At 39.0% G+C, this 144,179-nt stretch overlaps 2 protein-coding genes across 2 annotated transcripts in view; one reads left to right on the top strand and one right to left on the bottom strand.

Moving 5' to 3' along the window:
• Positions 1-73, top strand: part of LOC149289659 (max-binding protein MNT) — a 50,568-nt gene extending 50,495 nt beyond the window's left edge. Inside the window, exon 6 of the mRNA XM_089490341.1 lies at positions 1-73. This exon is cut by the window's left edge and continues 643 nt beyond it. Coding sequence (XP_089346467.1) covers positions 1-73 — 73 coding nt within the window.
• Positions 74-29,021: 28,948 nt separating this feature from the next.
• On the bottom strand, positions 29,022-115,657 carry LOC149289658 (small G protein signaling modulator 2-like). The gene is made up of 24 exons (XM_089490294.1): positions 115,646-115,657; positions 111,216-111,291; positions 71,359-71,521; positions 66,707-66,868; positions 62,902-62,969; positions 62,314-62,459; positions 57,572-57,706; positions 57,300-57,424; positions 54,621-54,688; positions 54,040-54,200; positions 53,353-53,485; positions 48,649-48,783; positions 43,396-43,549; positions 41,061-41,125; positions 39,684-39,829; positions 37,939-38,067; positions 37,635-37,817; positions 36,569-36,973; positions 36,007-36,131; positions 35,326-35,408; positions 32,519-32,628; positions 31,716-31,812; positions 30,818-30,985; positions 29,022-29,110 (listed from the first exon to the last, which is right to left on the bottom strand). The coding sequence occupies exons 1-24, from the start codon at positions 115,655-115,657 to the stop codon at positions 29,022-29,024; spliced, it is 3,138 nt and encodes a 1,045-aa protein (XP_089346420.1).
• Between the last annotated feature and the right edge of the window lie 28,522 nt (positions 115,658-144,179).

Below are 144,179 nucleotides of genomic sequence, written 5' to 3'. Positions count from 1 at the left end.
GCAAACTGTCCTTAACCCGGTGACTATGGTAACAATGCCGTCGTTCCCTGTCAGCACTTTGAAGCTAGCCTAAACACTCAAAGCTTAAAGTAAGAATGAGTTCAGAATACGTAAATATGTTGTATCCAACAGACAGCTTCTCCTAAAACTCCATACATTCCTACCAAGTCATGTTCCAAGGATGAGAAGAACAGACGTTCTGTAAACAGGGTTACTGCCCACAGTCAATTTGGGGAAAAAAGCTGTTTCCTAGGCCATAACTAAGGCCCAAAGTGCTGGAATTTTACCAGTCTCTGTGGCAGCCTCTCATAACGACTATTAATTTCTACTAGTAACCAATGAATACAGAATGGGACTATAAAAAAAATGTCTACTCTACTTAAACTTTATTTTATTCTATTTTATTTTCTGTTTTTGTTGCTCTTAACATTGCTTTGTAGAATACAAAATAATAATCTCTTTCTGACAAAAGGTATTGGAATGGGTAAAACATGGTGTTTGTGAATATTCTAATTAAAGTATCAGCTGCGGAAATACACAGGGGGGAAAAAAAGGATTTTCAACAGTGCCAGTTGAGTAGCTTTAACAAAATTGTATGCCTGATATGATGAAGCTGGCATCTGACCGCTTAAAGCCTTCACAGCTGCAAAGAGAAAATACACTTTGTTTTAATGGAGAGTCCAAGTTACTTTTATGGATTGGTGGACCAGTGCATGATTATTTGGGAAGGATGAATGCATTGATCCAGACCAAATGAATTCATTTTGCCTTTTGTGAACCCCAATGGCTAATTGATAGATTGTGGCCAGCTATCTGAGATCATAAGCATGATTAATTTAGGAATTAAACATTAAACGATACTTTTTCATTAAGTGTTACGATCCCAAGGGGAGTGGAAATAAGTCACATAGGAAAAAAGGGATTCGCTTGTCATCTACTCAAAGTTTTAACATGTTATCAGAGCACCCTATGCAAGTATTGTTAGAAGAAACGCTTGGCTATGTGGTTTTAGGCCAAGACTAACCAACAGGGCTCATTGTAGCATAAATTTAAACTGCAAATCCAACAGAGAATCATGTTCAAACTCCACCGCAACTGGACCCGTATTCCCTCAAATTACTGGACAAAAGTATTATGTAGGTAATTGTGACTTAATATCAATACCGTTTTAACTACAAGCACTGAAAGTTTCACTTTTGAAGTGGACGATTTAATATGGAATTTGCCATTTTTTTTCAATATAACTTTTATTTATTTATTTTTCATTGACTCGTTTAAAGTTTTTTTTTTTACATTCTAGTCTGCTGGCTTCATGCATTATATTTTAAAGCCACTTGCAAGCATATTTTAAAGACTGTATAATAATGGCATTATTGTTAAAGTATCACACTTATCAATCTCTTAACACCCCTTTCCATATTTGAAATGGAAATTTCATAAATCTGCATAAAATGCGCTCTCATTCGTGCAGCACTGAAAAAGGTTAATGAATGTAGGGAAGATTTAGCTGCTCCTAACACTGAAACTGTTTAATTTTTATTTTTTTATTTTATAACCTTGCTTTAAAGTTTAAAGCAAATATACAACCCTCCCGTCACCCAAGAACTATCATCCCAAATCTTGCATTTCGCAAAAAAATATACATTACAAATTTATTAGACTTGGCTTTCATCTGTTGGTTAGTGGAAGCAGCCTTCCTGATTTTTGGTTAGTTTACCCCATTAAGTTACTCAGCTGTGTTGGTGGAAGGTGGTTGGCTCTCTTAAAGAAATGAATGTTGCCGTTTTCAGATTAACTGCCGTATCCTTTTGTGTGCTTCTACTTCCTTCGTTATGGGGATCAGGAAGGTCCTGCTGTTCCTTTTGGGCAGAACATGGAACTGCCAGGAAACACTATAAAGCATACACTGTGTCTTCAATAAAGCATGATGCACTAGAAAGGTACATGACATAAAGGTACATGGTCTATGGTCATTTCCTTAAGGAATTAGCCCACCAAGGACAGAAGGACCTCCCATACAGAAAGTGTCATAGTATACAATGACTATTAATGTCAACAAGATACTCAAAACTTCCTGGCTCCAGCTATAGCTATTAAGATTTACCTGGTCCGTTCTGTTGCCTTCTTCTGTTTGCCAACCCCCATTTGTCCCATACCCATCCAGCCATGCCACCAGTCCTGGTCATTAATTTCCTGTTATGGTTGAAAAAGTGAACCGGTCAAAATGTATTTGCTCATTTCAAAAGAAACAATGTAGCAGGCAATGCATTATACAAATTGGCACATTTCCTTGGCAGCTGGCATTTGTGATCCTATGGATTAGGTGAATGCACCCCTTTTGCTGACCATGTGCTTGCACAGTATGGACTGCTAAATGTTACCTCTATCAATCTGCTACGCCTAATTAGCATATTGTGCCGGTCGCATTGCAGAATGTTTGATGTGTGGAAGCACATTTCTGAACGTTTACTAGACCAATCCCTACTGCTTATAGTCGGTATAAAGCTCTTCAATGGACAAACGTTCTTGTGATGTTGATGGGTTCACTTTAAGTACAGTGTGGTGCCATTCGGGGTTAAATTGCAATTGACGAAGGATCATGTGCACCTCCAGGTCCATTTATACCACTCATTGATCTATCCACGCAATTAGCATTAAATAATTACATAGATGTTTCAAAGCCACAACTAGTATGTTATTAAAACATGATATCATGGGTTAGCGTATAATTCTTGATTTTTTTTTTCCTCCATTTAAACCCCCAACTCAAAAAGCTTTTAAAAAATCCATTATTATTCCTTTACATATGTGTTTACATATGTATGTAAAACTAGGTATTTATTTATAGGTTTAAATATATTTTGGTAAACATTCCTGTTCATTATTGTTACAGCATACAATCACTGTGATTTTTTTTTTTTATATATATATATATAATGATCAAGAACAATTGCTGTTAATAAAACCTTTTTGTTTTTGGAGTAGGGGGGTGAATCACTGTTATGAATTTACAAATGCTTCATTTTCCACCATCTGTTTAAAGAGATTATTATACTTTGAAAAAAAAATGAAATAATGAACAATTTATTTATTTAACATGATTTCCATTTACGTTGACTTATTTTACCAGTCTGTGTTTGTTGCCTTTTTTTTTTTTTTTTTACATCAAAATATCCTTTTAGCAATTTAATATCTATTATCATGAAATTCCAAAAATATATTGTAGGCTGCTGTTTTTAATTTTACAAGAAGAGTTATATTATTAACCGGATGGGAAGTAAAACTATTGGTTTGAAGAGAGATTAGAAATAAAAAATTTATAAGATATATATAGCTAAACACACCCTAAATTTGGAAAAGTTCTTACATAACAAAAGCAAGCAAATTTAGTTTCATGATCCTGAAAACAGAACAACATCTTGGCTTGCTATTTATAAATGGAAAAACATATTTTAAAGTATACTATACGTTTAATTTACTTCAATCTCCTATATCATAATACATATGATATAAGAGATGTTTTAAGCAATATACCAACTATAGTTCAAACACCTGTTTTAATAAATAAAACAATTTAAACTGTGAAAGTTATAAGTCCGAATGACTTAAATATTTTGGTTCATTATACTCATCTAATCTTGATGGAGGGCGAAACTTTTTTTTTTTGTTTTTAACGAATTGGTGCAATGCTTTGTGGCAAAAAACCCAAACCACCAAACCTATTTCTTTTGTTATTCCTATTATAAATACCATTTTTTGCATGAATTTCTGTTTTGTAAATGGAAAGATTCAACCTTTCTTCTGTATTCTAAAAGTCAAAAGCTGTTGGTGCGATAATATTTCAGTGATTAGTTTGATTTTTAGTTTAAAAATGGCCCTTCCCTCCCGCAAGTAACAATTTAAGATTCTTAAATGATACGTCAATAACCTTTCTGTTCAATGCACCTAATTGTATGAGATTTAATGGGGAATCTATTTTTTTATTTTATGTCTTAAGTATGAGAATGTATTTCTATGTGTGCTAATCTATTTAGTATTTCTACTAAAACCAAGTTGAAATGTTTGAATAGTTGAATGAATGTATTCCTCTATGGTTGTGCGGCACCTCCTGTAGACTCTAGCATCAGCAGAAGGTGACTTGGAAACTGGCTCTTATCCAAGTAACGGTGATGAACGCCAAACATTGTACTGTACAGCCCTGGTAAGATAAGACGTTTACACCACGACTTTTAATGTTTCGCTTTTTTGAGGGAATTCTAGGGCGTTTGTAAGGTTAGCGGCATCTATGATATACATTTTGCCATATACATACAGTATATTTCTTTGAATGTTACAATCCCCATCACAAAAGATGATTCTAATGACCCTACGTGTGCAGGTCTGTTCACTAAAGGTTAAGTTGCTTAGACCAACATGCATGATTTGGCTTTAATGGAGTGACTTGCGTGCTCATTAAAGTCAGCTTCAGACTCGATCCTAATCTGTGTCCGGTTGCGAAGCATTGTGCCATAATTGACAGTCAAGAAGAAAAAGCAATCCAGCTCCACAAAATCAACTTAGATCACCAGGAGGATTGAGGATTCAACGCTTAAAGCTCAACAGCACAGTATTGATGATTATATATGTATAGACGTTGCTTTTCTGGTTTGTTGAGTGCTGTCATGATACTTCTGAGACTCAACACCAACTCTGACAACTTGGACTTCAGTGAGTAGACCTGTATGTAGCATTTATATATGAAACATTACATACACCCTGTGTTTCCTTTTTTGTGTGACACAGAGACCCCCTAAATCCATTTGTGTAACACATTCCTTGACTCTGTGGATCACTTATTGATTCTGGGGGGTACATTGAAGGTAAGTATGATTTAAATAGCGATGCTTAGAAATATTGGCAGGTAGTGCAAATCCTCCATAGCTAATTAAAGGTCTAGGGGTTTGCTGCTCAAATAATGAGCAAGCTGCCAGGTTTAATTGAGTTTCTATAACGAGCTTCCAAGCTATTTGGCAACTAAGAAAGGCATACAGATGTGCTTACGTGTGACATTAATTGTCTGCCGATAAGACATGTAATATATGCAATAGTGCAGTTTTCATATAAAACTGATTATTACAATTATCTTGTAATGCCTTCCAATTTATAAACACAATTAGAAATTGTGGTGCTATGACTTTATTCATCCCGGGCAGTCTTATTTGTTAGCTTTGCTGTTGGTGATAAATAGGAATGTTCTGATAAGAATTTATTCCATGAAGGTCTACTTTTGGTTTTCAAGTTAATAAAAAAAAAAGTTACTTTATGACAAATCATAATAAATATGTCATGACTTTGGGGAAATCCTAAAATTCTTGCTTTATTATGGCCCTTAAAGATCCCAATTTTTACATCCCTGTCAGCGACCAAAAAGCATGTGATGAGCTGTAACATCAAGTATCATTTGTCGTAAAGTCCCTTGCATAAATATAACCTCTCTGTTTATGGCTTCTAATTTGGGTTTTCTTAACTGATCTAGACCAAATAAAACATAAAACCAGCATGAAAAATTTATATAATTTACATTAGTTTCAAGTAACTATAAATATCAGCCCACCCTTACTCTGATATCACTACATAACAGCAGCCACCTGCATTCAGAGGTCATGTAATTATTTGGATGTAGTCCGCCTTGTGTGTAATTAAAAGTGTAAAATGTACGTGATCTCAGATTAACTGTTTCTGTAAATCCTAGAGGTTGTTAGGGAGTATAAACAGCATTATGAAGACCAAGAGACTAATAATTCCAGGCTTAGGTTCTGGAGAAGCATCAAAGCATGAACATACTCCAGAAAAAATACCTTGAAATTCATTACTGAAAATAAAATGGAAAGTCTATGGTATAACAATGACTGAATTCAGACATCATAGGGCAAGAAGGCCAACGGTAACACCTGAGTTAGTGGAGAGAGCCATAGATGAGAAACAATCAGACCACTATGATCTGGAGACCTTATGAAGCTCATTCTTAAGGAAAGACTATCAAGAAGAAAGACTATTGTCTCAGTACACTCATTTTGCCTCATCTAGGCATACACTATATTGATAACAAATAATAATTCGTCAATTGTAATCTACAAAATCTGATGACAAAAAGTTCAAAGCTATGTATATCCCCGATTTACAACATCATTTCATTTTGGTGCCTTTGGTAAAGTGTAAGATCACAACGTTGGTACAAAGATCATACCGCTTGATTCAGACTTCCAGCTTTATGTAAGCATACAGCGGTATATATGGCACCTTAGAGGTTGCAGGGACCTGTGTTGCATCCTTACCCCTTTAATAAATCCAATTAAACAAAGAAACTCAAAACATTAGGCAATCAACAAGTAAAAAGTTTAAAGTGTATTTTAACCGACAAAATGTTGCTTTATTTTCAATATGATTTCGGAGTAGCTCTTTCAGTAATCATAATTAGCTTTCATTTCATGAAAGGATGGGACCGCTACTCTAGCTTATTTATTGGGCCAACATAGAAAAACATGTAAAGTTACAGGAGCTTTTGGGACGTCAGAGATCTCTTTGAAGATGGAGAAGGAAGAACTCTGTTTGCGTTTGGATGTTAAGATAGTTGAATGACTATTTGAATGTTTGAGTGACAGGAGTAAAGTGAAGGTTGCAGTGTATAATAATAATGGTGTATATTTAGAAGAAGGACTTGTTTCTAGTGCGGTACCTCAGGGATCACTATTGGGACCTGTACTTTTTACTATTTTTTTTTTTTTTGATACAAAAAGTCTCCAACATGGTAGACAATCCTAGTGGAACAAGCCCAAATGGCAAATAATTTAAGTAACTTAGAAAAATGGTCGAGAGTGTGGCAGCTGCGTGTTAATGTTGATAAATGTACAATAATGCATTTGGGATGTAGAAATCCCATGGCAGTATATAGCATTGAGAGCACTGTTCTGTCCGTGACAACAGAAGGGAGAGACTTAGGAGTAATTATTCCTGAGGACTTAAAAATAAGCAGACAATGCAATAAAACGTCGGAAAAGGCGAGCAGGGTGCTGGGTTGTATAGCGAGAGGCATTATTAGCAGAAGGAAGGAGGTGATTCTGCCACTTTACAGATCTCTGGTCAGGCTTCAACTATAATAGCATATACAGTTCTGGAGAGCGTGTCTCCAAAAGGATATTGACATAATGGAGGGGTACAAAAATGGTTTGCAGAACTCAATATCTATAGCTTGGAGGAAAGAAGAGACCGGGGTGATGTGATATAACAATTTCAATATTTAAAGGGATTTAACAAAGTTTTTCAGAGGAAAAATGTTAAAACAAGAGGCCATAATCTAAAACTAGAGGGTGAGTAGTTTAGATGTAATTTAAGGAAGTTTTACTTTAGTAGATAAATGGAACAGCCTGTTATCAGAAGTTGTAGAGGCTAAAACAGCAAGGCAATCCAAACATGTATGGGATGGGGATAAAGCTATCCTGAATCTAACAGAAGACCAAGCACTGATTAAGGTCTGGGCCTTTACATCAGGAAAAAATGGCAGACTGGATGGGCTGAATGGTTCTTATCTGTTGTCAGATACTATGTTTCCATGTTATATGGTTCAGCTGCATTTGCATTGGGCTTTAATCCATCATTTCTTGAAACTACAAACTACTGTTAACCAGTTTGTCAACCCTACCAACCTATGTATCGGGGGGGGGGGGTCATAAAAGTTGTGGTACAGAAGCTTTGTATTCAGCAAAGTCATTGTGGTGTAGTCTACTTCTTATGTAGCAAGGACATTCTCTGCAAGTTGCATTGGGTATTATTCCAGCCAAGCCAATCTGCCATACTAAGCAGGATAACTCCATCATAGTGCCATAGAAATCCATGCCAAGAAAGGTACCTTTATTAACTGCAATAACACACACAGAATCTGAATCTTAGTAAATTTGCCAGATCTCATGCACAGGACTGGCATCCTTCTGTGTTTATTTTGGAGAAATGTTAAAAAGACGCTATGGACCCGCTGCTAGCTACAATGCTCCATAGTGTTTCAGCAATCTGTGAATTTGATTGATTAGGGAACTAGCGGTCGACTGCTTTTTGTAAGTCTGTTAACTCAGAACAAGAACCATACTGTTCTTGAATTTCAGCTTCAGATCTTGGTAGCCTTTTTTAAGGTAGCCATCTAGATCTGTCATGTAGAAATATAACCGTTACGCGTATTTGGGTTTTTATTTTCAATACTTTGTAATGTAAGCTCGGCTTTTTGTGTGTCTAGCAATCCTATTGCAGGAAATGACTTGTTTTCTAGACCTGCAGATCAGTACTGTATACAAACATGGGCACTTTACATTGAAAGGTCTCTCCTCTTATAAACCCAAGTGATTTTCCCTATGGTGAAAAGAAAAAACGAGCTTCCACTAATAACATTGCTTAACCCCTTTGCATAGGTGGTCCTACCATATACTGTTAACTAGCTTAAGTGGCTACCTAGGGCAGGCATCCATTTGGCTCTCTACCGATAGATTTTGGGTATCAACCTATCGTGATGACCATTTTTCTACGTCTCTACATGGAGAGATTATTTATTTTTAGCACTTGTTTTAAAGATGGCATAAAAATAATTTTGCTTGGGTTCCCCCCGCACCTCTTTGGGAAGACAGGCCTGGACTGGCCATCGGGCAAACCTGGCGAATCTCTGACCCTTTGCTGCTGCATGTGCGGCAGATCTGGTGCTGTAATGTGTAGCCGCAGGCTGGACGCGCGAGTCCTACGCTGCACCAATGGAAGAGCACAGCGGGTATCCAAAAAAAATAAAGAAAAGCATATATGAAACAGCATTTGTAACATCTACACTTTAATTCCCCAAGATGCCCTAAAATATCTCAAAATACATGTTCTTTTTAGGAATTATCAGAAGATGTAAATTTTTCCCCAATTTTATATTTTGCCGATCAGCACAGAGCAACCAAATGAACGTCCTGGTTGCTTTTATTTTATCTCCCTGTTAAGTTATTCCTCCTTTTTGGGAAGGAATACAAAGTACAAGATAGAAGTATACGTCAAAGGAGGAAAATGTTAAGGCACAATGTCTAAAACTAGATGGTTAGAGGCTGACTAAGTAGTAGGTAAGTGGAACAGTGTCTCAGAAGTGGTAGAGGCTAATACTGTGAGGGACAGAGCAAGATTTATGGTTTTTCCTGCATAATTAGATGGCCTGAATGGATCTTAACTGCATTATCTGTGTTTTTATGATGGCACCGGGTTCTGGGGGAGGAAAAAAATTATTTTAGAATCATACACAATGGCAATTAATATTGAAAAATACAAACAAATATTATTTGCTGAAAGAAAGCACAAGCTGTAGGTAGCTTGAATAAACACATTTAGTCATGGATGGTAAAAGCTGTGACGATGACTGCTCCTCTTGAAGTTGTTTCTCCAGCTTGCCAAAATATTGAGTGCAATTTAACGTATCTTGCACCGACGCAGGATATTAGTTCCATCATTTTACAAGGTAAACTGCAGGCTTTCATATAAATGCCCTTAGTGTTTGATAATATCCCTCTTTAAGAAAACTATCCTTGTATAAAGGCGTTAATATGTGGTTAGCAGATCGCAATGTAGGGTGACCACATCAGCCATTTCCAGAATGTAAAGTGGGGTCTATAGCAGTAATTGTCACCATTCACGTCATGGAGGGCAGCATTTTACATGTTCTGGTGAGTAACGTAAAATTAGCGTGTCCTGAAAAAAATAGAGTGGCAAGAAAAATACTTTTGAAGAAAACTGGATGTTTTTGCTATTTCACTATTTAGTGCTTTGGCAAATATATGTAAACCAGGGCTGTACTGGGGATGACTATGTAGCCTGGCACTTTAGGGCCGTAGCTTAAGGGCTATGCATATGATACTGCATATGCTTGCCTGCTCCCCACTGGCCCGTTGTACCAAATGGCTAGTCCGGGTCTGATGTAAATATGATATGGGCAACGTGGCTGTTCTGCTTTAAATCAATGATAATTATTATAAAATTACCCACTTTTTGTTTGTTAAGCAAAGCAGCTGACCTCTCATATGCTACAGATTTCCTAGGTGCCCAATAACCTATAGATACTACCCAGACAAGCCATTAATTGCCCTCTCTATCATGTTCAGATCCTGCCTTGCCGTCGGGCTTTAGTCGATGAGTTTCTACGGCAAAAACCTACGAATCCCTGTTTTGTAATAGATCATAAATTATTTCTGATGGTTTTGGGCATTCATTAAGACTATGATTGTCGATTCTAATTCATGAGAGTAGGTGGCATGGCACCATTAACTGTATCGTTACTGGTGGGAAGCAAATGCTTCTATTAACGGCCATGATATTGGGGTTAAAACACTTGCCAGGTATGGTAGTTGTTCTGAAACCACTTTCCGACAGCCCAAGACTTTCAAATAGGCCGAGGAGGACATTTTAAGAGTTTGTATGTGTAAAAGAGTGGATATGGTGGGGCCTTGTCCAAACTCAATATTTTATCACCTACTGATGGCTATTAATGTATTTGAAAGAGAAAAAAAGATGCATTTACACAATTAATTTATAAACATTTGCTGCAGTTTCTTTACACATTACTGCGACTTTTACACTCATACCCAACAAACATTCCCAGCTTCTAGGAAACCGGGACGATGGAATCCGGGAGGAAAGAGAGAGACTTTCCTTTCTAAAGATGGGCATACAGTATGTTATACGGTATACCTCCTAATCATCCCAATTCATAGGAAACAGTCCCGATTTTTGGGAACTGGCCCACTGAGCTACCCCACCATGCCCACCCCACTCTAGCCTTGCCCTCATGTATTCGTATGTTAACGATTTCATGTAAAACGTTTTTAAATACATATTTCTGTTTAAACAAGGAGAGCCCCTACTTTTGCCACCACTTAAAAGCCTCCTCACAAAATGTATATGGATTTATCAAGGTGGGAGGCTAGTTGTTTTACCAACATATTTGTAGCAAAAGGAATAGCTTATCAGAGATGCAAATGACTCCATCATTTTTATTATACACAGAAATGACTAAATTGGGTGACCACACGTATATTTCAATATATTCCTGTCGAAAGTGGCCTTACGTAAACCATTCACAAAAACAGCCTGGACCACTGGCTGCAAAGGGGTTAATAAGCTCTGATGATACTGGGATAGGTAGACTCTGGTTCCCCAGCCGCTGTGTACTACAATTCCCATCATGCTAAGCTAGTAAAAGGACTGATGGGGAATTGCGGGCGTTCCAGACACTGCCTGATTCTAACCTTGTGCTAACTCTTTAGAGGTTGAGACCATTGCTGCTTCTTGTGCTTATGGTGCAATTGTCTATATGCACGCGTGTGTTTTTTGTATGTAATATATGTCTCTTTGGACTAAGTTTGTATGCGTTCAAAGCATGAATATTGTTTGACGTTTGTTGGGATGGTTTTTTTGGGGGGGGCTGTGGATGTTGTTTGGATGGGAGTGTGGGGGGGGATTTGTTTGGGCTAGTGCTGTAATACATTGGCACCTTCTCTGTGGGTAGTCTCAGCCTTGTACTGATACACACAATACATTGCAGTCTCCCACAGCTGCGAAGAGTTTAATGTTAGACATGCTTTGTCTGTTCAGAAAAGTTGACCTGGTTTTCTTATAATTTCTGTATCATGACTAAAATACATTAAAGATGACTTCTCTATAGATAACATCCATTTGTTTTGTTTACACAAAAGGCACAGAGCCAGGAAACTAGAGCAGACCGTTCGGAATATCAAACATTGCATGAGCCCTTCACGTTGGGATTAAACATTGAGAATACTCCCATGAGTATTGAGTCCCCCCCATGTCATTAGTAGGGCCGGTTTTACATGGCGGCTTTTAAGGAAAAGGCTTTATGGGCGGGACTAAGCAGAGACCCTCACCTTTGTCTGTAGGCACACATCTGCCAACAGTCCTGATTTTTCTTGTTTACTAACCTATGGTATAGCTCTCAAACCTGCTGTATGTGAGGGAACAGAAACCAAAGTGAAATATATTTGTCAATATGAGCCCATCTAAAAGCCCGTCTTGAGTTTACAAAAGTCCAAGGTTTCCAAAGCATTCTGGCAGATAAATGGTAAATCGGACACCCAAAGATGGTCAGGCTTCTCCATCTGCATATGCCTGCGATTTAAAACCTAGCTTTAGAGCTTAACTGTGACACTCGCATACAGCTGTGTAGATCTAATTCTGTTTTGAGTACGTGGACAAACCTCCCGCACATAAAGATGTTGGCTCACATCAATAAGTGCCTAGACTAGCCACTCAGACACAGGGCAATGGCCCTGAGACTCTTCAAATATTAACAGCTTAATGGCCCATCAGTAGCGACTCATAAAATGCATTAGCCAAATTACACTACTACTGGTCCTTATGGAAACCTTGACTTGGCATTATTTAAATAAATTTCATGTTCAAACAGGGATATGACATACTGATGTCAACAGCACTAATTATGATTCTTAGATATCATTAGATAAATGTTAAGTATGAATGAGTCAGCTTCCGACTGTGTGACCCTAAGATTTTGCCCCTTCACCCTGAGATTAGAGCAAAGATCCAAGATCTCCTAGAGGTAAGAATAGACTTGATATTGAACACTAAGTTAGCAGCATTGCTATAAGGGTTGTAATGACATCGACATGTGACAGAACCCAAAGGGTGTCCTGTTTTCCCAGGTACCTGCCCCACTGTCCTGCTTTTGTGGTCGGTGGGGAGCATGAGCCAGTTGACTAGCCCAGTGAGGTTGCTATACAGATCTCCTTTCCAGGTACCACACAGCCCCTTTGCGATGCTAGTGTTGCTAGGTGGCCAAGCTGGTTAGGCGATGGGGTGCCAATGCCTCCTACCCTGCCCATTTTCAAGCAGCCCTGCCCATTTCCCTCACTGGCTCCTCCCCTCCAAGGCTCTTTTCACCCATGTCCCGATTTGGACACCTGAAATGTTGATGGGTATTGGTTAGATATAGTTAGATAATTACCTAAAGGCCTGTGTTTGTGTAATTATATTCACTTACCTTGGTTGGCTAGGAATATAATGTGCAAGCTACTTAATATGTTGATAACTGTATGGTTTAGGTGAATAGGGCATGTACCATTATGTCTTTGTGTGGGAATGGACTGAAACACCTCTTAGTACTGTATATTGTTTACAATGAACGATGTTTGTATAATAAACTTACCCGGGAAATACCAACGGTAGGCTACCTGGAGCTCTCCCACTTCCAGGGAGTGCAATCACAAAGAGGTGAGGGTAGCCATATGTGGGGTGTGTCAGCCGTGCATAGGGGTGGGGCTATCCCCAGTCCGGGGTCTATAAGGTAAGTGGGCGTGGTCAAATGCCACTCCCCAGCACAGAGAAAGAAGAAAGTGACCCAGAGACCTGAGTTTCCACTGGACGCTTCTCTGGAACGAAGTTCATAATATTTTGTTGCTGCTAACAGAACCTTATCCACTGTGAGGATACTTTTTGTTTCCTGATCATCCTTCAACATACCGATTTTGAGATAAAGCCCTTCAGTAACTATGTACCAGCACTTTAGTTCATAGATATTAAATATATTTTCAATTCATGTTTTGATTATATGGGCATTTAAACGACCACCTCAAATGATGACCTGGTCATGTGAACACAAATAGGACTTTTCACAAAATAGTAATGATTCCATAAAAGTTTTTGTAAGTTCTTTGTGTTGGATTTTGGGGCTGCTTATTGATCACAAGTTGGAGCCGTTTATAGCTGTTCCTTCTGTTATCACGTTGACCTCCCTGAATGTCAGAGGTCATCTCTGTTATTAGTAGACTATGGCGTATCGTGGGCAAATTATACAAGAAGAAATAATGTACTACAAAAATGCTCATCTGAGCCTCTCGACCACTGGGCTACTTCTGGACCAGAGAATATCACAATGTAAAAACTTGAAAGGAAAACAGAATAGGCCCAAAATGGCCAATCTTTGCCCTAATATCCCAAATCCAACAATGCTAAGGTTTATATGTCTAAAAATGGATTGTCATCTGGTATTTTTGTTGTTGTACTTATTGTATCCTTGCTGTCCTGCTGTACAATTCTGGCTCTACATGTTGAGAACTTGGCACTCAAACCATGTAATGAACAATTTGCCTGGAAGAAGATATCAAAAGTAAATAAACATGAACTGAACTGAATGATTGTATCATGTTTTTATTTTGCTGTTGTACGGTGCGGTGGGGCACAGCTGGCCTGAGCTAACTAACTTACTGTCCATGATGAGGTCTCAATCTAGACCGTTACATTCACCAGTTAACACATTTTTGAGGCAAAAATGTAGTTCTACTTAAGCATTCAGCAGCAGTGTTTCCCGAATGTTGTTTCTGCCTTTGAAATCTGTTGAAAAAAAAGTTTAAAAGGGCTTAATTGAAATTTACTCAGGAGCAGTGTTTGTTGCCATTGACAACGGTCATTTCAGGTAATGCTACAGCGGGACTCAGGCGCACTCTGTAGTCTGCCAGTTAAATAATTCCAGTTTGTGACTGTTCCAAGCAGCTGGCAGGGTCAGAAGCTCTCCGAGGTTTTTTTATTATTATTAAAGGAATTGGATCTTTTGGGAAACCCTTTGAGGGCTTTATTAAAAGGTGAGAAGAGGGAAGGGGATTGCGTATGAGTTTACTTGCTAGAGAGGCAACTCCATAATAAGATGAGACCGCCTTTCCGCAAATCATATAAACTCATAATTAGATTCTATCACAGTGCCAGGGCCATCGAACTTGTTTGCTATAACGGGAACTAACAACAAAGTATTCTGGTGAGAACTTTGTCGTATTGTAAATTCTAATGAACCAAAAACTTGGCTTAGAAGTGTCTGATTTGTATTCAGTGCTTGTTCCGTGTCACATAGTCATTGGCATTCAGCGTATGAGAAGGATTGTCAAGTTAAAAAACATGGAGTGATCTGCCACCAAACCCCATCCCCATGCTTTTCAATGGCACTTTCTAGAACACCAAATAGCTGACTACAGACCCCATGGACATATCTATCATTTACACATGGAGGTTTTAGGGCTGTTTGCATAATTGGGTCCTGGACATCCCTCCCCTTGTGACCCCCAGCCCAGACTTGCCTCCTACTGCAAAAAAGTAAGGTTCACAAAGCCCAGGCTAACCTTAAGGTATATGGCAGTTGTCCCTTGGACCAACTCAACACCTGCCAGATCTGTGCAGCCACCAACACATACCTCTCCACTAGCAGGTCTTGGACCCCAGCATTTGGGGGTGCACAGACTGCACAGGAGGTAACCATAGTGTGGACGTCTGTGTCTGAGACCTCCAACTCTATCACACAATTGGGCTTCAACGCTCCTAGGAGAGGCTTGGACCCTACTATATAGGCAGACTAGGCAACTGCCAAGGACACAACGTTGGCAGGAGCCAGGAGGTCCCACCATCAGGTTCTCTCCAACTCTTAGAAAGCAAGTGTATGTGGGATGGGGGTGCTAGAAATCCTAGGGCTGGCCCTGGTTACCTAAAAAAAAACCACATGTGGCCTGACTGTTCAAAACAAATCAAAACACCCACAAATAAACTTATATTGATGGAATATGTAGCCCAACAGGTAATGGAGGGTTAATATATCAAAGAAGAATATGTTATATCTATAATTTTAATATGAGAGTAGAAACAATAGTATCATTTTCCTGATTCACCCCTTGCCCTGTTAGTCTTAATAATGTCTTTTTTTAGTAATGTTCCTTTGTACCATGATGAAGTAGCTGTTCACATTCTCGCACGGCTGATGACTCCCTCTAGTGTTCATATGTATTATAGTCCATTATCTCTATCATTCTGCAATCCATTCATGGTCAGGGAGGTCAGGACTGTGCTAATGGGGAAAGGTAACACTCCAGTCAGAGAAAGCAAGACAGACTTGAAACAAAATAGGAGGGTTCTATTGCTGAGGTCATTTATTGCAGAATATGCCAACCAACGATGACTAGAGATTTGCTTTAAATAAACATTATTAATAAAACCCATCCGTAACCATATAATACGCTGATATTCATGTGCATCTAATGCTTTTTTTATTGACAAAAATCAACCATGTTTTATTCTTATTTTACATTTAATGGTAAATATATTTGCTGGGTACACTCTAAGAGAAATGAAATACTTACACTTTACTGATTAGGGCATTTCTGCAGTGGCCGGTGTGAATGTCAGAAACACAGCCAACGGGCAGCCCCCGGCCAGCATTTTAAAATAAAAGAAATGTACTTATAGCTGGTTGAGCATCATGGGAGCTGGAGCTCTGAACCTAAAGTCAAACTCCCTGTTAGCTTCTACTGAATAATCTTCATTAGTGAATCTTCCATTATAAAACATAACGCTTGTCAGGGGTAGGCCGCCTTGGGCTGCGAAATAATTCCATCTTTCATTATCCTCTGGTGCTTACAGCTAGAGGATCATGTGAATGTCAGCTCATTCATGCCTAGATAACCTCTGCTAACACGTTATTCTTCCTGCTCATGTATGTATGGCTCAATACCAAACATCATATCACAAATCAGAAACCTGGCAGCAGTTTGGAGGCATGGATCATCACGTTTTTAGAGTCATATTGGGAAATCTAAGAAGGTGCATACAATCTGTTTTAGACTGTCGGCTCTCATATTTTTCTTGTTAGCGTGACTACAGCAGCCATTACATAGTACATTTTCATGTTAAATGCTGCTGACCACCACAGGTACAGTTCTCTCCTGCTGTATGTGTGCTGAAGTTAAAGGGGCTGGTGTTCACGCACCGCACCCCCCAATGGTCGTGCCTCAGCTCTTCGTCCCACCGGGAAATTTCCCGGTATCCCGGTGGGCCAGTCCGGCCCTGACAATAGCTGTGTAGCTCCTTTACATTTTTGTGTGCAAGTGCATGGGGCGATTCTACCTCTTCACCCATCCCCCATCTTTATGCCCCGCAGGAGTTACGTTCGACCAAAAACATCTCCACACACAAGATGAACTCACCTCCAGCAATGGCTTGGTGAACGCTGTGTATGGGGGGGTCTGTTCAAACCCCAGTGTGCATGAATGAAAGTCCTCCCGTTAATTTGAATTGAAGTACAGCTCCAAGCAACCAATCAGTGGCAAGAAATATAAGATCGTGCATGAAGACAACAGCTTTAACAGCTTTATTTTACCTTTTCTTTTGGTGCTCACAGAGGGTTTGGGTTACTCTATATACCCCCTTTACATAAAGCAGGATTACCTAGTAATGTACATGAAATATCCTTCTGTCCCCCTTTCTTCACCTGATGCCCTTCTTTTTCTAGGAGACCAATGTTTGCTGAGTATGAGGGTATCGCAGGGTTCTACAGCCCTAAAAGCCCAAATAATGTGTATAGCAGAAAAAATGTGAAAATAAAATATATTCTTCTTCTAGATGCCTTTCTTGGTTATATCAAAAGCTATCAAAATGTTATGGAAATCCAGAACACAAGCTATTTCTTCACTTAGCGTAGTTTGGTGATTTATTGTCCCTCTGTCGGCACGGTAAGTTGGGTAATGGATCGCCAAAACAGGAACAAACTCTCCTTACAGAAACCGTAGTCAGAGCAGTCTAGAATGTGGGAAGACCACTTAAGGAGCAGCAGCATCACGGACCCTAAACGCAGCACAGAGGGGAAAGCCTGAAGAATGGTCAGACGGTCCAGAGATTGAGGGCAGGCGGCAACAATCCCGTAAACGTTCAGACAGGCACAGGTCAGGGTAGCTGGCCAGGCTCAAAAACCGTAGGTAGCCAGTAACAAACCCGAACAGTATAAGGATACGGGTAAAGGGGAACAGAGGAAGGGAATGTGCAAGCACCGGGGAGCTGGTATAACCAAGCAATGATGAATTTGCTTGGTGCACTTTTATAGGGTCAAACATGATGTTTGTGCATTCTTGCTCTTTCTTTCCTATTCCCTGTATGGGGAAGTGGCGTACACGCTCTGTTCTGTGCGCACATGCGCGCCATGCTGCAGAGTCACAAAGGGATTACAGAGGCGGTGGTCGCGTTACTTCCCCCAAGGAAGCCACAAACACCGAAATGGATGGACAGTCCAAACTACTCAGTAATGCACCATTTTTAAAGGCAGCGTAAGCGTACGGTAAATGGCTTAAATGGTTAATTGTCTTATGCTCTACAGAGTCCCAAATATCTTTAACTTATTTTGCCCATGTTTAAGCGCACGTGGGTGTAGGGAGGGAAAGTGCAGGATTTTGGAGCCATAGCTGGTCATTAGGGGTTGGACTCTGTAGGCTAATGCCAGTCTCTACCCCGGGAACAAAAGCCCCCCAAAGACAATTAACCTCATGCCCTGCTTATACCCTGCCTTATGAAAGAGGAACCAGGAGTGATGGAAATATAAACAAGGCCTGGCCGACGCATTTTACACAATGCATTTCTGCATTTATTTAGCATTGACAGTAATGTCTTACACTTTTTTATACATGCGTAGGTCAAGCAGATGCAATTATCACTTGCTAGAAAGTTAACCTTTATGGGCTCCTTCTTTGTGTTTTTTAATGATCCCTTTACATAGGTGTGCCTATTACCTTAATGGAAGGGGGGGTTATTCACTTACGGGATGGTGTTTCTTTTGTATAAATTGGCATTTGTGTTCACATTTTTTTCTATGGTATGCCCATGTAGGAGACCCAAAAATCAATATGACCTAAATTAATAAACATTTTTGTACTTTAATATGAAGTCCTGCAAGCGCTCCTAAAGTGTATTTATAAAAATAACTACATATATATATATATATATATATATATATATATATATATATATATATAAATATGTTTTTAAATGGTTTCAATGGTGTTGCTGAAATCCCTCGATAACAAAGCATTCGGTGGCTACGAACACCCACCCCAGGACACGTGTGACCAGCAAAATGTAAAAAAAAAAGTAAAAAAATAATAAAATTAAAAATAACGTTTATTATTATGAGCAAGTGCTAAAATTAGTGCTGTATATTTCCAAAAATCCTGACACAGAAAGAGTTAAAATACTAGCATTTAAAATACCCAAGGGGTGTCAATGGTTTTGACAGCTTCAAAGATACCCGAAATAGCACATAGGGGCAGAATTACTAGATTTGGAAAAACTCTACTTGTACTTATTGCCCCATAACATGCAGAAAAAAGCAAAAAAAAAAACATAAAAACATTGGGTTTTTCTAAACTCCAGACAAATAGTAGAATTTATTCAGCAGGGGTTTTTTTAATTAGCTTTTCCATTATTTATCTCTTTCTTTTTTATAGGGAATTAGATGATATGATTAACCCCTTGACTGCTAACGACCGCATGGTGCCGTCGCTAGCAGTTCCAGTCAGGTGCTAACGACGGCACATGCTAGCACTACCCTACCTTGATGGGGGTCTGTGGACCTCCCTCACCACCTACCCCGGCGATCTGCCCCTCATATTGAAGGGCATCACCGGAACCACCCGATGCGGCTGGTGACGTCACGTGTAATGACACGATGACATCACCGCGCAACTTTATTGAAAACTGAGGTATGGGGGCATGCTGCTTAGATGCCTGTATCGCCTCATCTTTCCAACGGTATAAGGCTTATAAAAGAAAGAATAAAAAATATTAAGTAAAAAAATAAAAATGTAAAAAAAAGTTAAAAAAATTATTTAATTAAATTACCTAAACATAAACTAGTTTAACTTTAAAAAAGTTTAAGTATTCTAGCTAAATGATCACTGTGGTAGCCAATGTTACCATGGTGATCATATAGCTATGAAAAGTCACATTCCCTTTTTAAAAATGGCTGATACTAAATTTTAACCCCATGATCCCTTTGGAAGAGGGAGGCAACTTTTGAAATCTTGATGAACTGTAAATTATTAAAATCAGCCATTTAGCCTGTGTGGTACGTGAGTAACCATCTCATCCCTGGAGCTCCTTGCATTTTTACAGTAAAACTTATTTTTGCTGTAAAAGTGATTTCTTTTCTCCCTTTACCATAATTTCTTTGGGATTGTAAGGGGAAAGAATGGTGTGTTCTTCTGTGAGTGAATGTATGGAAAGTATGGTGTGTGCTTCTGCGAGTGAATAGAGATATGATAGGCGTGTGAATGGTCAATAATTAGGGTTGAAGCCTTGACGTGGCATTACTGCTCACGTAGGAAGTTAAATTATAGCACAAAAAGTACACATTTGCAAAAACGACACCCCTTGGCGCATCAAATGAGGGGCTGCATGTGTTTCTAGTAACAACCTGGAGTGCGCAAGACACAAATGAACATGTCGCTATGGTTAGAAAAAACATATTTTGTAGCCGAAGCGACATATTCCATCATTATTTGTGCACTCAACTTTTGTCTTAGAAATACATGTAGCCCCTCATTTGAAGCGCCAAGGGGTGTAGTTTCTTGAAATGTGTACTCTATGTACCCTAATTTAACTTCCCAGATGTCTAGACCACTTTAACTTCAGATATGGCAGATTTGAAAATCTTGTTAAAAGATTGTCTTGCAATTAGACAGCTCTAGACAGCTAGGAAGTTAAATTATGGTATATAAAGTATACATTTTCAGAAACTACACCCCTTGGCGCATCAAATGAGGGGCTGCATGTATTAGCAGCACAAGACTGGAGTGCGCAAGACATAAATGAACTTGTCGCTTTTAATTAAAAAAAAATTTTATTTTTATAAGTGTGAAATTCACTTATTTGTTGTGCACGTCAGATTTGGGATACAAATACAAATAAGACCTCATTTGCTGCAGCTGGGGGTGTAGTTTCTAAAAATATATAGTTTTGTTGGCATATTTTAACATCCCAGGCAGCTAGAGCTGTTTAATTGACGGCAGCCATGCATTAATGTAAAGATGTATTTTGTGATAGTCTAATAATTTTAACTTTTAGCAATAAAATATTAGAAAAACACAGTCTACTGTTTCAATAGTCTGTTTATTTTAGGCCGGTTACCTACTACAAATATTTAGCAAAACAGCTTTTGATATTAGAGTTTAGAAAAATAAAATTACAATTTTTATTGAGTCGGAAGTGAAAAATTACACTTTTTCCCATTTTTGGCTATATTTTGCAAACCTAATGAGACATACACATATAAAAATGGTATATTTGGAATCTGCTTTGTGTGCTGAAAAAAACAATATATGGTTTGTATAGTTTATTCCCAAGAAATGTACTTCTAAACGCGTTTAAACGTGAGATGCACCAAAATGCCGAAAACCAGCTTAGCACCAGGGTGGGAAATGGCTTAGCAGCCAAGGCAAAAAAATAAAATATATTATTTGTGTGGGTACACTAAATGGGGGGGATTACAGCTAAACACGAAAGGGTACAAAAAAACAGCCTGGTCCTTAAGGGGTTACATTGAGCGCCTGTCACTCATCCCCCCTCACCTCACAAAAACCCCAATGCCTCTACGGGACCTCCAATCCGTCCCCCCCAAAAAAATCTTTTTTTTTCCAAGCAACAGGAGGGGACGTTCTGCTGCAGGGATGGCAAATAGGGATCTCTAAACATGCAGCCCGTTGTACAGCGCTGTGGAACACGATGGTGCTATATACAACAATAAATAATAATAATTAAACTCCCCTGATGCTCCATAATCCATATTATGGCTGAGCGTTATGGGAGCTGCTCGCGCTACAGATTCACCTGCGGCGTTGGATCAGGTGGCCAGTATAAAATGACAGCTAGGAAGCTTCTTGTCGGAAGATTCTTCTAGAGCAGCAGCGATGGGGGGATTCCAGGAGACGTGGACCTCTCTGCAACGAGACGGCCTTGCAATGATTTTCCTCATCGACTAAATGGCACCAATCGGTTGCTCAGACGATTATTCCAGCTTCACGGAATGGGTTTGGCTGCGCGGGGTCCCCAAAAACGGGATATAACCCCCTGCCACGTCTCTCAAACAGCTAGAGAGGCACTTGTTAAGGAGCGCGTGGCTAGAGGCGGCATCCATCAAAAACGCTATCAGATGGTTTTGAGTCCGAAAGAGGGACTGTCCCTCCTAAAAAGGGAGACTCGGGAGCCATGTCCTCACTCACACACTGATTGGTTGATAATTAATAATAACTGTGAAATAAACATATTTTTTACCACTTACCCCCCCCCCTCAGCCACTGGGGGTATCCAGGCTTTACTGTGGAGAGTGGAGACCGAGCTTGTCCGCAAAGCTTACACTCTAAGTGATAATAAGAGGCCCCTGGAGGGGTAGTATGATTACTGGAGGTTAGGTGCGGAGTGGGAACGGGTTAATTGCAGCTTTTACCTTTTCTTTTCTCCCTCCTGATCTCTCTATCCTCCTCCTCTTCCTCCTCTTCTTCTTCGTCGTCTTCTACTGCCCAGGAGAAAACCGATAACACCTCCCCGAAAAACGTGGCCATCGCAGCCAGGAGATCCCTGAGCGGCCGGTAGCTTCCTGGTCTCTCCGGGGAAAGTGCTGTGTATTGTGATGAATAAGCTAGCGTTATAGAATCCGTTACATACGCTCCACATACTGCTGGGTATCTTTACATGTGCTGGCCAACCAAAAGTTTAAATTGTTGTATATACTTCTCCTCTCTCAAACCAATACCACCAATTGATATGCGTGCAGAATAATCCGCTCTGCGTTGTGTATTAATGATAAATGTAATACCCTTGTTACCTCCTCCAAGAACTAACATATAACCGTATCCCCTTTTCCAAATAATATATATGTCTAGTTCTACTAAGGTTTTCTACCTGATATTACAATAAAACAGCCAACCCAAGATTCTTACCAGCGAGAGAGCTTTAATTAGAATCTGCCCAGATTGATGTTACAGCAAAACCAGAGTTACAGTGATATACAGATGACAATCATTTATACCACTCACAAACATCCCATCTATCTAATATCTGCTGCTAAGTGTGTATGCTGTGTGGGTGATGTGCCAAAGGTGAGACTCACCAATCCAGTCTCTTTCTAGGTGTTTCTACAATGTCTTTTTAAGGGATTTCTCTATTGATGTGTAAATGAGGTCCCTGTCCTGTGTTCCCAAGACCCCACCGTGTGATGTTATTGACTTGCTATGTTTCCCATGCCTATCTCCAGGTGATGCATTTCCTTCCTTCTCTACATAGTATGTAGGTGTGATATCTTCTTACAGCTGTCTTTCCTGTTTCTTCCCCCCTAAGTGGCTTGCAGCTATCATACATACATATATACACACATAAACTTAATCAAGCACATATTAATTACAACTTTGTATTTACCCCAACATAAATGTGTCCTAAAAATGACCAGGGGGTCACCCTATTATTATGACCTACTTTTTTTTTTAATTAAAACTTGATTCCGTTCTTTCCCTGAATTATTGAGAGGTAGCATTTCAAATATTTTTATAAAATGACAATGTAAACTTAAAATGCCACCAAATCCCAGGCAGGCTTCGAGGCTAAAATACGGATTATGCTAAAACTGGAGAAGATTATGGCGTATCTGCACGATACTTCCCGTCTATTCCTCGCCACTTGGGGCCCTTGGCTGGAGAAGTTTGCGTCGTCACGTGCAACTATCTCGTGGATTTGAGAGAGCTGGCCATGGGTGGTTCTGCTTTGTTCTGTCGGCCGTGGCCGTGCGGCATTGCTACTCCTTATCCCTTTTTTTCTCTCTCTTGCTTGTTCCTCCCCCACCTCCCTCCCATATTTTTTTTCGGAGATGTTTTCCATTGTCTGTGTCAGGTTTTGTCCCGGGCCTCATCAGATTTTGCGTGTATGTATATCTTAAACCCATTGTGATACGCTTGTCTCTTATGCCTCTTTGGAAATCATCTTCTGTGCCAATAAAATACTTCTTAAAAAAAAAAAATCCCAGGCAGGCTACCAAATTGCGATGCCACCCCTACTTGCCCTGTATTTTTATGATTGTATAGGGTTTAAGAAGAGAAGTTTGGAGAACATACTACTAGAGATAACATTATCCTCCAACTTCTAAAAGAGGCTAAGGTAGAATAGATTCATTCATTTACCTTAACAAATAGGATATTATTTAGAAAGAGATTTACAGTGAAACATTTAACCAATTAATCACTCATTTCAATTTATTTCCAGTTTAAAAAAATTATTATTTTTTAATAAATATATGTGAACAAAACAATGAATGCTACATAGAACAATATAACAAATACAGCTCAAAATCATACAATTTAAAGCAGCATGTTAGATTAAAATAAGAAAACGTCACAGAGCGGTACATGCAATTGAAGGTCGCCAAAAGTTATTCGGGGGTAAATAATGTATTTTTAAAATTAAAAAACAATGTTATTAATATTGTTTTCTTTCAATGGGAGCGCTTTCCCGTCAATAATTGGCTACAGGAGAGACTTATCTGACCATGGAGAATATTATTTATTATATTATATGGATCATCATCTGCCATAAACAACTTGCAAGTTTCAGAATGCACTGCTTAAAACTGCAGTTCCACTTGCTCAACTTAACACTTTTGCAACTAAATCTACTTTCAGAAACCCCATTCCTAGTGCTGCTGAATGCCCAAACTCTTTTTAGATATAATTCTTTAATCAAGTAAAAATGTACCTAATTTTTCATTATTACTGGTGACACAAAAGCAGACACATTGTTGCCATAGAAACTGAAAAAGCTACTATGCTGTGTTTTTGAGTTGTTTTTACATAACTTAACAGAGGAAAGACTAAAATAACAGATCCGCTAAGATTTAGGTGCTTTGCATACTACAGAGCGAAAGTAATGTTTTTTCATAGTGGAACGTCTTTAAAATTATAACATAAAGATCAAAGGCTATTGACGTAAGTGTTGGAAATAGATGGACAAGAAATGTTCTTTGAATCGCTCTCAGCCAGTGAATGCCAATGAAGGCTGTGCTTAGATTTTAGAATGAATGATAACTTGTGGAAGCACTGTGGTCACAAGAAGGGCTATGACTTCTGCTACTGTGCTGCAATATCATCTGATATTAATGGATAAAATGAGCAAGTACCTCAGAGGGAGAAGATCAATGGCTTAGCTCCCATTCGTAACACTTGACTAAGCCATGTATCACAATAATACTCGGGAAGCCAGGGGAAGGGAGCCTTCTGCCCAGAAGAAAGTATTACCTAAATTAATTTAGCAATACTCAACGGTTTTATTAAAACGGCAAAACTATGTTAAGAAAAGAGTATATACTTCCCATACCGGTTTTCAGGCTGCCCCTGTAGATACCCTACTCGGTGGTATATCTTGGCTTAGGCCAACTAGGCCCAAGCCTAGGGCTGCAATCCCCTTGCTGCAAATCCAGCCTCGCTACTCAATGGGTCGGTTACGGTTGAGCTCTCCGTAGCCTGCATTAGAGGACTTTGTGCATTTATGACATGGAGCACGGGATATGGCTTTATATCTCGGTTCTGCATGTCTTAAAGGCACGGCACGCCTTTTAATCCAGGGAAGACGCTGACTGCGGAGTACAAAAAATGCAGATGTTGGGGATACGGAATAGATGTGGGTGAGTGGCATTCAAACTGGCACTTGTACATAGATCTGTTTGTGAAGATTATAATGCTTTTTTGAAGGCCAGCTTTACGATTTAAAATGACAAAATCAAGATGTTGCCGATTTAACACCGGTTATGTGGGATCATATGTTATTTCTGCTTTTATAAAGCCAGCGAATGTGTGACATTTAAATAGAAGCAGCGGAGCTTGATTTTTACAAGAAATGCCTTTTAAAACAGAAAAGGGTACTGGGCCTTTTCCTTGAAAAGCTAAATGTATAATCAACAAAACCATTTAATACATAAGCGGATAGGAAACTATGACAAACATCTTATATCATAAACTGGTGCAATGAAAATGTTTTTGCCATAGTTGGGTGAGTTGTCATGGCACGTGTCTGGCTTGTCAAGAGAGAAATATTGGCCAGGTCAAATATCTTCCTTTTTTTTTAGTATTTAGTCAGTGAGGACTTTTCTTAGGAGGTAAGCTGAGCCCTGGAACTGTGCATGCCACACAACAGACCGTCTTATCCCGCCCTAGTTTTCACTGACACACATACTCATTCAACCTTCGGTACACCACTTGTGCATTAGGATTTATAAGAGTTTTAATTTTTGTCAATTTTGTTAATTCAAAATGTCCAAAAATAGGGTCCCCAATGAAACGAAACTGAGTCTGGAAGCTCCAAAATCTGTTTTGTTTCCTGCACACACTGTCACTTTCCTTCACACTCGCTCTCATTTCTCAATGTCTCAGTCATGTAAGCCTCTGTGATCCGGGGCTTCTGGATTGGCCTTGGGGGCCAGCCTCCTCTGTAAAGACTATTGGCCACGGCATTGGAAGGGGTTGTGTTTTTGGGGAGGTGGGTACAAGGAGTCCATTGGGAGTACCTCTTCCCCTGGTATAGAGTGCCACATTTCCCCAATAACTAGAGACTCTAAAGACTATGGAGCTCAGATACAAAGTTGGGGTTTATTCAGACTATTTGCACCTGCTTACATTTTTTAGGGAATTTTGTTATATTGTATTTACTATCATTAGGTTGCTGAGATAATCTCTCCCTGGTGTGAGACAATCAACTGTTAGGGGTCAGGAAGGAATCCATTCTACTAATGTTCTCCTGGAGTGTGAAAACCTTGTTTATCTGTTGAAGTTGTTTTCTCCAGGGACTTGTTCTGTTGTGCTCTATTTGTCTGGTGGAAGGTTTGGTATAAATATTTGTGGATGTCTCCTAATAAGTGCGAGTAGTTCCTGGTTGACCATCAAGCATTCAGTCTTTGTTGGTTTTTGTTCTCAGTTTCTTCTCCTTTCTCCCTCAGGGCTGAGCCTCGTTGCGCACCACTGGAAAACCTCATCCCAGATTTGAGGAATGGGGAGAAGTTGTCCCCGTCATACTGAAGTGCTCTAGGAGGCCAGAATAATGCAGACGGATCCACGGAGAAAGAGAAGTTTAGAATTGCTTCTCTTTCTCCACATATCCATTTTCATTATTATGCCCTTCTAGAGACGAAGCCTTGCCGAGTGCCACACGAATAACCTCCAAAAAATACATTTGCTGCTGCTGACGACCCGTTCAGGATGACTGTCATAATAATCCAGCAAGCCAGAACACCCTAAGCAGAATTTTAGAAGGTTGTTGCATTAATTTCAGCCAACAAAATGATATTACCTGCCCTACAGGGAGTGTAGCAACAATTAAGCAAATCTTGAGATGTGATTAATTACCTGTTTTGCAGTCTCCATAAACCTGTCACTTGATAAATGAATTTAAATTGAGGTGAGTAAGTCAGGAAAATCAAGTGAAGAACTGAGCTGGAGCAGAACTAAAGCTCAGAACAACCCCTGAACATGGAAGAGTTAAGTCTCTCTCTGTACACAGAAGTAGCTGCCCCTGGGCCTGCCCGCATCATTGTAAATGAGGCTAAGCTAGAAACGCATTATATCTATTACTGTAAATGTCTTACACGCCAGTGGGAACATCCTAGAGTCACTGGCCTGATTGTTGGGCTGCCAAGGAGGGTCTGACTCTCTAAATGACAAGATCTGCACGAAGCCATCCAATCCCCCAACACGTATGGTAGCCAATGTAGCGCACAAATCCCCACAGTTCCTTGTGGAATTCAATAATATTCATGAAGGAGAGGTGTGGTAGATTCATTGGCCACTAATCAATTAATACCAATAAACTGGACTTATAGAAGCATATGAAAGCAAAGCAGCTGACATAAGGGATCTGATAGCCGCATTTAAATTAATCAGAAAACCTAAGATCCATGATGAAACAAACACAATAATTAGAATTCTTTACAGTAATAACACTTAAGAAACATACATGCAGCCACATCTGTTATGGTTTGATTTTGGCATCATGTTAACATGGTAGTATCTGCAAACAGAAGCAAAAATACTGCAGTCTTACAGTATAATAACTGAGATAGTAGATAGGGGTGATGAATGCTACTGGTCCTCGATTTATCAGAGTGAAATAAACTTAAAGTATTAAGTTGCACCAGCCATCCTGCATTCTCCTAAATTGTGTTTTAACATACAATATTAAATAAAAACTAGAGTTGCGCACTTAAGTCCATTTTGCTTCTTGAAGCTCAGTTTTGGGCTATACCTTCCATCAAGAAAATAGATGACATATTCGACAGCAAATCTTTAGAAAATAGGTTATTTTACCTTACCGTTAATATCTCCCTTCAGAATGAATGATCACAATTGCAAAATGGCTGCATTTTAAATATATATATATATGTGTATTTCAACTGACAGTGGCAGCTGAGCATGAGGCTCTTCAGACTGAACACTTGGAGCCACTTGTTTCTACTTTGACCTGATACTGAGAAACACTTGGCTGAGTTTAGAGATCTTGACCATGCTTTTTGAGCAAATACTTTAGTAGGTGTACCAAGGGGACCAAAACTCCATTTGCATCTGGACACTGGGCCTTTATGACTTCACAGCCCTTCATTTGTCATCACAGTGGTATTTTACAAAGACACAACTGCATGCGTTAGAAAAATAACAAAACATACTGATTTTGACAATGGCATGTAACCTCCGAGGAATTCTGTAGTTTGGAGGACATGTTGTAAATTCCTTGGCCAACAAAGAAGAGGGTTTCACATCCTGGGGGACATCCCCATTACACGGCGTCATAGGCCACTGTAGCAGCAAAAAGGTCTAAGGTGCACACGTATTAGCACACATTGAGGCAAATCCCTCTTGTTACATGGACACCAGGATCTGATATGATAAAGATACTTTTTTTTTTAATGAAACAGAATTACTGGTTTATCAAACACCGGAACGTTTTGCAGCCTTGAGGAATTCTTTTTATGTTACAAATGTAAAAGATTCAGTACATCAAGTGAAAAATATCCTGATCATGTCCTTTATAGATTTACAGTGCAAGTTGAGATGCTGCTAGACACAGTTGAAGGCCTTTTCAGCACCTCTGTATGATGATCCTGCTTTCAACTTGAGCGACGGGGATCTTCATTTATTTTCTATAAGAGTTTGGACCTTGTGCACCAGCTCCCGTGCTATCCTCAGAATTAATTGTGCGTCATGGTGTTCAGCCATTTCTAAGAGTAGCGCAGAAATTGAAAAATATAATAATAATATATTATATATATAATAGAGAAGTGCTATGCATTACAAAATACATGACAACATAGATCTCTACAGGCGGTTATATTATTTTTAATGTGCAATTTTTAGAAAGCAACTTGTGTTTCTTAAGATGTAAGTTGTTTTCTATCAGCTACCCACTTTGTGTACTTTATTTAAAAGGGCAATTATGATTATTTGGCCCAGGGACAAGTTATGTAAATTACTGTTTAGGTTTCCATAAAATCCAAGCAGTATTAGGCTAGGTTTCCACTTGGGTTTTTGTCCTGCGTTATTTTCTTGATTTTTTCTGGAGTTTTTTCTGGTGTTTTAGCCTTTCTGTGGAAATTGCTTTTTTGACCTTAGGCAGTTTTTCCAGCCTTTACACGTTGGAATTTTCACCCAGCTAAAAGGGATTAGGATAAATGGCAAGTATCTGCCCCCTCCTGATGTCATTTCCTTGGTAGAGTTCTACTTACACACGCCCCGGCGGACCCTTTTGTCTCTTTTCTGTGGTTTGTAAGGCATGCTTTATTCCGAATGTCTGCTCCTCTAGGAAGATTGGCCCCAAATGATGGTGCAAATTGTTTGCTGTTGCTTTTGGCACGCAGGGTCCAGTTGGGTATGTTTGTTTGTAATGGCATGTTTGTTCCAAATGGTGTAAAATTCAAGATGAACTTTGTTTTGTGTGAAACTGTTTGTTTCCAGCCTATTTCCAGCCTATTTCTCGTAGGACACACAGATACTGGGTCCATCCTCTGCATTGTAACCGTGGAAAAAACGCCATAAAAACCGCCAAGGCAAAACCCACATGGCTTTTTCATGGCGTTTTTTCTCTCCCATAGAATTGGAGAAAAACGCCAAGATTTCCTTGCAAAAAACACCAGAGTGTCAACATGCTGCGATTTTGAAAAACCGCCTCAGAGACCAAAAAAGCAGAAAAACGCCAAAGAGGACTGAAAAAACGCCAAACAGAAAAACACCAAGTGGATATGGCATTGTGCGATTTCCTATTGAAGAACAGCTAACATCTGGCCGCGGCGTTTTTTCACAAAAAAAAACGCCGTGTGGCTGAATTGGCGTTTTTATGGGCGTTTTTAGCAAAAAAAAACAAGTGGAAACCTAGCCTTACCCAAGCACAGCTTTAATGTGCTTGGGTTGTGAACCCATTTAGGTCAGTGTGTTGTTTATCTGCATATGTACCTATTTGCACAGGCACTAGGTTGATGCATAAATTCACACGGCTTGTCTTCTTGTAGCTTGGATCATAAGCATGTTTTTTAAACTTTTAAACAGAAAGGCACCTTTTACGTACCACATTCTAGACATAACTTTCTGAGCACACTTACTGTGTGTTTTAAAGGTGAAAGGAGTCAGAGTAATGGGTTTTTCTAGGGCTGAATTAATAGCAGAGTACATGGACCAATTGCTCCAGGGTCACCACTTTACCTATTTGCCCCACAGACCGGCAATTTGGTCGAGTCCCATGCCATGATCTTGGACACATCACTCTTTACTCTTCCTCACTAATATTGCATGCTTTGGAATACAACATACTTAAATTACCGGTTTCCTAAATATTGTTCTTAATATACACGCATATTAGAAAAAGTAGACCAATCAAGAGGGATTGTCGCTGGGGTGTGAAGAAACTTGTTAAGGGTGTTCAAAAGAAATCATACCATTAAAAAACTTGATGATATCGGTGAAATCCATGTTATTGTCTCGTACAATCTCCCGATAAACCTCTACCAGAGCAAGGGCGATAAAAAGCACAAAATGCTCCGAGGATATGTGTTTAGCTGCCCAGATAACCTCCCATACAGCAAATACATCTTCATACAGCAACTCTGGAAAAAATAGAAGACATTCAGTAAAGAGGACTGCTATAATTACATGATACACATCAACATGCGGCGAATGTTTTTGGACTATATGCCCTGATCCTTAGTTTGCTCCTTGTCATAAGGTCATGAGATAAAGGACCTATAATGTTTCAGACTACTAAAACAGTTTAATTGATTCTTTAAAAGGTCACTTGTGTCCTTTTTCAAGCAGCATTGGCCACTGATGTTATTCCTTAGTGAAATCTGTTATTTTACGTAGAAATGCCACTTGTTTATTTTCCTGGCATATGTTGTGTTGCAGATATCACCAGTGCATATGCTGGTGGCAGGGTCAGTTCCATCTGTGCCAATGGACGCTCATCTGCTAGACAGAGTAATGTGCCGTAGGGTCAGAAGGTGCAGGACCAAGTGGCTCTGCGGAGTGTGGCTCAGTCAGAAAACTGTGTAGCGCATGGAGATATTGTGTAAGAGTTCAGCATTAAGTACAGAGTACCAAACATGTAAAAATAACAATTCAATTATTGCCTAGGGCAGCTGAAAGTAGATAGAGGGAGTAGATCTGGGTATAACTGCCCCTTCCCATTTCCACGTAGACTTTGCTTATGTTCTCTTATGCAACCCTTTCTTTATAGAGTGTTGCACTTGTCTCATTCATTTTGTGACTGAGTCACTCATGTACTCCTTATGCCTACAAAGTGTCCAACAGACTCCAGATATAGAGCGCTTTAAGTACCTCTTTTAAAATCCAGCAGGAACCAGCGGTAACAGAAGTAAAAATGGGTGTAGTCTCCATTCTGGTGCATGAGTTCAAATAGTTCAGAATCCAATATCTCAAAAAAGAAACAGAATATTAAAAGTTCATAGAAAACAACTGAACAAAGGTACTTATTGCTAGGAAAAGTTAGTCAAAGACACTCATGATTTTCTTTAAAATAGGTGTTCATTTTATATATGAACAATTTATTGAAAGGTTAAAATACTAAAAAATAAAATAAAAATAGAAACAGACTGCATCTTTAGAATGGTCCCTAAAGAGACAGCCGGAATTGTCTAAATCATTGGAATTGGCGGATTACAATTTGAGATTGGACCATCTAACCTAGGATAATAGCTTGTTTGTTTAGGAGTAATTTCAAGTTACACAATGACATCATTACCTAGGTACCCATATTAATAGATAAAGAAATAGTGTACACCACAAAGTCTTTTTTTCTTTTAGAGTGGCTTCAATTAACTTGGCATCACAGGAATCAATGTAATAGCTTGTTTGTTAGCATTTACCCAATGACATGTGATTAGCTATGCTCTAGACCCATGTTATTTGTTTTTTAGACACTGGAATCATCCTACAGTAGGTATTTACACCGTGTAACTCTAAAGTGTGGCACTGACCTAAACATAATCTTTTTTCAAACATTTGGACCATTGTGATGCTAATAATGACCCAGAGTATTTCGTAACACATGAAGTAGAAGAAAGTTCAAGGCTGTCCATAAATTCTGTGTAACATTATTTTAGTATTCAGTCTTCACGTACCTGGATCAAAGATCGCATGTTTGCGAAATGCGTGTCCATTGCTCCTCCATTTGGAAAATTCTGACTCATTCTTCTCATAAGCTGAGTGAAGCAGCTGTATGCCATCAAATCTATGAGTGAAATACAACATATTATGGATATTATGTAACATCTGGTGCGTTCACAAATATGTCGAGCTGGTGACTAAAGGAACATACACGTTCCTCCTCCCTCCAAATCACAAGTCTATGTGTCACAGAAAGTATGGCGCTGCTAAGCTGGATGGTCCAGTACCAATGGGACCTCCTATTCCTATTGCATATAATGATAAAAAGGAAGGAGGAATTTAGTGCAGCTTCCCAAAATGATCTAATTCCACAATGATTTACGAAGAATAAGGGCTGGTTTGCAGCTCCCCCTTGAAGTGTAGAAAAGATAATTCACAATGTACATTGAGAAAGCAGGGGCTGATAACAAATATATTGCATTGTTTAACCCCTTCGTGACAAAGGCTGATTTTACTTTTTGTACCCTTCGTGACAATGGCCGTTTTAACATTTCTGCGCTGCTCGTGTTTAGCTGTAATTTTCTTCTTTCCCGTTTACTGAACCCACACACATTATATATTGTTTTTTTTCAGGACAAGAAGGGCTTTCTTTAGATGACATTGTTTTGATTGTATCATATTATTTACTATTAAAAAAAGTATAAAATATGGTGAAAAATTTAGAAAAAAATGACTGTTTCTAACTTTTAGTTGAAAAATCTTTTACTCATCTATAAAAGGTAATGAAAAAACCTGCTAAATAGATTCTACTATTTGTCCTGAGTTTAGAAATACCCAATGTTTTTATGTTTTTTTGCTTTTTTCTACACATTATGGGGCAAAAAGTACAGGTAGCGTTTTGCTATTTCAAAGCCATTTTTTCCAAATCTGGTAATTCTTCCCCTCATGTGCCATTTCGGGTATCTTTGAAGCCGGCCAATGCAATTTACCCCATCAAGTCATATATTTTTGAAAACTAGACAGCCCAGGGTATTCCAAATGCTAGTATTTTAACAATTTTCAAGCACTAATTCTACCATCAGCCTTTGTCAATCTTTATGGTAATAATTTTTTTTGCATTTGTTTTTTCACACACATTTTACTTTAGGTATGAATTAAAAGGTTCTGGTATTTGTCACTATCACAAAACACCCCAATATGTGTTCAGCAACATCTCCTGAGTACAGCGATGCCTCACATGAATGATTTTGCCTGGCTGTTTGGGGGCAAAAGGGCCACATTTGGGACATGGGCATTTTTCAATGTTGAACTTTGGCATTTGGGGATCCACTGCCCATGCCCTATTTGGTACATCTTTGAGCCGGGCCATTTCAGTGTGGCCAATAAAGCCATATATTTTTGAAAACTAGAAACCCCAGGGTATTTTAAATGCTGGTATTTTAACTCTTTGCATTCACACATTTTACCACCAGAATTTTTTCAAAGTTTGCAGTAGTATTTTTTTGTGTGTATTTTTCCCCCACACACCTACTTTATGTATGAATTTACAGCTCCTGGTTTATGCCGCTGTCACATGACACCCAATGTGTGTTCAGCAACATTTCCTGAGCGCAGTGATACCCCACATGCATGGGTTTGTCATTTTTTTAAGGGGACTAAAAGGCCACATTTGGTACGTGTGCATTTTTCTAATTGGAAATTAGATGTGTGGCCATCCTTCCCCCCCTGTTATTTGGGACATTGTTGAACCCGGCCAATTCAATTTACCCCATCAAATCATACATTTTTTTAAAGTAGACACCCCATGGGCATTTAATATGCCAGTATTTTAACTCTTTCCATGCGAGAATTGTTTTAAGCTAATGTACTAATTTTAAGACTTGCTCACAAAAATATATTTTTTATATATATTTTTTTTTTTTTTGCCTTTTTTAAAAAAAAATGTAAATTTTTTTTTCAACTTGAAGGTTCCCTTGATAGTGACATCAGTGGGAAATTATTTTTACATTTTACTGTTTTTTTTACTATTTTTTTCTAATTATTATTAATTTTATTTTATTTTTTAATTTATTTTTACTAATCACACTGTGATTAGAAAGCTGGGCTCCATTGACTTGCATGGTTGAATGCAGTACCTGTATTCAACCTGCAAGTGGAGCCAGAGTTCTCTAGAGGGTCTGGAGACCGTCTAGCGAACTTTTTCACCTTTATTGTTTTTTTTCCCGGGCCGCCATCTTGCAGATGGCGAAGATCGCCGGCAGCTGCGGCTGTGACCGCTCTCCGGAGCGGTCACAGTCCATCCAAAGGTAAGTGTTTGGTGTCGCTGGATGCCTCCTGATCGAGGCATTCCAGCGACACCATTTACGTTTAGGAGGTGATCGTTGATCGCCTCCTAAACGCTTTTAAAACGGGCGTCCGCCGCCATACAATGTATGGCGGTTGTTGACGCCCCGGGGAGGGGCCAGACATGGCCCCTGGTGCCGATCGTGGCGTTGCTGAATGCCTCGAGGTCGAGGCATTACAGCAACGCCGTTTGGGTGCAGAAAGCGAACGTAGATCGCTTTCTGCACCCGTTTAAAGGCGTGCCGGTTCTGGCACGTCATTTCTCATAATCGACTTGTTTTTCCGTGCCGTGCCAGAACCGGCAATTGTCATTAGAGGGGTTAATGGTAGAGTGTGTACTAATGCAATAATTGTTCTTGATAATGGTAATATCATATTTTATTATAAGGGGCATGTTTTTACTTCCACTTTTTCCTTGTCTGTTAATGAGTTTTTTAGACTATAAAACTGCTCCACTATTCATTAGAGTAACTCTTACCATTATCCAACACGACCATCAATGGAGCCAAGAGGTCACACATTCCCTGGACATATCCAACATCCAGATGCTCCCACACATAGCTTTAAAACAAAAAGAAATCGAGAGGAAATACTTGCAGGGTTATGAACAAAGCACTAAATCTGAAGCCATTAACAGAAACATGTCATTGGTTTCTATAGTATTGTGCCACATTTAGTACATGACCATGAGCTGCTCCGAGTATTCATTGTCAATTGTGGAATTGCAGTTTCCTCTGATTTGCTGGTTAGAAGTATCCTGGAACTATGTCTGGTTTACAGACAAATAACGCTAAAATTGCACAACTAGTCAACATGGTTAGCATAGTAACATAAATTAAGATTTAATATATTTGAAACATTTTTGAAATTTGGTACCTCCTATTTCTGTGTATTAATCCTAAAAATATATATTCTGATGGCAGAGAAGAATTAATATTATGAATGTTTGGAGTCATTCACTTATTTGGAAAATGCAAACTCTCAAGTCCTTAGAAGCCCATGGTTCTTTTAGTGGGGCAACATATTCACAGGATAAAGTGTAGGAGTCACATCAGCTTTCCAGACTATCCAGTTAATTACAATTAAAATTGCAAAGACACAATTTTTTTAGTATCCATTTGTCTCATTATTCTAAACTTTAAGAGACCACATGACCCACCTGCACATGATGTTCCGCAGCTTTTCTAAATTGTCAGCTGTGAAATACCAGTAATTACGATCACACCGCTGTACATCTTTATCAATCCGATGCAAATTTAAGGCAACTGTATCCAGTAATTCTATCTAATGAAGGAAATATAACACTTTAACATTAGATTGAATGAAGTGCTGCTAAAGTGGTGTTAATAGCCGAGTAGCTCTCATTAAGCTGTGAGGTTACCTAAAAGGTAACAGCTCCACAATAAACTTCAAACAGATGCAAGCGCTCGACTGAGTCTCCTGCCAGCCTGTGCAATTCTGAGTGGTGGGCAACCTCCTCTGCTCTGTCCCTCCTCTCTGAGACTGATGTAAATGACATGTGTTGCATGACCAAGTTGACATTGCTACATTGAGGCCATGATAGAACAAGTGAGTCCCCAATGTAGACAAGGACATAGGTAGAGGATCTACTGCTCCCAATATTTTAAGTAATTCAGGCTGAGGATGGCCTATGGTCAGGGGTGTCCCAATATTGGTACACTATATTATGTCATAAAGTATTTACTTTACATTTACTTTACCGTATAAGACGTGGGGCACAAGGAAGAGATATCCTCTGAAGTCCTTAAATATTCTAGCTGAGAACAGAGCTGCTCTTCACATATAGAGTCCTGCATTTTGAGGATTCCCTTGGTTTTTCGTGCATGAGGCACACTCATTTCTGTCCTATCAGACTCTGTACTTGACTCTTCCTCTTCAAAGCATATGCTCTGTCCGTCATCAATGCTGGAAAGAATGCCGGAGGTCACTGAGTAATTTCGAGAAGAGGGAAGACCAGAATCTGGAGAGTCGAATTCCACCGACTGCTGAGGTTCTGCTGCTGCTATGACCACGGTAGTACCTTGACCAGCATTAGCCGGATTGGATGATTTATCGTTCCGTCCTTTCAAATCTGATATATCTAATTCTTCTGTTGACATGAAAACCTGAAAGACAAAGAAAAGGTTTGGCTATAAGTTTATGATGTCACAAACTATGAAGTGAACAACCTGCATTAAGGGAGATCTGTGACTTTTCCCAAATACTACATTTTACAATTTTATACACAAGATAATGGTATGTGATGGGTTTACATATTAACGTAAGAAGCATTTATTAACCCCTGCCTGACCACAGGTACTTTAAAAGGACCATTTTTCACACTCTTGATCACATGTTTGTTTAAACCATACTTTCTCTTCTTAATGGTTGGTGTACCCACATGCATCAAATACTCAAATACAAATAATATATAGGGTTGTGTGTGAAAACTTGTTCTTCCACTATAAAAAATACTTACAGGCTATTCAGTATGTAAGTGTGCAAGGCTAAGCATGGTGTAAATGCTATAAAATTAGACACAGGCTACACTGGCATTAACAGGTATTTTGAGCAAAAGCATATTCGTAAAAGTATTTTTGTAAATAAAAATAGTAATACTTTTGGGGACTGCACTGAGATTCATTGGGTGTTCTTTTACCTCCAAAAGCATAACTTTTTACAACGCTGAAGTAAAAGAATAATACTAAATGCGTGTGCTCACATTACATTGTTTAATTGTGATGGACAAATATGTATCAGTGTCACAGTTTGAGGGAAAACTCTTACATCATTACTAATTGTAGAGTCCCTATGTATCAAACGCTGCACGTGGCTGTCAATGCTGCTCCCGGAGGAGAGCGTGGCATATATGGCGGAGTGAGACTCCTTCTCTCTCTGTTTCACTATGATCTCACAGGCTTTCCATTCTGCCATGACTTTCTGGTACTTGGAAGCAATTGCTTCATCAACCTGAGAAGAAGAACATAAAACGTTTTCCAAGTTATTAAAAAAAAACACAAAACAGCAGATGACTACTAAAAAAATCAAAAAAGTTTTTCTACTAATCTAAGAGAGAGGGAATTTTACTTACCCGATCCATTTCTTTTTTACTCATCCCAAATTTGTAATGGCCAAGAAGGAATGGCCAAACTTCTTTTCGGATTTCATGTTCCACCCCTCCGTAATATACCAACCTCAACAACTCAAGCTCCTTGTAATTCTGCACACAATGAACAAAGAAACCGCTTTCAGAATATTACAATGAAACATCTCTTTATGTTTATCCAAATTATGTCCAGTAGAAAACGCGGCTGGACGTCACTCAGATTCTCGCCCATTTCTTTAAGTGGTCAATGTTCATGGTATTAGTACCGACCCCATTCTACATATTAAGTCTCATGTCCAGGTAACTATTTCCACACCAACCTGCTAAGGCAAAGGAATACTACATGATAGTAATGGGAGGAATTTCTATGATAAGCTTAAAAAACTTCATTAATCATCATCAAAATGCCAGTGTGTTGCATGGATATTATTAACATATTATATGGAGGGAATTTTAAAAATCATGTCTCTTCTGTTGTATCCAGGTGTATATATTAAAATTTTGCACATGGACCAAAAAGGATTCAAAGATTTTTTTGTTTTTGGTCCATTTGTTTTGGGACAACAAATTTTGCTTCCTGCCCTTTCAGTTTGGACAAAATTTTGAGGGGTTTTTCCATTCGGAAATTAAATTCATGGTCACTCACCTTCACTCTCTCATAATCTCTCACTCTCTCAATCAGTGTCTCTTACTGTCTCGCGCGCGCTCCCACAATGTCTCCCAACATACTACTCCAGCCGATTCCATATTCCTGTTTCATATTTTCCGCATCTCTGCTTCCTGTCTTGTCTCTCCTTGTTCTTCGCTACTTCTGTCTTCTTTTTTTGGTCTGCTTCTTAATGCTATCCGCTCCATTAAACTGATCTCCCGGAGTGCTTCCATAACAGGGCGGAGCCTCTGTGCACACTCTCTCCCCTGATTGGAGGAATGAGGGGAGGTGGTCCACGTGGTCTGTGCTGTGACTCTGCACTTTTACGGATGTACTCCAAAAGGCCAGAATAATACAGACAAATCCGTGGTGAAAGTGAATCATTGCCCCGTGGTTTGCCCCAAGGATCTGCCCCATTGCGGAAGTGCTAGAGAAGTTTAGGTTAATGCAGCTAGGAGAAGCGGACCAAGAAAGAAAACAGAAGAAAGAATCCAGAAGAACAAGATGAGGCAAGACAATAGTGCAGAAAAGGAGACAAGGACATGAAATGGTTGTGCAGAGCATAGGAAGACATTGAGAGAGAGTGTTAGAGAGAATGTGATAGAGCGTTAGAGTCAGTGTGAGAGAATGTGTGAGAGAGAATTAGCAAATTTCTACAAATCTTTTCCCTTTTGTTTTTTTTTTTACTGTAATCTACTCTCTCTGCGACTACTATGTATCCTTTCATAATTAAATGAACTTCGGTTGCAAGTCTAGACACTTATAATGGTAATGTTGGTAATGCTACTCTGAATGCAACATGTTTTGATATCATCATAAATCCAGGATTTACTGTTTTAAGAGATATCAAGGCATATTAATGTATTTTAATGAGATTTTTTGACTAGAAATTTAGCTCCCCGTAAAATTCAAAAGAGAAGATTACAAAAGAATTTAATGAATATAATAACAGAAGAGTTATAGTTGAATCGTGATTCACAAACTGCTGATGCAGTTTCCATGTAACTAGGAGAACAGCGATAATTTCCAGGATATCACATACTTGTCATTCTCTTTGAATATATAACACGTTTACCCTTACCTTCATATCTTTTTGATATTTGCTCCACACTTCTTTGGTTAAGCCTCCAGATGCATCTGCTGGTTTATCCGGGGGAATAATTGAATGATGAACAAGGGCAGAGAGATGTGTCCGGACAGTGGACAAGTGACGGCAATAGGCAAGCCCTGTTATTAGAAAGAAAGCATTGAAAAATGTAATTTATTTTTTGGTTATTGCCACGTAGGTCAGATGCTTGCTGGCATTTATAGATTGGAAGTATGAAGTATTATTCTATGAAGTCTAGTTTACATGCTTTGAGGTTGGTTACATAATTTTGTGTAGAGTCTATATGAAAAACAGGACCCGGCGAGGGATCTCTTAATATCTAGATTAATACCTGTAGGTCAGTGGTTTTAACCCCAGTTTGTATGCCAATAGCCCAGAAGTTAGGGGTTATTCCTACAGGGATATCTATAAAACATGGAGAAAGCTGGCTCTAAATCAGCTGTGTTTTTGTTTTGCACTTCATGCACTTGAAGTTTTAAGAGAAATCATGTACCACCCCAATTGTCCCTTTAAATTTAATATGATAAAAGTTGACAACTTTAATAACCTTCAGAAGAACAGCTGCGTTATGAACTGATACTGGACAGCTGGCATACCTGTTTGTTGGGCAGAATAAACTCTGGCTTATCATACCTTAGTATATCCTCCAATATCCCCCCTCTGCTTGTATATCTTCATGCTATTTATTTTCTAGTATTCTAGAAAAACTATCTGTAGGGCTGTGGGATTTCATATTTTATGTTTAATAAAAAAAACATTTAAAAACGGACATGGTTGTTCATTTAACCATTATTTACTGTCACTTTTTGCGCCCTGGCTACTGCCCCGTTCCCCCATACATAAAACCACAAACACACCCGCTTCTTCCAGTAAGTGTGGGTTAATTGCCAGGAAGGAGATACTTGAACTTTTATCTAAATATTTTTGTAACATCTGGGATACCATGTTGGGAAATGACACTCAGTACACATGTTGTCACATGTATGCAAGTGCCCCAGGGGCTGTATTGTTGTGAGATGTGTGAGCAAGTAGCCTACTTGGTATCCAAGTCATTGGATCTAAGAGCGCAATTGGCATCACTGAGGGACTTTGACTATATGGAGAGGAGCCTAGAGCAGGCACTAGCTTGGGTCAGTGCTTGTGAGGGTAGAGATGGGAAAGAGGTGCACATCTCTACCCTTAATGAATATCATGTTACTTTTCAAGTTGTACCTTGTGAGTGCTTGGAGACTTTAATCAAGTCAGTCAGTAGAGTTAACCCAATAACTCGACTCATAATTCGATTTAGTGAATGATAACATAATGAGAAGTAAAGTCTACATATGTGGACCGTGACATATATTTACTTACATCCATAGAAGGCTCTGGAGACAATCTGTCTTTTCATGTTTTCACACAGCAGTTTGAGTGGTGTCCTGCATAAATGTAAAAATCAGACGTACAGATAAATTTCACCCATTGGCGATATGTATTCATTAGGTATACGTAAATTCAGTAGCGTACCTAAAGGGGAATGAGGGGGGCGGTATGCTAGGGGTGCCACTCATCAGGGGGGTGCGGGTGGCCCGATGGCCGCCTAACGCGAGCCCGCAGCAGTAAGCACAGCAGACCCGAGTTAGGCGGGTGTCGGGACGCATAGACATCAGCACGGTTGGCCCCCGGACCAGGGAAATCGGCCAGCGAGGTAAGGGGGTGCGGGAGAGTGAATGGGTGAATGTATGTTAGTGCGTGAATGAAGTTACTAAGTTAGTAGTAAGTGTTTAGGGGCAGAAATGGCACCGGTAGGCTGATTGGGGGGCAGAGGTGGCACAGGCAGGCTGATTAGGGGGTGCAGAAGTGGCACAGGCAGGCTTATTTGGGAGGCAGAGGTGACACATGCAAGCTGCTAAAGGGGCAGGGTTGGCACAGGCAGGCTGTTTCAGGGGCAGAGTTCGCACAGGCAGGCAGTTTTAGTGGCAGAGGTGGCACAAGCAGGCTGTTTCAGGGGCAGCGGTGGCACAGACAGGCTGTTTTAGAGGCAGATGCCTACCAGGTCAATGTCTGGCTTAGTGTATAATAATAGGGGTTATTCTGCACTGCCGTCAATGTCTGGCTCAGTGTATAGTGATGGGAGTTATGCTGTACCACTCAGCTGAGACCACTCTCACTTAAGTGACCAACAATGTATATACTGCTAAATCCGAGGGTCACCACTCTACGCTAATCCTTCTGGACATTTCACAGCAGTTCCCGTACCAGTGATGTGAAATATGATGGTGCTATATGAGCCAAAAAAATAAGTAGTAGTAAATTCCTGAGGGATCAAGGTTTATAATTTTGAAATGCATTGGGGTTGAGTGTCTTTCTTCTACAAATCATCCTGAAGGTGACAGGTGCCACAAAAGGATGCAGCATTTGTGGCCATGGAACACAAGCTATTTTCCCTGTAGTGCCATACTAGTATCCCTGTGCTACTCGGAGCTTTAGTTATGTTATTAAATATTTTGTGGTTTCACTGTACCAAATGTTATTATAACCCTTTAGAATAAGATTCTACTATGAGGTTTATATTTGTTTGACTGAACATATTCTTCTGTTCTTCTGAGTGTATTTATATATCTTGTTTGTATTGAGTTGGATGTGCTGTGCTATATAGTAGGAATATTTAAACAACTGGCAGACTGTTTAAAGCTCCTTTTTCTGTATGAAAATAATTAATAATTAATGTTAGATAACACCTGCTATACCTTTTTGCTCCCAACTGTGTGACATAATTTTGCCTTAGAGAGATACCTATAAATCTATAGATTGTAAGAGTGAGGTTTATGTAGGCTTTTACTATGAGCGCCATACCACCTGCTATCTGGGTGGATGTAAATGAGCTGCATATTACTGCTTCACGGTTAATACACTATTTTTTGGTTCATATGACAAGGTGAATAAATTCTATAAGGAATATTGTGTTAGAGACAAAATAGTGCATATGACCGATTCATACTAACATCTTACTGTGTGACTGATGGTCTTCATTTACTTCGAGATAAGAATGTGGAGCCTAACTACTGAGATGGTTGATGGTGAGCCATTAAAAAAAAACTAACATTCCCTGCTTAAAGGTACCCAATGCCGTTTTTGGCATGCTAATACACACGTTCTATAGTTGATGGCAATATATCTTAATAAGCCAACATGGAAAAAGTCGCATGAAGTCCCTTGATCAGAAGGAGTGACAGACCAGGTCACAGGGAGTCTTAAATACTGGAATTATAAGGAAAATTTTAGCCGAAGATGATAGCTTTTATTAGACCACATAGAAAATGTGGAGATTCACATAAACCCTATCTTTTTTGGACCAATACCTCTATAACCATTTTTTAATTCATTCATACGCATAAAGGTTGCTCTCAAATCTTAAAGTTGAGCTCCCTACTAATTTCTGTTGGTGCTCAGCTCATGGTAATGTCACAGAAGTCATCCCTTCTTCTTTGGTAGGGTTTCTGAACTTCATACACCCTTGAGTCACACGTAGCTGTGTAGTTATTAAGTTAAATTTACTTTGATTACAAGATTTTACATATCAGAATGTTTGGTGTGGTTTCATGCAATTCCATAATTTTAAGTGTGTAATGCACATACTTTGGAGACAGGTTTTGTTCAACCTGTCTGTGTCACAAACCAGAGAAAAAATATTACTATGCACACTCACCTGTCATGGACACAACTGCAGCAGGTGGAAATATCATACGGAGAACTGCCGGTTGAGCAGGAGACACAGGAAGAGCCCTGACTGCAGAACTCGTTGAGCTGCCAGGGTAAAAGATTAGCACCGAAACCTTGCATCTCTATCACATCGTTGGAGTCTGAAGAGACATATCAATCAATCACCGGGTGCCTAGGGCTCTGAGACCTTTATAGTACTGTATCTGTCATCTATTATTTTTGCATTTCCTTTATGTCTGTTCAATAAGTAAAACTCATAAATCTCCTCCATTCTCCAAAAAACGTAGACGGCTCATTCTCTATGACATCACCTCAAAATATAAATCAATTCTCTAATTTCGAAAAGGTCCACGCATTGTTAGGTAGGAATCACTCCTCAGACTTACGTAATGAATACGTTTCGAAATACCCCAAATGAATTGATATGTGTGTATACAAATGAACCATGACTGTTGTTGTAACTTAGTATTTACTCAAGGAAAAAAATGCAAAATATGACAGTTCCCAGTGATTCCTTAGAGAGGAGGAAGAAAGATATACAGACTTCTAAAAAACATTTGTCAAACTTAAAATGTTGAGCAATTGTTTTTTTTGTTTTTTTTTAAATAACATTTCCCTTAATACGTTAATTTACTTATCAACTAGCCTCCCCATATTAATACATTTTCTCTAAAGTTTTACCTATCTACAGTTAAACAAAAAGATTTACTAAATTAGATCATACCGTCTCTCCACTGAGCATGACTTAATGTTCTTAAAAAACCCTCTATGCATTTTTTTTTTTTGCTCTTCAATTATAAAATAAATTATTCTTTGGCCAATGTCCGTAATATGTCCATAGTATGTTTATGTAAATTAAAAGGATGGGGCAGGAAGAATAACTCCTAGGAGAGTCTGATAAGGTTGACTATATCATCACTGAATAATATTCATAAAGTGATCTGCTTTAGCCAATTTTATTATTTGAAAATTACAGAAACAGTACAATATATTTATCAAAAGTAATACGGTACATTTTAATTATTTTGGCATGAAATAACCTCCCAATTTATGTAGGGAGGATGTATATACAAAAAAACAATATATATATAGTATAATGTTATAGGGTAAATCCCTGATGTGGCAGTAAAAATAAAATTTCCCATATTTAAAAAAGAATGTTACGTTTCTTGCCCAGATTACATAATGAACAAAAAGAGTAGAAAGCAGATTTTTATTGTAGTTCGGCCTTTCAGCTCTCCCATGACATGAATTAAGTATTTAAACAAATGAAATGTATGTCAGAAAAATGCCAAGCCTCTTCAGAACAGCGGAAGGGAGTTAAAGCTCACAATTCTGTATAAATTGGGCCTTCCAGCTCTGTAGGGATAACACATCTTTCTGGCAACAAGATCCCACACCAAGGAAAAGGATTAAAAAAAAAAGAAATAAAAAAGTATAATCCAGCATACGTGCATGAGAAACATGACGAAGAACAAAGGGAATAAGGGGTCTTATTTGATTCATGCACTTCAAAGCAAGTACGAGATGCAATGAGAAAAGTATACTTGGTACAAAGGAAACAATAATGGAAGGTAAAAGAAACTACCCCTTCCTCTTATAACCCATAGTGATATAAACAAAGAAATTTGGTACTAAAATATTTGTTTCATGTCTTTACACTCCATGACTTGCCCACTGTGAGACTCAGGCTATTGTTGGACTACAACTTAAAATACTTTCAACTAGCTTTACTCCAGAGCCAAGGAATAGCCAGGCTTATAGCCAAACAATACCTAAAGGCTGGCGTGGCTGGTTTGGTTAGCCGGAGTGCATATGCAAAGCTCTGATCAATAAACTCTATGGAGAAATAACCATGTTCTGTTACCTTTTGGTTGCAGATGTCAGAAGGGAAGGGGGGGTTAAGTAATGCACGCAAAAATAACAGCGAAATAAAAACATGCTAAAAAAAAAAAAGGAAAATTAAACAATAATGCAAGGAAAGCTGAATATTAATGAAAAAATGCTTTTCACCTTAATTCTTCAGGGAGGGAGCTGGATGGCCAAAATTTTATTGCTGCATATACATCATTTAATATGTGTCAAAAACAAGGAAATGTTCCCACCACATGCTTAAAATCTTTGGACTTGCTTATTGTTTTAAATATTTTCATGGGCCCAGGAAATAAAATAAAAAAGAAACGACATGGAAAAAAAATAAAAAATTATGAACAAAATTTACAAAATGGAAATCAGAACCCCACAGAACCTAAGGATCCAGATGAAAGGTGCCGGAGTCGTTGAAGAATTATAAGTGAACAGCATCCTCATTATTTTGTTCCATTCATCATTTGTTTGGATAGCTGCAAGATTGGCCACATGCAAAGGTCGAGCATGTTGCAAACAACAGCAGACAAGGGCAAGCAATCCCTGCAGACAACAGTGATGTCATTATCGGGAGGCAGGGCACTCTGTATGAATTCCAAATACTGACATTTTCATAATTTTAGGGAAAGAATTTAAAAAAAAATTATGCCAGATGCCGGTTTTTATTCACAGTAGAAGCAGTGCTTCATATTTGACAGGCAAATATACAATAATATAGTTTCATTCATAATAAATAAGGTGTAGCTTTAATATATACGCATATGATGGTTTAGTCTGCTTGCTGAATACTTACACAACTTAAAACCAATGCTTAATAAAACCATATTACCAATTCTTCAGTTATTTTACACATTTGTTTTACTGTAAAATCCTCAAAGTCCCTTTTAAATTAAAAATATCTATTTTTTTTTATTACAAAGCTGATCTCATATACTAATTAGATCTGCATTTGTTTAATTGTTATACCAGTAAATTGAATGCATCTCTACTATATTTTCCAGTTTGTTTTATTACGGTCTCACTAATAAAAAATGAAAAAAATATTTACGGATAAAAATACAAAATGTTTTGTGGTTTGATTTGTTTAACATCATTTTGGTTCTAAATATCAATAAACAGTTTGAGTAGAGAAATAGGTAATAAAAGAGTAATTCGGATTCAAAGTGCAAATGGAGAAATTTTTTGGATAGTTGCTATGACGACTGCTTCCTTCATATTTTGTTTGTCAGGTTTGTATAGCGTTTAATGCCCCCTGGATGCAGTATTGCATCAGTCTTTTAACTTTTGGTATATGGTGAATGCCCTGTTGCCTTGTCTAAAAATCAGCTATTTATTCTTGTTTTGGATGAAATTGTGCTGGGGATTAGTCGTCTCTCATTACTACTGTTGTCTATGGCGATGTAGAGATGCAATTCTTGAAGGGACAAGATACCTACGTGAAATGAGTGTATAACTGGAAAATGGAATATGTCAGGTGGACATTCCCAGTCCACCATAGGAAGAACGCCTTGAAATCAGAAATAACAAAAAACTGGAATGGCAACCATATGTTTTGACAAATGAAAAACTAAAAAGAAAGAGTGTATTTACCAGTGTAAACCTATTTTGGCAGATAGTCAAAATATTTATCTTGCCCTTTATTAAAGTGTATTTGGTTAAGAATATATTTAAATCTTGGTGGCAATTAGTACTGTATCAGACCCCAAACTTGGAACAATCTCCAAAGGAATGTTCCTGCTAATTGTTCTTTATGATTTTTATTTTATTTGTCTCCACATATAAATATGGTCTTAAAGGTTTGCCCTTAAGGGACACTCCATTCATCATATGTACTTTAATGCCTATGATAGCTTGGTGTTCCGTTTAAAGGAATGGGTTTTTTCCTTGCAAATGCTTACAGGGATTCATCATAACCCCCCCAATGCATGTGCTCCATTTCGTGATCCATCTCAGATCCTTGGCTTGCAGGACTTGTCTTTGGCCAAACACATCTCCTGCTTGCCAATGTACACACTCATGATAGTGATACAGGATACTCCAGCACTGGCTCGCACAAGAGTTTCTTTAGGGTCTAACAAATCATTGATTTCAATAGTACTTTCATGCCAGGGTTTGGCTGCTTCAAGCAACTAAACAGTGGGGAAAACACTGGAGGGTACTGTGTGCTATTTATTATTTAGGCTTTTATTATTTTTCTCCTGTAGAAGTATAGAACGTGTATTAAAGTATCTGTGAAGTATATAATTGCATATACTTTCTTCATTGGTGAGGTTTCACGGGACATTAAACTGCACCTTTAAGATTTGTATTTTAATATACATTTTTTATAATGTTTCAAATAATATAATAACTTAAACCTGATTTATATGCAAGCAATGTTAGGAAGTGGCAGGCTACATTTGGCTTATTTTGTAATTATTTTCATGATCTGCAATTTACATGTTTTTCTAATTTCAAAGTTTTACCCTATAAAAGTAACATTTTTTTCCAAGCCCCATCGCTGACCATCTAAGAAAGGGCTTGTGTTTCCAGAAAGAATGCCACTGCCATATAAGGGTAGCTAATGCAGTAGGAAATGATTTATACTAAAGGGACACTAAAAAAGTAACTAATGTATTTATTAACCAAACAATATAAATAATAGCAAGCAAGGTGCCAATAGTGACTGAAAGCTTACCATACTAATGTGCTTGTGTATTAAAATGAAAATAAAAAGGACCCACTAGATTAATTCAACAAAACATAAACTATATAAAAATATATAAATATAGGCTATAAATTGTAATGATTTTTTTCTGGTCCAGTGCAAATGACAAATTATAACTAGCAACCCATGAATTCTACTATGTGTTATGTATTTTAAAAGGGCCAACCCCAGGGAGCTTCTCCTATCGTAGGGGCTGTTGGCCCTATATAATGCATATACATACATGAGAACTCTCCAGGTTTTGCCTGGAAACTCTGGGTGAAGCATACATGGACTGTACTACAGTAACTTTAGTAGCTTGTCTTACTAATACTCCATTTGAGTATGATCCTAGTAGATTATGTACCATTGGTAATAATTCTACCAACAAAGATTCCAGAATTCGAGGATTGGTAAGGCCCTGACGTAGCAGAAGATTTTATGTTAAAAAAGAATATTTATGAGGCCTCATTTACTAAAAAAACAAAAAAACATTTTATCACTTTTGAACTCCTATTTCTCAGCAGTGCAGAACAAACCAACAAATGCACAATCAAGTAATTTGATCTCAGGTTTGCCCAAAATTTCCCCCAATAATGCCACCACGATTGCTTTGTGATCTGTTGAACGGGCATTATGCCTCTTCACAGCAAGACGCAGGGTTTAAGAGGGAAGTCGGATAAAAACCTTTCATTGTATTAGGAGCTGTGAGGTTCCGAGAAGAGATCATGGATAACATGGCGTGAAGCCTATCTTCTTCTTCCTCATCATCATCAACAGAGACGGAACGACTGGCAGCTAAGTGGTGGTAGTTAATAGTGACTGCTTAAAGGAAATAGCGGTGGGGGGAGGTGCAACAAAAAAAGAAAACAAAAAAATAAGAACTTTAAGGCACATCCAATCATTAGAATCCATTTACATCAAAATTCAATCTTCACCCCAAGCTATTTTTTCAATTTCCAGTAATTTTTTACTTAAATGGAGTTCATTTTTCCAGCGCATTACTGGCAGGTCACCATTTATTTGAAAGAGTGTCTTGCTGTTGAAATTAGAATTGATAAAATATAAATAATTATTATATAGAATTAATATAAAATAAATTAATACCAACTGGTATTTGGTCATGGTTGTGGTTTTATGGGAAGGCACTGATAAATCCTTGTTTGAACATGTAAGTATGCATATATGCATGCATGTTGTATATGAACTAAAATGGCCAGGCCACTGATTTTGCTGTATTTAAACAAGGATGTCTTTCAATGTCAGGTTCTATGGATAAAAACTATAATTCCGGCTTGGTGTAGTCGATCATAATGCAGTAAAAGAAAGCCTTGCTCTATTTACTTTTCACTGACATTCCAAATCTGCATAGAAATACTAGGGCACTGTGGGAGTTAATATTTCTATAAGTTATTAGAAAGACCAATTCCGATTTACAATCTATAAGAGCACACCATAATCTATAAGAGCTTAGGGTGAAGATGTTTAAAAAGATGCCAATGCAAAATGTTAACAAAACCATATTGCTTAGTATAAGACATAACAAAACCAAAGCAGAATAAATGTTTGTGAAAGCTGTAAATCCTCAGTTTTCACAATTATGCACCAAACTTTAACACTTTAAAATATTGGTATAAATAGACACCTAACAATTGTTAAATTGGTCACCCATGTGAGAAATGTATGGCAGTGCAGCCCTGCTCAAGGCACCTTTGCCTCCCAGGCGTCTCCCAGGATCACTAGCACCATCACACATCATTAACTTTAATACCGTTGGCAGGGAATATGCAGTGATAGGCAGGGCATAGATAAAGGTCTGGAGTCTGCTTATTACTTTTCTATACATTCCATATAAATCAAAAGGGGCAAACTGCAAGCTCATTGGTTACTGAATACTGTCTCTGTACAATCACTTTATCCCCCAAGGTCTACTCTAAAGAACTTAAGACACGTTATGTATATTGACTTAAGACATTATATTTAGCAAAGGTCAGAACATCATTGGAAATTAAGACAACCATGATGTGAGCCTGCTCTCCAGAGACCTGTTTATTAGCAGGATTGTACAACGAACATAAGGTCATCAGTTGAGACCTGAGATTTCAACTATAGCAGTGGAAAGGGATCTTTACAGTAGGAACAACCAAGTTGCTGAATTTACTAGCTACAGATGTCGTGCTACTCAATCAACAACAGGCATAGATGAATGTTTGAACTTGATGGACTTGAGGATGGAACTTGTGGTCACATGACTGAAGAGCCTCAGATACCTAACCCTGTTGTAGTACCCAATTTAATGTTCAAGGAAAAAAGTGAAACCGGCTTCTTCACATTTGTTTTTAAATCTCAACAATATGATCAGGATATTCTACTGATGGGCTCTTGACTGAAGCATGGCCTAGGTGGACAGCATCTACCCTTATCATCCGATTGGGGGAGAGGTTGTGTGCGGAGGCTCCACCTGTTGGCGTAAGGACTCCAGGAGGCCTGGATAACGCAGAGGACAGTGGGAAGAAGTGGACCAAAAAAGTTGAAAGAATACAAAAGAAGTGAAGAACAAGAAGATGCAAGACAAAAAGCAGAGACATGGAAAAGGAGACAGGACACGGAGGCGGTTAGCAGAGAAGATTCTGAGAGAGTGTGAGAGATTATGAGAGACAGTGTGAGACAGAGTGAATAAGAGTGTGAGAGTGAATGAGGGTGAGTAAGAACAAATTTAATTTCCAAGTTGATAAAGCCCTTTGAATTTTGTCTGAAGGGTAGTAAATGAAATTCGGTGTGAGAAAATGAATGGACCAAAAACTAAACGAAAAATGTGATGTTCATTTGTACAATTTATATATATACATATACAGAGAGAGAGAGCGAGAGAGGGAGTAGTCACTGATCATGTCATTATTTATCTTAGTCTCTGTATATCTTAAAAGACTAGATTCAGGATACACTCGCCAGTGATACTAGATTACAGGTTAATGTATAAAATGTATAGTGACACTGACCGTGAGGGTAATCAGTGGATATTAATTCACCTACATTTCTTTGCAGCAGAAAAGCCCACCTACATTGCATGTAATGTTTTCAAGGCAGTAGTAGCAGCCATTTGGATGTGTTCTCGCGCTGTTATCTTAGCCTTACCTACTCAACGCCCTGACTCCTTATAATACTGTCTGTGGTAAATCACACGTGACATTGACTAATTAATGTCTATAGAGAAACATACTATATTAGAATTGCCATAAAGAATCAGTTCAGTGTGGTGTTTGAGCAGGGAGGTGACCCAAAATATTACATGACTGACAACAATGGCAGCCTCCAGGTCTGCAGATAAAGGAAGTCTATTGAAACAGAATAAGGTAAAAAAACAGCATTTTGACAATGCTAACCAAAATTACTGTATACAGCACTAGGTTTTACGGTCTGAGAGAAAAATATATTATATTCCACGGGACTTGCCCTTGAAGACGTAAGAGGCTGCTATTTTATGGTTTCATAGTAAAGTAACTATAGTTAATCCAGCACATTTTCGTCCTAATGGTATTCATCAAGACCTCTTGAAAAAAAATCTAAATAACATCTAAAAACAAAGTATAATGTTCATGTTTCAGCTCAACAGTTACCTTCTACTTGTGGAATGTCTCTGGCCTATGAGGAAATGACTGAAATCAACATAATTAAACATATCTTTAAATATGTGACATTATCTAAGAAATAGATCAATATTATAAAGCATTGATAAAAAAAAATCTAATCAAAAGTCACCTCATCTAATTATTATCAATTCACCAATTAAAAGTAACTGGCTCAATAACAAAAAAATATATAAATGTTTGGAACATTTCAGATGATAAGCAGCTATAAAATGTAAACAAAATGATTTTTGTATAATTAAAATTGAATACAAAAAGCAAACAAAATCACCACAGAATTAATTAAATGCCTCACAATTATATAATCATGAAATGCTATACTCAGAGGGAGCCCAAAAACACTTAAAATAAAACCTGCTGTGTTGTTTAGACTGGTAATTATATCGAGATGCTGCAAATCATTGTATTACTGTATAATAAAGCATTTCTTGAAACCAGGTGTAAAGCGGTCTCTAACAACAGACTGTTACTTAACTGTGTAAATGAAGAGGACAGATAACTGTCCACAGGACGGCAGAATACAATAGTGGGGGAACTGGTTGCGGGTTCCAGAGTATATCTGTTCCTCTAATAATCCAGTCATTTCCCTTCCTCCAACTACCTTTTACCTCTCTAATGTTGCCTTGCTTCACTTTCTTTTTTGGCCTTCGCTCTAAATCTCATCCATCTGAATATTGTTTAATTCTCTCTACCTATTTTCCACTCCCTGGGTGACCATTCCCTACCGGTGTGGTTTTCAGGTTATTTGTTTATTTTATTTACCTATTGGTCATTTCCAAGTGCCCTTATCCTTTTCCTCTTCTCTTTCCTCTTGTTCCTTTCAGTTATAACCACCTCTGTTTGTGTTCTATGTCTCAGAACCTTTGGTGACATCACTGCCTTTCCTTATATAAAATAAACTGCTAACTACGAGATATTGCATCCAGAGCACAGATGCGGATGCTAGGGATGCAAAGACAATATTTGTTTTCAACAGAAATGTATCTATACATTTGCTTAACAATTATATGTGTTGTGCTTTACACGCCAAGCATTGTATAAGTGTGGGATTTCATTTAGGTTGGGTTGATTGTCCTATTTACAATTACAGTTTACAGTTTTTACAGTTCCGAGGCATGTAAGAATCTAGAAAAGCACTAATTTAATTTAATCCTGTTTTTCAGTGTCATAAAATGTGATAATTTGATCTTTACATTGTACCATGGCCCAATTACTCTGCATAAGATACCTAACAAAATTATCAGATGGAATTAAGCCAGTTGAAAGGCTTCTGAGTGTGCTATATATTGTCTGAATGCCAATAACTCTGTTAAAAATGTTGGCATGCTAACTGCAGAATTTCTTCCTGGTGTACAGAATAAAATAAAAATCTCCAATTGACCACTTGATACAAGATCCGAGAACTCTCTGTTTTTTCCACTGAAGCCTCCACGTGTGTTAAGTGATATCTGGAATCGGGTGATGGTGCTACGTTCCTTCCAACTTAGTCCCTGCTATGTTCTTGCCAATGCAAGACCCAACCTGACCCCACTGAAGATGGAAGAGAGATTACAAGGGGAGGTATGACCAGGAAAAACATCCTAATTTCCCAAGTATATCCATCACTAGTCATGTAAAAACCAGATCACTGACAAAGTTAAAATAATACAGTTATTTTTCTCCAAGTGTTTTTGTGCCTATAGAATAATGATATGGTTAGCATACATTACATTAATATTGTGACAATATTAAGAGGCTATCTTACGGTTATCATGCCTGTGTCCTGCATAGATGATCCTGAAGACATAGTCTGTGTATATCTCTTCCACAATGTTCTCATCCATATCAACCGATTTGTTAGAACTGTGTCTTTTTCTCAGTTTTGGGAATACTTTCCCCTAAAACAAAAAGTTATTTTTAGAGAAATCATGTAACCAATTTGAGGAATGTGGGGTTACTCTGAAAACGACGAATTTGCTACAAAAAAGGCACCCATGGGCTGTACAAAGCCTTGTAGTAAAGGAATGAAAAATGGAAAATGAAGACATTTACCCAAATAGTAGAACTTAAGTTTAACTTTAGGTGTAAAAGAACATGAGTGTTATAGCCTTAATTCTTCATTCACCATGGATGCAATCAATAGAAACCAGATCACTTTATATACTTTGGGATCTAACCAACTGGAATAACCAAAACGCTTAATTTTATCTACTTTTGAAAGCAACATAACATTTAAAGGAATATATGGCCTTGTAACCTTTCATTTATACGAATGAAGAACATTCCTTGACGGTGGACTCGTGAAACAAAAACACAATTTCATCGAATTTATAGATAATGCTTCAAGTTTCCTTTTGTATAAACGGGACAAATAACTGCTTTATCACGTGACTATGGTATTTCTGAATACACAAGGTATTTTTAGCAAGCATATTTTGTTCCTAAAACATACCTTTCCACGTTGGGACCACAACGGAGGCTCTAACTGTCCTCTTGGTAAAAGTCCATTTTCCAGACAAGATAGAAAGGCAAGAAGATGACCTCCTGGGGGAAAGTGGAGCGGAGGTCTCTGAATGCCATCCTGACTCACCAAGACAAGGACTCCTTTACTTTCTGCTGCACGGAGAACAAACAAAAAAAGAACTAGGTAGAAAATCCACAGGTTACAAAGAAATTAAATACAGGGAAATGTGAGGGCATAAGAGAGATAAGTAAAAAATGTAAGCAAAAGAACATGTGTACATAGTGTATAGATGTGTGTGTATTGGTACAAATAATAAAACCACTGATATGTATACCCACGTACACCAAACACTTTATAAACCGAATGTGTGCAGAATTCAAGTGAAGATTATTCATGTACAGTTATGTTAGCCCTGTCCTTCATGTTCTGAGTTTAATTTCATTAATAAAAGTCAGACTGTACAAAGATTAGCCTCTCATGTACTGGAACATTCATCCCCGTGGTATTTAATGTGTGAAGATAAACCGCATAATGAGGTTGCTTTACTTCATATACTCTGTAATACTCACGCTGCTGATGACAATGGATGCAGACGATCTGACTTATGGGTACGATCAATGCGTAATCCCAGAACACACTAGAGAAATGGAAAAAGATTACTCTGAGTGTGATTATTTACCACGCACATCAACAAAACAAAGTGAAGGACGGTTTTTATTGTGTATCGGAGATCTCATTGCACACAGACCAACGAGTCCATGTGTCATCTAATAAGGTCCATGATCTCCAGTCACTATTTTAATAACTTGTTATTAGGAAACATACATATGTAATTATATATCTCATGGAAAAAGTTAGGGCTTGTAAACAATGATAAAATACATAAAGTAATGTATATTTTACAATACACAATTTTCTATCCAACCTAATTCACAGTAGTAATTTATATGATGCGATCTTATGCTTAATTTATTTTAATTAAGGGCTCGACAAATCCCAGGCGCCAGGTCGCCATGGCGACAGAGAATTTTGTCCTAGCGCCTAGGTGTTTGTCAGCCTGTTACATTCACAAAAAATTGCCCCTGCACAGCTACTCCGAGCCCGCCCCCGAGCCTGAGATCACTCCCACGGAGTGATTCTGTAGGCTGAAAAGCGGTTGCAGGAAAACCAGCAATTGTGCTTTACGCTGCCGCAGGCGATCGCGGCATTTCCCTTAAAAAATTACTGCACTTTTTCTGAAGTAATACTGCACATTTACTGCAGTTTTACTGCATTTGTACTTCACTGTACTGCAGTTTTACTGCACTTTTTTTTTTATATTGCAAACCTACAGTTGTACTTCAATGTACTGCAGCTTTATTGCATTTGTACTTCCGTACAAAAATACCGTATTGGCTCGGATATAGGCCGCCCCCGTATATAGGCCGCACCCTAAAAGTTTGGTGCTTTTTTAAAGAAAATATGCTGCCACTGTCCTCCTCTGCCCACCCCCCCGATTTACCGGAGCAGACTCGCGGGTGTCTTGTGTGGCCAGCGGGGGACATCTACGCAATACGCGTATACAACTTCCGGTGCCGGCACTCAGCGGATGTGCTGGCACCGGAAGTTGTATACGCGTATTGCGTAGATGTCCCCCGCCGGCCCCGCAAGACACTCGGGAGTCTGCTCCGGTAAGTCAGGGGGGGGCAGAGGTAAAACGCATCATGCGGACGGTCCGCACGATGCGCTCAGACAACCTCCCATGCCGCACGGGGGGGTGCCGGCATGGGAGGTTGTCTGAGCGCATTTTTTTAGCTGGCGCCTAGATTCACAACAAATTTGTCAAGCCCTGTTTTAATTCATGAAAAAAGGTATACATGCACAATTATACAGATTATTTTTATAAAATTATCCCCAAGGTTGTAAAAAATTATAATTAAGGAGTAAGTAAGGCATGCATCCATTATAGGATGTTACATATGTCACCTGCCTGGGTCCTGGAATTGGTTTAGCTTTGTAAACTGTATTCAAAGTATAAAAAAAGCCAACACAATTTTAGTGGAGCAGCAGTATAAAGAAGCCTCACATAGGTTTTTAACACATGTGAGGTCTTGTCTTCAGACTTTAGATCTTACTGTACAAACGGTGGCTTGTTAAAAGCTACCACAAACTTCTTGGGACTGCCTTCTCCGGGACCCACACAAAATAAAACACTAAAACATTAAAATAATAAAAAAGATAATGAAAGTTTAGGTTTCTAGGTTTCAACAGAACTATATATCATATAAGCTGCTTAGAACCTCCACTGGATCCATTGGGTCCCACCTGGAGATGGGGAGAACAAAACAAAATTGAACAAATGTATTTAGTTTCTTTGTTTGCATATATAAACTAATTGGTTTCTGTTAGACAGAGAATCCATGAGGTTTGGGTACTTAGGGTCTCTAAAAATCTAGAACTATCCTTGAAGTCAGACAGTATCTTTACTAAAAGGAAGAAAATAGGTATTAATTGAGTAGGGGAAATAATAATTCTATTCATACGATAATGGCTAATATTCATGCTCAGAAAGATGCCAGTATATTGTTTGCTCTTAGAAGAATGTTGGTGGCCATCCAATATACAACTGGTCCTTGTTCAATGCTTTTAATCCTTTGTATACCCACATGGTGCCTCCAACTGCATTAATGACTAAAATTAAAAGTTCGTGGTGCCAGTTATGTTTCTATATTGTCAAGTACTTCATCTGAAGGTAAGAATTAATTTCCATACAAATTGGAAGAAAGGTAAGAAATGAATTTAATAGATTGTATTATGTCTTGTGAAATACTGAAAAGAGCACTTAGGGTAATCACCAGCAACTAAGTTACAGATAATGGGGTTTCTTTGTTTCAGGTCTCAGACAAATACTAATGATTATTAAATAAAGTGCTCTCCAAAAAAAACTGTAGTGATGCTTTATATTAATTATAATCAAGCATCACTTGATCTCTGATCCCACATAGATGGCATGCTGTCTCTAAAAATGTTGCCCTATGATAGTGCCCTTCTGGTATTAGGTAATAATCAGTTATGACAGGATGATATATAGGTAAAGAACATATTAACCAAAAAGGTTGAGAAACCTATATTCTAGCTGACAATACATTTGCAGAACATAGCATAGCACCAAAGGAGCGCAAAACTTCACTGCAAATCAAGTGTCGCAACAACTCCAGAACCACTTGCTGCCTAGAACTATATTAATAGTCCAAAATTGGGATTCCCACCTCTTCTCCAGCTCATTGTCTCCTAGAGTTCCATTTAACAACTGATTTGGTGTCCACTTTAATGTCAGGTTCTCACCACTCTGGTGCAAGGAGAGATACCCAGGGATTGCTTCCATATCTTCTTTCTAGAGGAAAGACAATAACACAATCAATCAATAAATAAATATGGTTATTTACATGTTTAATTTTTTGCTGCCAGACTTCCCAAAATCAAGTAATCTGACCCATATTCGCTGACTATGGATAAAACCCTTAAGTGACGGGAAACTTACTGGCTGCACCAGAACATTGTTTTTCCCATATAGAAGATGCACTCTGGAGTTTTGATGAAGCGACTCCACGTATTCTCTAGCTGATGCTGCAAATTTATCCTCAGACATGCTGCCACTGGAATGACGCTTTTTGATCTGAAAAAAACATTTCAAATCTTGTAAGTGTTAAGTGTACTCTGTTCAATTTACTAAAATGGCCAGTTCTGGAAAGCTTCACTTCCCCAGTGGTAAGCAGCAGAACGGCTACATTTCAGTAAATGACTCATTAAACCTATGATTTCCAGCAGAGGGGCACCCTGCATGGACACGTCACCTATGCCTGAACTTCTTTTATTCTATGGCCACAAAACAGTTAGATAGAACACACTCTTTGGCTGAAAAACTACTTATCTGATGGATGGATGGATGGATGGATGAACGATCGTTACATATATCCCAATATTTGAAGTGACCCTTCATGTCTGGTAAGGAGCATGCCAATAGGATAGGGCTTACTGAGATTTTTGTATGTGGCATACCATGATCTAGTGATAGCTATTTATGTGAGTAAGGTCTTTAAAAGAAGAAAAATACTATTTATTTACATAAATAAATGTAGAATACAGGCACATCAGGGAAGGAAAGAGGGACAGAAGTATTTGTGTTCCAAAGAAGGGCACATGGAAAATATGACGGACAGAGGCAAACATGACATGCACACTGCATTGTGCACAACTCCAATTTTAAGAATGACAATTTCAAATGTTGGCGTTCTGAATTTGTTTGCCTTTGGAACCTCTCTATGCCAGCACAAGATGGAAAGGCAATGCACCTTGCTAGCTCACAGGGTACCATCCACAGAACTATACAAACATAGAAGCATGGAGCTTAACGGCAGATAAGAACCATTCGGCGCATCTAGTCAGCCCATTTTGAGTCTTTTAAGACTCAGAATTTAATCAGTTCTTTTGTCTTGTCTTAGACTGATGATAGATTTATGCCTATCAAATATATATTTAAACTCCCTTAAATTAGTCTTTACCACTTCTGATGGCCGTTCCATTTCTCTACCACCATCTCTAGGTAAAGTAAAACCTCCTTATATTACATATAAACCTCTGACCCTCTAGTTTTACATTATGATCTCTTATTCTAACATTTCTCCTCCTTGGAAATAATCTTCCTTTCTGTCCTTTGTTAAATTCCTTTAACAAGTATCTAAGTATTCTCTCACATCTCTCGTGTGTCTTCTTTCCGACAGACTATAGGTATTGAGTTTCCTTAGTCTTTCCTGATCATTTTTACCCTACAAGCCAGTCAACATTTTGGTAGCCTTCCTTCGAACTCTGTCAAAAAAATGTCAATATCCTTCTGTAAGCAGCTTTGTGTTGAGATTCATGATCTAATACCTGCTTTCTGCTGTTGGCTTGCCTATTCTCCCTAATTCTTCTTAGATTCCCTCTAAGGTGAGAAATCAGACACGAAAATCGTGAAAATATATATTAAAATGAATTACACAGCTTTGCACATAATGTGTTATGCAAACCCGTAAGATGCTGTGTTGCGAAGTACTTTTCTAACAGTTATAGCTGGACTTTTCGCCTTAGATGGAACACTAGTCAGAAAATGTAACAGGTAAGAGATGTAAGTGAGAATAAACAAGACTAGGGATTAGAACGTGGTTGTAATGGGAAAGCAAGACATGGTTATCATGAGTCCATTTATCTAAATATGGTCCTGGTATTTTATTTCTTTTTGCATTATAAACATAGCATTTTGATTTCTACGTATCCGAAACATCTCTAGTAGTTAGGTAAGTAATCTAAACAATGCTGTCATAATTGAATTGATAACTTCTCAAGCATGGAAGCTATGTTTCTGTACTACATATAATTAATGTTTTATGCTCTAAATTTTTTTTTGATCCCAGATAAATAACCATTTGTGAGTCACACTGGCCTCTTACTTCATTCACATCAAATTAATTCAAATGGTATTTGCTTTTCCAAAGCAAAGGCAAATTTCAGCAAAGGTCAGAAAATACTGCAGGTGATCAACGTATCCGTATTCCCCTGTCTGTGTTGAAACTGGATTTTACTGATATTTCTTTACATTTACAATATCTTTCTACGGAAACATCCAATTACATGAAGGCAATCATAATCACTCAGGCTATACTTGTGGCATTTGGTAAAGATGGATTTGTAAGTAAGCGTTTAGTCATCACTAAGAGCAGGAGTGCAGCTTATTATTATTATCTTTTATAATACAATATAATATAATATATATATATTCAAGGGGTCTGACAAGACGAGAATTGGCAAACTAAGACAAACCGATACATTAGGTTGAGAGAGCCCTGCTCGCAAGCTTACAATCTTGAGGGGTTACAAGCTTACATTATAATGCAAAGCCGTTGATAGTAAGCGAGCACTAGGCTCAGAAGAATTAGTCTAATTAATCAACGTTCTAAGATGCAACAGAATTAAATATCCCACTGTCTAATCTATGATATTATAGGATAATAAATTACTTAGAGGATATATGTTCATTTAAAGAAGTGATTTATCATCATATTTACGATCCCAGATAAATAGTCTATATATTATACTCTCACTTTAGACATCCAAAGACAAGACTAATGCAGGTACCAAGTCTTCTGAAGGCTACTTAAAAGTCCACCCATAACTGGGGTGTTCTAAGTTGCAGGTAAGTTTATTCACTATTACCATAGTCTTTGTGTAAATATGACACTGAGTTTAGTATCCCTGGAATAATATGTTATTTTATGACTATATACTATTTATTTTACCATCTTCTGCCATCCTTCCATCAGGAGGTTATGGGCAAAGTCATATCGGGATGTTTAAAGCCTCATTAGGTGCAGTCTGACACATCACAGCAGCTGCTAGAAGCTGCTATCTTGATTTTTTTAACAGAGGGAAATGGAAACCGAACACAATGAGCTCTCACGGCGATAAGTAGAGATGCAGAATGCCTAGATAGCTCCTCAAGGTGAGACAAACTAAATGTGTGAGGCAGATGAGCTGAGTAATCAGTGAGTTTATCCCACATAATGCACAATTACATTAGAAAAATGGAGGGTTCAATCCCACCACAACTAGCTGTTTAGTGAATGGACATAGCTGATGAAGAATAAGAAGTGCATGTGAGTTGGCAGAATTATGGGTCTGGTGCTGCGTATTCACTATTGTCAACTTGCATTTATATGACTTAACACTTGAAACAAGCCAGCAGCTTGCAGATCCACGAAACCCACTAGTTGCAAGTTTCCTCTTGATTCAGGGGGGCGCAGGGTGACACATGAACCCCCTCCCCACCAAAAAACAGAAAATGAAATTAATTATATATTGTATGACTTTAGTTTTATGGTTGTTTAGTACAGGCGTTGGGTTCTTTCTCCTTATTTTCCATAATATTGGAACACAAATCATGGCTTGGACCTATCGATCCTGAAGATGATTACTGGAGAGGGAATGTGCTGAACTCTTCTGTTTGATAAAAGTTACTTATGTTCAGATCAATAAGAGGTACACAGATTCATTATTTACTACACATCTGCATGTGTCACAATTCTGTAACTCACAATATAAAGGGATAGCAAAATGTATGGCTCTGTGCATTAGTGTAGTAAGGTTTTCCTGGAAAAAGTAATCAATGTGAGGATAAAGACAATAACAAGCCGGCTTCCAGGCATTGAATTGATGAATTGCTCACTGAACAGATAAACCAATTAATTACCTATCCTAAGAGAAAACTATACGCAATCTTTCAGCAAGGTATAGAACGAATCAAAATAAATGTCCTAATTTGGCATTGCATAGAGCACATTAAAACAAATACCCTATTAAAACACTGCTATAACCACTAGTTCTTACTAAAGCTGATCTCTCACATGAAACCCTAAAGGACAGATACAGGACTGTATTAACTTAATTGAATGCATCATGTTATAGTGTGACATACGCAAATATCCTAGCTATGTTATTATTGTAGGTAAGAGGTCATAAACCTAACAGCAATCTAGAGTTATTTTTTACAAGATGTATATTTAGCGGCACAATGTAATTAAAAAAAATCTGCTAAATCCACGCATTTCACAGAAACAACACAGCATACAATGCTATCCTTCAGCACCACAGACGGCTCCGATGCACAGAATTAGAACATCAGGGATTCGGGATCAATAGAGCAGATCACATCGTTACCTGCTTCCTCCCTCAAACAAAAACCTGGGGTCGGAAAGACTAGACGTGCCTAAATGTCTGGGTATAAGATTGATATTTTTTTTATTTTACCTACAAGTAAGTCCAGACCAACTGATTAAACATCTTGAATACATACTTGTAGGATCCTCGTTTCTTTTTTTTGTATTTTACAAGATTTTAGGGAAAAAAACATTTCACATAATAATTGGAATGCAGAAAAAAATGCTTAACATACAGAGTTTTCATGTTTCTTCTTCAGTCAATGAATGTGACAGAGCTGCATGGTTGGTAAGATTTTACAACATTTAGGAAATGATATTAGAGTTGAAGAAGCAAAATAATATTTTCAACTTGAATTTCAATCCTGAATACTTAAAATGTGCAAATGATCTTGGATCAATGTGCCTTAAACCCATCAAAGTGTTAAACAAGTGACAGGGGGATCTGTTACATCAATAAATCCTGTATTGTAAGTAGGAAAGAGATCTCTGTTTTGGATTTATAATCTGCACAGCATATGACCAGGTTACCTACACCTAGTGCTGGACGCTTGCATGGGGAGTCTTGCCGGCTATGAGTTCCATGGATTCTGTGCCTCTGAACCAGTTCATCCGCAGAGGGATCAGTCCAGTAGTGATCAGCTGTTTTTAGCTTTGTGTATTCCAAAGCACATGGCCCTACTGCAAAGAAAAGACGGGTTCAGTTAAAAAAAATTATATAAAAACGTATTAAGTACTAATTGCTACCAATTGAATGGATGGATACCGGGATGGATATTGGACACAGGCTTCTGTTACCCAATGTAAATACCACTTTAATAAAAACCGAGCCCAAGTTAAACAGAACATTTCTGGGATGTGATTTTTTTTCTTGACTCTCCCTGGCAAAAGTGACATATCTGATACATTTAACCCTTAATTTAACCATAAAATGAATGGTTTGTACAAATGCCCAAATATTATACTGATAACAAATATTTGCAAACAAATTGAAAAAACAAAAACTGTCTGCGCTTCTCACCCTAATAAAGTTGGCAACAAATATATAAACAATATACAAACAAATATATAAACCCGCCACGTCAAGGCTCACTATACAAAATATCCCACACAATGTCCTTACCCAGAAGAGAAGCCAGAATAGGACCACAAACTGCATCCGACATCAATGATTCCTTCTCATAATATTTGCTGTGAAGAAAAGAGAACAAAAGTATATATCTTTGGGGGTCATAGTGTATATTAGAACTTAATTTTTAAGCAGCAGTTGAGGAGGGAGTTGTTTTAAAGGAGCTGGTAAAGGAAATTCTTACTAGTGCTTTTATATAATTTACACTTAATGTTTAATAACGAGTTTAATTTTGAGGGAATATTGCACACTCAGTTGACAGTAATACACTGACTTTGGAAAATGCCATTTGTGATTTGAATATAAACTTTTACCCCCAGTGGAAATAGGAAATTATGTTAAAAATATAAATAGGGCAAGGATCCTGGTCTGTGTCAGAGCTACTGGCCCATCTCGCTCCTCAATGCCGACTTAAAGCTTTTTGCTAAAATGTTGGCGTTACGTTTGGCCCGTTTCCTCCCAATGCTGATCCACCCCGACCAAGCAGGTTTTATCCCTCGGCGTGAGACAACACGATCAGACTTCTTTCCATAATCCAAAAGGCGCGGGTGGAGGCGCGGCAAATTTTATTCTTATCAACCGACGCGGAGAAAGCCTTTGATAGGGTGGACTGGGTATTCTTGGAGGCTACCCTGGAACATCTGGGTCTGGGTCCCTCTATGTTGGCCTGGATTGGGGCCCTCTATTCCTCACCAACTGCTCGCATTCGGATTAACAGGGCTCTTTCACCCCCCATAGAGATAAAGAACAGAACTAGGCAGGGGTGCCCTCTGTCCCCAATACTGCGCTGTCTCTGGAGCCTTTTCTGCAGGAAGGTGGTAGACATCATAAGGTAGCGGCATACGCAGACGACCTACTGTTTATTGTTGACCGCCCCGGTGTTACGCTCCCGAATATTCTTGAGGCATTTCGTCTCTACGGCGAGCTATCTAACCTTAAAATAAACTACTCGAAATCCGAAATTTTAAATATCACCCTGCCCCCTCGGTTGGCGACCTCGCTCTTACCTAGCTTCCCCTTCAAGTGGTGCCCAGAGAAGCTAAAGTATTTGGGGATCTGGCTGACCGCCGACCCCGCACGTCTTTACCATGTCAATTTTACGCCATTGCGCTCCGTCCTGTCCGGGGACCTGCGGCGGTGGACGCCGCTGTACCTATCCTGGATGGGCCGGGTGAATGTCATCAAGATGAACCTTTTGCCTCGGGTGCTGTATCTGTTCCAAACGCTGCCGATTCGGGTTCCGCGGGAGTTTTTCCAGGTTCTTCGGTCCCTGGTGTCTAGGTTTGTCTGGGGCAATAAGAGCCCTCGGCAGCGGTTCTCCCAACTCACGAGACCCAAGGCTGCGGGCGGTCTCGCCTTGCCTGATTTCCATGGGTACTACCGTGCTGCCCACTTACTTCGCATATTGGAGTGGCATGCCCAGGGTCCCCTCACTAAGCCGTGGGTCGACCTAGAGCTCGGTGAGTTGCGGGACTGTGTGTACCATGCCTTGTGGGGCCCGAGTGGCAGCCACGGCGGTATTTCGCACCCTTTCATTCTGGCGACTCTGGCGGTTTGGAGGGAGGTGGGTCAACGTGCCCGTCTCTCTACCGCTCCGTCCCCCTTGCTACCCCTTAGGGGGAACCCGGACTTTGCGCCGGGGCGTGGGGAGGGTCGACTGGACTTCCTTGGGGTTCCTGCCCCTGTCCGGGCTCAGGCGCTCCTGGGAGCGGGCGGGCTGCTGCCCTTGGGTTCGTTGATACCGGGACGCGATCCTACGTGGTTGGAGCGCTTCACATAGTTCCAAATTAGGCACTACCTTTCTACCTTACCACGTGGGGACCATCTTCACCGGCCCTTCACGCCGGAGAGGGCCATCTCCCTACTCTACTACTTACTCTTGACAGCGACTTACACGATGCGACCGCCCTTCTGCGCGACCTGGGAGGCCACCTGTGACACTCGACTCTCTGACAAGGACTGGGACAAGATATTCGTTTTCACCCACAAGAGCTCTAGAGCGATTAAGACACAGGACACTAACTATAAACTGTTGAGGAACTGGTATAGGACGCCGCAGAGGCTCCATAGAATGTTCCCGGGTACCTCTGATAGGTGTTGGAGGTGCGGTGGGGACGTGGGCACGATGTTGCACATATGGTGGTCATGTCCCTTGTTACAACCCTACTGGAAGGAGATCCACCGGGTGATCTCGGACTCCCCCCCCCCCCCTTTCCAGCCGCTGCCCATGCTCCTGCACCACACTTCCCACTCGATCTCCCATTACAAACGGTCGGTGGTCCGACATCTCCTTGACGCTGCTAAAAGCCTTATACCCCTACATTGGAAACAACTTCGACCTCCCTCTCACCGGGACCGGGTGGCAAGGGTGGAGGAAATCAGGAGGGTTGAGGATCTCTCCGCCTCGACTCTGAAACTTAGGGAGGCCTATACGGCCACATGGTTCTACTGGTTGTCCTCAGTTGTTGGGCACGATGTGTAGTTGCCCTGTTTTGCCCTGTATTGCCTGGTTGCTCGACCGACCGATGCTCTTACCTGCTCTGTTGACGGGTCCGTCGCGGCCTGCCCGATCTTCTCGATCTGTGTACGCCATTTTTGACGTTGGTTTTTTGTAACGCTAATTGCTACCTCATGTTGGCCGACCTCTGTACCTGGATTCGTGATCTTGCATACCATTGCCTCATGCCGGGGATACCTGGTTCCCCCACATTCCTACCCTCCCTCTTTTTCCTTTCTGTATCCCTGCCCCCCTCCCTACTGTATGTTTGGAAAATTGAATAAAAATTGATTTAAAAAAAATAAAATATATAAATAGCGTTAGATGGAAACAATTCTTCACCTGTTCACACTTACATATAGTTAAATATATTTGATATTTAAAAGTACTATATATATTATACCACTTGGGCATAGTATATAGATCACGTATAATTAAGACATACACAATTACATTTAGGGGCTGGTTGAAATTGGCTTGCAACTTGCACCTTTTATTTTGTATGTTTTGTGGTCAACTTGGGAGTCAAGGAGCTCCAATGGAGCAGCCAAACTGCCCTAGAACAAAGAGCTAAGAATCTGATAGCAGACAAGAACCATTCAGCCCATCTAGTCTGCCCACTTTTCAGCTGTAAAGACTAAAACCAAGATAGCCATATGCTTTTCCAAGGCATGTCTTATTTCTCTTACTGTATTAGCCTTTATCGCCTCTGCTGGGAGGATGTTCCAATTATCTACTCTATGTTGAGCACCAGACCAGATTTGGTAGTCAATTTAAAACCCCTCAAATTGTGAGGCGTATTGTAATTCCAATAAAGTAAAGTCTTAGGAGTGACTAGTTACCAACAACTACCATCCCGTTGTATAACCAAAAAATGGTCAGGAATGCCCAACTCCCAAAACTAAACCTAGTACCCCATTGTGTTCACTAAACTGTACATAGATATAGGCATTGAGGGAGGTCTTGAAATATCCTCTTATGGCAATTTGATTCAACTCTAGTGCAACTCAAGAGGTATGGTCCAACACTTGGCTAGCGGAGACTTTGAGCTGATGTCTCCAGTTGCAGATACACTGTATTGAGTTTTCCTTCTTCTGAAACTTGAGGAACAACTTGGATTTTAATGTATTATCCCCTGATCCTCACACACAGACGCTGCCACTGCTACACTTGCTTCGTCTGCAGAGATGCTTGATAATACGATTACATATTAATTTATATACTGCCATTGAATTGCACAGCGCTTTACAATAAGTTAACAATTATAAAACATTTCATATGTATTACCGTTTTATTGCTTACCTGCAGTTATCCACGATGTATTGCACAATTTTATCCAGTACTTTTTCTATCAGGGCGGTACGCACCCAAATATGTTTAAGGGCTTGTGGGGTAAGTGTGACAGTCCTTCCTGTCGTTGAGCCCTGTCTTTTTAAGGACTCTTGACCACCAGAGGGGTTCTTCCTAGAAAAACACAAAATGGACAGAATACAGATTGGTGCAACGTTCGACTTCCCAGCTTATAGCCCAGGGATAAGGACAATAGCTTTACCCCCATAATTCAGCCTATGTGGCTGGATAAACGGCAGAGGTATGATATGACATCCACTCATTAAGGTCACCTGCCAGCGTATATGTGATGAAAGAACAAAGGGGATAGCAAAAGGGGATTGGTTAAAAAGGGACTAAATCACTTTTTTTTACATTTAGAAAGAGGTTCGAGTGTGTAGAGGTACATGCTCATTCTTGGGGTTTATGACATCATCACATCATGATGTTATGCTATGACCATGGTGAAAAACAAAATCATTTTTGGAATTAAGAAAAAAAAATCAAGTTCTGTAGATCTGTACCAGGATTTTCTGTAGAAATTAATTAATTAGACATACTTGTCACCGGATGAAATAAGGGAGGAATTTCATTACAATTTTCCTAATGCAGAAATATGTTAGCATATTATAATTCACAACGTAAGCTTTATTATGTAGATCTTTATTGTACAGTTGCACAATGTTGTGTTATTAAAATAAGATAATTTGCTTTGAATGCTATCCGCTTGTTTTTATTCTTTTCCATTTAGCATCTGTTTTCATCTGTGGGGCAAATTTGCAAATCTATAATAACCTGGAATGACTGGACATTTCTGGGAGACAATCAGGATCAGCACAAAATAAATGTATCTGGTTTACCAGATTGTGCATGAATTAGTTAAACATTCAGTACTGAACAGTTATGAGCACTGTCCTTCCAAACACTCATGTTTGTCTGTCACTATAAAAATACAAATTAGCCAGGAATGTCCTTCCTAGCTGGCGGCAAGCTATCCTCCAAATATTACCCTATCATATCAACATAAGTAGCACGCTTAATGCAATCTGGAGTAAAAAAATTTCCAGTGCAAAAGTGGTCAGCACTCAATTTTGCATCTTAAAACTTCTTCTATCCCTTACAAAAAATTATTGCAGTTTTTCTGAAGTAATACTGCAGATTTTTGGACATGAAAAAACTGCAATACTGCACTTTTACTGCAGTATAACTGCACATTTACTGCAGTTTTACTTCACTGTACTGCAGTATTACTGCACTTTTTTTTTTATATTGCAAACCTACAGTTGTACTTCAATATACTGCAGCTTTATTGCATTTGTACTTCCGTACAAAAATAACTGCAGTACAGTGAAGTACAAATGCAGTACAACTGCAGTAAATGTGCAGTAATACTGCACTAAAAGTCCAGTATTGCAGTTTTCTCATGTCCAAAAAACTGCAGTAATTTTTTCATAAGGGATATGACCCCCCCCCCAGTTTTTAATGAGCTTTTTAGCGCACTTTATCATCCTTGTCTTTCCTTCTATCCAATGTGCTTTTAACTTCCCAATTAAATTCATTTACCCCAAGAACATCCTGACAGTCCTTTGGGTAGATATTATTAAAGACTTTCCTAACACATTATTCAGGGCTTTGCTAACTTTTAAATAAAAAAATTAAGATCAAATAGATCTTAATGAGTACTCTTGCGGTTCCTATAATTCATCCACGGCATTCAACTATGTATAAAGGATTTTATATAAATAGCTTAATATCCATGTTTTTGCTTAAAGGCTCACATCTAGTAGACAATCTGGATTTCTTAAAAAAGATAAATTAAAATGGATCACAACTCACTAGAGGTCGAGTTTAATCACCAATTTAATCATCAAACTGACAAGAATAATATAAATGGTGTAAAAAATAACGTTTAACTATTCCAAAAAATATTTATTGTACGGTCCTAAAGGAAGAAGCTTTGTAGCCTTGTAATAAGTTACGGAACACAAATGATGGATGGTACCAAAACATCTATAAAACTGAAAAGTACAAAATAATTGTAAACAAATAAGGACACCCCCCTAAAACAACTTTTAGGACCATAGTTAGTTAAGTGCATTTCTAATACCAGTTGCGTTTTATATTCAGGTATGGTCCATCTATGGTTTTCTTATTCACCAAACAGGTAGAACTTGTTGGTGGAAACTTGGTGTTCTCTTGTATAAAGTACAGAAGACTGTAGGCTCACAAGAACAGCACCCTATTTTTCTTCTGTACCAGTATCCTGCCTTAATGTGTGTCAATCTTATTGCCAAATTGTTTATTGCCTATCTTAATGTTATTGTTAATATCAACTGTACTCCTATTGCAAAAATGCTACAGAACTTGCTGCAGCTCTGTAAATAACTTGGCTATAACTAAGAATATATGAGAATATAATGGACTTCGTACTATGGAATGTCAGATGTAGAGGTACAGGGTATGCAAGTGTACGTGTATAGATATATATATATAAAATTGTTTATGTTGCATTTCTATTGCATGTGTATGTTGAGCAATCGCTGTTTCTTTTGTTCTATGCTTTGGTCATGTTACTATAGTTAACGTGAATAGCATTATGTACTAAAGTCAAAATGCATGTTTTTTACCTAATAGAAACAGTAATTCTGCAATATGTGATACACTGGCCCACAGTAATATGATCAGGTGTATCTGTGAAGCAGCATAATCAGCTAGACGTAGGGGGTCAGAAAGGTTGGAATCCGGTAATTACACTTATGTAATACATAATACACTATTTTAGAAACTAATGGACTATTTAAGAAATGTTATCATTTTAAATAGTCTTTCTGCCCTTTTTCAGATGACGGTTCTTTTTTAATTTCACCAAAATATTATAAATCATTTTTTTAATAAATCTTAGTTTGGCACCCTTCAATTCTTTCAAAATGTATTTCAAAATGATTTCCAGTTATCTTTAAATTCTGGTTCCATAAAGATACATTGCTTTTCTAAATTAACAACTCTTGATATAAAATGAGTATAAACAGCCCACCGGATGCAAACTGTACCCCACAAGTGTCTTATCTCTACGGAGATAGAGGTTGCCATTAATATCAGTTGTCTATAATAGTAACTAACAAGAACTGCTGAAAGGTAAATTAGAAGGAATCTCAAATAAAAATGTATTTTTTCACCTGGTTGTTAGAATATTTCACTCAACACCAATAAAATGAGCCACATAAAAAAACTAAGTATTTTGCTTAAGAAAAGAGCCAATTTAATCACTTTGTTTTTCCAGTGAATAATTAAAATGATCTGTCTTTCGGTGTACAGCTTTTATTATCACTTGTACACTGACAGATTGAAAAATAGTTACGGGTGAACTTCTCACACTTGTTTTCCGGTTGATCTATCAAAAAGTCTTGTTTCATAAACAATCTGGAAAACCAGGGCAGACAGTACACACAAGACAAAGGGGAAAAAAAACTAAAATATGTCTGCTACAGATTTAAATTGGGAGGCAGATGAAGCCATAAATATGTTACCAGATACAAAATGATGGATATTTCTGATTTAACTGTATAATTGCCAGGAGGACTGCATGCTATGATGCATTTAGCTGTGTGAGTGCACTGCATGCCAATATTAGTTTAACTGTAAAAATGCCAGAATTACTGAATAAAATAATTAACGTATAGACTGCCAGAAGGATTGCTTATTGTTTTTTTCTACTAAGCCTGTGAGTGACTGCGACATTGAACTGTAGAAGAGCCATAAGCACTATAAGTTATAAGCACTATAACTATAAGTTCAACCTGAATTCATTAACTTTTCCATAGACTTAAAGTCATTATGGTAATGATTAAACTTTACCTTATAAGAAAGATCACACTTCCAGTAGTTTAACTACATATGGATATATTATAGGGCTTGGATATGCTGTCTAACCTGGAGCGCTTCTCTTCCTAGATCCTATGGGTCCTGGGAGGAGGCAGGGATATACATGCCTGTTATATAGCACTATGAAGATGGAAGGTGGAAATGGACAGAACCAGGCAAGGAATCGGCTTGTCATACATTAGTCCCCCTCCCCTGGACAATACAGTCCTGTCTTGCGGGCCTTCACAGGTACAAAGACTTCTTTAAAATGCCCTTCGGTGAATAAAAGGGTGGGGAGAAACCTTTACATACATGCCATATTTCAGGGATCATATTTAACACAGAGCAAAAGGGGACAGGCTTACTGTTGGCACAGACATCTCCATTAATGGTTCATTGTGGTCCGTCATATCCCAGTGGTCTGCCCCAGCAGGGGGGATGCAATCTGTGAAGGAGAAATCTCTGCCATTGGCAGATGAAACCTCTGCTGCATACTCAGGTATGATTGTGCAGGGGGGTCATGGGGCAGAAGCTTGCCTCGTATAGCGATGGTCCTAGATATCTTAGTTCATCTCACTGTAGTATTTTATGCAAAATTAGTTTGTATTAGTAAGCATTAATGAGCTGTTAGCAATGAAGAGGTGCTGTTCAAGATATCCAATGTACTTACCAAGCATAGTTGGTTAGTTCACCAGAGATGAATCTGAGTTATTTATTCTACCACCATAAAAGCCCCTAAGTGTCAGCAGCTGTGCCAGACTCACCTCCCGTCCACCTGCTGCTGCAGGTCCTGAACTTTCTTGCATATATCTGCAGCTGTTGTGCAAGTCTTGGCGACCTTCATGAACAATGCAGCAACTTTATCACTACGCAGGAAGCCGGCCGCCCTCCGCTTCAAGAGATGCAACAGGCATGCCTCCACCACTCCTAAAGAGAAACACATGACCAAAAGCAAACATGGTGTTATCAACTTAAATATATTTGGACCAATAGGCCGAAAGGTGAGAGCATGGAAAAAAAAACGAACAGCACCAATATTTTCAGGGAACGTTGGCCTATTAAAAGTGGCAAATAATTTGTTACACTGTAATTGTTTTTCGCAATAACATTTGTGGGTATCTACAGCCCCCTTAAGGATGAGGAAATATATTTTTCATTAACGTATATCATCATAACAAACAAAAAAAACAGGAAAACTTGTTTATTTATGCATAATTATACATAATTTGTATTGGAAATGGCTCCCTCATACATTCTAGAGTGTAAAGATTATCGTTTCTAAAGTCCCCTAAAAACCTAGCTATTCACATAAAACTGACCAATAGAATACATGGGTAAATGTACATAATCAGGCCCGTTCTGGCCATCTGGTAAACTGGACAAATGCCCAGTGGGCTGGTGGTGACAACAATTATCTTTACTGCTGCTCCCCGGCCATGGAAATAGGCTGCCTTTTCTTATATAGTTTAGTTGAAGGCATACATAGAAATATGCAAATGTAATTATCATTTTTGTTTGTGAGGATTATTTTAGCCAACAAATGAGTAAATGAAACTGATTTTTCTATTAGGCAACAACTCATTTTCAATAGACAGGTAGAAATGAAGCCTAAATTATCTATATTATCAAGATAATCTCAATTGCAGCGGCAGGTATTACACAAAGATGAGAATTTAACCAGTCAAAGGACGACAGATGAAACATGACTGCAGACACCTTAGGAGCTAAAGTTACAAAAAAGAATAACTAGCGGCAGAGATAAAAATAATTCACCTAGACACATGATGTAGCACAAATTTATGATGTGTGAATCATATAAACCTTTCTGGTCTCCAACCCCCTAGAAAAGCAATTAGATTACTTAATTCCTAGAATATTGTTACAATGGCGGATAGGACTTGGTTAGTAAGCGGCATATAGTATTTGAGAATAATATGTCTGTTGCCTTATTTGACCACAGAATATTATGATCAGAAGAAGCAGCATAGAAGATGTGCTTTGGTACCATTCACCTACGTTATTTGTACTATGTCTTACTATTCTTAAATCAGTCAGTTGTGTGCATTGCTCAGCAGATTTCAGAGATCCTGTCATTGTATTTCATGTTCTGGCACGAGAATCTTATCTATTTATTTGTCTGTATTGATTGCAATTACTTTGAGTTAGATTTAATACTCAACATAGTCTTGATTGCATTAATATTTCAACATTGGTCATAAAATACATTTTTACTGTTGTAAGACAGATATAAAAGAGCTATGCACGCATCATAAGCTGCTACAGCAACTTAATAAATGACAGAGGGACATGCAATTCATTGCAGTACATTATGTTTTATACACTCATACCACGGGGATTTTACATCTTAGAGTCTTAGGGTGAAAGATACATTTCTATGTTCACACAAACATAAAACTTCTTATTGTTCTTTTTTTCCCCACTGGTCACAGGTTAAATATCGGCTTGAATATAACAGACAATTCATAATTTGGATTTTGTCAGATTTATGCTATGACTGCTTTACTGAAATCCACATTTGGAAGTGGAAACTTTCTGAGACAGACATATCACACCGCAGCAACGCTACACACCTTACCTAGAGGAAGGGTTGTGCACCCAACAGCTCCGGTCCCTGCATACGTGCATGCGTATGCCCTGTGCACACCTCTTACCTGACCATTTCACCTAGCTTTGGTGATTAAGGCGTTCCCTAAATAAAGTGACCTGCCCTCTCCTCTCTGCTCGGTTGTAGAGTTGCCTTGCTCCATAGTGTGTGTTTTGCTCTGTCTGACCTTCCGGACTTTGACTTTTGCTGGACCTACCATATGTGAACCTTACTGCCAGCCCTGACCTTTGCCAGATTGGCTATGAATTTAGACCCCCCCCTTGATACTACGCACCTAGGAATCCTTGCCTTTTGGACTACTCCACCAAGTAATGTTGGTATGTTGAAATGTTGAGATTGAAATTCTGGTTACAGCCTTTTTATTAGTGTCAATAAATTCACTGAGAAGAGGTTTGGAAGGTAATTACCTTCAACATAAAGAAACTTGTATTCAAATTAAGTACATATCTTTAATTCAGAATTACCTCCTGATAAAGATGAGTAATGAATATCATTAGAACCATTTTTTATTCAAAGCACAGCTCATTTAAAAAGTACCTTTAAAATGTTAGGATGTCTTTACACAAGAAATCACACAGAAGCAATTGCATTTTCTATGGGTCTACATTACTGTTAAATTGAATTATTTGAAGGAATTGACTGAATCTGCCAAAAAACGTAGTGTGACAGTGGACTCCACATCTCTATTGTCATATGGAAAGCTGAGGTTGAGGTAAGGGGATGAATGATGGAACGAGGGAGAGGGTAAGGGAGCGAATATGCATGTATGACTGTATGTATGTTAGAGTGAGAGTGTATAAGTTTTTGTGTGTGAGCATGTATGTATGTGTAAATATGTGAGCATGGATGTGTATGTGTGTGTGAGCATTGTTTGTTTAAGTTTGTCTGAGCATGGATGTGTATGTACATTTGTGTGAGTAAGCATGGATGTGTAAGTAAGTGTATGTAAACATGGATGTGTATGTAACTTTGTGTGAACATACATGTTTGTGTGTGAGCATGGATGTGTATGTGTAAGTGGTGTGTGAGCATGGATGTGTATCTGTGTGTGAGCATGGCTTTGTATGTGTGTGTGAGCACAAATGTGAATCTGTAAGTGTGTGTGAGTATAAATATGTATGGGTAAATATGTCAGCATGGATATGTATGTATAAGGAAAAACAAATGTTATTATAACCCAGCTGATATGCCAAACCTTTCCTACCTAAGGGGGCGTTTCGAGGTCTAGGCACCTATCCAGACCCACTGTGCGTTTCGTACATGTTCTACACATATTCAGTCCCACTGGGTGCTTTGTGCGAGTTTTCCATCTATTCAGATCCACTGGGAGTTTCGCACATGTTTTACCCCTACCACAAATAACAACTTACTACTGTATCTCACTTAATATATTATATATATATATTTCAATCCTCTGTTTCTGTGCACTTACAATACAAGCAATGCACAAATTGTATGATAAACTCATTATTTGCTGTTGTGATTATTTATTCATTTTAATTGTTAGCTTAGACACAGCAGTGATCTGTAAATAAAAGCCCTCAAGTTACCCTTTACTCCATTGTTTTGATATTGACTGGGACATTATTATTATCTTTTATTTATATAGCGCTTAATACAATATATATATTCAAGGGGTATGACAAGACGAGAATTGACAGACTAAGACAGACCGATACATTAGGTGGAGAGAGCCCTGCTCACAAGCTTACAATCTTGAGGGAATGGGGTGACAAACATAAGGCACAGAGAAAGGGTGAGAAGTAGTGTGGTGGTTGTATCAATGACAAGGAAGCTCATGAACACCACTGATTTCTAAGCTGAAGAAGCCTTAAACTGGCATTATCAGATCACAGTTAATAAAGATGTCTTCCAAGAGAGACCTATTAATCATTTTAAAACTAGTCACTCCGACTGGTGCGCTGTATCCACAAAGCTGATCGGTTGTCGGTACCTAGAGATCAATGCAAACTGATGACTGTCTCAGCTGTCAAGATACAAATAACACAAGTTAATTATATACTGTATGTCATTTGGTTTAAGGTATGGCCTATAGCTCCATATGTGGCAATGGCAGCTTCGAAAAAGCAATCCTGTGCCGTTTTAAACATGTCACATTATCACCAAAACTACATATTGTGTACTATAATGGGGCGGAAAACCATAGAGATATTTCTATTAAAATAATGGAAAATTGATCAATTCTTGTAAACATTTTTTTCATAAATATTCTTGGCGTTCATTTACAAGGATATAAGATCTGCGTTGGTTCATGGATTCTCTCAAAGTCCAGCTAGGCAATAGTTGGCTAAGTCAGAGGTCCTCTACAAATGGAGTCACAGGGGTATCTACAGTACAAACCCCTCTCATAGCTCACTTTATCTTTCCAGATTATGCAGAATATCAGGATATGATGTCATATCCCATTGTCTCCTGTCAAGCCTCACACAAAAGTTTGGGGTGTTGACAAGGGATGATTTGTTAAAAAGAGGGAACCATTTACTGCTTTCCTGTCTAGGGGACGACGGAGTCTCAATCTTGCTTTGGCTCAATGCCTGGGAAAGGATCTTTATTACAGGAAGACTTTTGCCTACATAGACTGTCAGTAAATCCATTATCTAATGAAGTAAGCAAGTCATTAAATTATGAACAGAAATCATATTAACACCATGTGATCCTAGATAAATGTAAGCAATTACACCGAATGCATAACAGTAAGGATATAGTGTACAAGAAAGATTAAAACTGTAGAAGTAGATGTAACCTTTGAACTCCCACAAATAAACTGATAAAAGAAAAGGAGGAAATGTATTGAAAGCGTCCACAACGCTATGAGCGTAGGAGGTGCTGATGGGAATTACCCAATTAACCCGGAATTTTTTCATACTACAATTACAGGATGGAATGATTCGCATTTCAAGTTCCACATGTGCCTATTATGGCATTAGGAACCAAGAGTAAAATAACAGCACCGCCAAGGCATTTAAATCAAGCAGAGCTATAGTTATAGAGCCATAATCACAGCTGTGAGCTGATTTAAATGTTCCGCTGTTCCTGAGAGAACATCCTTGGAGTATTTATGTGGCCTTACTGATTACGAGAATATGAAATGCAATAATTAGCAGAGCACAGTCATGAGGAGATTCAATTATGGAATATTACACTGGGACCATAGCTCTAAGTTATTTGTGACATATTCTCTTCCATTCTGTGACACGCAAATTACTTCGACTAAATCAACTCTTACATTTCAAATGCACACGTCAACAAAGTACGTGCTGCAACTAAAATTTAAGTATGGTATTTAGTCTTGAGGCAGATTTCTTTCTAGCTTTTCGGGTTAGAAAAATGTTCAAAATGCAACCAATACATTGTGTCTTTTGGCATAGTGATTTTTAGTAGTGCTTCATTTTAAATGAAGAACGAAAAAATGTTAGCTTGACTATAATAAAAAATAAAACGTTTCTTTGTTCTTGTTTAGAATCTTATTCATGCCAATAAAACCAAGCAATGCTGTTCTAGGTCTAATCAACAGTATCTCTCTAGAGGTACATTAACTCATATTTATAAAGAACAATTACATGTCAAACAAATTAAATGAGGAACAATCACTATAGCAACTACCGAACAGAGAGAAGAGAGCAAATATGGGTCACATGATTATTTACAAGGCAAGCAGAAAAGGGCACTGTGACATAATAAAACAAAATGTAATTATTTGCAACAGTAAATGACTCTACTTGGTATTTCTTCTTTGCCCAGGTGAATACGGGAGAAGTGTGTATTGGTTTAGAGCAGGCATGTCCAAACTGTTTTCGAAGAGTGCCCGATTTGATGAAGTGAACATGTGAGAGGGCCGACCATTTTGCCTGACATTCTTTGAACCATTAAAATTAAATGCAAATTAACTATTTTATGCAAAGTTTATTGAAAACGGCATACTTTTCATTTTGTGACTTGGATGACAAATCTAAACAGGTGTTAAATCACTCTGCCTTTAATATCAAAAAACCAGGAAGCTGAAATATCGTAAACGTAAGGGGTGAGACGGAGATCTGGACTGCAGCACATAGACTAGGTCATCAGATAATGGAATTATAGCACAGTCACGGACAGTCAGGGGTTAATGAAGGGCAGGGCCGGCCCAAGGCAAAATGCCGCCTGGGGCGAATTTTAAAATGCCGCCCCCCCTTATCTAGCCTTCTTCTCCCTCCGTCCCTGCCGCCCCCCCCTTATCTACCCTTCCTCTCCCTCTGCCCCCCCCCCCCTTGTACTTACCTTTCAGCAGTCCTGCGGCGAGTCTCCCTGTTCAGTCTCGGTGCCGGCTTGTAATGCTGAGCGGCGGAAATCTTCCGGCACTCAGCATTACAAGCCGGCACCGAGACCGAACAGGAAGACTCGCCGCAGAGGAGAGAGAGAGGGGCGCTGAGCGGGTACTGACAGCTTGGTAAGCGAAAACCACTCGGCGCCCCTTTCTCTCTTTCGCTTAAAAAAAAAAAAATTAAAAAAAAAGGGCTTGGGGCGGCAAAGGGCTTGGGGCGGCAAAGGGCCGCCTGGAGCGGTTGCCCCACTCGGCTCCATTGTCGGGCCGGCCCTGATGAAGGGTATGACAGCTTGCTACCACAGATTCCTATATGCTCCCTTGTCTGCTTTATACGAGTATCCTGAGTGCACAGCGCTGTCTGCCTGTCAGTGTGTTGTCTGTGCAGTTACTGCTCCTTGTCAAGGTGTTTGGTAGGCAGAACCAATACAATAAATGTTGTTCATTAAAGTTTGTATGTGAGTTGGCAAACTAGCCACTTAGCTGGCAACCTCTAACAACTTTAGGAAAATAAGTTGATTTTGTGAAAAACTATACATGTACTTTGAACTAAATGAGCTTTTGGCTGTAAAGAAAGAATAATGGATTAGCCCACATAGTTCTATGCACTTAGAATATTAATATTAAAACTTTTCTCTTTGTATATTATTTTTTAAACTGAACATGCTATTTCATTTGATAGGACATTTTTTAATCTAAATTCCTACAGAGAGATGTCTGAGAAATGAAATCATAAGGGCCACATAAATCATTAAATGAATGTATATTTCCCCTGCAGGCTGCACTCCCAGTTAGTATAAGTGTAGGTATGGAGGCTTAATGCTCAGTAAAGAAATAGTATGCCAAGGACTAATTTTGAGGGTTGTTACTTCTTTAATGAAACACTCCAGTCTCCCAAGCAGCCTTGCCAATGAAGAATGCATATTAAGCTACTGTGTAACTACTTTAACATGCATCCTTCAACCTGTAATAAAATTAACTCACCAACCATTAGGAGAAGCTGCAGCTCCAGAGGTGCAGCACAATGCCCCCTCTATGGTCCTGTTTTCACACCACTGATTGGCTGCTTGAAGAGTGCGCAGGGTGTAATGTCTTCTTAAACCCTTGCTGAGCCAGTGTAGGTGCTGACTGGCGTTGAGTATTTCACTTGGTTGAAAGCAACTGGAGATGTGGTCAGGGGAACACATCTCTTGCAAGCCAGATAGGAAGTGGGGGAAGGTTCAAAGTCATAAGGAAAGAATCTATAAGGCTTTAGTAACAGAGACCACAAAAAATGTGAAGGGACCACTCAGAGATCCCATGCATACGATGGCTAGAATGCCCCTTTAAACAGAACAAATGATTGATCAGTTTCCTGCAAAGTAATTCCAGCAGAAGTGCTAGCAGGCACGGACTGTCCATCTGGCAAACTGGGCAGTGCCAGATGGCACAGGTTTCTCACCTGCTCATGAGACAGATCTGGAATTTTAATGTGGGCTGTATGCTGGATACAACCCACCTCCCATAACAGCGAGATCGCTGCAATCAAATTTTATTTTCTTCAAAACATTTTTTACAGTGGTATAAAAAAGTAATGCAGAGAGATTTAGTCTGCTAGTCTGTCGGGCTTCTGTGCCAAAGATAAATTACACAAGTTATGAATTCACTGCCTTTATGCAGTCTCACAAGAACAAGGGATCTGCCTTTAGTTCTGTCTGCACTGGAGCGAGACAGATTAGTGGATACATGTTTAAGAATTTTTCCTTGAACAGGAGTTATTTCAACAAAATCAAGACTCTTCATTGCCATAACGGGATAATCTGGCTTGCTTTTATAAGCAGAACAAATAGGACAAGGCTGCTCTAAACAGACCTAGTTTTCCCAGTAAAATACACATAGGCAAGATATTTTACAAACCGACAATTAGCAATGACAGCCAACATATATCTCTAAGCGGTTACAAGATTTATTTTTATTTTACAAAAGTGTTACAAGGCTTAAATTCCCAAAACATTAAAGAAAGTATCTCAAGGAATGGCATAGCAGATTGAACCTTAATTATTCATAAGAGTTGCAGAAAAACATGATGATTTATTTTCATTCGAAAGGCCTTTCCAAATTACCAACATTCACATGTCTCATTTAGACATCCTTCTGACAGCTTAAACGATGATTACATATTGTGTAATATCAGATCTGGTTCGTGGGTGGCTTGTGTGCAGATAAGAGAGATTGCTGCAAGGTTACTTACAGTCTGTTCTGCAAGGACACCTGTGACCTGTTAAACGAGAACACATTGTCCATACAGTCGAGTTCTCCATAAACCATAGAACACGCACACATTCCACCATGAATCAGGCACTTGTAAGGTACATGGAGGATAAAAAGAAGCAACTGTACACTTAAACAGGCAGTATAGTTCCATAACAATTAATCGGATTCTGAAGAAATAGGCCAACATTTGTCTGTGACTAAGCTCATCTCTATTATGAAACCTGGAAAAAAAGCATAAGCCAAAAAACAGAACATAAAAAGAAAAGATATTTTAGGTGTCCCTATGGACAAAACTTGTTAGGATTAGCTACATCCAGTGGTGTGAAATATAACTAGAGGATAATGCCACACAGATTTTCCAATTTTTTCCCATTTTTTAAGTATACGCCAGAAAAAGTTTAATTATTTGTACTAAGAAATATTGCCCTCACACACTATGTATCTTCTGCAAACTTGCCCAGTATTGGATCGTCATAACCTATTGTCAGGGCCGTCATAAGGAGTTCCAGGACAAGCTCAACCCACCATGCCCACCTTCCTAAAGTTTAGTTAGAGGAATGCCTGTTGCTTGCGCCATGATATAAAATCATAGGGCAAGGCAGCAACATATTTTGGCCTAGGCCGACCTCTTGGCCACCTGGTGTGCCATTGTTAAATGGACCAGTTACAACCAGCCCATCTACACCTTGAAGGCTGTGACAGCTCAGCTCAACCCCTACACTGTTTTAAAAGGCACTTTTATTACATCATATCATAGCGTTCAGCAGCAAGGATGGCGGCCTGGGGGTGTTGCTCTGGGTCAGCCCAAAGTAATTCACTGGGCAGAAGTTTGTGCAGAGGTTGGTCCATTGCTAGCCTGCCTGGGCCAGTTCATTTACAGATTTACAAACCCGTACAAATTCCAGAAACTGTACAGGTCTCCTTACAAATAATGGATGTCCTCTCAGTCCCCAGAAATGTGCAGCTGACTAGCAACAGTGAGTGGCTGATATTTCTCAAAGTGTGCATTAAAATGCTTGATTTGTTGGCTGTTTAATTACTATAACATAACTAAGATTAACTGGGCTAAATCCTCCAGAGTCAATTGATTAGTAAGCATTGCAAATAATCTTGTTGGATTTTGCTACATGTAGCAGCAATTAATTTCAATATATTTTGAAATGTTGACAATAAAAAGACGTTTACAGATTGGAAAAGAACAAGGTAACAACCTTCATCAATTAATGTTTTGGATATTCGCATCTTCACCTTCATTACAGTGTCAACATATCTGCTGTGTATGGAATAATAATAATACTAATAATACTACTAATAATAATAATTTCCAATAAGGTGTGAAAAATTTGCGACATTAAAAAAATCCAAAAAAGACAGCAGCACCAATGTGCCAAGTAATGCCCTACAGATATTAAAATAGTCAAGTGGAATATGACAAAATGTAATACCGACTTTACTTGTTCTTACGCTCCAGTTCGTAAAGGATTTTTGCCCTTCCATTGGGAGCTTAGCAAAGCAAGCCTACCCAACTTTCTATAAAATACTGCTACAAATATTTTAACGGTTATGTCTGGTGCCATGAAAGTATTCTATAATGTAAACTGTAAAGGAGTATACCATGCCAGCATGAAGGGGGATGATCATACCTGGAAACTCTCTGGGTTTGACCAGGAGTCTCTCGGTGAAGCCTTGTTTTCCCAGGTCTCTAGGTCAGTTTCTTTGTTCTCCAGGCAGGGAAGTTATGCGTGGCCAAGCCCACTCCTAACCTATTAACAGCTAGCATCTTGGGAAGTTCCCAGGTATGTGCATGCTTTAATGTTAGAAGACGGAGAAGACTAAGTTGTAATGTAGGAAAATTCTTACACTAAGGTAGCTTGGGATGTGCATAAAATAATTCTAAGGAGCTAAAAAATAAAATATGATTAAAAAAGTGCTGCCATTGCGATATATGTCTTCTTCTAGTTATTTGTTTTCTACTTAATATAATTATTGTGTTTACGACGCACAATTGCATTAAAGGATTCAATATTTTTAAAAGGTAGCTGTTTATGCTCTCTGTGATTCTGTTGACAGACCCCTTTTATCTCCACAATAACAGATGTTTGAAAATGGGCCCTTACTACGCACATTTTCACCCCATTGTATATTAATCGGAGTTACAATATTATATTTTACATTTACTTAAGCGCTAAAAAGAATACATGACTATTGTAAAACGGGTCAGTTTACTTAAAAGGGATGGCACCATTTTATCATAGCTTTCCAAAGACGTTTAAATCTGTACAGAATTCTCAAATGCATTCCCATGGCGATAGATGTGCAATATGTGTCTGACACAAACCTTCTGTAATAGAATTCCAAATTCTGTAATTTTCCGTGGAAATGCCACATCATGAGAGTCATGTAGGAGCAAATATATACCCTCATTTCCTTCTATATAAAACAGTTTGGCCTGGATCTGTGTAGAATAGAGCTTTTACCATAACTACATTTCTTTATTAAAACTATCTATACTGTAGCTGATTTAATTACCCCCTGCCCCACTGTTCAATTATATCCCTACCCCTTGGTAGGCCCTGGGGACCAACTTGCATTTTTAACTCACAGAAACTTGCAAGTTATTGAGTTTGCAGTTGCTTTTGTTTTTCATCTCGCATACACTCGACACTCCTGTATATGCAAGTTGACAGGTATTGTTTGTGAGTATAAATGTGAGTTGGCTTTTGTGGATTTGCAAGTTGGAGTTTTGTCCAACTTGTGTGAGTTTGCTGCTGCCAACTCACATTTTTTTGCCAACTCTTGGTGAACAGACTATATGTGTAAAACGTTGGACCTGGGAGAAAAGACACATCGACTTATTTCGACATTATTCACCGTGGTGTCTTCAGGAGTAAGGGTGCTTGACTTCAACATAATTGCGTTAATAGTACAAAGACAACATTTTTTAACGGCTGTTTCTTAATCAAATAACCCAGAGAGCTTCACCGATTATCTATTTACCAGGTATATTAATAATGTTACAGAAACAAAAAATGCTAAACAAATGACCGGTACTTAAGTATGGTTGTGTCTTATCTATATTTCTTTATTTCTATCTATCTATCTCCATCCATCTATCCATATACCAGGACTTAACACACCCCGGGTAGAAGGTTGCCATGGTGACTTGGATTTGCTTCTTGATGCCTAGGGTTTCACCTGTAAGGCATATTGTATAGAGCCAGTTTTTCTTTTTATGTATGTCTGGGGTTTAAGAGTAAGAGGGGATGCTCCCAGGTCCAGAAAGACATAATTTGATCGGTGTGTGTGTGTGGGCGTGTGTGTGTGTGGGGGGTGCAATTATAGTGCAGCAGTAGAAGTAACATGATCATGTAATCTTCCTGCATAAAAAATAAGCTTTTCTTTCTGAATACTTGGCTAATGAAATTTGAGAAACTTTTCTCAATAATACATAGGTTTTTTTATTTACTGTCTCATATTATATGGTTGTGGCTGCAAGTTGGTTTTTAATACAGTAAGAGAATGTAAACATTAATGGCATAGGCATAAAGCTATGCTAAATCTAAGACAGGACTAAGAACCGATTTAGTTCTGTCGTCAAATTTTGTTTCTATGATGCTAGCCGTCATTTGCACTAGTAAATAACATAAATTAAAAAAAAATATATATATATATACATATATATTTTTTTCCGTTTGAGGATCTCACCTCCCAAGCTAAGAGATGGCAGTCTCTCCCTGCAAATCAGCAATGGCTGGATCTTACTGCGCAGAAATAGTGTATATACAACACAGACAGCAGATTGCAACACACATAGGGAGAATGGTTCCATACTAAGAATTATGTTCCGAAACAAGCAGAATTCAATATTTCCTCTCCTATTTTACTAAGATTTCACAGCTGCATGGACAGAGGGACTTTGCAACATATCATAGAAATATGTATTTAAGTGTGTTACTATATAAAAAGGCCATATTCCCATCTAAAGAAGTCATTAAACTAAAAAAAAAAAACCCTCCGCAGCTAGTGCTGTGGAAGGAACAATATAAAGTTATTTCACTGGAAGCCATTTGGTGCAGCTTAACAGGAGCACAGAATCTAGCTTGTAATGGATATAAGGGCTGGAGAGAGCATGAGGTACTGCGGGTTGAAACACACTAAGAAAGCAATAATATGTGTTTTATCACAAAATAATGTGAGGTAATTGAACATAAGCATGATGAACAGAACCAATGTTAAAGAACCCCAATCTCAAAATAAGAGTTTATTTTTTTATAATGTCATTTAAAAAAATATGTTTTCCTTACACTTGGTCAGACCACAATATTTTGATGTTCCAGCTAAAAGATGAGGTCCCTCGAAAATCTACTTGGAGGTTAAGAGGCAGTCTGCTATATAATAAAGACAATATTGAATTTCTGGAACGGATGACGGTCTGCTTCTTCCGAGAGAACATGATAAAATTAAAATTAAGATTTTACTGTAGGGGGGAACAGGACTGGTAAGTTGCTCACTAATAAATAAAAAATACAGAAAGCAACTAATCGTACTGTAAAATGAGTGGACGGAAATAAATGCTACACGACCCCTAAAGAAATTGGTAAACAATTGAACGATTTTTATAAACAACTATATAGTTTACAAGTAACGGAATCGGATGAAAAGATAAAACATTACTTAGCTAAAACAAACTTACCTCAAATCTCTCAAGATCAAAAAGATGTTTTAAGTTCCCCAATCAAAGGTGGACAGAGCAATTACAACTTTGGTTAAATATAAAACTCCTGGTCCTGACAGATTCAATAATTTACTTTTTAAGACTTTTAAGAACCAAATAAGTAGCCATTTAGCAATAACTTTTAATGCCGCGGTTAGGATGTTCTGCCCATACTCAAACAAGGAAAGGACCCCCAGAATGTTACCAGCTATCGACCGATATCTTTTATAAACGTTGATGTCAAACTCTTCTCCTCAGTTCTGGCAGAGCGATTAAAGAAAATTGTGGATTCAATTACAGACGGCGACCAGATGGTTTTGTTCCTGCCACAGCTTGATGAGAATGGTTGACATCCTCATGCAGCAGAAAATAAGGGGACCACATTGCTGACAATGTCTGTCGAAGCCGAGAGGGCTTTTGACAGAGTCCATTGGAGGTTCTTGGAATATACTTTGTCAGCATTCGGCTACCAGGGATGGATGTTGGATGCCATTTTGTCTCTATATAAGAACCCCCCAGGTCGGACTGGTTCAGATTAGGTAATGGCACCCGTCAGGTGTGCCCCCTCTCACTACTCCTTTATATTCTATCTATAGAACCGCTCACCATTAACATCAGGAACAACTTGAAGATATCTGGTTTCCGTACTAGACGTAGAGAGTTAAAAATCAATCTATACGAAGAAGACATAGTAATTACAGTCTGAGATCCTAGATCTTCATTTGGACCTCTAATGGGGGAGTTCAATGCATATAGTTTAATATCAAACTATAAAATGAATATCTCCAAAACCGTACTAATGGGAACTAATTTAGATATGGACACCAAAAATTAAGGATACTGTCGCAAGACTTTTGAATGAATCGAAGGGCTTTCTGGAGTTAAGTTAAATAGGACACCAGAGGTGGCATTGCTACATTTGGACTGGCTTAAGGAAGGTGGAATCTTGTCTAATCACTCATTGTTTTGTGGTACTTAAAACCGTAATAGCTCGCAACTGGAAAAAATTAGCCACCCTGCCCTAGGAGCAGGTTAAGAATCAGATCCTTCTACAAATCAGAATGGAGAGAGATTTCAGTTGGTCCTTCCTCAATTCCCCAAAACTATTTAGTATATGGGACCAGTGGGCTAAAAAAGCAGATCAATATTGCCAACTGGGCCAAAGTCTATGTATTCAAGAATACCAATGGTATTGTGACCACTGTGGCCAGCTATGTTGTTGCAATTCACTCTTGGGCCTACCGAGAACTCACTGCTTCTATTAACCCACCCCACAGTCATCAAGGGAAAGTCAAAGCTGTGATGTACTTGCATTTCGCATCCCCTCCGCAGTTGGCATCTCCACTGCCTTAAAAGGCATGCAATGCGTTTAACCCCTTAACGACAATTGCCGGTCCTGGCACGACACGGAAAAGCATGTGCTTTACGACAATTGACGTGCCAGGACCGGCACGTCTTTAAACGGGTGCAGAAAGCGATCTGTTTTCGCTTTCTGCACCCAAAAAACGTTGCTGAATGCCTCGACCTCGAGGCATTCAGCAACGCCGCGATCGGAACGAAGGGGCCATCTCTGGCCCCTCGACGGGGCGTCAACATCCGCCATACTTTGTATGGCGGCGGACGCCCGTTTTAAAAGCGTTTAGAAGGCGATCGACTGCACATTTACTGCAGTTTTACTGCATTTGTACTTCACATTGAAGTACAACTGTAGGTTTGCAATATAAAAAAAAAGTGCAGTAAATGTGCAGTAAAACTGCAGTACAGTGAAGTACAAATGCAGTAAACCTGCAGTAAATGTGCAGTAATACTGCAGTAAAAGTGCAGTATTGCAGTTTTTTCATGTCCAAAAAACTGCAGTATTACTTCAGAATTTTTTCGTAAGGGCATATCCATATGGTTTTGCAATATAAATATTGTCTCCGATATCTGTTGTTCTGGAGATAAAAGCGTCTCAAGAGAAGCATAAACAAAGCAACATAAGCTTCAATAATGCACCTATTATACATATTGAAATCCATTATAAAGTAGTAAGGAAGTAAACTTTGTAAAAACAAACAGAAATTCAGAAAAAAATGCAATACTGCACTTTTACTGCAGTATTACTGCATTTGTACTTCACTGTACTGCAGTTTTACTGCACATTTACTGCACTTTTTTTTTTATATTGCAAACCTACAGTTGTACTTCAATGTACTGCAGCTTTATTGCATTTGTACTTCCGTACAAAAATAACTGCAGTACAACTGCAGTACAGTGAAGTACAAATGCAGTAAACCTGCAGTAAATGTGCAGTATTGCAGTTTTCTCATGTCCAAAAAACTGCAGTATTACTTCAGAAAAACTGCAGTAATTTTTCGTAAGGGTGTTATTTCATTTTACATTTCTTCTTTTAGTTTAGTGATTCAAATTTTGAGTTTTAGTAGCTATGTAATATTTTGACTGGCAAACAACCAAAACCAGTGAAACCTTTTAGGGGTGAGAGAGACAATTTTAGGTTTCAGCCTAATTTCTTTTAAGACATTATACAAATATGGCAATTTGTTAGACTTCTTTTCAGGATATATAATGTTCCATTGACTGTGGTTAAAACAAAACCCTCAACATTTCAGGTGCCCTGATTTGGGGGCCAAGAGGTGCAGAATGGTGTAGACAGTGCCAGGAAAGAACAGGTCTTGAGATGTGGCCACTTATCCACCTTAGTGGAAGAGCCACCTTGTGTAGCCACAAGGCGTCAAGAGAAGGCCACATGGACACTGCAATGTTGATCTGGGCTGTGACAGCCAACAACATATTCTAGACTGAGCTCACTAAGGCTAGGGTGGTAGGTCAAGGAGGATGGCAGTTCTCCTGATGTAAATGCTAGGGGAAGATCTCCCTCTGTCGAATATGGCAGAATACAAGTGCTGGGAGGTATGATTTAAGGGCGGTATGGTTTAAATACTTTTACTTGACTCATAAGGACTAAAAAGACCTGTTAAGGTCACTGGGTTTTTTTTTTTGTGAAAGAGGTAGATAAATCCATCTACTTTCGCAGAGACACACCAACAAACCCAGGATGGTGAAGATCAGTTTTGATGCTTTCTGTTTAGTCCAAAAATTCTAACTCTTTAAACATGAATTATTTTTATTTTCAGTGAAAGGTGCTGGTGAGACCATTCCTAATTATTCAACTCTAAGAAATTAATTCCTTATGAATGATCTATAAATCTGTATAAATGTAATTAAAAGTATATACCATGCCCAGTGTATAAATCACATATTTGTGATAAAATCCACTTAAATGGATATGACTGTTATAGTTTTTAAAGGAAAAGTATAATTTTAATCTTATTTAAATCTAGTATGAGTTACAATAGTAGCAATTTATGGAACAAGATAGATGTGAAAGTAGAGAATATCATAGAATTAGTTCCAAGTGGATTTTGATTTGATTGGGTTTTCATTAAAGTGCCCAACTAATAATGACAGGTAAAAAAATTAAATACTCTAATATGCATTACTTCTCTGCAAAAACTTCAATCAATCCAATGCACTTGCTGCATTAAAATGCATATGACTGCTGGAGTATACATTTAATATACATACCTCTGTAATATGCTGCTTACAGATCTGTATATATATATAGACACTTACAATGACTATTAGCCTTTAGACAAGGTTTGAGAGACCCCTGCTATTATTCTGCTAAAAAGACTCAAAAAACAGTCTTCCTTACGTCTTCGATGAAAAATGCATTTCACAGATCACAGACACGCTTGTAACTCTGGCAACTAATTCTCATTAATGAAACAACAAAGAAAGAAGGAAGATTTTGAGATGACAGGAAAGAACCAGTTCTAGTTATAACTTGTCTCTACTGGGACTCTTATATAAAATGAATTACTCTGAGGAACATTTTTGAGACATCTATGGACGGCCCTTAAACACTTCTTGACTATCTTGCCTCACCAGACAGCTGGAATTTGCATTCCCTGTCTTACTAAAGGAAATATAGTGCTTTATGTTCTCTAAGATTCTTCATTTCAGTCAAACAGCCCAGGCTTATACACAAAGACCACGGAACAATTGTTCTGCCTTTTTATTCATTGTACAGAATGAGTATAGAATACTCAAATCAGATCTACTTTATCTGGTGTGAGCCGACAGCAAATAAGAGATGTATTATTTTCCGAGAGGTTATAGAGTTTTATCCTATGTGAACTATGTGAACTTGCCAAGGCAATGTTTGACGGGTATTTCTGGTAGGTCATGAGGCTTAGGGTAGCTGTCAATGTTTTTCCTTCTAATGGTTGCTGGTGAGTATGCAGCAAGAGCCCAAATCTGACATCAAGGTAGAACAAAGCTTTGTTTAGATTGACTGGTAGAGAAACATCTTCAGAATTTGGAACTATGAGGTTGATTTGAGTCTTAGAGTGAGATTCTCCAGTTTCAAAATAAAGATGGCGAGTATGGATTTTTGTTGTCCTACACTTTACTTGAGCCTACAAATGGGTACTTTTCTGTTTGCATAGAACAGTTGAAATTCCTGCTTGAATACAGAATACTCAGGTAAATATATCCTTACATTTACGTTCTATTAGTTGAAAACACCCTAGTTGCCCTGTTACTTGACCTGCCCCTGTTCCCCAATAACTATACTTGCAAATTTCTAGAGTGGGAATGTTTGTGGCGATATGTATGTGTTTTTGCACCTCCATACCTAGTCTGTTTGGCCAAGTTCATTCCCAGCCTAAAATACACCACCAATTGGTATTTCATGCTCAGATATAATGGACTAACCTTGAGTTCGAGACTTGAAGATTGTTAGTTTTGGCTCACTATATACCAACAGAACATCAAACCTGATTTGCTAACCTACACTTGTTTTCTACTTTGACAGATTACATCTGCAGTCACACAGTGGCTGAAAGAGCAAAACCCCCATTAATATTCAACAGACAAAGGGAACCTTTTGTACTGAGTTCTAATCTCCTACATGACAAATGTGAAAGTGAAAGATTCTTATGACAAATAATAGTACAAGAATTACATATTTAAAGGTTTGCAAATTTGTGATACCATATACTGTATTTTATATGCAAGTCTACTTATGACACGTTGTAAAGCCGAAAGCTCATAACAAGGATTATCTTGCTTAACTGTGCATTTCAAATACATAATCTCTGAGAATCCTTATTGTGTAATAAAGCTTTGAAGATAAAAAACCATCTACCAGCTGATTAATGAAGACTAATGTGCCACTTTTAATATTGCGTAATATTTTGCCAGCATCATTACCAATTGTACACATTTTTTTAAAGAAGTTCTAATTTTTTGCCTCCTGACTTAATGCATTACTGCTTCAGGTTTTAAATCAATATCATTCTCCCAGGATACAAATACATGTACAGTCTTGGTTGTCAAATGAGCCCCTAAAAATCAAGTCCCACACCTAACGCACACAAGGATTTTCCCTTACACAAGATAATAAGAGCCACTTGCATATAAATATACGATTATATACTTTACCTTATATTACCAGTTTGTTCTGTAAATTCCATACATTGTTTGCACACGTCAGAAATGCTTCTTGCCCCAATCCATATAGTATAAATGATGGTCTGTGAGGGTACTGGAGAAGACAGCTCCCAACAGGAGAGGCATCTTTATATCAAACCCAGTGTAATGCTGTCAGGACTTAACTGTCTAAATTGGGTACTCACATTTTGATATCCCAACTAGACACAATGAATGGAATGCCATCAAATATATAGGCATACCATGGAACTCGTGGGCTACCTTTGCGGGACGCGGCCAGTACTTCTCACTGACCTCGGTGGATGGTCCTGCCAATGTCAGTGAGCAGTCCCCTGAAGTCAGTGGGCAGTCTCGCTGACATCGCAGGAAACTCCCCTATTTAAAGGGGGAAAAGGCAGGGAGTGGGGCGTGTCAAGACCCCGCTCCCGAGACCCGGAGAGTTCCCAGGTATGTATATAAGCTACAAACTGGTGCTCGTAGCAATTAGTAAAATGTTTCAACACTTACACTTTGGTCTTAGACTGGTATAAGGCTTAACAAGCATTATTTTAAACAAATATCAGGATATTGATAAAAAAAATGTAAAAAAATGCGCCAAATTAATCTTTCAAATCCATTTTACCTAATGGCGTAATTTTTCTTTTTTGTTGACTAGGCTAATACATAATTCATGTTTACATATCTGTGATCTACTATATCATTACACATCATGCATGCTATAGTAGTTATTAAGAATATTTATGATACCCGGAAGCCAAATTTACTCCAAGAATGCTGATATAAATAAATACTTTAAGCTGCATTTGTATACTAAGCTCTGCTCTGTGGTTACTACCAGTGCCAAGAATATAAAATAGTTATCAATCAATGCATGTAAATCAGTTGTACCCTTGTGTGAATAAGTATAGCTTTCCTCGATTTGTAATGCTTCTTAGAAGAGGTGTTTATTGGATATTGATTAACCTCTAATTAATTTTTATGCTGTAGTTTTTGCACTATAGGCGTTAAAGCTTGAAACACCTGCTCCTGCCGGCCCCTGAACATGCCAGCCTAGGCCAGGGCCTAGTTGCCTTTGGCCGTGATATGTCACTGAGCTCTGCTACTATACATGCAGTCAAATCTACTTTGAGTGCTCAAGGGTATGGAAGGGTGTGTGGAGAAATGTGTATCATCTGGAGCTGAATAAGTGAGGGAAAACAGCAGACTACAGAATTGCAACAATAATAATAATGATAAAAATGGCGTGTCTCTGCTTTCCACATGCTTGCAGAAACAGCCTATCCATCTCCCTTGTTGCTGTCCAAAGTTTCAGGAAGAGTTATGAGTGTAATTTACCAACTGCGAGTAGCTATGTCTGCACAGTCCACCTCCCTAAAACCCATCTGGGAATTCCATCAATGTCTACAAGCCAAACACACTAATTAAGGACACTAAGAGTGAGCCAATATTATTGCATTTGTTTCTTCACTTCCCTTAAGTGCAGCTGCCATCTCTACCAATATAGTTTGTAGCGAAAATTACAGATCTCAAAGGAACGACTCACAACTGTGGACTGATGAACTAAGCTTTACATACTTTGATTACCCAACAAGGATCACAAAAGTGCAATTGACGTTTACAAGAGCGTTAAAATAGATAAGGAACAGCTGTAATAAATGATAAATATTAATATATCTCCTAGCGTTTTACAGTAACAGTCCAGTGTCTAAAATAGTATTTTTTTCCAATTTTTAAATTGGAATTCACTTTTTAGTATGTAAAGTTCTCGTACATGCTCAGTAACACTCCTGCTTAATTTTTTGGCTAGCAAAAATAGTAATTTTACTTACCGTAAATTCTCTTTTCCTTAGTGTAGTGTCAGTACCACGGGGTGTCGCTCTTCCTGGGACAAGGACCTAGAACCGAAGAGGTTAAGATACCTCCTAACCCCTCCTACTCCTCCCTATAAGAGCCCCGGCAACCCTCATACCTCCAGAAAGTACCAAGAAACACAAGATAGCTTGCAAAAAAAATAATTTTAATACAAAAATGCACAGGGAGGGATATATGTACTGACACTACACTAAGGAAAAGAGAATTTACGGTAAGTAAAATTACTATTTTTCCCGTCGTGTAGTGTCAGTACCACAGGGATATAGCAAGATGACCCCTCCTGGGTGGGGAAAAAACAGTCACGAGGTAACTGCCTGAAGCACCTTACGCCCGAAGTCAGCATCAGAGGAGGAGAAGATGTCTAGCCGGTAATGCTTGATAAACGTGTGAAAGGAAGACCAAGTAGCTGCTTTGCATATTTCTTCTGGAGATGCCGAAGACCTTTCAGCCCAGGATGTAGCCATAGCTCTGGTGGAGTGAGCAGTAATGCGGGATGAAAGAACCTGACCACAGAGAGTAGGTTAAGCGAATAGTGTCGGAAAGCCATCGAGATATCGTGTGCTTGGAGGCCGCATTGCCTGTGGATCTACCAAAATAATTAACAAACAATTGATCCATGGAGCGGAAAAAGGCAGTGCGGTCTATATAAATTCGTAGAGCTCTGTGGACGTCTAAAGTGTGCCAGAGTGATTCTTCCGGAGTTGAAGGAGACGGGAAGAAAGAGGGCAAAATTGATGGCTGATTGACATTAGCTTCAGAGATAACCTTGGGCAAAAAAGAAGGTTTAACATACAGGACGACTTTATCTTGGTGGAAAATAGTAAATTCTGGAGCCGCGGAAAGAGCTTGAAGTTCACTGACCCTCCTTGCTGAGGTAATGGCCACCAAAAAAGCCGTCTTGAGGGATAAAAATTTTAGAGATACCTCTTCCAAAGGTTCGAATGGTTCAGAGCAGAGTGCTTGGAGGACCAATGACAAATCCCAGGAGGGAAAATGCGAACGTCTGGGAGGCCGTTGAATGATGGCAGCCTTAAAAAAAAACGCCTGACGAGAACTTGAGACGCCAACTCCGACAGGAGAAAATGACTCAGGGCTGAAACCTGTCCCTTAAGCGTCGAGACTGTGAGACCCGCTGAAAAACCTTCCTGCAAAAAAAACCAGAACAGAACTTGTGGGGGGAGAAGAGAAATCCAAACCTTTGGAGACACCAGTGGAGAAATTTATTCCAGACTCGAAGATAAATAGTGGACGTAGATCTTCGTACTGAACCCAAGAGGATTTCTGACATAGAATTGGAAATGCCTCTGCTCTGGAGGATCATCCTTGCAGCAGCCAGGCCGTCAATCTGAACTGCAGAAGAACATCCTTGGACAGGTTCTTGTTTTCCAGAAGATGGGAGGAAACTGGCAGCTCCCATACTGAAATCGCCATACTGAGCAGCTCCGAAAACCAACTTCGATTCGGCCAATAAGGGAGAATAGCTAAAACCCTGGCTCTGTCTACCCGAATCTTTAGGAGGATCCGAGGAATCATGGCTACTGGAGGAAACACATAAGCCATCTTGAAAGACCAAACCACTGACATTCCGTCTAGCAGGGGGGGGATTGTCCTGCCTGTAAAGGGAGGCGAAAACTGGCAATTTCCTGTTTTGTCTGGTCGCCATAAGGTCTATATCTGGTAGGCCGAATCTTTGAACTAGGAGAGAAAAAATGCTCTTGTCCAGGGACCAGTTTGCTTGGGAGCAACGAGATCTGCTGAGATCGTCTGCCAGACAGTTGTCTACTCCTTTGATATGTGTCGCTGCTAAATCCTCCAGGTTTTTTGGGCCCAGCGCATGAGATGGTCTGAAAGGTCCTGTAGCCTTGGAATCCGGGTGCCACCCTGTCTGTTTATATATGAGACTGTGGTGGCATTGTCGGACTGGATTCTCACGGCTTTCCCCCGTAATCTTGGACCGAAGGTCTTGAGTGCCAGGAACACAGCTTTCAGTTCCCGAACGTTTGATGATTGGGCTTGATCGATTAAGGACCAGCTGCCCTGACTGCAGAGGTCGAGTAGATGAGCTCCCCAGCCTACCTTGGAGGCATCCGTGGTGAGGGTGACCCAATGACGTGGTAGAAAAGATCGCCCTTGGGTGAGGCGCTCCTTCGCTTTCCACCAATTCAGCCGGAGTAAAACCTCCCTGGATACCGTGAAGGTAACATCTAGATCCTCCGGTCTCCTGGACCACTGTTGTAGGATGTCCCATTGCAGGGGTCTCAACTGCGCTTTGGACCAGCTTACTGCCGGAATACACGCTGTAAGACTGCCCAGGATACTCATAGCCAACCTGAAGGAAAGGGTTGGATTTTGTTGCAGAAAGGAAACCTGATTCTTTATCTTCTTGATCTTGGAGCGCGGGAGATAAAGTCTCGAAGAGACGGAATCCACTATGAGCCCCAGAAACTGGATCTTCGTAGTTGGAATCAGGTTGGACTTTTTGTAATTTATGATCCAGCCGTGTTCCCCCAAGCATCGGGTCGTAAAGCTGAGATGTGCCCGGAGCTCCTGAGAAGAACTTGCTTTTAGCAGCCAATCGTCTAGATAAGGGACGACTGTGATCCCCTCTTTCCGTAAAGCCGCTGCAATAGGAATTAAAAGCTTTGTGAAGATCCGAGGAGCTGACGACAGGCCAAAAGGGAGAGCAGTAAACTGGAAATGACGAACTCTTGTCCCGACTCTTATGGCAAACCTGAGATATTTCCTGGAGGCTATGGCGATAGGCACATGGAGATAGGCATCTTTTAGGTCTAACGTAACCATAAGGTCCCCTTGTCTCAACAGGCGGGTAACCGTGAGAATGGATTCCATTCTGAAGTGACGGTAAGGAATATACGCATTGACTTTCTTTAAATCCAGAATTGGACGGAAGGACCCATCCGGCTTTGAGACCAGGAAAAGACGGGAATAAACTCCCTGAAACTCCTGATACTTTGGAACAGGCTCTATGACACCCTTTTTTAGAAGGGTAAGGCTTTCGGTAAACAGTGCCGAGTTCTTCACCTGAGAGGGGTAAAACGAAATCAGGAACAGAGGACGAGGAAAACTGGAAAACTTTATCCTGTACCCGTCCGCAGTGATCCTGAGGACCCAGGAATTGTTTGTGGTTTGCCTCCATTTTGGTAGGAACCATTGAAGACGACCTCCAACACCGTCAGAACTTCCTACCCTCTGGTTTCTTAGGGTGTTCCTGAAACTTTCTCTCGTGTTGTTTACGAAAGGCTTGAGTCTTGAAAACTGGTTGAAAAGGCCTGGAAGGTCTATACTGGTATCGCTTGTTCCATCTGCTTTTCCTATCCTGAGGAAGTGCCTTTTTAGTATCAGACATGTGTCTGATCAGTTCCTCCAAGGAAGAACCGAATAGCTTGGTTCTTTCAAAGGGCAGATCGCATAGAGTAGATTTGGAGGCAGTATCTGCTGCCCAGGAACGTAGCCATAATGCCCTTCTGGCAACGGAAGACAAACCCATGTTACGGGCTGAAAGCTTAAGGCCCTCTTCTGCAGCTTCCAGCAGGAAGCTATTAGCCAGTGTCAGGTTTTTAAATAGTTTAGACAAACCTTCATCCATAGATTCTGAAAGACTGCCCTCTAAGGACTGCAACCAGACACCCTGCGCTTTAGCCACAGATGCGCTAGACAACGCCACTTTACACTGGAATCCAGATGATTGGTAAATCCGTCTGCAAGACGTTTCTGCCCTCTTATCCATAGGATCCTTAAGACCAGCCACTTCACTAATGGGAATGGTCGTACGTTTGGAAAGCTGGGCTATCTGGACGTCTACTTTAGGGATATCTTCCCATTTTTCATCGCCCTGAAGGTAAAAAAACTGCTTAGAGTGCTTTGATATAAAGGCTCTTTTGCCTGGATTATTCCACTCTCTATACATGAGATTCTGCATGTGAGATAACATGGGCAACCCTTTGGGGTGCGCTGACAGGTCTGAATCCTGAAAAAGCCGTGAGACTTCCTTAACAAATTTACGCAGCTCCTGTGGAGGAAAATTGGTCTCATCCTCTGACTCCCCACTAGATGAAGCTGAATAGGATGAACTAGAAACCTCCCCAGAGGATAAATCAGAATGAGGGGATGATACCCTCTTACGTTTGTGGGATTTAACGTCTAAACGGCTCCGTAACGTCCGCCAATGCGGACGTTACTCCTCGCTCTGCTCACCACCCGGGGAGCAATCGGAGGGAACCCCCGGACACAACCCGTGTGCCCCACCAACGAGAAAGAAAACAAGGTCCGTCCCTGACAAGGGACAAGGAAAAAACTGGAGGTATGAGGGTATGAGGGATCTTAACCTCTTCGGTTCTAGGTCCTTGTCCCAGGAAGAGCGACACCCCGTGGTACTGACACTACACGACGGGAAAATATTAGCGTTGGATACCCATTAGTGTTGGATAATCGTCTCCCATTGATTAGAATGGGAGTTTTTACTGAGCATGTGCGAGAGGAGTTAAAGAGAAAGAAGGTACATTTTCTGACTCCAATAACTAAGAAACGTATGCACAATGTGCTGCAGTACAGACAAAGTGGACTAGAATATGCATTTTACATAAAAAGTGGGCTAGGGTGCTCCTTAAAGGAAATAAACCTAAGCATGTTTATTTTTTTATTCTTCTCTCTCTGGATGATTAATCACATAAAACACAGAAACATTTAAATGTATTTTTAATTTTAAGTTTTAATGACAGTAACAAATCAGCTCCTCCTTTTGTGCCACCTAACAATTACAAGGAACACTCCAGCCATCATATGCACTTCAATGCATTTAATAGATGAATGGTCCCTTTAAATTTCCATGTGATCCCTTTGTAAATACATGTAAATAAAAAAAGATAAAATCTTGTTTTAGAATTGTTATTGTTACAATTATACTAGGTATAATATTTATAATCAGTAATAAACTAACTTAGGTGATAAGCATTAAAACATACAATTCTGTACAAAGAGAAGGAAAGGTGGATATGCCACTAGAAACCATCAATGTTTTCTGATAGAATAACACATTATAGTAATGGAGAAGACAATTATTCTAAAACTGATTAATGGCTTGGAAGAAAAAAATAAGCACAGACATAATTTGAACAAAGTAATCCTTTCAAGTTCCGCAATTATGAATATTGCTATTTCTGGGAAACTAATTGTAGGTTCTTCAACAATTTACTGCACGGCAGAATATTATTACTAGTCATAACAGTGATCTTTTGACTAGATGCCACTGCGCTGGTGTTTATTTAGGGGAGAAACAACAACAACAACAACAACAATAGGTCACCTAAAAACTGGGGTCTGTTTACTCACTAAGCTAATATGATGATACAAGTAAGTTGCTATCAATCCTGGTGTTCTCTAAAGTTAATGTAGATCATTTTACAAGACTTAATATTTAAACTGTGCAGCATCCCTGTGCTGTTCAAGGGGAAGGTAGAACACATAAATATGTGAATATATTCCCTAATATGAAGAGCAAATGTATTGAGTGACACAAAAACCCATAAGAAACCAGGAATAGCCCACATGTGAAAGAACGCGAAAAACCGCCCCAGATATTAAACATATTTTATATCTTATATTTACATATATGCTATTTAGCATCTCAGTGTAGCATCTGCTGTTAAAACCAGTGGCTTTAAACCCTATAGTGATGACATGATACAAAAATGCTGCTGATCTTAACTTCAGTGACAGCGGCCGCTTTAAAACATTCTAGCAGTACAAAAACAAAAAATCTTTAGGCAGCATGGAGCAGGCATCAATAGTGAAAAAATGTGCCTGCATCTTCCCAGCTAGTCATATCAGCTGATTGATGGGCAGAAAAAAAAATGTCTGATCCCTGCTATCAAGCACTAAGCCACTACCAACTGTCAAACACTCTCCCACCTTTATAAACAACAAAATATTATTATTAATAATACTAATACAAGCCATATACTTGGGCAATAAAGTGTTGTTGGACCACAATTTTCATTAATCACTTAGAAGTTACGAGTTCCCTATCAGAAAAACTAACCCACACTAGAGCTCTGTATTCACCAAGCCTGAGTTATAGCTACCAACTCAATGTAAAATATTAGATATAATATACCACTATGTGAAATATAAGAGCTTTATTTAGAACTATAGGTATACTTAATAGGAAAACGGATGTAGCAGTACAGGTCCAAGAGAAGATAGAGTCCTTAGCCCAGGGGCGTAACTAGACGCCTCAGGGCCCGGGTGCGAGAATCTGTTAAGGGCCAGCCCACCCCCTCCAAAATTTTTTACCCAACAATTTTTTTTCAACAAATTCAACAAATTCAATTTACATATTGAATCATATCTGTAAAAAAAATCAAAGAAAAAGGGGCGCATGTACAAAGGGCATAATCCAGGGGTGTCCAAGTTTTTTCTGCAGTGGGCCACTTCATCAGAATTGTATACGTGCGCGGGCCGCACTCATTTTTCACTGTGACAAAAAATATGGCCTTTAATAAAATATGCAGATTAAAATAAAGTAAAATGACACAAAACCTTTACTCTTCCTCTCACTGATTTCTGGGCCTTGAAAGTTTTGCGACTACAAATTCAGGATTCCCTAGATTCATTCTAGGGATGAACTAAAATGAAAATTCTGGACCAAAACATTCAGGGTTCACTTAGCCAAAACCGAAAATGACCCCCACCTTTAAAAATAATAATAAAAACTCACATGTTTAATAAAAGTAGGTAACACACAATTGGACAAAATTAGCAATATGACTTGGCATGATAGGAGTGTGATTGCTAACAGCAATCACACTCCTATCATACCCAGGCAACCAGTAAATGCTGGTACCTAGGCATGATGGGACTGTGCTCGCTGTGATTGCTGTTAGCAATCACACTCCTATCATGCCAAGTCAGCCAGTACATGCTGGTACAGGGTGGCTGTAAGTGATGTGCAGACCCCATACTGCTGGCAGCATCACTACACAAGGGGGGCAGCTAGCTAGGTTTCAGCATGTACTGGCTGACTTGGCATGATAGGAGTGTGATTGCTAACAGTAGTCACAGTCCCATCATGCCTAGGTTCCAGCACTTACACATCCATCCAGTAAATGCTGGAACCTAGGCATGATGGGACTGTGATTGCTGTTAGCAATCACACTCCTATCATGCCAAGTCAGCCAGTGCATGCTGATACAGGGTGGCTGTTAGTGCAGACCCCATACTGCTGGCAGCATCACTACACAAGGGGGGCAGCTGGCCAGGTTTCAGCATGTACTGGCTGACTTGGTATGATAGGAGTGTGATTGCTAACAGCAATCACAGTCCCATCATGCCTAGGTTCCAGCACTTACACATCCATGCTATCACACACACACACACTCATTTATTCATATAATCATTCATTCACAGATTCATTCCCTCAATCACACACACTCATTCAAACACCCTCCCCACCCCCTTACCTGCACTGCAGCTCCTCGATGCCGCTCACAGACTTCAGCAGGGGGCGCGGCCTCCCTCTGCCTTCTCTGCTAAAGCAGAGGAAGTAGGATGTCACGTGAACTCCGCTTCCTCTGTGCAGTCCAGAAGACCCTCCCACAAGTAAGTAGCAGGGCTTGAGGTGCGGCTCGCGTAAGATCGGTTGCCCTGGCTGCCGATCTTACGCGGGCCGCACCTCGAGGTCTCACGGGCCGCATGTTGGACGCCCCTGCCTTATTTAAAAAAAAAAAAAAAAAAAAAAAAAAAAAAGGAAAAAAGATTTCGGGCGGCCCCTTGGCTTGGGCCCCCCTGCCGCCGGGGCCCGGTCGCAGTCGCGACCCCGGTAGTTCCGCCACTGCCTTAGTCGAAGAAGATATATTGTATTAGGCCAACAAGGAACAAAATGTGGAATCACATAAGCACTTGCGACCTCAGAGGTCTCTTCCTTTGAAGGCTGCCTAACGATGTAAGTGCAGTAGACAGCTGGACACGACAGACCACATTATGTTTTTATTATTTTTTTAAATGTTATTTAAATTACAGATAGAAAACATTACAAACAATGATATTACAGAAATACATTACATACAAAAAAAATATGTTTTTATGCTCATGTAGTGTGTATCTGGGCAATCTAAGTATAGGGTGCTGTCAGCCAGTGGCTGCATTTTGTATGTATAACATGGACCAATGTATACATAATCAAGGAACAGAGTATTATATCTGCAATTTTACAGTAGATTGCTTGTTAAATCTATTGAGTTATATCAGGGCTCTGCCACATTATGACAAGCAGACTCCCTGCTTAGTAAAGAAACATATCAGGATATTACATGTTCTTTTATACAACTATATATTAAAGCCAAATTGGTCTCAGGGGCCTAAAATGGAACAAAATGACCAATCGATGCTGTCTTTTTTTAGGGAAGCAAAATCAAGATTTATCAAGCAAATTCAAATGTGCATAACTGAATTTCTACATTAATCATTCATAGGGAAAAAGCTAGTGGAGACAAGTGGTAATTTAATATTTGCTTTAAAATCTCATGCTCTCCACTGGCAATTTCAACTCACTTAAAGAATTAGACATGCCGTAAAGTATTACCCCTAGAGGGCAGTTGATATGAGCATTAGTGGATAATTTATGAAGCAAATTGATAACTCTCTCTCCTCTCCATGAAACACTAAGGGAGTTATATACTGAGCTCAGTCGGTGAAGAAACCACCAAACAGAAATTAGTATCGTACTTTATGTCATTTGTCTTAGTATCATACAAAGCACTATGCATGTATAAAAATTGTTTCTTTTTCTTTTTTTTTATATAAAATATGCATGTGTTTTTACATAAAGACTATGGTTCTAATAAACCCATTATAAATAACTAAATATCACTTTGTGGCAGTTATATAAGCCATATAACATTAAATATAACATTAGTATCAGACAGTTAAGTCAGGAGCAAAATTATTCAAGGCTGAGAGAAAGGAATCATATGCAGAGCGTCATGGGAAATGTACTCCGGCTGCGATCCCAGAACCAGCCCTCTATATACTACTATTTTGTAAGAGTTTCTGCAGTGTATATTCAGTATGTACGTGCGTGCAATTCAAATTCAGTTGCAATTTACTATAGTCCAATGTCCAGATCTTATCTAAATCCAAGATCACCACAGACAAACTAAATCTAACCTAAATCTAAATGCAGCATTGTGATATCACACCTGGATGACATCACTTGGATATTATGTTTTAACACTGTAGTATTGAATATTGGTATTAATCACAGTCTGGTCATAAGCTTTTCATAGGTAGCTAAAATGTAAAAGTTATAGTATAGTATTGGTGTCGCAAAAATGTACACTGATAAAGTAGCTTATTAAAGTGTTTTAGAGTTTTTAACATGTTTAGGGATTTCTTGACTTTGAGTGACATGATAGAGCCTTTCGGCTCCCTGGAGCCCCATAGCCTTAGCATATCGTTCTGCTTTCATGCCTTGTTGAAGACTACATCCATGCAGGATCTTGTATATCTCCTGTGTATCTGTGACATGTAATCAAACTACAATTAGAAAGCACTTTTTCCTTGGTCTAAAGAAAACTCCTATTTTTATATTGGACACATTTTGAAAAGTTTTTCTGCCAGTTTTACTAAGAGGTGTATTTTTTCCAAAAAAATAGCTTTTTTTTTAGAATTACTTCTCATAAGTTGATAAGCATTAAACAAGCTAACATTTTACCTTTAGGCACCAATCAGTGCACAGAGGAGACAGGTGAATATAGCTGCTTGCGACCATAGCAACTGAGTCTTAGGGAGAAAAATACGTCACACATTGTGAGATTATCTGGTGTCCTCAACACCACCAAATAAAAAAAAAAATGTTAAAAAAAGACTACAGTTTAATAAAGTTTTTTCTTTAACAAAATACCAAAAAAAACCCCAGAAAAGTATGACGTTTTGTGGACTGCAATTCCCCTGTGTCTTTATCTTATCATCTACACTGTCTTTGTGTGCGATCTACATCTATGTAGATCTACATGTACATGATATATTTACTAAGGGGGATTTTTAGAAAATAATGTACTTTTCACTGCTACCTATAGCAAATCTATGAAAATTGGCCCAGCCTCCCAAAAGAGGAAAAATGTGCCCCGATCCCTAGCGCACAAAGGGTTAAATATATTAAATATATAGTCCAGTAACACTTAGCACACAGTCCCAGAAGTCCTCAGTGCATAACAGCAATACATCGCTTTAAGTGTTATACCGCTGTGATGTACTGCACTTTTTTTTTATACATTACACTTTTTATAACTCTTCTGGTGGGGCTACTTCAGTAGGGTCATAAACACAGCACAGTACCTGTCTGAAGGGCTATTTAGGTGCCTTCTCTTCCTTACCTTTGTTCACAGTTTGCATTAGTTGCTTTGTTATATGTCGCAGGAATACAATTATAGGTTGTAAGGTTATGTCTCGGTTTGGGAGAAATGATATCATGCACCTAAATTCAGATTTGTTAGAGTGTGTTTGCACATTACTCTAGTGGTTTCCTCTAATGGGTTCTTTTGCTAATTGGTCTCAACAATTTGATTTCTTTCTTCATAAATGCTCAATATATACACACACACACACACACACACACACACTATATTTCCAAAATAAGGCTTACACCTTTGGAGCAGCAAAACCCATTTGATGACGGGTTGATTAAAAACAGCAAATCAGCAAAAGATAAATACATTATAACAAAAAATATAAAACCAGGAATTATCAGAGCATGGAGAACGAAAGAAATCTGTCTATCTAGTTCTTTATAACAATAACACCTAGTCGACAGGCTAATATTTGAGTTTTACAGACCAGATGAAGAATGGAGGTAACATATAAACAAAATAAACAATTCAGCACAGGCTCCAGGCAGAGGAGGTAATTAAATCCGAAATCACATTATATTATGAGCCCTGGATCAGGAGTTCAGCCTTAATGACAAAGATCTAACACACAGTACAACAAATCCTTTAATTAATAACATGGCATTATTAGGGTATGAAGATTAAGTTAACCAGCTTGTTTAACCTTTTGGTGCACTCACCCCTATAGTAACCCACAAGAATATTCAGTTTAGCTCAGTTTTTCCAATTTACGTCAATTAAAAAAATGATTTTGTCCAGTTATAAATGTGTTGAATGTTCTCATAATAATTTTAATACTAATGCACCAGAATTCGTGGACAGCTCATGCTTGATTAACTAATATATTCACACTTTTTAAGAACCATGGCAGTAATTTACCATTGCAAACTGAGTCAATTTGTGTCAGCTTTTGGTTTGCGTCAACATTTTCAAATCAATTTAGAAGACTATGCTAATTCATGAATAATTAAATAATCCAAATAGAAGATACCTTTCAATGGAATTAGCTCCTGTCACTAGTGAAAGCAAGACGTCTACCCCTTCATGAAGTAGAAGCAAATAAAACACATCGACCATAAAAAAAAAATCCATTGTATCCACTTTTCATTAAAACAATTTTCAGTTTTTACTTTAGTGACAAGAAGAAGATGCAAACATATGTAAGGTTAACTATTTTATCATGTCTTTACTGCACAAAACGGTTAAACTCATCTGGATATTTGAGGTACAATTGAAATGTCAAATATATAAGAAAAATGCTGAAAAACTAAAGATAAATCTATTTTTGTCTCTAAAAATAGTGAAAATGTAATTATAGCAACTTATGAGTGTACTTTGTCAGCTCACCTGGCTACCATACTTTTAACAAAGACATACTTGGCTTAGTAGCTGAACTCAATGAAAACTCAAGTCAAGTCCAAGAGGAAAGCAAATTCAAATAAAGATGCATACCAAGAACTAGAAGTCATGATTTAGTACCACCCATTATACAGTCAATGTTTGTCTATGGAGATGACTGCCTATGTGCTTGATTTTATACTCCTGTTCACAATGGGTTTGTCTGAAACAACTCAACTCAATACTGCCAAATGCCAAATGGGGCTGCCAAATGCTGATGCATGTAGTACATAAAAATCACCTGTCCTCTTTACCATCGCTCACGATGGGGCTTCATGAAAAGGGTTTCCCTCGTCTAGCAGTTCTACAAAAGCCGAAGATCACTATGCGTAATGTCAAGCCTCGGCTGGAGTAGCGTAAACACATGCTAATCAGTTGAGCATGGTTGGTATTCCTCTAGGAACAAGTCAGCAAAGAAGTCCATGTCTGGACTCACCTTAACAGTTGGGATGGACCCCAATCGCTGAGATCACTGAAGGGTAGAAGTTTTGAGAACAACTCAACCGAGCGCATGCCAGAATATAAGAATCAATTACATCAGCCTTACATGTTGCAAATGGCATAACTGAAACAGCAAGTAACTAATACAGCTTTATCCTTAAAGACTTTCTTATTTTTTTTATACAGGCTCCGATTGCTTGAAAAAGTAATGGTGTTTTATTTACTAACAGGGCTCAAAATTATCCTCCATGTTATCCAGAAAGCATCATGCGTAACCCTCAGAACCCCGCTGGTTTCTCAATATTATGGAGGACTGCCATGACTAAGAGCGCAGGCTGCAGCTGAGAACGTGTACACAAACAGACAAAACAAGCAGGAGGCTCAGACATGCCACCGGGCTTTTTTTAATCAACACAGCTGAGAAGACAGATTTTGATCTTTTAAACCTGTAGGCATATCTCATTCTTCTTTTCTACAATATAATTAGCATAATATATTCTCGACAATGGCTTGTCGTTCCTAATACCAAAACTGCACAGCTATCTTCACCATCAGGAAGCATAAATCCTTTTTTTCACAGCAACTGGTGGTCAGAGGAAATTGCATGACCTCTGAAACTGAGATCCAGTTCCGTCTTGAACTTGCAATATGTATATGGAAGTACTTTCTGCCATGTACGTGAGGACACAGAAGAGGACGAACAGGAGAAATGTACTGATACTACTTATAATTTGTGCTTTATGTTAGCTTATCAGCACAAATGTTTTGAGAATATTTAATTTCATCATGGAAGTTGAGATCAGTGGCAGCCTGGGGCAGGACCAGCTTTATCTAATCAATTTCCTCTCTTAAGGTTCTCTTCCTTTTCTTCACCCCGCCATTATAAAGGCTGCTTGAAGAAATCAACAACAGGGCAGAAAAAAACTTTAATGGAGAGAAATAATCATGAGAACAGGAAGCTATGATGCATGCTCCAAATGTATTCATATAAGGTGGATTTTTAATACTCTATACTGCTGTTTATACTCTATATGTTTGTAGAAATATATAGGTAGAACTAGCACAAGACTACGTATAATATTATACGATCGCATATTTCACAACTCTTATCTCGCCAATACTCCTCAGAACAAAGCGATCTATTAATTTTGTCCTTGGAAAAGAGTAACTATTAAATTTAGATCTATTCTAGGACTGTCTTCTTTTGTAGTGTTCTCCAGCTGCAAAGGTTCTAGACCAACATGCCTATGGAGTATTTAAATAATTTTCTCTTTACGTGTCTTATCCAGTGCAATATGGTTTCTGTACCTCTAGATATCACTAGAAAAAAAGTAGAAAGTATTTTCTACACACCACAGTCTTCTTAATGAAGCTGATTATTATTCATACACACAACATATTAGAAATGCTGCCAATCCATTATACAATAATTAATTTACCACAATAGTAAACTACTTCACCTGCTTTATTTATTTCCAAGAATTCAATATTACAAATAAACAAATAGCAAAGCAGAGGATCTTCACTGAGTGCACTATATTAAAGATGAATAAAATGTATAATACATTTTCAGTAAATACTGCAAAACAAAGCAAATCTACAAAACCGATGTCAGGGATTCTTGGGATAAATATAAAGGAAACACCAGAGCATTTAAGGGCCTGGAAGGTAATTACCGTGTAATGCAAACGGCAGCTCAAATACAATCTAGGTAATGATTACAGAGAAAGCAAACAACTTGCTATTCACCATCATTAAAATGTTTTAAACATTTTTGAAAATAAAGAAACAATACCTTATTTTTTTATTTCTGTATCTACTAGGTGATTATAACAAACAGGGTTGATTAATACTTTATTACTTAAAACGCATTATTGATCTTTAGGAGTAAAGAACTGCGCTTAGGTGATCTTTTCCCTTTAAAGTAAGATTCAGCCAGTTACCATAGCTTCATAGCCTTGTTTACACTGCAGATTCAAGCCATTGATATAACAGGCCACTTAACACAAAAGCAGTTTCAGGGGCAACAAGCAAAATAGACAGGTATATAATCTACAACACCCCCGGCATTTAATTTAACTCTATGATTGCTGTGTGTGCAGAAGATTTTTTTCCCTGTGGGAGGCTCGGACAATTTTCATACGGTAGTTTTGCCATAGGAAAATAGACGTTTATCCAAATAAATTTAGTATGTCTATGTTTTTATTATTTAACTTTTTTATATCAAGGGTTGGAAAGGAACAGGTTATGTCACAGCAACTAGTTCCTGAACAAGGAATCATGCTAGCCAGCTGATTTCATACTAGATTGCCATGGTACAAGCGGCCATATTAAGCTGCCTGCTCCATGAACTAATTTCTGCCTAAAGGCAGTGATCTGATATTACTTTTCCTTTTTTTTCTTATTTGCGTTACTTGTTCTATGACTGCAGCTTTGTTTTTTCTGCAGGGCAAGTTATTGCATTTTATGGGAAACTCAAGGCTTTGGTCTTTAACTAAACTTTTGTATGTACAGTTAACCATATAGCACTTCCGCTGGAAGGGAGAAAGATGGCTGCAGCTCAGCTCCAGCTGTTGTGGCTGGTAACGAAAGGTCTAAAGGTCACATCATACTTTGAAGCATAACTAAATTAGTTTCTTTAAACTTCCTCTAGTTTATGATTTTTGTTTTTTCGGTGAGTAAAACTGCTTTGCTGACGATTTGGTTTAAGAATAACAGTTTAGTTTGTATAAAGAATGAAGCCATCCAAATTCCATCACAGATAACAAAGTTTACAGTACAGTACTATAATAAATATTTTTTTGAACCTTGTTGAACAATCTGATTATATATTTATATAGCACCATCATATTCCGTAGCACTGTACAGTGCTTTATGCCTGTCCCACACATGTTTAAAATCCTTTACTGGATTAACCTCTACTACATCTGCTGCAAGGGTTTTTAATTTATCTATCACCCTCTCAGTAAAGTAAAACTTCCTTATGTTACATCTAAGCCTATGACCCAAAGGCTAAACCCAATCATCCTAAAAAGTCGTCAGAAACAATTTAGCTTGTTGTGGCTTACTGTGTTTTTGATATGGATAATACCCTATAGTTTTACCATTACCAAGATGATTTTTATATCACCATTCAGATGTTTAAATGAGATAAGAAATAGGCACTACATTGGCGATCATCTTAAACTGTACTATATCAGTTGACAGAGTAAGGTCTTTTACTGGTAAAATGTCAGACTCATAAAAATGTTTCCAATTTTAGTCTGTTAGCCTTTTTTATTCACGTACAAAGTGCCATTTCGTGCTCATAGTATGCTGATTAGACCTTGTTCTCAACACTAAGATGCAGGTACACTGTGTACTCTGCTGCTAAAAGCAATGCTTTAGTCACGTTAATGAGGAAAGAAAAAAAAGAGATTAACAAGCGGAAGAGATCAAAGGGAAAAAAAATCTATGTATGCATGGAGTCCATTCCCGTCACTCTGACTCAGGAATCCTGTTCACCCTGCGACCTTGCTTTATAATAGCGAAGACTCCTGAAAATAGCATAGAAATCACTCCTGTGTTCTCTGACGCAAAGCAAACCAACCCAAATATTATGACTTTATTCCTTTAACGCCAAAGGGAAAAGAGGCATATTAGTCTTCAAGTAGACTGTATTACTTATTATTTGAAAATGTCAAGATACTCCCCTTAGCAACAAATAATGTAGACAAAGTACAATGCCCTCCACAAATATTGGCACAATTGGTAAACATGAGCAAAGAAGGCTCTGAAAAAATGTCCTTTATTTAACCCTTTGATCTTTTCTTCAAATAATACACAAAACTACTCTCATGGATATTAAACACTTGAAAACACAACACAGGTTTGTAAAAAAAAAAAAAAAAAAGTTAAATATATATGTGTCACAATTATTGGCACCCCTAAGAATTCATATGAGAAGAATATAGTATAAGTATATTCCCAGTGATATTTTACATTTTTAGTACACCTGGGTGACTAGGAACAGGAAATTGTTTAACCATGACTTCCTGTTTCACAGCGGTATAAATATTAGGTAACAAATCCCCTTAATCAATCATCACAATGGGTAATACCAAGGAAAATAACTGATGTGCAGCAAAAGGTTGTTGAACTTCACAAAATAGGAAGTGGCTATGAGGAAATAGCAAAAGCATTGAAGATGCCCATTTCCACCGTCAGGGCAATAATTAGAAAGTTACAGTCAACTGAAAATGTTATGAATCAACCTGGAAGAGGACATGAGTCTATATTGTCTCAACACACTATGAAGAAGATGGTTCGAGTGCCAAGAAATCTCAGAGAATCACAGCTGGAGAACTGCAGAAGTTAATTGTGTCTTGATGTCAGAAAGTCTCCAAAACTACAATCCGACCTCACCTACATCACAAGTTGTTTGGTTTCAAGAAAAAAGCCTCTCAAAAAACAAACTCAACTGTCTTCAGTTTGCCAGACACTACTGGGACTTGAGATGGGATTGGGTTCTATGGTCAGATGAAACCAAAATAGAGGTTTTTGGCAATAAACACCAGACGTGGGTTTAACACACACAGAGTGTGATCACTTTGTGATAGTTCTGTGGAATTTAATAGTAAAATCAGGCACTATACACAAAATATGACACTTAGCCTGATCCCCTTATTGTCTGTTCATTTTGATCTTCTCTTGCGGAGCATAAACCACTTAAAAAAAGTAACTAATTTGTATCAATAAACTAGGATATTATGAAAACTGACATGCATATTTTTTTCCACAGAAGTCAGTGCTATAAATATGTCATCTTTAGAAGTTAAGGGAGAAACCTCAACAATGTTCTCATGTACTTTTATATAGTTTATGGGAAATCAGATGAGCGTTAGTTGTGGTAACATAAGCTTAATCTTCTATAGTACGCTGTATTTAGATTGTAAGCTCACAGGGAGGACCATCTCCCTAATGTATCAGTCTGTCTGTTCTAGTTTCTCAGTGTAAATTGTTGGTATTATGTAAATAAAAGGTTATAATAATAACAATTTAGAACAAGGCATGCAAAGCACAAAGGATACATCTGCAAAGGATGATGTACACTGAGCTTTTTCATTATACCATGTAGGAGTTTTCAGCAAAAAATTTGACATTTTCAGCACCATGGAAAGCTACCCAAAGTATTCCAGCCAAAACCCACCCTCGTTTGAAGTGCTTTCCAACCATCCTAAAAAAATATATTAATACAATCAAAAAGTAAAGAAAGTGCTTATAACGTAAGCACCATAGTGGCTTACAAAATTGTATTTGTACAGAAGGTGGTATAGAAGATACTTTATTAAAATCATATTTTTTATTCGTCCAAACTGGTATTTTTTTCTGTTAGAAGTATGCAATGTTATATTGTATCTATATACAACATGTATACTATGTACTGCACAGTAAGGCTAGGCTAACAATGACACCCTAAGACTGAAGATGAGGAGGGCCCTACTCCTGACAGTTTACAATCTAAAAGCAAATGTAAACAATGGGTAATATGGCAAATTAAGTTAGTGGCAATGCTTTTTGACATGGATGTGAAAAGTAGAGGGCCAGAAATAGAGAGATGCTAGACATGCATAATTTACACTTTACCAGCTGTTAAAGGGCAATTGCGTAAAGTGGTAGTCTGCCCTATGCCTCCTAGGGGGAGAAGCCACATTGGCAAACATGACCAGCCATTTATGAACAATTTTGGACTGGCCCGGAGCAGCTTGTCCCTGTGTGCTAATGTGGGATCCCCTGATAAATGTCACCCAAGGCGGATCACCGCCCTCCCCCGCCAACGTAGCAGGGTCATGTAACGTAAGGTCCTGGCTCACAGCCAGAAGCAAAGATGTGCTTGAGGTAGCAGGGTGAATGAGTGGATGAGGGAGAGGGAAAGGGAGGGAGTATGCATGTATGACTATATGTACGTTAGGGTGTATAAGTGTTTGTATGTGAGAATGTATGTATATGTATGTATAAGTGTGTGAGCATGATTGGCACTGTTAAGCTGCACTGTTTAGCAGAGACAAGCCGACGGGGACAAAGATGGTACAGGGAAGCGGTTTAAGGAAACTGTTTGGAGACAAGGATGACAGAGCCCTGTTTGGGCATAAAGATGGCACTGTTAAGTTGTTTGGGCACAAATAGGGCACTGTTAAGCTCTTTTGGGACAGATATGGCACTGTTTTGGGACAGATATGGTTTTGCTAAGCTGATTGGGGACAAATATGTCAGAGACAAGCTGTTTGGGCACAAAGATGCCACTATTAAGATTTCTGAGCACAAACATGGCATTGTTAAGCTGTTTTGGGACAAAGATGCCAGGGACAAGCTATTTGGGCATAACGATTACACTGTTAAACTTTCTAGGGCAAAGATGATAAAAAGGTTTTGTTGAGAAAACAGGAGAAAAGTATAGTTAAAATGATACCATTTATTGGCTAACTAAAGATATCAGAGACAAGCTGATTGGGCACAACAATGGCACTGTTAAGTTATTTGGGCACAAAGGTGTCACTGTTAAGCTGTATGGGGACAAAGATGGCACTGTTAGGCTGTAAGGGGACAAAGATGGCACTGTTAAATAGTTTGAGCACAAAGAAGAGGTGGAACTCAAAGAGGAGAAGGTGGAGATCAGGGAGCTTGTGAGTTTAGTCGGGCCTAGAGCAGCACAAAATCTAAATACACCACTGTAAAAGGTTGTTGATTATTTAGCTAGGCACTAAAACTAGCATGTGGTAGGTCACCAGGGATAACATTATTTGTTTAAACAAATTCTGGGTTCTTAATCCCTGACTAACCCCAACCATTTTCCTAACTTTGTAGCTGTACATCAATATACATAGGGGTAAGATAGACACATGTAAGTGATAAACACATCTTCTTACTTTGCCTTAATGGCAAACCCTGGACATTAAGAGGGTCACTTGACAAAGTAGTGTTTTCATTCAATCAGACATTCCTGGGATTACTGACAAAGGTGGTCGAACCTGGTTGAAATTGTGCTGCATCCTTCCATCATGTCATGATTACTAAAACTACTATTCAAGTCTACTTACCACACAGAGCAATTATGTGGCTACTATCTTCATGTACAAACTTCCTTGTAACAGCTTCTTCCATAATCTGCTTCACCTACAAAAAATAGGAAATATAAGTTAAATGTTATCACTAAGAATCATGTATTTACAATATTAGCTTAATAATATATAACCAGAGGGCATCAGAACACATAAATGCATCTACAAAAAAAGATATGAAAACTACTACTCGGACGTTAGTCAACATGGAGGAAAAACATTTTTATGTCTTTTGAGGAATTCTAAATATTCAGAGATCACACTTTGTTCTTGAATTCATAAAAGTAATGCTGGATTTCATAAAAGTACGAGGAGGTAAATGCTCTTAGAACTGAGCAGAGACAATTGAATAAAATGAACATTTGTTTGTAATGTAGATACAGTGAGCCTGTAATTGTTAACTTGAAGATGACCAGCGTCCACCAAGAGTCTACAGAAAATCATTTGTAGAACATATTCCTACTGCCCTTAAACAGAAGATTGATCTCCTAATCTAAGTCTCATTTGACAGCCATGTAGCCACACTCATTAACCAATTACGTATCCAGGCAACCAAAGAATTAACCAATTTACAAAACGACACTGTTAATAAGAAAAAGAAAAGCCTCTACTTAGGAGCACAATTGGACAAGGTTCCGAAGACCTCCTCTGTTGCTATTAATAGGCAATTAAAGGAATCTAAAATAGATGTGAGTGTCTTCTAATAAATAAATCTTTTCAATTATCTCATTCATCTCCTATAAATCTATCTAATCTTATCTAAGTATAAAATCAAAACATAAGTAAAGGCTCTACACCATCTAATATATTTAAAAATGGATGTGGATTGGGGAACATAAAAAATACATTCTTTTTGTTGCTAAAGTTTGATCGCTTGCGATCTATACAGCTTATCACACATTGAAAAGCTACATTATTATTATTATTATTATATCTTTTATTTCTATAGCGGCAACATAATATACAGCACTTCTTACAATACAAACATTCAATTAGCATGTCAAAACTAGGATTGACAGATTAAGACAAACCAATAAATAATTATGGCCCTGCTTGCAAGCATACAATCTAGAGGATGACAAACAAAAATGGTTTAACAGCTTGTAAAAGACATCAGTAATTGTTTTTTTAGCCTTCAACAAAATGTTTTGGAAGATGCTATATATTAGCACCCTAAACGACTGCCTACTAAAGTTGCTCTAATTTAGCCCACAAAATAGCACACAGAGAAACAGTTGATAACTGCAGATCCGCAGACAATGAGAAATTTTAATTGTTCATGATGAGATCTGGCAGCACATGGTATGCCACATTTGTCACATTCAATGTGAATAGGCAGGGGACCAGGATTTACCGGTATTATGCGGATTTGTATAATATTGACTACATAGGGCTATGATTTGGACTTCTAATATTAAAAAACAGTGCTTACTTTGAATGCAGGGACATATCGTCACCACACTAACATACCCAGACACACACACAGTCACCACGCTAACATACCCAGACACACACAGTCACCAAGCTAACATATCCAGACACACACATGCAAATGCAAATTGCTGACCCTGTAAAAGTGGAACCTGTGTGCCATGGACCCACCATGTAAGGGCCAGCTCTGTCTGAAAGGTAAATTTTTACTCTTTTTGCCACCGATTTCCGGTTTCCCCTCTGGCACCAAATCAAAGAAAAAAGCAACTGAGCAGATATGATTAAGCCAATATGGGCGAAACGCGTAAGATGCTGAATCTTTGTCCTGTTCTTATGGATGTGTGAAGACCAATAAAGTTTTGTGCTTTTAATGGACGTACTGGCGTTATGTTACTAGTGTGATTTTCCCCATGTTTTTATAGACTGCATCCCTTGTTAAAGGCTTTGTTCCTTCTCATGTTTAAGTGTTCCTAAGCATGTATCTCTCTGGTAAATGTTGATGTCGCTGTATGGTGCCACTGTGAGAGGTTGTGCTAGTGATCCTGAAGCAAAAAGAAAGACTGGGGAAACATCTGCCTTGATCTCTCTGGTCTTTCATGTATATGTAGGTATTCTAGGCTGACATTTCTGGCACTTACATGCTGTTATTGTTAGCATGCTGCTATGTGCCTCGGCCAAGAAGTTGTCAAGACCCAGATTCTCATCCCTTGCCCAACATTCTTACCAGCTTTGCAACCTGAATTTGCACCCTTACGAGAACTGTCATGTTTAGGTTGTTTACAAACAACAACTCTGATAATTCTCTGTCAGCAATGATAGATTAAACTTTAATAGACAGAGATACTCAGGCTGCTCCCCTCTGCTCCGTCACTTGCTTGCCTTGTATTCAAAGTTTTGTGCCAGATGACACACTTACTGTTCCAGGTGACACAAATTCAAGATAAATAACCAAAAACTACTTGCATTCTTTAAGTAATTTTAAAATAAAAAAAAAACATTATGGAGTGCTGGAGTGTTCCTTCTAGCTACTTGCACATGCAAGCAGTGGCAGTATCACAGCGGGCAACTTGACCCTGCCAAATTCCCGACTTCAAGTCAGACAGGTCTTTAAAGCCCAACTTACCCCACAGGCCAGCCCGCCTCTGAATTTACAAATGTAAAGGAGGACTTCTTTTTAAAGTAAGGAAGGTTTCTCCAAACTGGTGCAAAGAAATATACAGATCTAGTAGGCCACACAAAATTCCCAAACGGGCACGTTGCCAAGGTGGCATCCTATCACAGTACCATTGAGGACTTCAGCTTTTCAGTATGACCCATTCTTCTACCAATGTTTACCCATGCTTGATTTTCTACACCTGCTAGCAATGAGTGTGGCTGAAACACCTCTCAATAATCTGTCCACATACTTTTGGTCATATAGTGAATATTTACCACGGTCTTAAATTTACACAAACCTTCTATAAGGTGTTACCCATAGAAAAGTTACATACACCTTGTACACTGAATCATACAAATGATTTAGAAAAATGGGCTCATATTATGTTATATGTCAAATTGTACTACTAATTTTCCTATTGTTTCTTTTCAGCCCATTGCTGTCACGTTCTGCCCAGGCTGCGGAGCTGCATATCTGTCTTGCTTCAGTTTCCCTGTTTTGCTTCGATCCATTCCTGGATTTCCTTTTGCTCTGTTCTGATCTTCCATTCCTTGCTTCTGCTTCAGCTCTTTGCTTCAGCTCTGTTTCCTTTATAAGGTGTTCCCCCACCCGTGTGTTCTGTTTGTCTCAGTCTGCAGTCTAAGGTATGTCTCAGTGCTATGTGTTTTGATTACATGTTTGGTTTGTTTCGTACCACTGTCAGCAGGGATTAGCGTTAGAACCCACCGTCATTGGAGTACTTTGGCGTAGTGGTGGGCTAAGCATACTATGGGCCATATGATGTGACGGAATCTCCAATTGTTATCATATAGTTCTAGGCTAGTTCCTGTATTCATGTTTGTTTGTCTCTTATGTACCTTTGCCCTTCTTCCTTGTATCATCTGAGGATTCTTGTTCCTCTCTCCTCTCCCTTTGTCCTAGTCAATATGGCCTATCCTTGCTTAAAGGAGAAGCGTCCGAGGATTCCGGCTCCTCACTCCTTCCCCTGTGTTCCTTGCCTTGTTCCCTGTCCTTTGTTGTGCCCTGTAACATGTATGTCTTGTCTGGTTATGTTTCGTGCCTGGTCTCCCTCTCCCTTGCTTGTTATGTTTCTGCTATACCCTTTGCTTAGCTTCCATACTCCCAGCCTGCAGCATCCTGCACGTGATTCTAGTGATCTGCTTCATGCCTGCTCCAGGGTGCCTGCAGGATATCACTTCGTTTCATTCTGGACTTCATCTGCTGCTATATCAGGGTGCTGATGCTGGTGTTTGGCTGCACAACCCTAGGTGCTCAACACCTGGGTGAGTGTGGTCGCCCTGCAACCAGGCCCTGTCTAACTCCACTACTGCACTGTGACTCCTGCACACAATCTTTGGGTGCGCTGGGTCCTTTCAGTCATCTGTTTGGACCCAGTCCGTGACAATTGCCCTTGCAAGTTTTGAAAAGTAAACAAACACATCAGGGCTATAAAAACCCATTTACTGTAACAATCGTATCAGAAATTGTACAATTTCAATTAAACTAAATTGACAATAGGAATACGTGCACCATGTGTAAGAACATACAGTTACTAATATTTACAGTTAAGTCATACATTTAGAACAAACAATTTAGATATCACAATAAATATGACTCAAATTCAACTGTTATTACTTAAGCACTATAATGATATAAATCTTGGTGACCCCTCTCCCAGATTTGGATGGTGAGTGACAATGCTTGTGCCTTAAGTACTCATCTGATAAATATCATAATATCCATATACGTGTGTGTCTGTTCTGTGGCACACCACCATCTGAAGAAGAGACATCTGAGGTCTCGAAAACCTATGTGAGTCTACATCTTTTTCCATGTTAGTCCAATAAAAGATATCACTCCATTCTTCGTTTAATAACCCATTTTGGGGAAACAATATATATATATATTATATCAGCCATGTGAACAAATAGAAGTATCAAAACATCACCAAGTACGTTACTTACATGTAAAAAACATTGCAGTCCTTTGGTCTTCAAAAAGATAATTTTACGCGGTATAATACATACTCCTTTTTTCAATCATTGGTATATTCAAAGAAACTCTCCTACAAAGAAAAACCATGTTCATCCACTACAAAGCCTTTCCTTTTATTTTTCTGACATTACTCGTGAGCACCAACTCTTTTCAATGTACAATCTTCAAGGCAATGCGTGAGAGTTTTACATATATCTATATCTATCTATATGTATGTATGTAACTGCGGGGACTAGCTCATAACACAAATAATAAAATGTAGCCTTCTATTCAGTAGGTGCTGAAAAAAATCACCTAATCTGTTGTTTATTGTCTTTGAGGGCTATTCACATAGCGTGGGTTCTATATAGTGATATAAGAACAATGGAGAAAAAATACGAAAAATATCTTTGTAAGGAACAGAACGGAGATTTTCATCTATCTATCTATCTATTATTATTAATAAAAAAAACAGTGCTCACAGCTAAATGTCTAGAAGAGAAAGGGCACACCAAGAAAGAAAGAAGCAAATGTAATGTTACATAACTGGTTACCAATTATTTGGTACATTGAATACATTTCTGATGTGCCCTCTCAATTCTAAATATGTCGCAGTAGTAACACTTTTTAATTTGCCCATCAGTTTACTTTTTGGAATAAAAATCACCCTTTTAACAAGTCTTAATCAATATTGAGTCAAAACAGAAAACATCCCAAGTCACTCGTTAGCCATAGTATATGGGTCTAGGAAAACAAACTGATCAGGTTAAGGCTGCAGCACTGTCAAGTGCTGTTATTTAGGAGAGGGAATGAGATAAATGATATATTTAAAATAAGGGACTAACACAAGAACACGGAAAAGAAAACAAAAAAAAATGTCCAGTAACACTGAACTAGTATTACATTAAGAAAAAGTTATATAAATGTTTGGTAATGCAACGGGAATCCTGTTGCATTAGCTGGTGGTGTTTCTAAATGTTAAGAAGCCCATGCAGCTAGCAGGTTTATTGAAAGGTGTTCTTCAAAGCGAGAAGAGAAAATATAGTTCAGTTCAGACCTTGCAGCCTTATCAATTAATTTATTACAAATGAAAATGTAATCGATGAACAGAGATCACTGCATAAGTAATTTTTATGCGTAAGAACTTTCCACATTTGACCTGGAATCTTCGAGTAAAGTGCTACTTTCCTGGGTGTCTGAGTAATTTTAAATTTTACTCTCTCTCTCTCTCTCTGGGCAGGGAGCAAGTGGTTGTCCATGCCCAGTTTCATCTACTCCCTTCCCACATAAGACTGAATATGTGGCTAGCCCTGCCTCCAAGTACAGCTAGTCCCATCCCGCACAAAGCCACTCTGCCAAAAGAGGGCAGCTTTGGTAGCCTTCCATATGAGGGTTCCTGGGCATCGTCATTTTGGTTTTATACACAGAGCAGTGGCACTAAGACTGATGTACAATTAGTCCCAAACATGGTCTTCCGGATCCTTCAAGTGGAAGAGATATACTACATATCTTTAAAACATATGAAACGTGACATATAGATAGTGGGGGTACATCAAAGAACATTTCCTTAACTATAATTTTGGTATCTGTATACAATTAAAGCATTTTACATTTTTCAGATTGCAAACTGTGTAAACTAGGGAACAGGTCCACGGTGTCCAGTGTCTTTTGAAAGTAATCTACAAACACAAGACATTAGAGCACTTATTACAGAACCGTATTAGATGTCTAGAATCAGCAGGCAGGTCTTCAGAGGAAATTAAGCTAGCCTTCAGCGTAATGGACAATGACTCATCTCTCTACCAATGAGATTTAAATCTCAGCCTTGCTCATAATATTATGTCAAGATGATGCCACATCATATTTAAAAACCTTCTAATTACACTGACCTTCTTCAACTCAGGGTAATAGCTTTAGCACATTGTAAACCCTTCCCCCCACCCCAGCCAAGACTGGTATGTAACAGGCAATAAATAAACTGGTTAAAGTTGGAAATTCAATGAATGGAGGGATGAGACGTAGTCTACACCCCAGAGCACATCTGACTCACAGTATACACAGAATCACTGAACATTCACAAATGCTTAAAACAAGTACCCTCCCCCCTGTTTGTATTACACAGCCAAGTGTTCTCACTACTGACCTCTTATATGGTGGATTAAGTGCATATGGACCCTAATGTGGCACCCTATTTCCGACTGTCACAGATGAAAAGTCTACTAGAGATTTAGTATAAGTTGCCTGTCAGGCCCCATTCAGGCTGCAGAGCTGCTTCTTTCTAGTTCACTACAGTTCCCCTGTCTCACTACAGTTCCCCCTTTGCTGTAATCCATTCTTGGATTTCCTTATGCTCTGTCCTGTACTTCTGATTCTTTGATTCCAGTTCGGCTCTTATCTTCAGCTCTGTTTCATTTATAAGGTGTGCTCCACCCATTTGTTATGCTTGTCTCAGTCTGCAGTGTAAAGATATGTCCTTCTTGTGTTTAGAGTCAATGTTTAGTTTCAGTTTATTAATAATTCGGCAGGCAGGTTTAGTGCTAGGGCCCACCATACATTGGAGTACTTTGGCATAGTGGTGGGCTAAGCATCCTATGGCCATAAGATGTAACTGAATCTCCAATTGTTATCATATAGTCCTGGGCTAATCCTGTATTTCCGTGTGTCAGTCTTTTATGTACCTTTGCCCTCTTTTCCCTGAATCATCTGAGGCTCTTGGTTCCTCTCTCTTCTCCCCATGTCTCAGTATATGATATCCTATCCTTGCTTAAAGGAGAAGCGTCTGAGGATCTCGGCTCCTCACTCCATCCTATGTTCCTTGCCTTGTTCCCTGTCCTTTGTTGTGTTCTGTACCGTGTATATCTTGTCTGGCTATGTTTCTTGCTCGGTCTCCCTGTTCCTTGTTCTGTCCCCCTTGCTTGCTATGTTTCTGCTGTTACTCTGCTTAGCTTCCCTATTCCCAGCCTGCAGCATCCTGCTCATTTCTCTGTTGTACCATGTCTCATGTCTGCTGCAGGGTGCCTGCAGGATATCATTCTGGACAACATCTGCTGCTATGTTAGGGCCCTGGTATATGGCTGCACAACCCTAGGTGCTGCACGCACAGGGGAGTGTGGTTACCTTGCACCAGGCCTTGTCCGACTCCGCTACTGCGCAATAACTCCTGAAGACCATTTTTGGGTGTTCTGGGTCATTACAGTCGTCTGTATGGACCCTGTTCGTAACACTGCCACAGCGATCCTGAACAATAGGTTCACAGCTAATGTAAACTTGACTTCTTTAAGTACCGTATTGGCTCGTATATAGGCCGCACCCGCATATAGGCCGCACCCTAAAAGTTAGGTGCTTTTTTAATGAAAAAGGTTTCTGCCCCCCCGAGATATACTGCCACTCTGTCCCGAAGATGTACCCCCCCCCCCCCCCCGAGATATGCTGCCACTCTGTCCCCAAGATGTCCCCCCCCCCACACCAGACTTACCGGTGCAGACTCCACGGGGTCTTGCGGGGCCGGCGGGGGACATCTACACATAACACTTCAACTTCCGGTGCCGGCACTTCCGCCGTGGGAAGTACCGGCAAGCAAGATTGTTCACGCAGACTTCACCGGCAGCGGCGATGCGAGCAGAAACAACCTCAGCTGCCGGCACGTCTGCTCGATGTGCTTTAACAATCTCCCTTGCCGGGACTCCCCCCGTGGGAATTCCCAGCAAGGGAGATTGTTAAAGCACATCGAGCAGACGTGCCGGCAACGGAGGTCGTTCACGCTCATCGCCGCTGCCGGTGTACGTCTGCGCGATGCGCTTGGACAATCTCCCGTGCCGGCACTCCCCCCGTGGGAAGTGCTGGCAGGGGAGGCTGTCTGAGCAGATCCGAGGTGTCACGGTCAGGACTACTTGCCAAGCCGTGACTGTGTGGAGGGCGTGGGCATGAAGGGGTTAATAGCACCAGGCCTCTGGATTTACTAACCTGACCCCTTAAGGCATAAGCTACACCAAATTAACCCCCAAATCCTGCCTGTATCCCCCCAGGTAGTCTGCCACCACTCACGATTTTGATACCGGATTCGTAAGAAATCCGAATTAGAACCTTTATCTCAGATATATATATATATATATATATATATATATATCAACCCACCCCGGGCAACCAACATATATATCCCATAGAACTTAACAATATGGTAACGTGTTTTCCTCTCTTAAGGTTTGTGGATATTAATACTAGAGCCCAAAGACAGACTTGGATTTTGAAGATTTTAATAACAAAAAGACAAAGATTACACAGTGCCAGAATTACAAAAACAAGACATACAAAATAAAAGTAAAACAGCAAACAGTTATTAAAAACAATGGGACTTAAACACAGGACCCTCACTAATCATGACACACGGGACTACATGTCCCGGGCGTCGGGCGCTAGACCCTGAATATAGGCCGCACCCCCACTTTAAAGACTTAAAGTGGGGGGGAAAAGTGTGGCCTATATTCGAGCCAATACGGTATATCTTCTTTAATCAAGAACATGATCAATCAGTATGCTCTACTCTAACTTTGCACACATCCCTTGAAACAATCCGCTAATTACATCTTTCTTTACAAAGATGGACCCCGGCTGTCTTCCACAGGGAAATATATTATTAGCCTAAGGTAATAGAGGACAGCAAATGTACAATGGGTTTCATCAAGTTGCAATACTTAGTGTTACACAGGGAACCCATATAATACAGGTAACTGATTTCAATTATTCAGACTGCCTGATTATACTGAGAGGGTGACAACTGATAGAAACAGGAACAACTGCTAAACTACATGTAAATGTTTAAATTCAAACAGAACTAGAGACCTTCTTCTTGTAACTACAAGGTACCCTGATAATTTCATGGTAACATTACAATTTGTATTTTTTTAATCTTTATTTCTTTTTTTTTTTTTATTTCATATTGTATTTATTTTTCCTTCTCACTCTGATCTCCCTCTTTACTTATGACACAGTGACCAGGAAGCAGTTCTCTTAAGTTCCTTAAGTGTTGTCAATGATGATGTAGCAGTCAAGGAAAACCTGCCAGGGTCTCTATTACACTCAGATTGCTCATACTCAAATATACACACTCATACAAATATTTTGACATAATAGAAAATAAAACAATTGTGGGAGGAAAGAGGGAGAGGGGGATTAGGGGCCAAAAGTGGAACCATGCCTCCTCAAGAGTGAGACCTCTGAGATCCTACAGCAGTGAGAAACTACATGCTCTTATCTTCTTTTTATGTCTCTGTTTAGGTAGTTTTCAGTAAAAATCTTCACCAATAAATCTAACAAATTTTAAGGGTTTTGGGTACATGTATCTTAGGCTGACACGAAACTTCATAAGGTTAACTGCTTTGTAATTGGGAACATATTCATATATAATATGCATGCTTACAGTAGGCTGTTGGGTATCTGACACTACCAATGTGCAGCAATGTTTAGAGAGATATGCCTTTTTCGTCTATTTCCACTTTTTATGATTTAACACCAGCAGAGTGAACTAATCCTGGCAGCTCAAGTAAAACCTAATTGCCGGTATGCAATTCAGAACCCAGCCTGTACTCCTGTTCTGTGTGCATAATGATTAACTAATTAGGACTGCTTGACAATGTCCTGTTTCATGTGCTCATCTAGTGATTAGTGGACAACAGGCAGTTAATTGAACTTGTATTATATATATGGCAAGATGCTTAGACCAGCATTATCTCCATACTAGAGAACACCGGTAATATAAGAAAACAGAATCTTTCAAGTAGGGGGCCTTGTCCCACACTAAACTAATAACAAAATAACAAAACTAATTATAACATAAACATACAAAAACTGGAGAAATAGACATAAGCCTATTAAATGAATGAAAAGGAAAAACATTTTGCAATTAAAAAGTAAAAAAACCTAAATAAGAAGCTAGATTTTTAACTACAGATACAGCTTATTAAATACATTTTTCCTGAAGCCTCCTTTGCTCCTTGATCATTAGAGCTTAATGCCTAATCCATGTTTAAATTCACTCACTTTAGTAACCAATAAAACTTCTGCTGTGAGATAAAGATAGATGAATCGTGTTTAAAGTAAAAAATGAATACACCTACAGCAATGCCCACTCTAGTAGGGCTTGGTTAATGGCTATGGACCTGGTGGAGGAAATTACTTAGTTTATCACGTTGATATATTATGTGCCAATGACTTTAGACAGGGACAGGAACGCCATTCCTCCAATATTCTCCTGCTATTAATAATCACATAAGGAGCAAAGGATGCCAGGGCAGACGTCAGGAGGATCATGAAACTAACGCACACATACACTTGGGATATTTTCTACATAACAAATGAATCAGAAATCAAAAATGGTTTACTATGACTCACTGGTAATCCTGTACAATACAGCTAGATGGAAATTTGCAAAAGGCACAGACCTGCTTTGTGTATCTTTCACTTAGCCGAGATGCTACATCAATATTCTTTAAATACCACCAACGCCCAAGACAGATCTGAGATTAGAAAGTGCAGATAGCAGAGAGAACAGTCCAGCACGCGCTGAATGGAATCTTCAATCCATTAGAAGCTTCTTACTCAGGGAAATATACTATATCTATTTAAAAGGCAATATGATGCATATGGTCTTTATAGTCAGGGATAAGCAAAGTGTCCGTACAAGTTTTGTGAAGGTTGATAGAACATTAAATTGTCTACCACAGACCCCAGTCAATGTGCAACGGAGCAATCGTGTCTAAAGCTACAGTTATGACAACACTTAGGAAGCAAACCTGCAATCGACCATGAAATCTGATGCATGGCAGTAGTTGCCTATGAAAAATTATAACCTGTGTTTTGCGTTGCTCTCTATATCTCTCCATGTGTGTGATTTTCCTCCTGGCTGGTTTGTCTCCGCCAGTCTTCCAATTCTAAAGACTGTGCTTGAAGAACACTGACAGAGATTGGGCATTCAGTCGGAAAAGCATATTGTGATGTTACCCTGTAACCCATGTAATGTGGATGAAGAGTAGCACTATGAAGCAATGTGGGGAATCTATACATTGGTATGTAGGCCTCTGACTTGCTATATTTTTTTCTCTATCCCTTCAAATTCAGAAACAAAGAATGCAGAGAATTTTACCAAAACATAATGCTCCTGTTGCTCCTGTAGAAAAATGGCCAAATCATCACTATTTCATCGTGAGATAAATTTAGTAATAAAAGAAAAGGCAGTCTTTTAATGTAATATTTAACAAACTCGGTTTTGGATGTATCTGTGCCTGCTGTAATATGGGAAATGAGACTGTTACAGAAGACTACTTTGATTGCATTTTGATAGTAATTTAGTAAATAGAGGAGATATTCTCAAAGGTCTGGAATTCTTAATTAAAAAATGTAATGACCTTAATGGCAATAAATTAAGAAAACATCAATTCGCACAGAACTGTATCTGAAATTCTAATCGTTCTGCCTTCTCATCTGATGTCATAAGCCTGAAAAATAACACAAGTCCCTGTGTCACACCTTAGCAACGCAGAAAAGAATTCATTTCCATTCTTTTCAAGGTCCACTTAAAAAAAAAAAAAGCTATTTATCATACAATCTAAGCTCAGCTGCATTCAAGTCGGCAAATTATTGTATGCTTGCGTGTACAAACAGTATACATTTCGTATAGTTACCAAAACAGGCATTAAGAACAGCACAAATAGTAAATGGAATTAGGAATGTTTTGAGCTGAAAAAATGTAAAGAGCTTCCCCAGTACAGCACATGGGAAATAATTAAATGGCGTAAACCTAGTGGCACCTGGAGCAGGTGACCCTCTTGCCCTCTTAGAAATTATGGCAGTGAATATTGACTTATTGTTTTATCTAAGCTTACTCATTTTGTGTGATGTTATATTGTAGATATACATTATAACCAGTAACATAGTAACATGTAACATAGTTCATAAGGTTGAAAAAAGACCAAAGTCCATCAAGTTCAACCTATATACATATTGTGTCCCTACTGTGTTGATCCAGAGGAAGGCAAAAAAACCCTTATGAAGCAGATGCCAATTGCCCCATACCAGGGGGAAAATTCCTTCCCGACTCCAAATATGGCAATCAGAATAAATCCCTGGATCAACGTTCTGTCCCTATTAATCTAATATCCATAACTTGTAATATTATTGCTTTCAAGAAACACGTCCAGGCTCCTTTTGAACTCTTTTATTGAGTTTGCCATAACCACTTCCTCTGGCAGAGAGTTCCATAATCTCACCGCTCTTACTGTAAAGAACCCCCGTCTGTGCTGGTGTAGAAACCTTCTTTCCTCCAACCGTAGAGGATGTCCCCTTGTTATAGATACAGTCCTGGGTATAAATAGGTCCTGGGAGTGATCTCTGTACTGTCCCCTTATATATTTATACATAGTTATTAAATCCCCCCTAAGCCGTCTTTTTTCCAAACTAAATAACCCTAATTCTGATAATCTTTCTGGGTACTGTAGTCCTCCCATTCCCCTTATTACTCTGGTTGCCCGTCTTTGAACCCTCTCCAGCTCCACTATATCTTTCTTGTACACTGGTGCCCAGTACTGTACACAGTATTCCATGTGTGGTCTGACTAGTGACTTGTACAGTGGTAGAATTATTTCCTTGTCGTGGGCATCTATGCCCCTTTTGATGCACCCCATGATTTTATTTGCCTTAGCAGCAGCTGCCTGACACTGGTTGCTACAGGTAAATTTACTGTTAACTAAAACTCCTAAGTCCTTTTCCATGTCAGTCGTCCCCAGTGTTTTCCCATTTAATACATATTCCCAGCCTGGATTTTTCTTCCCCATGTGCATAACCTTACATTTATCTGTGTTGAACCTCATCTGCCACATCCCAGCCCAAGCCTCCAACCTATGCAGATCCATTTGTAATCGTGCACTGTCCTCTATTGTGTTAACCACGTTACAGAGCTTAGTATCGTCTGCAAAGATTGATACTTTACTATACAATCCCTCTACAAGGTCATTAATAAATATATTAAAAAGAATAGGACCCAAAACTGACCCCTGTGGTACCCCACTAGCAACAGTAACCCACTCAGAGTATGTACCATTAATAACCACCCTCTGTTTCCTATCACTGAGCCAGTTACTTACCCACATACACACATTCTCCCCCAGCCCAAGCATTCTCATTTTATGTACCAGCCTTTTATGTGGCACCGTATCAAATGCTTTGGAAAAATCAAGATATACGACATCCAGCGATTCACCCCGATCCAGTCTTGAGCTCACCTCCTCATAAAAGCTGATCAGGTTAGTTTGACAGGACCGATCCCTTGTAAACCCATGCTGATATGGAGTCATACACTTATTTTCATTGAGATACTCCAAAATAGCATCTCTTAGGAAACCCTCAAACAGTTTACACACAACAGAAGTTAAACTAACAGGCCTATAATTCCCCGGGGCACTTTTTGTCCCCTTTTTGAATATTGGCACAACATTTGCTATGCGCCAGTCCTGGGGAACAGACCCTGTCACTATAGAGTCCTTGAATATTAGAAATAGGGGTCCGTCTATTACATTACTTAACTCCCTTAGAACGCGGGGGTGAATGCCATCTGGACCTGGTGATTTGTCTATTTTGATTTTTTTTTTAGGCGGCACTGCACTTCTTCCTGGGTTAGACAGGCGACATGGTACACTTGGTGTATTTACCTTTGGCGCTGCCTAGGGTTGACCCACAGCCACCATCTTAACTTAATGCAGTCTAAATGGGCCAGTTGGGAAAACTCAGAGATCACCACTATAACTGGCCTATTGAGCAACAGGACATCACCCAGGAAGGAGATTTTCTCCCCAGTTTTGCAGGAGAAAATCTTCCGTCCAATGCCTAGTTGGCCTAGGCTAGAATTCGTCACTGACGAATACAAAATATGTGTAATACTCTGGTATTTTTGCATGATTTGGGTACACACTGCTGTACGTTTTACCAACCTGTAACTTTATGAGCAGAGCACTTTGCTGCCAATGTTCATGCCAATCATATCTGAAGCAGTGATGTTGCAATAGCATATTGGAATTAAAGTGAGTAATCCAATTTATACACAAGCCACGACTGTACCTTTACAAATACCTATGTTTTACTTGTTGGATGTCTTTTTCTAAAGTTAAAAAAAGGTCAAGATTTCAAAAATGTAAAAAACACGTCTTTTAAATCAAGCTATTAAGGTAAAAATGGAGTATATAAAACAAAAACAATTATCCAAAAGGGAGTAATGGAGTGGAAGTTATGTGAAAAAAACCCCAAACCATTTGGAAACATTTCTGCCTTTAAAACCTAAAAGAGGTTATCTAGATCATCAGCTTGCTCCGGGGGCTACATCATCACATCACAGCAGGTTGAAAAACAAGTTTTCATACAAACATATTTCTCTGCCCACACACAGGAACAAGCTGAAAATGAATATCATTTAGAACCATTACAAAAATAAAATGGAGATTAAAAAAAACATAATGCAATACATAAAGAAAATTATGAAGTAAAATACAATTATGTATGGCAACTGCGTGCAAAAAGAATGAGTAACAGCTACAACCGTAAGTAACTTTAACCCGTTAAAGTACACTTGTCATTGAAAATGGCAGTTTGTATGGGGTAACTTTTTACCTATACATTGTGCTAGTGCTAGGCAAGCAACAGGTAAAAGATAAGTAAGAATGTTTAATGGTCTTGTCGAAACTGATGGTTAAAAATGACAAACATGGCTGCTGGGTGGGCTGCGTAAATATTCACAATTCGGTGTACCATGTCACACAAGGCTGTGCGCGTAACAGCATCCCATGATATAACAGAAGTCAGTCTAAGTGATAGAGCGCATGTCTGCAGAACCCAGGCAGCCATATTGCATACCCACCAGCATCTTAGGTGTCCAAATTGGTGGGGTCAGAGATGTGGCTTCAGAGAACAACAAGGTAGCCATATAGGAGCTACAATGGAGGACCTCTATTTATTTTACAGCTCCCTGAGACTCCTAGAGAACATCAGAGGTTTTTCCCCACCAGCCCATGATCCCCACTGCCACAAAAGTGGGACAGTGGAGAAGCTACAAGGGCATACCTGGGAATTTTCCAGATTTCGCCCGAAGACTCCGTGAGAAGCATGGCTTCTCTGGTTCTCCGGGTCGACACCTGAGTCCTCCGGGTTGCAGGAGTGGGGTCCTGACACGCCTCAGTCCCCACCAATTTCCCCTTTAAATGGGGGTGTTTCTTATGACATCCGAACGCCCACCGATGCCGGCGGGACCACCCCTGAAGTCAGTGGGCAGTCCTGGCCGCATCCTGCAAGGGAAGTGGCCGGAGCACACAAGTTCCCTGGTATGTACATGGCACTATAGGACAATGCATGACAACTGGGTCTGTCTCCTGAAGGGCCTTTTGACTCGCCAAAACCATAAAGAATTGCTGGTTCTATGCTGTTTAAGTTTCATTTGCATTAGCTAGAGCTTGGGTTCATGCTCTTCTAGCCGTATGCTGTGCTCAGAGGTTGTGTTTAAAACAGCAGACATTTACAAATGAGAGAACACGTGTCAGCTAACCACTGGTAAGCTATCAAAAGGTGACAAGCCGTAAGCCTTCATAGAGATGAATGAGAAATTGGTGGGAATAGGTAACCTTTATTCCCACATCTGAGTTTCCTGGGATATAAATGTCCCCAAGAAATATATATGTAATATTTTTAACTTATATGTGTCTTTAGTGTCTAAGTGTCTTTATGATCAATGACAAGACCAAATCACAGCTTTTATGTATCTATAGGGATGTGCAGAATACGCAGCACATAATTTATGAGAACCTATGTGCTGTAGTATACTCACATGCTGGATACTCATATCCTTACTGGATCATTCTTGGCCATGGTGGCATTCCAGAAAGACCTTGTAAGAGTTCCATGATGTGATATTCATATCAATTGTATCCCAAGGAAAATGTCAGTAGACAACTGTATTTATTATCAGGCCCGAACTGGCCACCTGCGCCCCATATTCACTTGATCTGCCGCTGTAGCGTGCAGCCATTATCTGGATATGCACACCACGTGGGCATAAAAACTTAGTGTGTATTTGCATATTCATCTGTCTGCGCACCTATGTCATCATGTCTAATGTGATCACCAGTCTGGTCCTATTTTATTATATGACTGCACTTATTGTAGCTCTCCTCCTATTATACTGTAAACCGTTCAATAAATTCAGCGCTCAATAAACTCGTTTCATTGGAAACTGTTTTCTCATACGCCAGTGACAGCTTAAGGAGGCAAAAAAACCTTCGTCTTTAAGGTTACGCCAGCAAAAAAATTTGTAATACTTTTCTCAGCCCTGGTCCAGAGACGTTGCTGATTAGACCTGGATTTCTCTTGCTTACAGCAATCGTGAATTAATGTCACCTTAAAAACTGTGCCCCCTTTAATAATTGTGAGACAGCAGCAACCAGATAATGTAGGAGATCAAAGGAAACATTTTATTTAATTTGATAGAAATGTGTTTTTCTGATACATACTGTGCATAAGGCACAGCAGAAGATGAGCAACTTAACTCATGAACACATTCAGTATGCCAAAACTTTCTTGGCTTTGACAATGAAGCAAGTCATGGCATCTCTGCTTCTGAGTTCCTTTAATAAGTAATGTGACAAGTAAGCCACAGTTTGTCTCCAGCACATCCAAGCAGCACTGGCAGCTCATCAAAACGTGAACACTTCCAGGGGCATTTGTCTCTATCGGGTTCTAATTTGCTTCTGTAACTCTCCAACAAAAAAAACATTTTTACTGCTTAATATGTGCAAGTAAACAGGTTGCATTAGGGTTATATTTCTGAAATTAATTAAATTGTGGAACAAATGCTTAACCATTTGATCATTAATTTAAATTATACAGTAGCTTGACCTGGGAGTTAAAAAGCGATGAATGTAAAATGCAGAGGTTGGAATAAAACATCAACAAATGAAAAATGGAAAGTTAGTATATTGCTGGAGGTCAAAGGTAAGTAACATCTGGACTTCCAACTTCTACTGAGGAAAAGTTCCATTCCCATGTTCACACAGAAGTATGACAATACTCAGACCCTAAGGTTGTCTCTAGAAATAAGATGCACCCAGATTTATTGTTGTTCCTTTTAGAAATTTTGCTTTCCTTCACTTATTCCTTCCTATGAAAAATAAATCAAAGAGCCAGGTGCTTGCTAGTGGAAAGGTCTTCGCCTGACATTTGTAAGAACCCAACAATTCAAACATGGGAACTACAAAGAGAATAAACGATATATATTCACAGTGACCATTCATCACCTAAGCTTTTTATTTAAAAAATAAATTAATATATTCCCCATGATAAGATGGTTTAATATCTATGGTTTACAGATATGGTAACATACACCCAATGTTAGAAAATATGCATGTACTGGAATGGTAACTTTTTGAGTGTATTTGTATTTTCTGGTTTTTGACATTATTTCTGGAACATACATACATGCAACCAATAGCTCTTAATCTGTTGTCAACTCAAAGGTCTTTCCTAGCTGGGCTTCAGTTGGTCATACATAGCAAGCCACAAATCAAGGATGAAAAAGAACTAATGGCCTTACATACAAAATGTTAATGATCTTCCTGGTGAGAAAAGCTTTCTCAGATATAAGGAAGCAAGTAACAGGAGATCTTTTCTCAAATTAGAGAGTAAAACACTACATAAAATAGTATTAGAATGATTTTATGTTCAACAGTTATTTGTTGCTTTAAGAAATATACACCCCGTTCTGTATTCATGAAAACAAGGATTGTAGGAATTCTGGTTGCCTGTTTGGGCCCATGCAAGCCACCTGGAAAATTGACACTTTATCATATTGTTTTTAGGATACAATCTTGACGATCATCTGCACAACCAAGTGTTATGAAGTGACCCAAGACAGGACTGCATGCTACATGTGCCTCAAATTACCTAATTCCATAAACCACATTAGAGCAGAGAAAAGCTCGAGTATCTGCGTGAATATGGAACCAGGAAGTCATATCCTCACAACCAAGAGAAATAGCAGGTTTCTTCCAGTCCCAACACATCCCCAGGAATAATTCTTTAATCAAGTAAAATTAGACTTATTAATTTTTGCTTGGCATTTTTGGATGTCATGTGACACAAAACCAGATACTGATAGGCCGCTGTCAGAGAAACTTAAAAAGCTTCTTATATATTTAAGTTGTTTTTATGTGTTCAAATCTTCAGAGAATAACTAAAATGACAGATCTGCTAAGGTTTATTTGATTGAAGTGATTTGATGTGAATGCATCAAGTAAATACATTTGGAATTTTGTTTACAAAGGTATCAATCCAAATTGCTATAGATTATGTAATTTGTCAATAAGTAACATACATACCATCAAGCTACATGTCATAAGCTTTTGGATACATTAGGATCATAAAGCTAAAGGAAAGATGATGTATTTGTTGATATTTCCTACAAATGTCTGTGTGAGGATTGATTTCCAAATGCAGTTTGCTGTTTGCTGACTTTGCTGAAGTGTAACCCCCAGGAAAAGCTGGTTGTTTTATCATTGACTAATTCTCTACCTCTTGGATGTTCTTCAAGGTTCTTGTACCGAGTGAACAAGGAAGGGTATTCAACGAGGTGTAATGATGGACCGTTGACCAGCTTTCTTCAGAACCAATCTACCCAATACTTGAAGGTATTTCATTATCGGGCTGTATTATTAAGGTCAGAGGTTTAGATGTAAGGAAGTTTTACTTTACCAAGATGGTGGTAAATAAATGTAACAGCCTCCCAACAGATGTTGTAGAGGCTAATATAGTAAGGGAATTTAAACATGCATGGGACAGGCATAAAGCTATTCTGGAGACAAGATCAAGGATGATCTGGGTCTCAGCGTTTACATCAGAAAAAATGGGCCGTCAAATTCTATGTTTCTATGTATTTTGTGCTTGCGTGTGTAGAATCGATTCTTACATGAGTGATGTAACTAATACTAATTTCAATTGGCTTAGTCTTATCATGCAGATGATGCTTCTTCTGGTTTGGCAATGATACAAATGTGAATCTTTGAGGCAATTAAGTTTAGAGGTACTTTGGGGTACTCCCTTATTCTTCTCTGGGAGTGCAGAAATACATTTAGTTACCTGTTTTTTAATGTTTGCCTTGGTAGTATATATAATTTATAGTGATATGATTTGTTATTACACATGGCTAAGCAGGCCATAGGTTCCTATACAGCTACCTTAGTGGTTAATCACACAATGGATTTTTATATTAGTATCTAAAAATATTTTTTTAAGTTTTGATGAGAACTTTTTCGGGTCCCTAGCCGAGTTCTCCCTCTACTCCCTATCTCATGGTTGATTCATCATGCCTGAACATGTGGCTAGCCCCACCCTTCATGAAGCTATTCCCCCCTGCACGTAGCCCACCTTGGGAAGCTTCCAGGTGTTGTAATGGAGTTGTTACATTGACCAGCCCCTCAGTTGAGATCTGGGTAGGGATGACCAGGTAATTCTACCCCAAAAATACATATTGAGCCAACATGCTGAATCAAGCCAGCAAGGAACGTTGCTTTTTACCATTTGTATTATATCATTCCAAGATTATATCAGTAACTTTTCACTACCAGAAACAAAAGTTACAGAAACAAAAGGGCCCTGCTCAAACGAGCTTACAATCTATTATGCCATGTATTTATGCAATATATTTTTTAATAAATACGTTTATTTCCATAAAATACAAACCTTGCTTAAAAATGTCTTACTCAATTCCATAAACCACAGAGCCACAGCTCTAAAAACAAGAGAGTCTTGAGATTTTTCCAGTTCTCAGGAACATATATCTCCATAATTGTAAGCTGCCCAGTGAATCTTAACTGAATCTAATATGTCAACAGCAAAACAATTTCGGGGACCCTTCACACTTGAGCTGTAGCTGTCCTGTTTTAGCAAGTGGGTAGAGTGAGAGGGCAAAACCTGCAAGAAAATCTCTGGAAATCCCAGTAGATGTTGTGTAGGAAGACCACATTGTGACCTCAGTTCTGGTTGGTTTCCCATCTAACAGAGGAAGGCTGGGCTGCTTTCCATGCATAACTAATACCCGACTTCCTTCAGATATTTCTAATAAGCTATTCTTTTTTCTTCTTTTAAAAAGGCCCAGAGGGTTTAGAACAGACAGACGCAGATATAAAGCCAGCACAGACAGGAATCACATAGAATTTCATTAAGTAGGTATAGCTGGCATCAGATTCATTAGAAACATTCTTAATCTTCTGTATAAGTCACTCTCTGGAGAGGCTTCACATTAAACACTTTAATAAGGATAATGACACATCCCAACTAACCCAATGGCTGCGAACTGCTTGCTTTCATATAAAAGGGAAATCCCACCTCTTTTGGTCATCCACTGACAATCTGTCACGGCTAGAGGACCAGCAGTGCAGGAACCTGGTATCATCCACCGGTATGGGAGCAGAGCAGTATATTGGTTGCAGCAGGCAAAAGAGTAGTCGTTACACGGAGCCGAGGTTGGGAGTAGGCAAGGACAGGATAATCAAAAACAAGCCGGGTCAAACACAGGAGATAGACAGGAACGTCAAAAACAAGCCAAGGTCAGAAGCCAAAATCACGAAGTATTTAATAAGCACAGCCAACATGCACAAGGCACTATCACAGGCAATGAGCTAGTGCAACAGCCAGGTTTAAATAGACCTACTAATTGTATTTCCCGCCCCGCATGAAACGGAGGCTTGGAACGCATAGGTGTAGTGTCTATAAGAGGCCACACGGTGGTGCGCGTGTGTACAGAGCCAGAGTTCATGCAGTCTGCGTTCAGGAAACCTGCCAGCGGCTACAGGCGACGAGGGGCTTCAGTAGAACGGCGGTTCGGGGGAACGGAAGGTAAGTACCCCGTAGTTACACAGCAATGCAAGCACAATCTGAATTAGTGCTATACTACAGTAGAAATAAATGTTAAAATTGAAATAATTCAATGAACATGATCAACACCAGAGCCAGTTTACAAGCTGCGATGGATCAGATGTTTAGTTTTTATGCTCAAGATGACCACACCAGACCATGTATGCAATGAGTCCACATGGCTCAAAAATGCCTGATATAGACAAACAACGCTACTGAAAAAAAGGCTTATTGTAGACATTGTAGACCACACACACTAGTTCCTTAAGAATCTATGTTTCTATAATTTTATCACAAATAATGTTACATAATGAGAGATGCAACACGAGCCAAGCAGATCCCCACGTTCTTCGTTATTAGTAACTACATACAACCTTGCCCCTGCCATAATTGATGAACATTGTCTATGCGAATACAATTATAATGGCTAAAATTTTCTCAATGGGTCAACACATTCTATAATAAATTACGGCGATGAACCCTTCTAACCTTTTTTGCATAAATTTGTAATATCATACATTTGTATTAGTTATTATTAAATTAAATACACACTTCTATACGAGCAACAATGCATTAAGATGCTGGATCTTTTGGAATGGTTGGAAGACAAATAGTGTCTCGAGAGTAGTACCGCTTACTTCTCTTTCCCAAGCCATATATCCACATGAAACAAAAGATCTATATGCATGGACTTCTGTTACAATTTCTTTATAGGGAATATATCATATTCAAGTAGGTAGAGACTCCAGCTGAGAACGATGTACCATTGCTACCATGACTAAGTCTGGTCATTGTTGCTCAGTGGCTGAGGTCTACACTAATGCAGATGATCCTTCTCCACTATACAGTTATAAATCAGTTGATACACTAGATTTTCCATAAACTTTAACCAGTTGCTGTCCATGACTGTCTGGGGTTGATTCACTAAAGCAAGAGGTTGAATATTATATATATATATATATATATATATATATATATATATATATAATGTGATATTAGACAGCAATATGAAGGGTTAATCCAGTGAGCGTCTCATGCAAGAAGTTGTTTGTTTACCCTGTATAATGCATAGTAAAATCAGTGAGAATTATTGAAAATCACCTTACTAATTAAACTATACATTATGAAGGGCTAGGCCAACCCTTGCTAGGGCATTTCAAAGTTGTTGAGTTGAAACCACAATAGCACAATGGAAGAAAAGGGCTTCAAAATTGCAGATATAGCTCAATATTTTAATTAAAACATTGCTAGAGTGCGACAGCTCCTGAAATAAGTTGGCTAGATATTGGGGGATGGGTGATGTACATGTAAGATTAGAAATTATTCTTTTTTTTACAGTAAAAGTGCTGTACTGCGGTAATCTGTAGCCTAAGGTTATCCTTTTAAAGATAACATGTTTTAGCCATCTTGAAATATGTGCTTATGTTTATCTGAAATAAAGAGCGAAGATATGCCTGATTGTTTAATGCAGTTTTTGTTATGTGAAGATCGATGATACAGTCAATATAGAACTGAGCATTTGTTGAAGAATGTTGTTGCATTATCCTGCTCTGTATGTTGTATATTAACCAATTCTTACATTCAAACTGTTCTTTTCATTTCATGCTGTCACTTCCAGTAAGAGCACCGCAGTGTTTTACTTCCTTTTCACAGGGCTATTTGTGAATCATTACAAAGCTCTCAGATAAGTCCCGATGTACACAGCGACAACTAATCATTTAGTTGAATAAAGAGGAGCTGTGTACCTAATTCATTCAGAGCTATTGAGGCAAGTTACAGTATGCTGTTTTATCCCTATTATGCGCGTTAACAAGGCATGTAAATGGATTACATTGGCGTCCCATTTACATTCAACAGGTGTCATAGGTTACCTATGTCGTTCTATTTTTAGGAAAGATTTTCTAATGTCTTTATTTAAACTAGAAACCATGTAAGAGACCCATCTTCCGATTCATGTACCGTGCAGGGCAAGGTGCAGAGTCTGACTTAGGCTTTTGTGCAGATTCGGACTGGGAATGATGCATCAGTGAAAAAAAATCACCAATTGAGAGGATTTTATATTAAATCAAAGTAGAATACAAAAGAATAAGCTCCAGGCCTTGTGACCCTGAGAATTTAGACACTCACCGTGAGTCCTTGAGATCATTGTAAAAACCCTGGTACTTGGGGCAAAGAGATATCAGCCAAGTTGAAATCTAAAAAAATGACCAATATATTTTTGTACTGACCCATACTATGTATATAAAGTATATTATCCACTATATGTCACTTGGTTATCCCAGTATAAACTCCCAGTGAACATATAGTCCTTGGCTCTGCAAGTAAATATATGGCCATGTTTAATTATGGTTTAAAATACAGGACCTGTGCTGTTCGAAGAGATACCATACAGTAACTGTGGTAGCAGCTGTTTCATGAGAACACCACTTTAACACAACAAGAATGCGACACTGAAGCAAACATGATTTTCATGGCTGGTTCATTAAAAGCATAACTTGGGTTGATCCATTAAGATGTTGATTGGTCAATCAACTTGTATTCAATTTCACATCACAGGGATGAAGGAAAGGAGCATGGCTGAGTTTACAGTATGCACCTTCAAATGGGAATTTATTCTTAACCCAATCAACCCAATGGGTAGGGGTGGGAGGCCAAAGATGCCCCCTTAGGGGCATTCTTTATACACTAACCTCTATCCCACCGTTTTTTAATTACCCCTCACTCCACCATGTAAGGAATGGGGGAAGAGAGGGACAATCATTGACCCCCTCTTGGTAAGTTGGAGTTCCTGGTGGACCCCCATTTCACTTTTTCTTCAATTTGCTTATTTTATTATATTTAGTTTGTGCAAGTTTGCTACATTTGACAGGGTCCTCCCCAATTATGATTAACTTGAATTACAAAACAATAATTACCATCTTCCATTAACATTTTCTATGACTCGTTGGCTACAGTCTCCAGGGTCCCTCAAAACCCTGAAACCTACTGATGAAAAGCCAGTTTTCAGAAGAGCTACAACTTACCCTAGGCATTAAGAAGCAGAGTGAAAATTAACAATAATATTAAAATTGGCAAAATACAAAATTAACAATAACATCACACATTTAAACATACTGTAACAGTAGGTAAAAAAAGGGTTCTTGTAAGCGTATAATCTATGAGAAGAACGACATTCACAGAATTCCTTAGGTGACCTAAAAATGTGTAACAATTTGGATGTGTGGATGACAATCTAATTAGGCTAAAAAAAGAATGGGGTAGTAAAAAGCGCATCAGTGTCAGAATGGGAGTTAAACTGAAGTATAACGTAATCCATTATCATACACAGCTGCTTTGATCACTTGCTCTTATAATGGAAATGTGCACCAAGGGAAGCATTCAGCATTCGATTCCAGCACAACATTAAATGCTCATGGCTCCATCTGTATACACCTCCCTGAGGCTGCCACTAATAAACACTTGCACAGCCTCATGGTAAAATATGGGAGCCTTTACAAGTTACTGGAAATTATATTGTGTGTTTTTTAAGTATGAGCTTCACATTAGGGTACTCTCATTCTCAAACATTTTTGTGTTTACAAAGTAGTAATATACGCTGCACTGGCTGTGTGTTTATTTTATATTTTCAGTGAAAGTGTGAAAGAATGAGAGAATGAATGAGATTGAGCTAGTGTAAATGTGGGCACTGGGTAACGAGTTTGTTCCCGAATAACAATGCCCCCAAATTTTCAGCTGAAATGAATTTGCAGTGAAGGAAATTTGTTGCCCGAAAATAAACGGGCCAAAAACTAAACAATTTGTCCAAATCATTTGTGGTCCATTTGTACATGTCTACTAGATAATATTGGCTACTATAGCAGCTTTTTGTATTAAACTATTTAAAATAGATGAGCCTTATGGTTCTTCTCCCATGACATTTAATTCTAAATGCTCGGACGGCCCCGGCCCACTGTGATGCATAATTTGGCCACTGATTTGTATATGCTTCACAAAATGTAATATGCGGTTCAACATGCCTACTAAACATTAGGTATTGCAAATGTAAATTATACTCAAACTAAATAAAACCTATAACTTTGTCTAAAAATATACTTCCCAACATACCGTATCAGGCATCTATTTATATAATGGCAAGGTATTTAGGAGGGGGATATATTTAATTTACACAATCTAATTTTTAAACCTATTTCCAGCTGTTTTCTGCACTCATAGCTGGCAAACATTCTGAGCTTCTGGAAAGACTGAGGTAGGTCCAGATTGGTTGAACAGATGTAAATATAGTTATGTTAAAATACTGATTTCTTAAATGAGCATTAAGGAAATATCATACTCCCCAATTACATGGTGAAAAGGTCGTGAGGTTGATGTATTATGATGGTAGCATATGGAGGGGGAGAAATTTATATATATATATATATATATATATATATATATATATATATATATATATATATATATATATATATATTACAGGGACATGCTGGTCTGGGGGTGTGCATGTGAATGAATGTGTGCAAGTGCACTCTCTACTATTAGGGGAAGGGGCTTTATTTCCCCCTGGCAACCCTCCCCTTATATATTGCAATACCTAGTTGCATAAATGTTAGCCTTATATTGATGAAATTCTAGACTTACAAAAGATCATCAATTGTTCATTTGCGATAAAGAAACATTTAGGGCTTATGGTTTTCCTGGTACTTACTGCCTAGTTGGTTAATAAAAATGCAAAGGCCTTCTTAGAAGACCAACTCTGTACTGACACAATCACTTGGAATTCATACATTTCTCATAAAATGTTCTATTCTCCCGAAGAATGAGATTAGAGTATTCATTCGCAGTGCACCTAGCATCTTTATATTATGCATATCATTCAGATGCCAATATTTTTCTATTTGAGTATTTTTTCCAAAAGGGTTCCTTTATTATTAGTGATTTATATAATGCCATCATATTCCGCAAAGTTGGGACAAAACAATATGAAAACAAACAGAGCGTGGCATGGGCCTTGTTCAAAAAAGGTTACAATCTAGAAGATCTTTAACACAAAATATACCTTTTTATGAACAGCTTGAAGTACAAGTTTAAAAAAGAGTTTCAAATAATACACTAACTAAATAACAAAATAATCATTTGCAAGTAATTTTTCACAGGTTTTAGACCTTTCTTCTTAAATTATAGTGTCAGATATATTTCGTAGCTTACATATAAGCATTTACAGAACAGCTCAGCAGGACTGACCTTCCCTGTGTTAAGGAGGACAAATAAATACGGTTGTCCCCACAGGCGTATCTAGGGTATGGCACTTATGGCTCGTGCCATAGGCGCCATTTGAAAGGGACGCGCCAGTGAGCTTTCAAACGCCGTCTTTTTTTTTGTTGATGCGGAGGAGAGAGAGGGGGCGCCTAGCAACCGCTCGGCGCCCCCCATTCTCCTCCATGAGGCCTCTGCCTCCGTCCCAGTGCCGGCATTTCATGCTGAGCGCCGTAATATGACGTATTACGGCGCTCAGCAGTGAAGCAGCGGGCACCAGCCAGCGGCTTTTAAAAGCTGTCTTTTTTTTTTTTTTTTTTTATTCTGAGGAGAGAGGGGCGCCTAGCAACCGCTCGATGCCCCTCGTTCTCCCCGCATAAAAAAAAGATAGCGTTTAAAAGCCGCTCGCTGGTGCCCGCTTCTTCACTGCTGAGCGCCGTAATATGTCATATTACGGCACTCAGCAGTGAAGCAGCGGGCACTGCAACAGTGCTGGAAGACAGAAGCCTCGTGCTCCTGTCGCTGGACCTCAAGGTGAGAGAACTACAAAGGGGGAGAGGGTAGATAGTGAGTAGGGGTGGGGAGAGGGTAGATAGTGAGTAGGGGGAGGGAGAGGGGTTAGAAAGTGATAAGGGAGGGAGAGGGGTTAGAAAGTGATAAGGGAGGGAGAGGGATTAGAAAGTGATAAGGGAGGGAGAGGGGTTAGAAAGTGATAAGGGAGGGAGAGGGGTTAGAAAGTGATAAGGGAAGGAGAGGGGTTAGAAAGTGATAAGGCAAGGAGAGGGGTTAGAAAGTGATAAGGGAAGGAGAGGGGGTAGATATAAGTAAATAGTGTGAATTAATGTGTGGATGCATTGAATGAGGGAGCGCATGAGTTAATATGTGGATGAGTTGTCTGTATGAGGGAGAGCATGAGTTAATATGTGGATGAGTTGTCTGTATGAGGGAGAGCATGAGTTAATATGTGTGGATGAATTGTCTGAATGAGGGAGAGCATGAGTTAATGTGTGGATGAATTATCTTAATGAGGGAGAGCATGAGTTAATGTGTGGATGAGTTATCTGAATGAGAGAGAGCATGAGTTAATGTGTGGATGAGTTGTCTGAATGAGGGAGAACATGAGTTAATGTGTGGATGAATTATCTTAATGAGGGAGAGCATGAGTTAATGTGTGGATGAGTTATCTGAATGAGAGAGAGCATGAGTTAATGTGTGGATGAGTTGTCTGAATGAAAGTGTGAATTAGTGAGTGACTGTAAAAGTGTTTGTGTGTATCATAGCTGTATAATTGTGGAAGGGCAAAGATGGCACTAGCAGGAGGTTTGAGCCTTGGGGACCAAGATGGCACAGGCAGGGTGTATATGGGACCAAGATGGCACAGGCCAGACTGTTTGGGGACAAAGCTGACTTGTGCTGGGCTATTTGGGGACAAAGATGGAAAATCTTATGTGTTATCTGGGTGCCGGTCAGGTTCTATGTGGGCAGTGTGGACACCAGGGCTGGCTTTGGGGTGTGCAACCTGTGATCTATGCCTGTAATTCAGGGGGTTTTAAATATACCTTTAATGCCGTGTTTTTATGTGAATTCCAATTGATCTATACTAGGGCTGCAACTAACAATTATTTTAATAATCGATTAGTTGGCCGATTATTTTTTCGATTAATCGATTAATCGGATAAAAATTTTTACTTTTTTTTCAATTTAAAATAATGTAATAAAAAACGTACAATTTACACTTTCATCTCTTTATTGCAATGGCCTCTCTCTATTCACCTTCTTATTTTACTGACATAATAATAAAAGCTACAAGAACCCAAACACAGTGTTTCTCAAACTAGGTTTAAATACAAAGTTATTAGTAAATATTAATTCATATGTTAACTATTTTTCATATTTAATAAAAACTATGAGAAAAAAGCCTTGTTTACATTTTTTTATTTACCAAACTGCCCCCGGTTATGCACATCTTACCCCCAGCTTGCCACTGTGCCCCCATATATGCCTTATACCTCTTATATGCCAGTGATATGCAACTGAGCCCCCTGATATACCTTTTACCCCCAGATATGTTTTATGTCCCCCTGATATGCCTAATATCGATATGCCTTATACCGCCTATATGCCCTGAAATTCATAATAACCCCCCATACACCACTACAACTCACCCATACACCACTCTGGCTCCTCCCCCTCCCATACACCACTCTGGCTCCTCCCCCCTCCCATACACCACTCTGGCCCCTCCCCCTCCCATACACCACTCTGCCTCCTCCCCCTCCCATACATCACTTTGGCTCCTCCCCCTCCCATACTCCACTCTGCCTCCTCCCCCCTCCCATACTCCACTCTGCCTCCTCCCCCCCTCCCATACATCACTTTGCCTCCTCCCCCTGCCATATACCACTTTGCCCCTCCCATACTCCACTCTGGCTCCTCCCCCTCCCATACATCACTCTGGCTCCTCCCCCTCCCATACATCACTCTGGCTCCTCCCCCTCCCATACATCACTTTGCCTCCTCCCACCTCCCATACTCCACTCTGCCTCCTCCCCCCTCCCATACTCCACTCTGCCTCCTGTCAGCCACGGAGGTTCACAAGACACCAGGGAGCCGGGTAGAGAGGCAGAGTGCCGTATGGGAGGGGGAGGAGCCAGAGTGGTGTATGGGAGGGTGGCTCCCATACACCCCTCTGACTCCTCCCCCCTCCCATACACCGCTCTGCCTCTCTACCCGGCTCCGTTACTGACAGGAACTTTCACTGCAGCTTCATAGAAGCCTCAGCGTAAGTGAAGGAGAGTATCGGAGGCTGTCTGTGCGATGCAGACCCCCACCGGCTGACAGAGAGGATGATTCTCTGTCAGCCGGTGGGGGTCTGTACGATGCGCACAGACAGCCTCCGATACTGCCCTTCACTTACGCTGAGGCTTCTATGAAGTCAGTAACGGAGCCGGGTAGAGAGGCAGAGTGATGTATGGGAGGGGGGAGGAGTCGAGGGGTGTATGGGAGGGGGAGAGAGACGGAAGTGAGAGACCGGCCGACAGTGAGGGGAATCCAGGTCCCCTGCAGCGTTGCGGGGGATCTGGATTCTAGTGTTATAATCCGATCTCTGTTTGAGGTCGGATTATAATTTTTATAATCGATAAAAATCGACAACGATTTTCATTATCGATTATTATCGATTTTATCGATTAGTTGTTTCAGCCCTAATCTATACCTGCAAAGCTGGGTTTTTGTGTTATTCTGTAGATCCATATCTGCTATGCTATGCTTCCATATATTATTTATGTATACCTGCAAATACAGGGTTAATATGTCTTATTCAGTTGATTAATACCTGCAATGCTGTTTCCATGTATTTGATCTATACCTGCGATGCTACGTTTCATATATTATTATTGTATACCTGCAAATACAGGATTTGTATGTCTGATTCTGTTTATTTGATATATACCTTCAGTGCTGAGATCACAAGTGAATTTCAATTGATCTAGGTTTGTGTGTTGATCGATACCTGCTATCGGCAGAAGGGTCTAATATTTATATATTTATATATATATGGGCAGCAGGGGCTAGTAAATTGGTTTTAGATATTTGGACAGGGGCGCAATCAGTGCTTGCCATAGGCGCTATTTTCAGTAGATATGCCTCTGGTTGTCGCTCAGCCTCAAAAGTACTGAGGCGTGCAGACGGTTCACAAAATAATATAGAAAGAATATGAAAGGAAAAAAGGACAGCCGTTTCGAACTGCACTCGGAGCTGAAAACATCCAATCAGGTATTGATAAATTCTGATAGATTTTTTGTAAAATTTATATTCACTACTAAGCACTGGATTTGATCGTTTTTTGAAATGTATAAACATATTTGATAGGCACCCCATTTTGGTTTCCAGACTCATAAAAAACTAATCAATTACGATGGTGATTAGATCCCCTAATGGTGAAACGCACGTCAATCATTCTAACATGAGCCGTCTTCTATCGTGAAAAAGACTTATATTTATGGCACTTTGAGCAACTACTCTTGATACATATTTGTGTAGCCTTTCATGCTGGAGATATATAGTAACAAGTGTCTGAGGATTCGAATGCTTTGTTACAGTAACATCATTTGCTTGTTATGCATGACTGTTATTCATTGGGGACTGCTGCGTGATGCTTTGAAGCTCCTATTGAATGACTACACTTTAGATATAGCAACTTCTCTATTTTGACGTACGCTCCATATCTTAACAGTGGATGTTTACAACTATGGTGTAAACCATGATGCTCGACAACTATGGTCGAGCAGGCAGTTCAGCGTTGACCCATCTGGGAGCGATATCAGAAATCCGTATAACAGATGCTACCATTTTACTCAGAACCCGACCCGCGTTCAATATCTCTACTCTGCTTGGAAAAGTGGAGTAGTGGATCTGCGTCCGTGGATTTGGCTGCACTCTGATGGTCGGGAGTTTACTTGCTGTAGCTTCCTGAGCTTTCTGAAATGTTGTCTTGAGCATAGTGTATATTTAAAGATGCTTAAAGATGTCCATGAGTACAGTCCTGCTAATTTGCACATATTTATTCTGTTATATATTTGCTTATACGTTGTTCCATTATATATTTGTTTCCCGCTGTAGGAACTAAATATTTCATTAACATCCAGATGCTCAGTAATCTGTACCGATTTGTTTATTTTATTTGTGTTTCGTGTGCTGTCTATCAGAATTTATCAATACCTGATTTAGTTAATTGAGTGTTCTCAGCTCTGAGCGCAGTTCTAAATAGCTCTATTTTTTCTTTCATATTCTAATACACAGAAACTTGGAGGAAGTATTTTTTTCAATTTTGAAACCTATATTATAAACTTTCATGCATCATATGAAAAATATCTGTTCCCAGAAGAAAATAAAGAATGAGACTAAGTTTTACTTGATTGAATAATTATTTTTTGGAAACACGTGGGCATTTAATAAGTGATATCTAACAAATTATAAAGCTTATATGTGGCCAACATTCAGGGCAGGCACAGGTGCAAATGAACTAAATTAACGTGTGGCAGTGTTGCAGTGCATTGCTGGCCACCCCAAACCAGAAAAGATTTTCTCTCCTCTCGGCATACATTTTCCCCACACTCTTTCCACGTATACCTTTCTCTTTAACTCCAACATTTTCACACTTTCTCCTTCTTCATACTTCCCAATTTTGTCGCAATATGCCCTTCTTAGTTTTCTCTTTTCATCTTCTACGTTCTCTCCCTCTTGCCATTTCCCCCCCATATATTTAAGTCCTTTTGTCCCATAGCATTACAGCCCCCCTCATTCCATTTCTTTCTCTACCCAAACTTATCACCCTTGTTCCTCTCTCCCAACTAGAATTGTTCAATTCTTCTCATTTTCATCCTTGTCTCATCCTTGTTGTTTTAGATCACCGCTCCAACCCATGCTTTTCTTATTACCACTGGCCTCTCTCTCGCAGCAATGTTGCTGCCATTCTTACAAACCTCCATCAAAGAAGCTTCCGTTTAACCCCTCTGGTATAGTCAGTAGCCCTTTCACCTCTTTTGTTTAGCTTTAAACATCTTTTTCTCCAGGTAAGCTCGTTTGAACTCTCCCAAGTCGTTCCCTGCTCGCACCCATTTAAAGCCTACTTCTCACACACGTCCATCCAGTAAACCCAACTTTTCATGCAGATTTTTAACTAAGCTTCACTCCTCTCCCTTCAAATGAGCTCTGCGCTGTTCAAGTTAGTCCCCTTTGTCATTTGAATTAAACACGTTAATTTTTTGTTTCATTTTTCTTTCATTTTTTACCTTTTTTCATAGTTAAAGTACCAATATAATCTTAATTGTGTTTTAATATCCTACTAGTGGCATTGAAACTAATTATTCTGTCTGAATTATCATTACTCAGCCTATGTAAATCCACATAAGCATATATTTGAAACAAAAAACAATTCAGGTATTTTCCTGCTGTATTTGCATTCCCACAAAAAAAAAAAAATAAAAAAACCCGATGTTTTAATTTAAACCCTGTGCAGCCGCACACCCGTAAGGCCGGCCCCTTAGAGTGGCGGACCCTGTCGCAGTTGCGGCGGGCTTAAGGGGCAGGTGCCCAGTCAGAGGCCGCATAGGCCCAGTCAGTCCGGTCCTTTAAGGTAGGGGCCTGGAGCTGCAGCTCCATCGGCCCCTAAGTCAATCTGGCCCTGCCGCGGCCCG

Source organism: Sceloporus occidentalis, unplaced genomic scaffold (genome assembly GCF_023333645.1).
Source record: "Sceloporus occidentalis isolate IW3139 unplaced genomic scaffold, rSceOcc1.0.p SCAF_43, whole genome shotgun sequence".
Classification (NCBI taxonomy): domain Eukaryota; kingdom Metazoa; phylum Chordata; class Lepidosauria; order Squamata; family Phrynosomatidae; genus Sceloporus; species Sceloporus occidentalis.
The sequence above is the reverse complement of the archived record's forward strand: the minus strand, read 5'-3'. Positions and strand labels throughout refer to the sequence as shown.

Excerpts from the sequence above, each read along its gene's own strand:
- LOC149289658 (XM_089490294.1), bottom strand. Across the intron at positions 71,522-111,215 it reads CCACATAATTGCTCTGTGTG|GAGTGGTGGAGGCATGCCTG; the intron begins GTAAGTAGACTT and ends GTTTCTCTTTAG. Across the intron at positions 30,986-31,715 it reads CCTGCTGGATTTTAAAAGAG|AGTTGCTGTATGAAGATGTA; the intron begins GTACTTAAAGCG and ends TATTTTTTCCAG.